At 45.8% G+C, this 123,296-nt stretch overlaps 2 protein-coding genes and 2 pseudogenes across 7 annotated transcripts, besides 9 other annotated features; all 4 read right to left on the bottom strand.

Annotated features, from left to right (window-relative positions):
• Nucleotides 16,614-17,113: an enhancer, noted in NCBI's record as "H3K27ac hESC enhancer chr6:31051567-31052066 (GRCh37/hg19 assembly coordinates)". NCBI's record gives its function as "activates a minimal SCP1, AML or CMV promoter by ChIP-STARR-seq in primed H9 embryonic stem cells {active_cell/tissue: H9 hESC(primed)}" and the evidence as "EXISTENCE:reporter gene assay evidence [ECO:0000049][PMID:30033119]".
• RNU6-1133P (RNA, U6 small nuclear 1133, pseudogene) lies at nt 17,800-17,863 on the bottom strand (annotated as a pseudogene).
• Nucleotides 21,139-21,671: an enhancer, noted in NCBI's record as "H3K4me1 hESC enhancer chr6:31047009-31047541 (GRCh37/hg19 assembly coordinates)". NCBI's record gives its function as "activates a minimal SCP1, AML or CMV promoter by ChIP-STARR-seq in primed H9 embryonic stem cells {active_cell/tissue: H9 hESC(primed)}" and the evidence as "EXISTENCE:reporter gene assay evidence [ECO:0000049][PMID:30033119]".
• Nucleotides 28,893-29,856: an enhancer, noted in NCBI's record as "NANOG-H3K27ac-H3K4me1 hESC enhancer chr6:31038824-31039787 (GRCh37/hg19 assembly coordinates)". NCBI's record gives its function as "activates a minimal SCP1, AML or CMV promoter by ChIP-STARR-seq in primed H9 embryonic stem cells {active_cell/tissue: H9 hESC(primed)}" and the evidence as "EXISTENCE:reporter gene assay evidence [ECO:0000049][PMID:30033119]".
• Nucleotides 29,857-30,821: an enhancer, noted in NCBI's record as "NANOG-H3K27ac-H3K4me1 hESC enhancer chr6:31037859-31038823 (GRCh37/hg19 assembly coordinates)". NCBI's record gives its function as "activates a minimal SCP1, AML or CMV promoter by ChIP-STARR-seq in primed H9 embryonic stem cells {active_cell/tissue: H9 hESC(primed)}" and the evidence as "EXISTENCE:reporter gene assay evidence [ECO:0000049][PMID:30033119]".
• Nucleotides 41,054-47,454, bottom strand: HCG22 (HLA complex group 22; annotated as a pseudogene). 2 transcript variants are annotated; one of them, NR_003948.3, is made up of 4 exons: nt 47,372-47,454; nt 46,387-46,803; nt 43,993-45,193; nt 41,054-41,495 (listed from the first exon to the last, which is right to left on the bottom strand). The product of NR_003948.3 is annotated as an HLA complex group 22, transcript variant 1 (long non-coding RNA). The 2 variants fall into 2 exon arrangements; NR_145427.2 differs by having other exon boundaries at nt 43,993-44,685.
• Nucleotides 46,862-47,362: an enhancer, noted in NCBI's record as "H3K4me1 hESC enhancer chr6:31021318-31021818 (GRCh37/hg19 assembly coordinates)". NCBI's record gives its function as "activates a minimal SCP1, AML or CMV promoter by ChIP-STARR-seq in primed H9 embryonic stem cells {active_cell/tissue: H9 hESC(primed)}" and the evidence as "EXISTENCE:reporter gene assay evidence [ECO:0000049][PMID:30033119]".
• Nucleotides 62,837-63,131: a silencer, noted in NCBI's record as "tiled region #1306; K562 Repressive non-DNase unmatched - State 21:Repr". NCBI's record gives its function as "represses a minimal TATA promoter and a strong SV40 promoter by Sharpr-MPRA in K562 cells {active_cell/tissue: K562}" and the evidence as "EXISTENCE:reporter gene assay evidence [ECO:0000049][PMID:27701403]".
• MUC22 (mucin 22) lies at nt 65,501-94,951 on the bottom strand. 3 transcript variants are annotated; one of them, NM_001198815.1, is made up of 5 exons: nt 94,770-94,951; nt 90,127-90,233; nt 70,803-75,401; nt 68,322-68,707; nt 65,501-66,231 (listed from the first exon to the last, which is right to left on the bottom strand). In NM_001198815.1, exons 2-5 carry the CDS (start codon nt 90,194-90,196, stop codon nt 65,965-65,967), a joined length of 5,322 nt encoding a protein of 1,773 aa, NP_001185744.1. In that variant the 5' UTR covers nt 90,197-90,233; nt 94,770-94,951; the 3' UTR covers nt 65,501-65,964. The 3 variants fall into 3 exon arrangements, with proteins under 3 accessions (NP_001185744.1, NP_001305413.1, NP_001382343.1); NM_001318484.1 differs by having other exon boundaries at nt 90,127-90,198; NM_001395414.1 differs by lacking the exon at nt 94,770-94,951 and having other exon boundaries at nt 90,127-90,429.
• Nucleotides 70,969-71,469: an enhancer, noted in NCBI's record as "H3K27ac hESC enhancer chr6:30997211-30997711 (GRCh37/hg19 assembly coordinates)". NCBI's record gives its function as "activates a minimal SCP1, AML or CMV promoter by ChIP-STARR-seq in primed H9 embryonic stem cells {active_cell/tissue: H9 hESC(primed)}" and the evidence as "EXISTENCE:reporter gene assay evidence [ECO:0000049][PMID:30033119]".
• Nucleotides 107,614-108,377: an enhancer, noted in NCBI's record as "NANOG-H3K27ac hESC enhancer chr6:30960303-30961066 (GRCh37/hg19 assembly coordinates)". NCBI's record gives its function as "activates a minimal SCP1, AML or CMV promoter by ChIP-STARR-seq in primed H9 embryonic stem cells {active_cell/tissue: H9 hESC(primed)}" and the evidence as "EXISTENCE:reporter gene assay evidence [ECO:0000049][PMID:30033119]".
• Nucleotides 111,000-117,185, bottom strand: MUC21 (mucin 21, cell surface associated). 2 transcript variants are annotated; one of them, NR_130720.3, is made up of 3 exons: nt 116,742-117,185; nt 113,222-114,666; nt 111,000-112,903 (listed from the first exon to the last, which is right to left on the bottom strand). NR_130720.3 is itself a non-coding variant. In NM_001010909.5 (3 exons), exons 1-3 carry the CDS (start codon nt 116,942-116,944, stop codon nt 112,709-112,711), a joined length of 1,701 nt encoding a protein of 566 aa, NP_001010909.2. In that variant the 5' UTR covers nt 116,945-117,185; the 3' UTR covers nt 111,000-112,708. The 2 variants fall into 2 exon arrangements, 1 of the variants encoding a protein (NP_001010909.2); NM_001010909.5 differs by having other exon boundaries at nt 116,884-117,185.
• Nucleotides 112,869-114,068: an enhancer, noted in NCBI's record as "CDK7 strongly-dependent group 2 enhancer chr6:30954612-30955811 (GRCh37/hg19 assembly coordinates)". NCBI's record gives its function as "activates an origin of replication core promoter dependent on BRD2, BRD4, P300/CBP, MED14 and CDK7 cofactors, with strong dependence on CDK7, by STARR-seq in HCT116 cells {active_cell/tissue: HCT116}" and the evidence as "EXISTENCE:reporter gene assay evidence [ECO:0000049][PMID:35650434]".

The following is a 123,296-nucleotide window of genomic DNA, read 5'->3' as shown; positions in this document are numbered from 1 at the left end:
ATTTCAAGTGCTGAAGGAAAAAAACTTTTACCCTACAATAGTATATCCAGTGAAAATATCCTTCAAGCATAAAGGAGAAATAAAGACTTTTCCAGACAAACAAAAGCTGAGGGATTTCATCAACACCAGACCTGTCTGACAAGAAATGCTAAAGTGAGCTCTTTAATCTGAAAGAAAAGGATGTTAATGAATGAGAATAAATCTCATTACAAAACTCACTGGTAATAGCAAGTATACAGAAAAACACAGAATAGTATAATAATTTAATGGTGGTAGGTAAACTACTCCTGTCTTAAAGTAGAAAGACTAAATGATGAACCAATAGAAAATAATAACTATAGTTTACTGCAGCACTGTTCATAATAGCCAAGATTTGGAAGCAACTAAAGTGTCCATCAACAGATGAATGGATAAAGAAAATGTACATATACATAATGGAGTACTATTCAGCCATAAAAAGAATGGTATCTTGTCATTTGCAACAATATGGATGGAATTGGAGGTCATTATGTTAGATGAAATAAGCCAGGCATAGAAAGACAAACATCACATGTTCTCACTTATTTGTGGGATCTAAAATCAAAACAATTGAACTCATGGACAGAGACAGTAGAAGGATGGTTACCAAAGGCTGGGAAGAGTAGAGCTATGGGGGACACGTGGGGATGGTTAATGGGACAAAAAAAATAGTTAGAAAGCATGAATAAGACCTGGTATTTGATAGCACAACAGGAGGACTACAGTCAATAATAACTTTTTTTTTCTTTTTTTTCGGATGGAATCTCCCTCTGTTGCCCAGGCTGGAGTATAGTGGCACCTTCTCAGCTTACTGCAGCCTCCACCTCCTGGGCTCCAGTGATTCTCCTGCCTCAGCCTCCCGGGTAGCTGGGATTACAGGCATGCACCAACACCCCTGGCTAATTTTTGTATTTTTTGGAATGATGGGGTTTCACCATGTTGGCCAGGCTAGTCTCAAACTCCGGACCTCAGGTGATCCGCCCGCCTCGGCCTCTCAAAGTGTTAGGAGTATAGGCATGAGCCACTGCGCCCAGCTGATAATAACTTAATTGTACATTTAAAAATAACTACAAGAGTATAATTGCATTGTTTGTAACACAAAGGATAAATACTTGAAAGGATGGATACCCAATTTTCCATGATGTGATTATGACACACTGCATGCCTGCACCAAAATATCTCATGTACCCCATAAACATATATACCTACAACGTACACACAAAATTAAAAAATCATTAATAAAATAATAAAATGAGGCCGGGCGTGGTGGCTCACTCCTGTAATCCCAGCACTTTGGGAGGCTGAGGCAGGCGGATCACCTGAGGTTGGGAGTTCAAGACCAGTCTGACCAACATGCAGAAACCCCATCTCTACTAAAAATACAAAATTAGCCGGGCGTGGTGGTGCATGCCTATAGTCCCAGCTACTTGGGAGGCTGAGGCAGGAGAATTGCTTGAAGCCAGGAGGCGGAAGGTTGCGGTGAGCCAAGATTGTGCCATTGCACTCCAGCCTGGGCGACAAGAGAGAAACTCTGTCTCAAAATAAATAAATAAATAAATAAATAAATAATAATAAAATGAAATAAAAATAAATAAATGTACAAAACCAGGGAGTAGTTTTTAGTATACTCATGGAGTTACAAAACCAACACCATAATCAATTTCAGAACATTTTCATCAACCCCAAAAGAAAGCCCAAACCCATGAGCAGTCACTCCCAATCTCCTAACCCTCCCCTACTCCACCCCAGCCCTAAGCAGCCACTCATCTACTTTTTGTCTCTAAGGACTTACCTATTCTGTACATTTCATATAAATGGAATAATACAACATGGTGTCGTTTTGACTGGCTTCTTTCATTTAGCACAATGTGTTCAAGGTTCATCCATGTTGTAGCACATATCAGTACTTTATTTCTTTTTATTTTCAAATTCATTTTTATTCTAGCGTATGGCTGTATATATCACATTTTATTTTCCATTCATCCGTTGAGGGACATTTAGGCCATTTCCATTTTTTATTGTTGTTGTTGTTGTCGTTGTTGTTTGGCTATTATGAATAATGCTGCTATGAACATTTGTGAACAAGTTCTTGTGTAGACATAGATTTTCATTTTTCTGGGCTATAAACCTAGAAGTAGGATTGCTGAGTCATACAGTAACTCCATGTTCAACCTTTGGAGGAATGGTCAGACTATTTTCCAAAGTGCTGTACCATTTCACTGTCCAACAGCTGTGCATGAGAGTGCCAATTTTTCCACACCCTTGCCAACACTTATTATCTCTCTTTTTACTATAGCCAGCCTAGTGGGTGTGAAATTATATCTCACTGAGGAATATAACTGCTTTTAGTTAGGTACACATCTTTTACATAAATTTTAGAATTTTGCGGGCCAAGCACGGTGGCTCACACCTGTAATCCCAGCACTTTGGTAGGCTGAGGAGAATGGATCACCTGAGGTCAGGAGTTCAAGACCAGTCCGGCCAACATGGCAAAACCCTGTCTCTACTGAAAAAACAAAAATTAGCCGGGCGTGGTGGCACATGCCTGTAATCCCAGCTAGTCGGAAGGTTGAGGCATGAGAATCGCTTGAACCCAGGAGGCGGAGGTTGCAGTGAGCCGAGATCACTCCATTGCACTCCAACCTGGGTGACAGAGCGAGACTTCGTATCAAAAAACAAAAACAAAAAAACAAACAAGAATCTCACAACATATTTTCTCCCCCTAATATAACACACTTCAATAATCTCTTGACCATTATTACATAATGAATTTTTCTCTCATTATGATATACTGACTTGATCTGTTAGCAGTATTAAATCTTATGCATATCTTATTTGTATTTTATTATAACTAGTAGGGCAATTTAAATATTCAATATTCTAGAAGATGAAGAATTGGGTTGACTTGGTTAGCTCTTCTTTTTAGTGATATTTTTGGTTAATTTATTGTCTTGGTACCTACTATTGAAACTCCCTTCTCTTTCATTATTGCCTCTGACATCATCTCATGTCAGACGTTCTTATTTCTGCTAACATTCATATTTACAGCAGGGCTGTTACTGGCGGTGAATCCGTAGGTGTCTGCAGCAACCTCAATTCTTACCTCCTCAGAAGAAAGAATTTGACTGAGGGGCATAAGGCAGGAGACAACGAGGCAAGTTTTAGAGCAGGAGTGAAAGTTTATTAAAAGGCTTTAGAGCAGGAAGGAAAGTACATTTGGAAGAGGGCCAAGTGGACGACTTTAGAGATCAAGTATGTGGTTTGATCTTTTGACTTGGGTCTTTTTTTGTTTGTTTTTTGTTTTTTTTTTTTTTGAGATGGAGTCTCTCCCTGTCACCCAGGCTGGAGTACAGTGGTGCAATCTTGGCTCACTGCAACCTCCGCCTCCCGGGTTCAAGCGATTCTCCTGCCTCAGCCTCCCAAGTAGCTGGGATTACAGGTGTGCACCACCAAGCCTGGCTAATTTTTGTATTTTTAGTAGAGACGGGGTTTCACCATGTTGGCCAGGCTGATCTCAAACTCCTAATCTCAGGTGATCTGCCCACCTTGGCCTCCCAAAGTGCTGGGATTACAGGTGTGCCACTGCACCCGGCCTGACTTGAGGTTTTATACATTGCATGCTTCGGGGGTCTTGGTGTTCCTTCTCCCTTGATTCTTCCCTTGGGCTGGGCTGTCCATATGTGCAGTGGTCTGCTAGCCCTTGGAAAGGGCGGCATGCACAGTGTGTTTACTGGAGTTGTACGCATGCTCACTTGAGGCGTTCTTCCCTTGCCAGTCTAAAATTCGTAGAGGAAGGACATACACCAGTTAAACTCCACAGTTTTGCCTCTTAGTGAGCATGCTTGAGTCCACTCGCCCAACTCCTGAGATCTTATCAGGAAGCTGCTGATCACCAGTTTCAGGTTTTTTCTATCTATTGGGATCTGCCTGTCCCTGGCGCCAGCTGCTACCAGTTATTATTTTAGAGAAACAGTTAATAACCGCCTGGCCATCACCTGATGCTCGCCTGGCATTCCTGGTGGGTGTGTGTGGTAGGAAGCCCTCTCCTGCTCTGCTCGTGCCTGACTAGCTGCCTACTATAACAGGGCTACTTGGCTTTCTCAGCATTCTCTGTGGGTTTTCTGCTTACACAGACAAAAGCAAGCACCTATCTTTGCTTTATAAACAGACACATAATTAATAGAAGAGACAAAATGAATAGTTCCCTTTTTATTAAAATAAAATTTTAAAACTCAATTCTTCTCTATTACAGTCATCTTTTGTGCCCTTTATGTGAATTTTTATCTGTTATTATCGTGATTTCATGGCCTGCCACAGATTCAATTTACTTCAATTAACCATAATTATCATTCCTCCTCCCATCTTCTTTCTTTCATGCCCGACTGTCAACTTGAACAATGGGAGCTCTTTGAAATTGGCTCCTTTGTCTTTTTAAGCACTGTCCTTGACTTACTTTCCTTCCTTCCTTCCCTCCTTCCTTCCTTCTTTCCTTCCTTCCTTCTCTCTCTCTCTCTTTCTTTCTTTTCTTTCTTTTTTGCGACAGGGTCTCACTGTTGCCCAGATTGGAGTGGCACAGTCACAGCTCACTGCAGTCTTGACCTTCCCAGCATCAGATGATCCTCCCATTTCAGCCTCCCACATAGCTGGGACTACAGGCATGCATCACCATGCCCAGCTACTTTTTGTATTTTTTGTAGAGATGGGGTTTCGCCACGTTGCCCAGGCTGGTCTTGAACCCCTCTGCTCAAGTGATCTGTCCGTCTTGGCCTCCCAAAGTGCTGGGATTACAGGCATGAGCCACGTGCCCAGCCTGTCCTTCACATTCTTGAAGTCATCCTTGCTCTATGGCAACAACAGAACATTCAAGTCCTGTCCTGATTCTTTCCTTCTCTGAGACATGGAATCAGTTGTCACCTAAGCCTTGCATTCTAAGGGGTCCTAGTTTCTATAAATGAAAAACAGTATTTGAAACCAAAGGCTAGGTCCTGGGGTTCCACATGACAGCTAGTGACAAAACTACTACCTCCTCTGTTGGCCACTTTTTTGTTTGTTTGTTTGTTAGTTTGAGACAGAGTCTTGCTGTGTTGCCAGGCTGGAGTGCAGTGGTGCCATCTTGGCTTAGTGCAACCTCAACCTCCCAGGCTCAAGCAATCCTCCCACCTCAGCCTCCCAAGTAGCTAGGACTACAAGTGCACCACCATGCCTGGCTAATTTTTTTTTTTTTTTTTTTAAATAGAGACAGGGTTTCACCATGTTGCCCAGGCTGGTCTCAAACTCCTGGGCTGAAGCCATCTGCCCATCTCAGCCTCCCAAAATGCTGGGATTACAAGTGTGATCCACTGTGCCTGGCCCATAGTTGGCCACTTTTTAAGATAGACGTTAATGTCAAATTTGCTAACTTAACATGCTGTTTGTTGTATCCTACTTGCATTAGAGAGAGCAGGGTAGACTCATCATGAAAACTTTCCACATCACTGAGAGACAATGAAGGGACCATACCCAGGTTTATGCAGGAATGAAGTGAAGGAATATGTGGAAGTTAAAGTCAGTGTGGGGAAGGCTGGAGAGTGTGAATTGGGCAACACTCCACGTAAGGTGAGGTCAGCTGGGAAACCAGTCCACTGTAGAGATTTTGAAGTCATAAGTTTGAGATAAGGTGAAGTGCTCAGTGATTTTTCCACCTGTTATTTTCACCTAACAAAGACCTGTTTGAGCTATAGTCATTCAGGATGTGACCATGTGTCCCCCACCCCCAAAAGATACGCTGAAATCTTAATCCCTGGTACCTCAGAATGTGATCTGATTAGGAAATAGGGTCTTTATAGAGGTCATCAAGTTAAAATGAGGTCATTAGGGTGAGCCTTAATCCAATAGAATTTGAGTGGAGCCTGGAGCATCTGCAGGACCCAAGAAAGTGACCACAGAGAGGGGCCAAGGGGTGGGGGTGCTGGTGCTGACACTGCAGAGCCTTCTAGGCCTTCTTAGGGATTTGGCATTTTACCTGTATCTGAAGAACAAGGGTTGCACTGATGGCAAGCCAAGATGCATTGTGTTTGCTAGGGGCTGCCAAGTTGCCAAGAGAGGAAATGACTCTGCAGATGGTTCTGCAGGGCCTGGCACAGGGCGAGTTTCCTGCATGAGGGAGGTGCTTTTATTTAATTGTTAAATTTGTTTCCTGTTTATGCCCTTCTTTCTCATATGGGGATGTTCATGGCCTCCTGCCTGGGTGGTGACAGCACTCTCCTAACTGGCCTCATACCCACAGGCTCTGCGTCCTCCAGCCCATCCTATAAGTCAGTTCATCAGACCTCTACCCTGCTCAGGTACTGGCTGGGTGCAGAGCCTGCAGCTTGCACAGAAGGTCGTTCCTGTGCAGCTGACTGCCCCTCCAGGCTCTGTCTGTCTCTTGTCCTCACCCTCACCCCTGCTCCTGCTCTCTGCTGGGCAGACACCACTGGTGGAACTCATGAACATTTGCAGAACTAATGACTGAAGGCACCAGGGCCCTGGCAGCCACCCCACCCTGCATGCAACTGGAGCTCTTCACCACTCTGCACTTTGGTTCTGTGATTTGCCCACCTCCTCTTTCTCTGCCTGTTAAATGGAACATTCATTTGCTACATTCCAGTTCCAGAAGCTTTTAACAAAACCCAGGGAATCCTAGAAGGGTACAGTAAGAGGAATGGAAAGAGGAAAGAAGTTAAAATGTATTTGGTGGCCAGACGCAGTGGCTCATGGCTGTAATCCCAGCACTTTGGGAGGCCGAGGCGGGCGGATCACTTGAGATCAGGAATTCAAGACCAGCCTGGTCAATATGGCAAAACCCCATCTCTACTAAAAATATAAAAATTAGCTGGGCGTAGTGGCGGGCAACTGTAATCCTAGCTACTCGGAAAGCTGAGGCACGAGAATCACTTGAACCCCAGAGGCAGAGGTTGCAGTGAGCTGAGATCGCACTACTGCACTCCAGCCTGGGTGACAGAGTGAGACTCCAATTCCAAAAATAAATAAATAAATAAATAAATAAATAAATGTGTTTGGTTCAGGGGAAAGACTAAAGCTACTGAATAACCTTTGATGTTAAATAAAATTATAACTTTAAATAGATGTAAGGGAAATCATGAATTAGACTAGAACTAAAGATGCATGTTTTAAACTACTGGAAGGGCTGAAACAACAACATAGAGAGCAACCCTTTCGGTGAAAATCAGGGGAAAAAATAGTACTCAGAAAAAATAAAGTAATATAGACATAAAAGCTTATCTCTTTTTTAAACAGAGTATTCGTGTTCCATGAAACTGCTGGTGATAATTTTTAAAAAGTGTATTCATGGAGAAAGTTCTGATGAGATATTATTTCGGCGGTTATTCCTTGGTGGTAGAAGCTTTTCAGGACTTTTCAACTTTGTACTTTGTACTTTTACAAAGACCTGTATAGTACTGGGTTTATAATAAAAACAAAACAAACACAAAAGCCCATTCATCTGCAAACAACTCATTGTTCAAGTCTTTCCTGACCCTCCCACTGAACTCCCAGGCTGATGGTGACTTTCTCATGACATTGAAGGACATTGAATAATTATAACTACTGTAACTAATGGGCCCAGCACTAAGCTCTCTAAGCCTCATCTTCCTTATCTGTAAAGTGGGGATAGTCAGAGTTCCCATGTGATAGGCTTGTTGAGATGACTCAACCAAATATTTGTATACGAAATTCTTAGCATCGTGTCTGGCACGATAAGAACTCAATAACAATTTGCTGTTGTTACCATTATTATTATAATTTATTTTATGTTATTTTTTGAGTGACAGAGTGTCACTCTGTCCCCCAGGCTGGAGTGCAGTGGCACGATCTTGGCTGACTGCAACCTCCACCTGCTGGCTTCAAAGGATTCTCCTGCCTTAGCCTCCTGAGTAGCTGGGAATACGCCCCCGGCTAATTTTTTTTTTTTTTTTTTTTTTGAGACTCGCTCTGTCACCTAGTCTAGAGTGCAGTGGTGCGATCTCGGCTCACTGCAACATACGCCTCCCAAGTTCAAGCGATTCTCCTGCCTCAGACTCCTGCATAGCTGGGATTACAGGCACCCGCCATCATGCCCAACTAATTTTTGTATTTTTGGTAGAGATGGGGTTTCACCATGCTGGCCAGGCTGGTCTTGAACTCCTGACTTCAGGTGATCAGCCCACCTCAGCCTCCCAAAATGTTGGGATTACAGGTGTAAGCCACCGTGCCCAGCCTAATTTTTGTATTTTTAGAAGAGACGGGGGTCTCACCATGTTGACCAGGCTGGTCTAGAACTCCTGATCTCAGGTGATCTGACCACCTTGGCCTCCAAAAGTGCTAGGATTACAGGTGTGAGCCACTGCACCCAGCCTCTAACTTACTTTAATTCCAAACATCCTTCCAAGGTAGGCATTATGAGCTTTATAAATGATGAAAATATGGCTCAGAGAGGTTAAGTAATTTGCCTAAAGTCACACAGCTAGTAAAGGGTTTCCTAGGACATTACATGAAAGTTAATCACCTACGAATGAAAGTTGTGGGGAGTCTGTGCACAGTGAATGAGAGGCACTAACTGGAAAAGACACTGTAGATGGTGCTAAGGAAATTGGGGAGTAAATAAATCCAATCAAAGGGAGCCAAGGGGAAGTATGCATGGATAAAGACTAGACCTAAGGAAGCAAAAATCAAATCCATGGTACTAGGCGCCAACTGAAGAAAGAATGTGGATGCAGAAGAGGGTGGCCTTTATGGAATCTAGAAAAGCGGGGCTCAAGGGACAAGAATCATGAGCTGTTTAGTCATTGTTCCCTGCAGGGGAACATGAAGACAGGTATGTTCTGGCCATGAGTATTCTGTTGTAACCTATTTTAATTTTATTTTCTTAATTTTCTTTAATAGAGACAGGGTCTGGTATGTTACCCAGGCTGATCTCCTGGGCTCAAGTGATTCTCCCACCTCAGCCTCCCTAAGAGATTGCAGGCATGAGCCACCACGCCCAGCCATAACCTACTTTTAATCAGCAGCTTCAAAATGGCTGTGACATCAAGTGTATAATAACACTGAACTCACAGTCATGCTCTACATATCAAAAGATGGGTGGAGAGAGACTTCTTCTGTCAGTTTGATGGAAGAATATGTGTGCCGTCTGTTTCATGTACACTAGAATTCATCCCTGAATTAAGCCAGACCAGTGGCACGGACACACAGCATGGGACTGCACTGATCTGACTGATTCTGCCGGAACATGGTGCCACCAGCTGTAACAGGAACACCGAAGAAATGAATAAATCCTATGAAAACTTGTATTTATGGTAGTGGTGTGGTTGAGACGTTGTTCACTTTATCACACCCCTTCTGGTCAAGGGAGACCAGAAGAAAACTGCTTCCTGGTCTCAGGGAAAGGATTAGTTGTGTTACTATTGCGGGACTTTTCCTTAGTTCAGCTAAAGACGGGTTCTTTGTCCCACAGCCACGAAAATTCAGGCTCGCAGACAATCTGAATGGTGAATGAGATGGGTTTTATTGGATGAAAAGGAAGAAAACGGAGAAACAGGGACTGTCGCTAGGCCAGAGTCCCTACTAGAGCGCTTCCCACCCGCCATTCAAATCCCAGGATCCACACACTAAGAAGAGGGGCCAGGCTGCTCCCCGCTGCAAAGGGCACAAACTTCCTGAGGCTCCACCTCAGTGGGCAGGCTGGTTGGCATTTCTCCAGGGAACCCCTCCCACCTGGCTGTCTCACTACTTCTGAGACTTTGGACACTGGAAGCCATGTGATGATTGTGTTTCCCTCTTTGAATTGGCTTCTAGAGAGCTCAGTTCCAAACCTGCGACCCCCACCCCCAGCACAGCATGATGTTTATACTAATCTTACTGGTTTTATCTGATTTTTCTAACTCTTTACTTGCCTTCGTATTTTTCTTTCTTTTTCTTAGAGATTTTGGGGTCTCACTCATAGCTCACTGCAGCTTCAAACTCCTGGGCTCAAGTGATCCTCCAGCCTCAGCCTTCTGAGGAAGTAGCTAGGACTATAGGCATGTGCCCCAACAGCCTGGCTAATTCATTTTATTGCTTTTTTAGAGATGAGATCTGGCTATGTTGTCCAGGCTGGGCAGTCTCAAACTCCTGGCCTCAAGCAATCCTCCTGCCTCAGCCTCCAGAGTAGGTGGGGTTACAGGCAGGCACCACCAGGCTCAGCCTTAGTTGTAATTTTTAATTCTGTTGTATTGTGTTTAAGCTATTTTAGATTTTGTTTAAAACAAGGCTGGTATAGATACATACAATGTTTTATTCCTGGACTGGGTTTTACTATGACCTGGATGAAATACTCCTAAAATATCTACCTCTCTTAACTTTGATTTCTTGGTCACCCAGCAACGTATTTTGATTGGCAGTCAACTTTTCCTTTCAGGTATCTTGCTACTAGTTTATTTAGTTATTTTGTCATTTCACTGTTTCCATTCACTAGTTTCCATATTTCATTGCGTCCTTTTTTGCTCTTGTGTGTTTTTTTTTATGTCATTCTTTTAAGTTTATATCATATTTGTGTAATGTGGTTTTTTTCTTAACTTTTAAATTATTTTGAAGTCAATTTCATTACAAATTTCTTTTTTTAGCCAGGTGCAGTGGCTCACACCTGTAATCCCAGCACTTTGGGAGGCCGAGGTGGGCAGATCACCAGAGGTCAGGAGTTCGAGACCAGCCTGACCAACCTGGAGAAACCCTGTCTCTACTAAAAATACAAAAATTAGCCGGGTGTGGTGACACATGCCTGTAATACCAGCTACTAGGGAGGCTGAGGCAGGACAACCACTTGAACCTGGGAGGCGGAGGTTGTGGTGAGCCGAGATCATGCCATTGTACTCCAGCCTGGGCAACAAGACTGAAACTGCGCCTCAAAAAATAAAAAATTTAAAAAAATAATTAATTAAATTAATTAATCATTATTATTATTATTATGAGACAAGGTCTGGCTCTATCACCCAGGCTGGAGTGCAGTGGCACAATCACAGCTCACTGCAGCCTGGACTTCGCTGGCTCAAACTATCCTCCCACCTCAGCCTCCCAAGTAGCTGAAATGGATACGTGCACCAACACGCCCGGCTAATTTTTGTATTTTTAGTACAGACAGGGTTTCGCCATGTTGCCCAGGTTGGTCTCAAACTCCTGAGCTCAAGTGATCCACCTGCCTTGGCCTCCCAAAGTGCTGGGATTATAGGCATGAGCCACCATGCCTGGCCTAAAATTTCTTTTACTGTGGTAAAAATAAACATATATATAATTCAGCTATAAACGAGGAATTACATTCTGATACATGCTACAACATGGATGAATATTGAAAAAAAATTATGCAAAATGAAATGAGCCAGAAACAAAAGGACAAATATTGCATGATTTCACTTACATCAGATATTTAAAATGGGGAAATCTGGTTTGTCAGCACAGCAGGGAAAAAAATAAATAAAAATAAAATAGGAAAATCATAGAGGTGAAAAGTCAATTTAGCCAGGTGTGGTGGCTCATACTTGTATGTGTGTGTGGTGTGTGTGTATATATATGTGTGTGTGTGTGTGTGTGTGTGTATGTTATATATATGAAAATGTATATAAGGTAAGATTTCCCATTTAACCATTTTATTTTATTTTATTTTATTTTATTTTCTCAAGACGGAGTCTCGTTCTGTTGCCCACGCTTGAGTACAGTGGCACGATCTCGGCTCACTGCAACCTCCACCTCCTAGGTTCAAGCAATTCTCCTGCCTCAGACTCCTGAGTAGCTGGGATTACAGGTGCCTGCCACTATGCCTGGCTAATTTTTGTATTTTTAGTACAGATGGGGTTTCACCATGTTGGCCAGGCTGGTCTTGAACTCCTGACCTCAGGTGATCCTCCCACCTCGGCCTCCCAAAGTGCTGGGATTACAGGCCTGAGCCACTGCACCCAGCCTAACCATTTTAAATGTATAATTCATTGGCATTAATTACATTTGACGTTGTTGTGCAGCTGTCAACCACTATCTGTTTCCAAATTTTTTTCATTACTCCAAACAGAAACTCATTACCCATTAAGCAATAACTCCCCATTCTCCTTTCCGCCCAGCCCCTGGTAACCTCTAATCGACTTATTTTCTTTTCTTTTTTTTTTTTTAGAGGTGGTGGGGGTGGGTGTCTCACCATGTTGCCCAGGTTGGTCTCGAACTCTTGGCCTCAAACAGTTCTCCTGCCTCAGCCTCTCAGAGTGCTGGGATTACAGGCATGAGCCACGGCACCTGGCCAAATTGACTTTTCACCTCTATGATTTTTGTATTTTACTTTTATTTATTTTTTTTCCTGCTGTGCTGGCAAACCAGATTTCCCCATTTTAAATATCTAACGTAAGTGAAATCATACAATATTTGTCCTTTTGTGTCTGGCTTATTTCATTTTACATAATTTTTTCAATGTTCATCCATGTTGTAGCATGTATCAGAATGTAATTTCTGCTGGGCGCGGTGGCTCATGCCTGTAATCCCAGCACTTTGGGAGGCCGAGGCTGGCAGATCACCTGAGGTCAGGAGTTGGAGACCCGCCTGGCCAGCATGGTGAAACCCCGTCTCTACTAAAAAAAATACAAAAATTAGCTGGGCGTGATGGCGCGTGCCTGTAATCCCAGCTACTCAGGAGGCTGAGACAGGAGAAACCCTTGAACCGGGGAGGCGGACGTTGCAGTGAGCCAAGATTGCGCCACTGCGCTCCAGCCTGGGTGACAGAGCAAGACTCTGTCTGCAAAATAAAATAAAATAAAATAAATAAATAGAATGTAATTTCTTTTTTATGGCTGAATAATAGTACTTTGTAATATTTTCATTATTGTGTATCTTTAAATTAATTTTAACGCCTTTCTTTTTTTTTTCTCTTTTTTTTTTTTTTTTTTTGGTAGCGATTTGGACCTCACTATGTTGCCCAGGCTGGTCTCAAACTCCTGGGCTCAAGCGATCCTCCCCTCTCGGCCTCCCAAAATGCTGGGATTACAGGCGTGAGCCACCTCGTCCTGCCACCATTTTATTTTTTGAATGATTTCTTATTGTCTTAACTTCTTAGGTGACTAACAATGAGGCTTGCTACTATCACCCTAGCATAATGATATCATCCTTAGCAAGGGAGTTGGGCGCTCTTACCGGTAGATGGCGCTGTCGATCTTTTAAAAAGCGAGCTCTCCTGCCCTCCCACTTTGAGCTCGCTGAGTCAAAACACAGCCCGAATAGTTTAGGAGCTCCAAAGCCCCGCTTATCTCCACTTTCCAAATTCTCTCTCATTAAGACCAACAAAAATTTTACCTTTATTATTAGTTATGTGACCTGCTAAGACAATTTATAACACTTTTTATTATGGAAATTTTCAAACTTACACAAAAATAAAGAAAATACCTCTATTTACCTACCATGGGACTTCAACAATTATTAGCATTTACAAATCTTGGAACAATGTTATTTTCTCACATTATGTTCTATCTCATCCCTCTTAAAGAGTTATCAGATGGGAAATCCATGGTCTAGGCTCAATAAAATCACTCTACATTAGGAAAGTCTTGGAAACAGATTGCGTTTTAGCAGGAAAAGGAGGGGGGTTGATGATTTCATTCAATAAAACAGCCTTAACTCACCGCCGTGACCAATAACCGGGTAATGTGGAAGCTCCCCGTAAGATTCCTCGTGGAAGGCAAAAATAGAGCACAACTGGGCTTTTGAATACCTCTTACATCTGCCTGCCTTTGTCTTGTCTATTTTCCAACCTGATTTCACCTGCTCCCTATCAGGATCTTAGCCTCTCAGGGTGCAGCTGATCTCAGTTCCTTTCCTTATAGTGAGACCAAGATAAGTTGACTGGGCCTGGAAATATTCTCAAGAGAGGTTTTAGAATGGAGTCAACTGCATTTCCACTGAGTCATGTCTGAAGATAAATCACAGGGCATCTATTCAGCAGTCCAGGCTGATATCTATCTTACTTCCTGAATGTGGGTCTCGGGTATCCCTCAGAGCAGCTGTCTGATATCAGGAAGGGAAATGTGTGTTAGAGATGGTTTATTGTTATAAGTCAAACAAATAAATTATTGAATAAAACATGTTCCAGCTTTTGTCTTGATAAATATACCTTCATACTGATCTTGAAGGCTAGTGTAGCAGATACTGTTGTGTGCCACCCAAATCCTACCTTCAACATTGTCACTTATTCCCCAGCTGCCAGGGGTGTTGGTTGTGACAGCTCTGTCTCTGGGAATTGCCCTTAGCTGAAAAGAGCTGTCTTGCCCAAGGTTACACCTCCCCTCCCTGGGGGCAGCCACATCCAATGACTGATAGATAAGATAAGAACATACAAAGTCCTGGTTACCTTGCTTCAAGTTTGGCCACCTTTTTGTTTGTTTGTTTGTTTGTTTGTTTGAGATGGACTTTCGCTCTTGTTGCCCGAGCTGGAGTGCAATGGCACAATCTCTGCTCACTGCAACCTCCGCCTCCTGGGTTCAAGTGATTCTCCAGCCTCAGCCTCCTGAGTAGCTGGGATTACAGGCGCATGCCACCATGCCCGGCTAATTTTTTGTATTTTTAGTAGAAACGGGGTTTCACCATGTTAACTAGGCTGGTCTTGAACTGCTGACCTCAGATAATCCTCCCCCACTCGGCCTCCCAAAGTGCTGGGATTACAGGCGTGAGTCACCGCGCCCGGCCGAGTTTGGCCAAATTTAAAGGACTTTTCCAGTGCCAGAGGCCTCCACAACCCATGAGATCAGCTCAGTACTCTTTACGGCTTCATTACAGTTCAACTGCTCCCTTTCCCTGTCCCGTTTCTCTCAGCTTTTAAAGGTGTTTGTCCCAAGATTGTTCCCCAATAAAACTTCTGCAGATAAATCTATCTGAGAATCTGTTTTCTGGGGAATCCAGGCTAGGACAGCCAGGCTGGAATTTAGAATTCTGAGACTCCCCTAGGTTCCATGGCAGAATATGGCTGAGTGAGGAAAACTAGCTCTGGGTCCTCTACCTGCATCTGCCCTACTTTCTTTTCCTGAAAATTCAAGTCCCTAAAATCTCCAGACCCATATCCTTCTCTGAAAACAGCCACATTTTGGGGTCTCAGAGCATGCACGACAGCAGCGAGGCATAACCCCTGGGACGATGGCCCCAGGAGGAGGCCCATGCAAACTTGGAAGCAGGCTTGGGGGCCATTAGTGCCAGGAATTCAGGGGTTCCAAGTACCTAGACTGTAGTACTTGTAGAAGAGATGCAACCTCCATGGGTAGGTCTATCCCTTTGGCTTCTCGGACTTTTTGTCCTATAAGTTGGGGGAATGATAGAGCAGGTCCCTCTAGATCATGGAGCCCGGGCAGGGTCCTCATGTGCTTGGATCCAAGGGTGGGAAAACATTTTCTACCTAATTTAAACCAGTGGCATTTGTGTCTCTGTTACAAGCAGCCAAAAATTTATATTTTAACACGTCTAGTTGACTTCCTGCACTTCTATGCCCATCTTCCTAAAAGAGAACAGTGTATCTCTCTAAAAGGGACTTCATCCTTTACTCTCAGGTCCTAGAATATACTGATGTTTCCTACATGTTAATTATGCTTTCCACAATCAAAATTTGATTTCATTAGGAAATCCATTCATGCAAGAGATGTCTCTAATTAAAAACTATCCAAATAACTTCTCCAATAACCAACCACACTGGCCTTTTTGCTCTCCTCCCTGCTGAGGGCTTATATCCCTGGATATCCTTTGACATCCATCAGCCCTGCTCTCTATAGTGACAATCTACAGGAACATTTCCATTTATTGCCTCTCCAGTGATTCTCAGCTCTTTGCAAACAAAATTCCATCCAGTTCCTTCAAAGGGCAGTCCTTTAAAAACCATGAGCCTATACTGTTAGTCATGATATGCGGAAAGAGATTGTTGAGGGTCTCAAGTACCAAATCCACCTACTGCAATGCATTGAGAAAATATGCATCAATTGCTTGTTCTGATAATGTACTGTAGTATGTAAGAGCTTACCACTGGGGAAGCTGCGTGAAGAGTGCACAGGACATCTCGGTACTAATTTTGCAACTTTCTGTGCATCTTTAGTTATTTGAAAACAAAAAGAGAAGAAAAAAAAAGAGGAGGAGGCAGGACATTAAAAAATATAACCTTATGGATGGGCTTGGTGGCTCACGTCTGTAATCCCAGCATTTTGGGAGGCCGAGGCCGGCGGATCACGTGAGGGCAGGAGTTCGAGACCAGCCTAGCCATCATGGCGAAACCCCATCTCTACTAAAAGTACAAAAATTAGCCAGGCGTGGTGGCAGGCGCCTGTAATCCCAGCTACTCAGGAGGCTGAGGCAGGAGAATTGCTTGAACCCGGGAGGCGGAGGCTGCAGTGAGCAGAGATCTTGCCACTTCACTCCGGCCTGGGCAAAAGAGTGAAACTCTGTCTCAAAAACAAAACAAAACAAAACAAAACAACAACAAAAAACTCCTTATTCAAAAATCGAGGCCATTCCAGATAAAGGAACTCTCTTTATATCTACAGTTTTGGCTCCAAACTTTATTGTGGCTTCGTACCTTAGTGAACTGGATTAGTGAGCATGTGTGATTGCAGTGACTGCCTAAAAAAGAGACAGGGCAGCCTGCCCTGTCCCATGAGTCCTTCCCGTTGGGCTTCCATAAAAGGGGTGAAGTGTCCTTCCCCAGCAGGAGGCGGCATTGAGTAATTCTCATGACACCAGCCTTAAAGAAGGACTTACTTGGCCTGCAGTCTGCCACACACATCTCCCTCAGGGCCCCAGCAGGGCCTCTGCAGCTGGTAGGTGCTTAATGGAGGATTTTAGGATTTTGCATCTTGGTTATCTCATCTTTGAGGACTCGACCTACATCTGGCAAGTCTAGGAGATGGAATTGAGGAGGGCATATGCACAGAGTACTGGGAATTAGAGAGCTGAGTCACTGGAGAGTCTCGAACCTCAGAGCAGCTGCCTTTCTCTTGGACTCAGGCCAAGATTGAGGGAGACTGACGACATATTGCATCTCACAGGTTCCCAGGGGCACAAGGCTATTTGCGACCACAGCAGCTCCGTTTGGCTAAGGAGGCCTTGGGTTTCTGAGGGATAGGAAGAATCAGAGCAGAGAAGAGCAGATGGAATGGTGACCGACGTAGGGCCCTGAAGTTTACTTAGGGTTGTCTTCTAGAAATGTGAGGTGCTGTGTTTACAAAAAAAGCATAGCTTGCACTGCTCTCAGTCTCAGGTTCCCAGGGGAAAGGGCTAAATAAGGACAATCTGCAATGCATTGGAAGGAAAAACTGAGAGGCTTATACATTTATGAGAGGTATCCCCACTATGTATTTGTAAATCTTCCAGAATGTAGGAATGTCCAGATGCCATTAAAAAAAAAAAGACTAACTGTATTTATTCATTTATCTATTTTTATTGACATTGTAATTGTATATATTCAGATGCCCTTTTTTTTTTTTTGAGATGGAATTTTGCTCTTCTTGCCCAGGCTGGAGTGCAATGGCATGATCTCAGCTCACTGCAACCTCCGCCTCCTGAGTTCAAGCAATTCTGCTGCCTCAGCCTCCGGAGTAGCTGGGGCTGGGACTACAGGCATGCACCACCATGCCCAGCTAATTTTTCTGTACTTTAGTACAGACGGAGTTTCGCCATGTTGGCCAGGCTGGACTTGAACCCCTGACCTCAAGTGATCCTCCCGCCTTGGCCTCCCGAAGTGCTGGGATTACAGGACTGAGCCACCTCGCTCAGACTTTTTTTTTTTTTTAAATGGAACCCTTCACAAATTTGTGTGTCATCCTTGAGCAGGGGCCATGCTAATCTTCTCTGTATCAGATGCCACTTTCATTTTTAGACGGAGTCTCACTCTGTTACCCAGGCACCTGCCACCATCCCCAGCTGATTTTTTTGTATTTTTAGTAGAGACAGGGTTTCACCATGTTGGTCAGGCTGGTCTCAAACTCCTGACCTCAGGTGATCCACCCACCTTGGCCTCCCAAAATGCTGGGATTACAGGTGTGAGCCACCGCTCCTGGCCTTTTTGTTTTTTAAACTCAGCACTCATCTTAGTATTCTAATATATTATCTCCTAAATAAGTTTTTATTTAACTATTTAAAATTTTTATCAGATTTATACAGATATGTAATTTTAAAAGCCAAATATATATGTGTGTGTATATAAATTACAGATATGTAATTTAAAAAGCCAAAGACAGAACAAAAGCTATAGTCCGGTACCAACCCCTAATTCTCTCTTCCTAGAAGTAAAAGCACTTCGATGCTCAATTAGTTTTTATCTTCCTGTTTCTTAATAACAAGTTATATCAGTCAGGGTTCAGTGCAGCAACTAGAGATTACGCTAGGTAAATTAACAGGAAGACATTTTACAAAGGGTATTAAGAGCTTTTGAAATCTTTATAAGGGCTGAGGGCACAGGTTCTAAGCTGGGCTTTATGGAATGATATCCAGAATTATACAGATCTACTAGGTTTTCTTTTGATCATTTGTCTATGAATTTATCACAAATTTGTCAGCAGATTCTATAGAAGTCTATTTTTTCTCTGCAGTCTAATGTATTACAATTAATCAATTCCCTCTTTTTCTTGGTAATATCTTTCTGTAACCAGGTAAAGGAATTTTCTTAATCCCTGAGGTTTTGGCCCCAAGCCTTTTTTTTTTTTCTTTTTTCTTTTTGAGATCCACTCTGTCACCCAGGCAGAAGTGCAGTGGTGAAATCTTGGCTCACTGCAACTTCTGCCTTCTGGGTTCAAGAAATTCTCTGCCTCCGCCTCTTGAGTAGTTGGAATTACAGGCATGTGCCACCATGCCCAGCTAATTCTTTTGTGTGTTTTTGGTAGAGACGGGGTTTCACTATGTTGGCCGGGCTGGTCTCAAACTCCTAGCCTCAGGTGATCCACCCGCCTTGGCTTCACAAAGTGCTGGGATTACAAGCAGGAGCCACCATGCCCGGCCTCCAAACCATTTTAATCTGGACCTGCGGATCCCTAGTTCTCCTACACAGCAACCTCCTGGGATTTTCATTCTCCTCACTCTTTGGAGGATCCCACATCTTTATCTCTCCTGATCTAATCCCTTACTTTGATGGAACTTCCTAAGGAAAGGGGCAAGGGAGGGCAATTTTTGAAATTTTGTCTGAAAATGTCTTTTATATTATGATTACATCTGATTAATAGTTTTACTGAAAATAAAATTCCAAGTTGTAAAATTTACACCTAAATTAGGAAAGCACTGCTCCACTATCTTCCAGCTTCCAGTGCTACTGTTGAAAAGTCCTCAGCTAGGTGTTATGGTGCGCACCTGTAATACCAGCACTTTGGGAAGCCAAAGTGGGAGGATTGCTTGAGCCCAGGAGTTCAAGACCAGCCTGGGCAACGTAGTAAGATTTCGTCTCTACAAAAAATAAAATTAAATTTAAAAATTAGCTGGGCATGGTGGTACGTGTCTGTAGTTTTCAGAAGGCTGAGAGGGGACGATCCCTTGAGCCCAGGAGTTCAAGGCTGCAGTGATCCATGATTGTATCACTACGCTCCAGCCTGGGTGACAGAGTGAGATCCTGTCTCAAAAAAAAAAAAAAAAAAAAAGGAAAAGAGAAAGAAAAAAAGAGAAAACCCTATACCATTTGAGTTTTGATCTTTTTCATGTGACCTGTTTTTTTCTTTTTGTCCAATTTTGGGATTTTTCTTTTTGTCCTCAGTATTTTTAAAATTATGGTAGTATGCCTTGGATTTCATTCCTTTTGTTAGACACTTCTGTTAGACACTTGAGGTCTATCTCACTTTGGAACCATATCTCTCAGTTCTGAGAAAAGTTCTTGAATTATTTCTTTGATAATTTCATCCCTTCTGTTCCCTCTGTCTATTCTTTCTAGAAATCCTCCTATTCATCCAGATGATCTAATTTTCATATATTTTCTATACCATCTACATTTCTTTTCCTTTTTTTTTTTCTTTTGAGATGGAGTCACCCAGGTTGGAGTGTAGTGGCACTATCTCGGCTCACTCCAATCTCCACCTCTCTCGGGTTCAAGCGATTCTCCTGCCTTAGCCTCCCAAGTAGCTGGGATTACAGGCGTATGCCACCACGCCTGGCTAATTTTTGTATTTTTAGTAGAGACGGGGTTTCACTATGTTGGTAAGGCTGGTCTCGAACTCCTAATCTCAAGTGATCCACCCACTTCCGCAACTCAAAGTGCTGGGATTACAGGCCTGAGCTACTGTGCCCGGTCCCATCTACATTTCTTTACCCTTTGCTTCTTTTTAGAAGATTTCTTCAACTTTAAATTTTTTATTTAATAATGTGTTCTTTTACCATGGAGAAAATATCGTCTCTTATGTTTATGAAAATATTAATTGCAGTGGATTTTATTATTTGGCTCTTTGCATTCTCTAAATTTCCTCTTCTTCTTCTTCTTCTTTTTTTTTTTTTTTTTTTTTTGACAGGGTCTCTCTGTTGTGGTCCAGGGCAATGGCTTAATCACAGCTCAATGAAGCCTCGACCTCCCGGACTCAAGTGATCCTCCCATCTCAGCCTCCTGAGCAGCTGAGACTACAGGTGCACGCCACCGCGCCCGGCTAATTTTTGTACTTTTTGTAGACACAGAATCTCGCCATTTTGCTCAGGCTGTTCTTGAACTCTTGGGCTCAAGCGATCCGCCCAGCTTGGCTTGCGAAGGCACTGAGATTACAGGCGTGAGCCACCGCGCCTGGCTTTATATTCCTTAATTCTTGTGTTTTCAATACCTGTCTTTCATGTCAGTGGTTTTCATCCCATAATGACTAGTTTCTTATCAATGTATTGCCTCTCAACCGTAAATCCATCCTCTTAACTGATCTGTATTGAATTAAGCGGTTCTCCTTCGCAGCCAGCACAATATTAAGCTTTCTCAGTAGAGGGCGCCGGAGGGACACTGCCAGAGGAAAGAATTTCTTTTATCTCTGGTTCCGGGAGCTATGGTTTGTGATTCTTGTTGCTCCTGCGGCAGGGCCCATCAGTGGCCAGGTGGGAACATCCGGTGGTCTCTGTCCTAGCTGCGTGCTGACAGCATGCGTTCCCCCAGCGAGCTGGCCCTGACGTGGACCCTGCATGCCCCAGGCCTTGCATGCAGTGAGTGGGCTCCCGATGCCGCGACCCCCCCAGTTTCCTGCTTGCTCATGACTGTTCACAGGCTTTGGCCTGGGCATCCCAGGGAAATAATCTGGTACCTGGTGGGCACATGCACACTTTCTGCCTTGAGTTCTGAATCCAGCTTTGGGGTGGGGATGCTTCCACGTGTGTCCTTCTTTGGGTACTCTCCCGCGGCCCTACAGCATTCTTTGGAGTTCTCTGCACGTCTTTTTAGCCTGTTACAGCCAATAATTCTTTCTAATAATAAACTTTCTCTGCTCAAATTGGGGCTTGGGCTTTGTGAATGATACAGTAATCCTTGGCTTAGTTAGATCTTAAGCTGTTTGGAAACTCCAGGTGTGTGTGTTGGGGATGGGGGGAGGTTTCAGTGGGCTTCACCATAGTGCAAATGGGCTGAACTGTTTCTCCAGAAGACCCTTGTATTAGGGTCTAGTCAGGTGAAAGAAAAAAATCCAAATATTTAAACAGAGGTAATTTTGTTTTATTTTATTCTATTTGAAAAGGAATTTCACTCTGTTGCCCAGGCTGGAGTGCAGTGGCACAATCTCGGCTCACTGCAACCTCGGTCTCCCGGGTTCAAATGATTCTCCTGCCTCAGCCTCCCAAGTAGTGGGATTACAGGCACCTGCCACCACACCCAGCTAAGTTTTGTATTTTTAGTAGAGACAGGGTTTCACCATATTGGCCAGGCTGGTCTCAAACTCCTGACCTCAGGTGATCCACCTGCCTCGGCCTCCCAAAGTGCTGGGATTGCAAGCGTGAGCCTCCGCGCCCAGACAGAGGTAATTTTATATAAAGGATTGTTAACCACATATTGAGATCTAAAAAGACAAAAAGAGCACTGAGATACCGCAGAGGTAGAACGCGTGGGAATCAGGAATGGGGCAACTGCCTCTCCCTCAGTCTTGGGGAACTGAGGGAAGAGGTCAGTATTATTCAATGGGAGAATCTGGGAGGATGGCCCCACGGAGCTAGAATTCAGTTTCCTAAGGAGGAGCCTGGCCAGTGAGCCGGTATCACTGAGGCCACGGGAAGAGGCCTTTGCCGGGAGTGAGGAAGAACCACAGTTTGGGACTTGCTACTGCTGCTGGACCAGCTGTTGCTACAGGGCTGAAGATCCTCGGCTGTGGTGATGCCGGCAGGATTGGGAGGCCAACAAGGGAAGGGATCCCTTCTTCCTCCAGTGCTGACACCTCCCTCTACACCTAAGAGGGAGCCAGCTGGGAAGGAGAGAGTGGAAGAGGGTTTTGAAGTCAAGTGACAGTAGCTTAATATCCGTCAGAACCCCCTTACTCCTGTGTTCCTAGGTGTTTTTCCTTGTCTGGTCAGTTTCTCCAGAGAAGGTTTCTCTATTAATCGGCCTGGGGCAAGTCTGGCTGCTGGAGTTCTCAGAACCAACTTCATGGAGGGGACCAGGAAGCCTTACTGTTCGATAGGCAGGCTTTTACATAATCCTAAATGACTTTTTCTTTTCTTTTATTGCTTCTCTTATTTTATTTCTTTTATTATTACTTATTTTCTATTTTTTAAATTATTTTATTTTGTTTTCTTCTGGCCACATAAAGCCAGAAGGCCATAGGCTATATATATATATATGTAATTTTTTTTTTTTTGGTAGAGCTGGGGATCTTGCTCTGTTGCCTAGGCTGGTCTTGAATTCCTGGACTCAAGTGATCCTCCTGCCTTGGCCTCCCAAAGTGCTAGGATTATAAGCATGAGCTATCACGCCCAGCCTTAAATGATTTTCATTGTGGTTCCCAGGATGTGGCATGGTTCAACGCCTCCAGCGAGCAAACCACTCATTAGGGTGGAATATAGGGGGTCACTCTGCCATGTGCGTTGAGTTAGGAGATCTAGGGTTCTAGTGGCTTCTTACATAGACCATCAGCCTCTGGTTCCAGGCCTCTTGCACACTCACGTTTGGGATACTTGGTTTCTCCATTCCTTACTGGGGTTCTGCTATGTGAAATCAGCCTGCTTCTGGGATTCTCCCACTGACATTTTACCTTTAAATTTCTCTTATCTGCTAAGACCTTTGTCTATTTGTTATCCAGATCATTATTCTCTATTTATTTAGATTGTGTAGTCAGTTTCTCTCTCTCTCTCTCTCTCTCTCCTCTCCCCCCGCCTTTTGTTCTTGTCAGTCCTTGCCTTTTAAAACCCCTTTATCACATTTTGGTGGGATTTCTGCTGGGAGCAGAGATGGTTGTGTTCAATCAGCTACATAAAGCCTGAAGGCCCGGCCAGGCACAGTGGCTCAGGCCTGTAATCCCAGCACTTTGGGAGGCCAAGGTGGGCGGATCATCTGAGGTTAGGAGTTCAAGACCAGCCTAACCAACATGGAGAAACCCCGTCTATACTAAAAAAAAAAAAACAAAAAACTTAGCCAGCCGTAGTGGTGCATGCCTGTAATCCCAGCTACTCAGGAAGGCTGAGGCAGGAGAATCACTTGAACCCAGGAGGCGGAGGTTGTGGTGAGCCAAGATCCTGCCACTGTACTCCAGCCTGGGAACCAAGAGCGAAACTCAGACTCAAAAAAAAAAAAAAAAAGCCCGAAGTCCCAGTTGAATTTGTGGTGTAGATGTGGTGGGTGGGCTCTGGGTACCCAGCGCAGCTTAGCTGGCAGTATGTAGAAGTGAATACCAGGAAGTCTTTCTTTTCATTTCCCTCTGTTTTCTCTGGCTTGCCTCTGCCCAGGTGGCACTGGGGCCTCTGCTTCAGTGTATGCCTCAATGTATTTCCAACAAGATCCTTTCTTACGGAGACGGAGATGAGACAGCCCAGAAATCTGACTGATATGCCATGCTGTGGAGAGATCTTCCGGGAACAAGAGGGAGTTTGCAGTTCTCATTCTATTTTTGCTGGCCTCTAATGATCAGAAGCAAAGCAGAGCCAAAACAAATAGGCTAATTTACATTCCCTGCTATTAATGCTCATAAAATGCTGCATTTTTATATTGCTGCTCAAAGCACAGACTGCAGAAAGAGTATTGAGGTGGTTCTGACAGCAATCTTAAGAACTGCAGAGAGACTCTCTTGCTCAATAATTTTCTCCTTCTTTTAAAAATAAGGCTGGACATGGTGGCTCACATCTGTAATACCAGCACTTTGGGACACCGAGGTGGGAGGATAACTTGAGTCCAGGAGTTCAAGACCAGCCTGAGCAACATAGTAAGACCCCCATCTCTACAAAAAATACAAAAATTAGCCAGGTGTGGTGGCTCACACCTGTAGTCCCAGCTGCTTGGGAGGCTAAGGTAGGAGGATCACCTCAGCCCAGGGAAGTTGAGGTTGCGATAAGCCATGATTGCACCACTGCACTCTAGTCTGGACAACAGAATGAGACCCTGTCTCAAAAAAATAAATAAATAAAAATAAATAAATTAAATAACATTGGCTGGACATGGTGGCTCACGCCTGTAATCCCAGCACTTTGGGAGGCCGAGGCAGGAGGGCTTGAGTCCAGGAGTTTGCAACCAGCCTGGACAACGTAGTGAGATCTCCATCTCTACAAAAAGCGAACAAAATTAGCCAGGCATGGTGGCGTGTTCTTGTAGCCCCAGCTACTCAGGGAGCTGAGGTGGGAGGATTGCCTGAGCCTGGGAGGCTGAGGCTGCAATGAGCCGAGATCGCACCACTGCCCTCCACCCTGGGCAACAGAGCGAGATCCTGTCTCAAAAAGGAAAAAAAAATTATCAGGTTTGAAATAAAATATACATAATATAAGAAAACAAAAGTAATTTCTAACCCCAATAAATAAAGATAGAAGACATTGTTAACATTTTGGTATATTTTCTTCTTCTGTTTTTTTTTTGTTGTTGTTTTTGTCTTATTTTATTTAGAGATGGTCTCCCTCTGTTGCCCAGGCTGGGGTGCAGTGGTACAATCAGCTGACTGTGACCTTGAACTCCTGGGCTCAACTGATCCTCTGACTCAGCCCCCCAAGTAGCCAGGACTACAGGCATGTGCCATCACATCTAGCTTTTTTTCTTTTTCTGAAATAAGAATGGGTTATATTTTGCTGTAACAACATGGGGTTAGGGACCAGGCCTGCGTAGTTGTAGTCATGCTTTATGATATGGCTGGTGACTCAGTTAACTGCTGGTTCATGAGCTGGAGCAATCCCAAAATGGTTTTCTAAAGGATGCCTGGCCCTGGTGTTTCCACACTGGCTCCTGTGGAGCATCTCTAAGCAGAGGCTGCATGGTGTTCTGTCCAGGTGGGAGCACAGGCTGAGTGACTCAGTTTTCATGAGGCGATGTATACCTGTTGCCCGCCCAAATGAGTTCTTAACAAATGGTAATGAGACTGGCCACCGTGGCTCACGACTGTAATCCCAGCACTTTGGGAGGCTGAGGCTGGCGGATCACTTGAGGTCAGGAGTTGGAGATCAACCTGGCCGACATGGTGAATCCCCGTCTCTACTAAAAATACAAAAAATTAGCTGGGCGTGGCGGGTGACTGGAGTCCCAGATGCTTGAGAGTCTGAGGCAGGAGAATCACTTGAACCCGGGAGCCGGAGGTTGCAGTGAGCCGAGATGGCGCCACTGCACTCCAGCCTGGACAACAGAGTGAGACTCCACCTCAAAAAAAAAAAAAAGAAATAAACAAAGCAGATATACAGTAGTCCCTTGGTATATGAGGGGGATTGGTTCCAAGACTCCTGTGTATACCAAAACCTACACATATTCAAGTCCCACAGTCAGCCCTTTGGGTCCCAAATATATGTAAAGTTGGGCCTTTGTATACATGGGTTTCACATGTCACCATTACTGTGTTTGTGATCTGCATTTGATTGAAAATAACCCATGCATAAGTGGACCTAAGTGGACCTATGCAGTTCAAATCCATGTTGCTCAAGGGTCAACTATATGGACATTAAATTAAGCAAGACATAAACTGGGATGTTAAAGCATGAGCAATAAATTAAAACTCAAAGAAATGACAGAAACCATTAGAGAAAATCAAATGAAGTATTGCTAAAAAATTTTAGGCAATTTTAACAAAACAGGAAAAACTTTATCAAGTTGATTTTTGCAAAGAAACTGGAACATGAGCTCCCTCCACTCACGTGTCTGTGCCCCTCAGAAGGGCGGTCCTGAGGAGCCAGCACATAGCCCAGGACTGACGTTAATGCCCTCAGGCAGGCTCCCACTGCCTCCTCTGCGCCTGCCTTCTCTCACTTTCTAGAATCCCAGTCCTAAAACTCTGTTTGATGTTTAGCAAAGGAAGACATATTCAGACATGCATAATAATGGTAGAAGACAGAGGTGAGGAATGCTGTGAAAGGTGTCCAAGGGGCCATGGAGAGCCCTGGGACTCTGGGGCTACCCCAAGGAGGCTGTGTTTTAAAATGTGTTTACACAGGCCTTTTCCATCATAAGTACATCTTTATTATTTTATGTATTTTGGAAAACACAGAAAAGTATTTCAAAAGCAAATCCTAAAGTAGTAAGCCTTAGATCATTGTGAAAGTTAATTTTTAAAAATATTTATTAAATTTAATGAATTAATTAATTTTTTGAGGCATGGTCTTACTCTGTCACTCGGGCTGGAGTGCAGTGGCACAATCACGGCTCACTGCAGCCTCAACTTCTCAGGCTCAAGAGATCCTCCCACCTCAGCCTCCCGAGCAGCTGGGACCACAGGCACTCGCCACCATGCCTAGCTAATTTTTTCTCGTTGTTTTTTGTAGGGACAGAGTCTCACTATATTCCCCAGGCTGGTCTTGAACTCCTGGGCTCAAGCAATCCACCCATCTAAACCTCCCAAAGTGCTGAGATTACAGGGATGAGCTGCTGTGCCCAGCCAAAGGTTAATTTCATGTGTCAGTATGCTTAAGCCATGGTACCCAAATATTTGGTCAAACATTATTCTAGATGTTTCTACTAAGGTATTTTGTAGATGAAATCAACATTTAAATGGATGGACTTTGAATAAAGCAAATTACCCTCCCGTATGTGAGTGGGTCTGACATCCCCCAAGGAAGAGGGAATTCTGCCTCCAGGTTGCCCTTAGGCCTGAACTGTGACATTAACTTTTGTCTCCAAGCCTGCCAGTTTTCCCTGCAAATTTTGGACTTGCCAATCTCCACAATCGTGTGAGCCAATTCCTTAAAATCTCTCTCTCACCTATATGAGCTCCTTTGAGTGTGTCTTCTCATCTATATGAGAGAGAGAGAGAGACAGAGAGAGAGAGGTTTTAGTTCTGTTTCTCTGGAGAACCCTAATACAGTTATGGTTTCATTTTAAAACATTTTTTTCTAGTCTTTTCTTTATACCTAGGTGGTTGTTGTTGTTTAGGTTTTTGTTTTTGTTCTTTTTGAGGGGTTGTATTTTATTGTCACCAATTGCATATATAATTGTGTGTTCCTTAATTCCTTATATTTATTTATTTATTTATTTTTGAGACAGTCTAGTTCTGTCACCCAGGATGGAGTAAAGTGGCGTGATCTCTGTTCACTGCAACCTCTGCCTGCCGGGTTCAAGAGATTCTCGTGCCTCAGCCTCCCAAGTAGCTGGAATTACAGGCACCCACCAACCACGCCTGGCTAATTTTTGTATTTTTAGTAGAGATGGGGTTTTGCCATGACCTCAAGTGATCCGCCAGCCTCGGCCTCCCAAAGTGCTGGGATTACAGCATGAGCCACTGTGCCTGGCCTTTAATTCTTTTTAAATAAATTATTATGACACTATTGTCTTCTTTGTTAATATAAGTTTTAATAAAAGTCACTTAAGTGGCTTCCCAATGATGCACAAAGTACATAGTCTATAATTTATAGTTTTTACTGCTAAATGTTTCTGCTGCTTCCAATATTTTGTTAAGATAGTAAACTGTAATGCACTTTTTTTGTTTATAAAGCTTTTTACACAATTGAGAATTGGATAGATTCCCAGAAATGAGATGACTGCATTGAAGTCACAGGCTAAGAGACACAAAGAGAACAGCAGCGACCCGCAGCAAGCTGGGCCAGAGGCTCCAGAGACTGCTGTCGAGGCCTGCTGGGGAGGAAGCCATGGCCAGTGGGGGGGCCACGAGTGGGCACAGAATCCACCCTCAGCTCCCACAGCTGCCCTCAGCCTCATGTTTAATCAGGCTCCACTAAAGACCTAGGGATAACAGAAGAGAATTCCAGGTACACTTAAAACTGGAAATGAGACATGGTGCTTTCAGATTTCAGAGGCCCACGCCCCTCCCTGTATGCACTTGCTACAGGAGGCTTCTCTGCCTCACCTTTAGCACGCTCTGAGTTTTGGGGGCCAGCATAACTCCCCAAGATAGGTGGCTCCCTTGAGTGTGCCTTCACTATGCAAAATACAGGCTCCCAACTCTGTTCTTGTTCTGGTTCAAAGACAGCAGGAAGTTTCCCCACTCAATCCAGCTTGCGGCCCACCTACCTACCAGTACCTGTGTTCTTTAGGATGATTTAAAGTGAGAATGAGCTACTCTCTGGAGGAGAAACATCCCAACCTATGGCCTGTGACCTCAGTGCCTTATGACCTGTGAGAGAGACTACATGTCCAGCAGAAATATACATGTATTTCTCTGTGAGAGAGACTACATGTCCACAGAAAGCGAGCTCCGTGTAATTTACAAAGTTCTAGTAGTCACATCAAAAAGGTAAAAAACAACAGGTGAAATTAATTCTAATAGTAAATTTTATTTAACACAGCATATCCAAAATATTGTGATTTTGACAAGTAATAAACATAAAAATTATTAGTGAGATATTTTACTGTTTTTGTACTAAGTCTTTGAAATCTCATGTGTGTCTTGCACTTAAGAGCACATTTGTATTTGGACTAGCCACACTTCATGTGCTCAGTTGCTACATGTGGCTAATGGCTACCATGTAGGACAGCACAGACTTACTGCACAGCTTACCTGAGGAGATCCTAGCAATAAATACTTGTCTTGCATCGCATGTGTCTCAAGAATAAGTTATTATTATTAATTAGTTTTTTTTCCTTGAGATGGAGTCTTGCTCTTGTAGCCCAGGCTGGAGTGCAGTGGCATGATCTTGGCTCACTGTAACCTCTGTCTCGTGGGTTCAAGTGATTCTCCTGCCTCAGCCTCCCGAGTGGCTGAGATTACAGGTGCACACCACCACGCCTGGCTAATTTTTGTATTTTTAATAGAGATGGGGTTTCACCACTTTGGCCAGGCTGATCTCAAACTCCTGCCCTCGGGTGATCTGCCCTCCGCCCGCCTCCTCGGCCTCCCAAAGTGCTGGGATTACAGGCGTGAGCCACTGTGCCCAGCCAAGAATACGTTATTTAGTCTTGAATTACAGATTTCATTGAACATCTACAGATCAGTCTATGACGTCCTTAACTTGCTCAGTGGAGCCAGTTTTCCCCATTCCAAGATGAAAATATGGACAGTACTAAGACTGTTCTGATCTCTCTTAGGTCCTGTAGTTATTTTATATTACCAAACACAATGCCAATTCAGAAACTCAACGTTTAGTTCCAAAGGTAAGTCTCCTTTCCTCCAGCAAGGGCTTTGCAAGGATGGGAAGATGAGAAATGGGGAAACAGGTCCTCAACATTATGCATCTATCCTTCTTCTCCTGTCTTGCTAATGGTGGTTTCTAACCCTCCAAGGTTGAGTAGAATGGGGAAGGGTTGGGGGAAGGAGTGGTCTGGGGCGTGGAGCAGGCACGGTTTGCAAGAGGGCTTTGCATTCTCTGGGACTGGTAGGGGCTTACAGGGGATTCCTCCTCCTTGGGTGCTTCTTCCGAGACCCCTCACCCCTAATGCCATACAGTTGCAAATGAGGATTTCTTTCCACGATTTATTCCTCCCACAGCTCATAGGAATGCAGTAATCACTTCAGCTTCTCTCTGCTGAGGCCTGTTGATGCCTGTAGGTGGCCACATCAGACAGGATTAGCTCGGCTCCACATCAGCTCGCTTCCTAGCATGCCTCACACTAGTCTGCTGGAAATACTTACACAGCCTTGCCCTGAAAACCTGGGATACAGGTCCCCAGTGCCTCCTCCTTTCCTACACTCCCACTCCCAGGGCAGAAAACCAGCCTGTCTCCTACCATGAGGTCTGCAGACAAATGTCAGATGCCAGCCCATTGCAGTCTGTCCACTGGGGAGGGGGAAGCTTTATGCAGGACAATAGGAAAAAAGAGTGAAACTATTCTGAATTAGATGTTTATATACATAAAATGATATTGCTTGACACCTGAAGGGAACAAGAAAAACTCTGGAGCTTTCTTGATCTAGTGACATGAAAGAAAGATGAGGTCCATGTGCTGTGGCTCATGCCTATAATCCCAGCACTTTGGGAGGCTGAGGCTGGAAGATACCTTGAGTCCAGGAGTTCAAGGCCAGCCTGGGCAACATGGTGAGACCTAATCTTTATTGAAAAAATAAAAATAAAACGTAGCAGGGCATGGTGGTGCATGCCTATGATCCCAGCTATTTGGGAAGCTGAGGTGAGAAGATTACTTGAGCCAGTGAGATTAAGGCTTCTATGAGCCATGATCATGCCACTGCATTCCAGCAAATTAAAAAAACTTAAAATTTTTTTTAGGCTTGACTTGAAACTCAGAGACCTTGAAAAAGAAAGAAAAAGAAGAAGAAAGAAAGAAAGAAAGAAAGAAAAAAAGAAAGAAAGAAAAGATGGGACCATTGGTCGCCATGGACACTGTTTCCACAGCTACTTTGCTATTTTGATTGTCATTGCGTATTGTTTGAAAGACTCTGCTATGAGAAAAATATAACTATTTCTCAATTTAACCGTGATAGACTATAAGTAGATAAAATAAGGTTGAGACAGATTAAATAAACTATTAAGGGGAAGAACTAGACTAGAACCCAGGTTTTCTGGCTTCTTATCTGGTGTCTGTTTTCACTCTGAAACTCACTTAGGGTCACGGACTCACTGACTCACAGATTCAGTGTGACAAAGATAATCAGAAACCAAGTCACTGTAACAAAAGCCCCCTAAAGACAGGACACCAGCTCACTGCTGTATCCTCAGTGTTGACGTCAGTGTGCTTGTCCAATAATCCACACTTAATAAATGTGAGTAGAATGAGTGAATTAATTAATTAATGGTTTAGTTGTTTAGTTTGTGAGGGAACAAGTATCTGAAAATGTTAAATGAATCACTGAAAGTCATTTATATATATGTGTGTGTGTATATATATACATATATATATATATATTTTTTAAATACAGAGTCTTGCTATGTTATCCGAGCTGGTCTCCAACTCCTGAGCTCAAGCAAACCACTCGCCTCGGCCTCCCAAAGTGCTGGGATTACAGGTGTGAGCCACCTCACCCTGTAATATAATATAAATGCCGAAAGTCATTTATATTTTATAGGTTGTAAGACATATATTTATTTTCCCATTTATCATCTCTTGAATAGGGATGCGTCTTACAATCAATGGCGTGTCATAGTTTAACCCGCTGTGTTTTCCTCTTAGTGCTGCATGAAATAATGGTATGTTTTCCGGCAACGGAGCTTTAGATGCAATGAGGAGCAGCAGTTGTTTGTGGACATACGTTGTGTCTCATGTCAGTGAGTGCAAGGAAAGGGGGAGGTGGGGGTGACCCCGTGGGATGCAAAACAAGTCAACTTCTCCAGGCCCTCAGAAGTGGCGCTCAATCTCCAGAGAGGCGCCCATCTCGCAGAGGGCCACTACCCGGTCATTGCCACTAGGGGGCTACCAGACATTTCATCAGGAAGACACAGGCAGTCTTTGGGCCTCTCTTCCGACCAGGCCATTTGTTGCCATGGATATTGTTTCCATAGTTGCTTTGACTGTCACTGCATTTCCCCTGATTATCTGTTTTTGCATGCTGAATATATACTATAATCCAATCTTCATCCTCATCAATTTAACAATTTTATCATATCTAGATTTTTCAAATGGCCAGTTTTCATCAATTGTGACGTTCATGGCATTTGACTTTGTTAGTGAGTTCTGCTTTTGCAGCCCCTGTGTTCCAGTATACAATACTGCATTATACCTCAGCTCACTTCACAAATTGGGTATCCACTGCAAGCAACTAAGCACAAGTAGTGAATACTAATCCAAATGAAAGAATGGGTCTGTTGTGGTGTTAGCGCAAGAGAAAATTCCTCTGCTCCATGGTGCATTAGTAGTAGCTCATTTTGCTTGCTGCCCCATTTGATTACATTGTTGGTGGTAAATATCACTGCTGAAAGTTCCATGAATTTCTTAAAGGTCTCCAAAGAAGATGTGGAACATTGAAGCATTTCACAACGTTTGCATGTACATGACAGCAATATTCATTCGCTTCTGCCAGGCACCTTGAAGGCAAAAGCTATTTACATGGCTCTCCACTGTGTTCTCATAGCCATGCACAGGCTTATATGTCCTCTGCAAAGATGTGATAGATGATCAAAGGAAACATCCAGTCTCCTCCCTCTCCCTCTCCCTCCCCCTCCCCCTCCCTCTCCTCCCCCTCCCCCTCTCCCTCTCCTCCCTCTCCCTCTCCTCCCTCTCCCTCTCCTCCCTCTCCTCCCTCTCCCTCCCCTCCCTCTCCCTCTCCTCCCTCTCCCTCTCCCTCTCCCCACGGTCTCCCTCTCCCCCTCCCTCTCCCTCTCCCCACGGTCTCCCTCTCCCCCTCCCTCTCCCTCTCCCTCTCCCCGCGGTCTCCCTCTCCCCCTCCCTCTCCCCACGGTCTCCCTCTCCCTTTCCCCACTGTCTCCCTCTCCCTCTCCCTCTCCCTCTCTCTCCACGGTCTCCCTCTGATGCCGAGCCGAAGCTGGACTGTACTGCCACCATCTCAGCTCACTGCAACCTCCCTGCCTGATTCTCCTGTCTCAGCCTGCCCAGTGCCTAGGATTGCAGGCGCGCGCCGCCACGCCTGATTGGTTTTCCTATTTTTTTGGTGGAGACGGGGTTTCGCTGTGTTGGCCGGGCTGGTCTCCAGCTCCTAACCGCGAGTGATCTGCCAGCCTCGGCCTCCCGAGGTGCTGGGATTGCAGACGGAGTCTCAATCACTCAGTGCTCAATGTTGCCCAGGCTGGAGTGCAGTGGCGTGATCTCGGCTGGCTACAACCTCCACCTTCCAGCTGCCTGCCTTGGCCTCCCAAAGTGCCGAGATTGCAGCCTCTGCCCGGCTGCCACCCCGTCTGGGAAGTGAGGAGCGTCTCTGCCTGGCCGCCCATTGTCTGGGATGTGAGGAGCCCCTCTGCCTGGCCGCCCAGTCTGGGAAGTGAGGAGCGCCTCTTCCCGGCCGCCATCCCATCTAGGAAGTGAGGAGCATCTCTGCCGGGCCGCCCATCGTCTGAGATGTGGGGAGCGCCTCTGCCCCGCCGCCACGTCTGGGATGTGAGGAGCGCCTCTGCCCAGCCGCGACCCCGTCTGGGAGGTGAGGAGCGTCTCTGCCCGGCCGCCCCGTCTGAGAAGTGAAGAGCCCCTCCGCCCGGCAGCCGCCCCGTCTGGGAAGTGAGGAGCATCTCCGCCCGGCAGCCGCCCCGTCAGGGAGGGAGGTGGGGGGGCAGCCCCCGCCCGGCCAGCCGCCCTGTCCGGGAGGTGAGGGGCACCTCCGCCCGGCAGCCCCGACTGGGAAGTGAGGAGCCCCTCTGCCCGGCAGCCACCCCGTCTGGGAGGTGAACCCAACAGCTCATTGAGAACCGGCCATGATGACGATGGCGGTTTTGTCGAATAGAAAGGGGGAAATGTGGGGAAAAGATAGAGAAATCAGATTGTTGCTGTGTCTGTGTAGAGGGAAGTAGACAGGGGAGACTCCATTTTGTTCTGTACTAAGAAAAATTCTTCTGCCTTGGGATGCTGTTAATCTATAACCTTACCCCCAACCCCGTGCTCTCTGAAACATGTGCTGTGTCCACTCAGGGTTAAATGGATTAAGGGCGGTGCACCATGTGCTTTGTTAAACAGATGCTTGAAGGCAGCATGCTCGTTAAGAGTCATCACCACTCCCTAATCTCAAGTACCCAGGGACACAAACACTGCGGAAGGCCGCGGGGTCCTCTGCCTAGGAAAACCAGAGACCCTTGTTCACTTGTTTATCTGCTGACCTTCCCTCCACTATTGTCCTATGACCCTGCCAAATCCCCCTCTCCGAGAAACACCCAAGAATGATCAATAAATACTAAAAAAAAAAAAAAAGAAAAAGAAAAAGGAAACATCCATGCCACCTCCTTTCATGGGTAGAAGGTAGAAGCTGAAAAAGTCTTCTGGGTATGGAAACTCACGAATACCTCGAGGCCAACTTGGTTCAGGGTTGCTGCCTAAAAAACTCTGGGTGAGGTCCTGAGTTGAAAACAAAACATCTCTGCTTGTGTTCAATTTTCAAATTCTTTTGAGGGTGAGGCCTGAGAAGTCGCAAACATCTTAAAAAGCAGAACTCACTAGTAAAGGCAAATAAATGCCATAAATGTCACAATTGATGACACGTTCCCTACCATCCATCACACACACAAGAATGTTTTTTCTGTGTATCCACGACTTGTTTTCAGACTGGGGGCTCCTCAAGAATAGGGACTGTGTCTGGTTTTTCTTGCTTGGCTCAAAACCCAATACAGATTGGAGGAAAGATCCGAGAGCCTGCCATTGCAAGCCTAAAGAAGAGAAGACTGAAGGATAAAAGTGTTCATACCTGTGAGTGATTTTTGTAGAGACAGTGCAGAACAGTTCATCACTTGAGATTCAGTCCAAATGAGATAAAAAGTGAGTAATCCTGGAGCCAGGAAACCTGAGTTTAACTCCCTCACCCCCCACCCCTCCCTGCCACTTACCGTTAAGGAGGTTTGGGGACAATTTATTTAACTTCTCTGAACTTCAGTCTTTGCATTTCTAAGACAGGATGGTTCTCCTACCTCACAGAGGTGATGTGAAGATCAAAAGAATCCACATATGTGACAGCAGCTCAAAGTGCCCCACAAATATGTCACAAGTCTCCGGTCAGTTACCCTATCCCTTGGGAAGCTTTCCAGGATCTGCACAGGCTGAATGAGATCCCTTCTCTGGACTCTGCCCGAAAGCATTCCTTTATTGTAGCACTTAGCATGTTGCACTGTAATTGCTGGTTTTCTTGTCCTTGAGGGTAAGAACTATGTCATTCACTTCTGTTGGTTGGCTGCCTCTGTTCCCAAAAGAATTCCCAGCACCATACTAGACAGTTACTAAAGGAATCCTAGGCCAGGTGCAGTGGCTCATACCTGTAATCCCAGCACTCTGGGAGGCCAAGGTGGGTGGATCACAAGGTCAGGAGTTCGAGATCAGCCTGGCCATCATAGTGAAACCCTGTCTCTACTAAAAATACAAAAATTAGCCGGGTGTGGTGGCACGCGCCTATAGTCCCAGCTACTCAGGAGGCTGAGGCAGGAGAATTGCTTGAGCCTGGGAGGCGGAGGTTGCAGTGAGCTGAGACCACACCATTGCAATCCAGCCTGGGTGACAGAGTGAGACTCTGTCTCAAAAAAAAAAAAAAAGGAATCCTAATTTCCTTGTGTTTACAAATAAGACCAAAACAGAAGAAATAGCACCAAAAGAAAGCATACATTTATTCGTTTATTCCAAAATGTGTATTTCATCCCATCTAAGATGACGTTGAATGCAAGATGCAGCATTACTTATGCCCCACTAAGGAAGAAAGAGTGCTACTGACTGGTTCATGATGTGCTATCAAGTGTAAGACACTTTTCCATTTTTAAACGTTTCTTGGTTTTTTTTTTTAGGCAGTGTCTTGCGATGTTGCCCAGGCAGGTCTCTAACTCCTAGCTCTGGGCAATCCTCCCACCTTGTCCTCCAAAAGTCCTGGGATTACAGGCCTGAACCACTGCAGCCAGTGGACATCTCCATTTTATTTTTATTATTATTTTTTTAAGACAGCATCTCACTCTGTCACCCAGGCTGGAGTGCAGTGGTGCAATCTCGGCTCACTGCAACCTCCACCTCCCAGGTTCAAGTGATTCTCTTGCCTCAGCCTCCTGAGTAGCTGGGACTACAGGTGTGTGCCACCAGCGCCCAGCTAATTTTTGTATTTTTAGTAGAGACGGGGTTTCACTATGTTGGCCAGGCTGGTCTCCAACTCCTGACGTCAAGTGATCCACCTGCCTCAGCCTCCCAAAGTGCTGGGTTTACAGGTGTGAGCCACTACGCCCATCCGACATCTCAATTTTAGATTACGATCCAATGGGGAAGATGTGCATCAGAGGCTCAATGAAGCATATGATTATTAAATATCTAATCTATCTCATATATTGTCCTCAAAACCCCTATTCTCAAGGAACTGACATTCTAGTGGAAGGAGACAGACATAAAACAAATAAGTTAACACGTAAATAAGCATAAGTTCAGATTGTCGTCAGCTCCATAAAGAAAATAAATATGGTAATCTGTAGAGACTGAAGAGAGGGGTTTGTTTTAGATGAATCACAAGAAAGGTCCTGAATAGATCTGAAAAATAACTACGTGTTTTCTAAGGTGTCAAACAATACCTCGCTAAGGGAGAGTGTTGAATCACTGTTGCTTCACCAAACATTCTTGTTTAGAAAGACAGGGGACTGGACCAGAGTGTGCATTCGCAGACGTTTTAATGAGAGGTGACACTCCCCAAAAGGCATAAATCCTGTTCAGGCACAATCTAGAGGGGTGTGCTTACTTGCCTGGTGTCCTCAATCTGGACTTGTGCAAGTTGGGTTCAGCTGGACCTGGTATGACTCCTTGATGACACCTGAAGAGGTCCTTTAAACACTGGACTTCATAAAGAGAAAAGGAGGATTAGCTGTATGATTAACTGTATGCATTTACCAAAGGCATGGAATGCACAGATATGTGCGACAACTTATAAGTGTCATCTGAGTATGAGTATATTATGGTTTGAGAGTCAACTACCAAATCTTGTAGTTCAGGTCCCAGGAGTGGTTAGAAAGGTATTTCCCTTATTCATTGAGGCTTCATTTTTTTTTTCTTCCCTTATGGGTGTTCTGCAGCATCTTCTCCTTGTCTTTTCTACCTTCAATACTCTCCAGAGACCAGATCTTCATGTATATCTCTCTGGGCTCTCAAATGCCAAAACCATACTCTCCTTCACGGTAGCACCCTGAGGGGGTGGACTTATTCTGGAGAAAGCTACGTGGCAAGTTGAAGGAGACTGACTGGGTAAAGCCCCTGTGCCTCTGGCAGAACTGCTGCCACAAAGGGATATGCGTATCCTGGGAATAATTAGTACAGGCCAGTTGCTACTGACTTTAAGGATGTTCCTTATGCTTCAATCCTATGTACAACTCTGGGATCTTTGGAGAGCAGCAAAAAGACTGAGATTGAATTTCCCTCTAATCTGACAGGAGCAGAAATTAACATTTTCTTTCTTTTATTTTTCTCTTCGAGACAAGGTCTCTCTCTGTTGCCCAAGATGGAGGGCAGTGACATGATCACAGCTCACTGCTGCCTCGACCTCCTGGGCTCAAGCAATCCTCTCACCTCAGCCTCCCAAGTAGCTGGGACTACAGGCATACACTACCATACCCAGCTAATTTTTAATTTTTTTGTAGAGACGAGGTCTCACTATGTTGCCCAGGCTGGTCTTGAACTCCAGGCCTCAAGCAATCCTCCTGCCTCAGCCTCCCAAAGTGTTGGGATTACAAGCGTGAGCCACTGTGCCCAGCCTTTTTCTTTCTTTCTTTCTTTTTTTCTTTTTTTTTTGAGACAGGATCTTGCTCTGTCGCCCGGGCTGGAGTACAGTGGCACAGTCATGGCTCACTGCAGCCTCCACCTCCTGGGCTCAAGCGAGCCTCTTGCCTTAGCCTCCCAAGTATCTGAGCCTACAGGCATGTGCCACCACACTCGGCTAATTTTTTTTTTATTTTTAGTAGAGACAAGGTCTCACCATGTTGCCCAGGCTGGTGTAGATCTTCTGAGCTCAAGTGATCTTCCTACCTCGGTCTGCCAAAGTGCTGCGATTACAGGTGTGTCATCCTGCCTGGCCAGAAATTAACTTGATTGAAAGAAAAGAAAAGCTTTTGATATGCTAGCGTTTTTGCATGCATGCTTTTGCATGCTAAAGTTTCTATGCCATTTACAGAGATTTCATGGTCTCTTCAATTGCTCTAAGTTGTCCTTGAGGTGCAGAAACTCAAGCACACAGACTTCTCAGCTAGAATTTGTAGCTCTAGCAATTCCTTTGTTTATTGCACAAACCTAGCTTGTACCGAGACCAAAAGTTCTGCCCCCTTGAAGACCAAGGCAGATTCTGGAATTCCTTGTGCTTGCCAATACCCTTTGACAAATGCCCAGCCCCAAACCCCAGCCTGAACTTCAGGAGGAAGATTTTATAGAAACACATTGGACTTTTCCTGCCTGTATATTAACCAAGAGACTCTTCTGTCACTCTTTTTTCCTGCAATAAACTGATATTCATGCAAGTATCTCTAATCACAAAATTCTCCCTTGGCCACTTGCTGCCTCCATGGGGGCAGAAGAGGGAGATCATTTTATTATTCTCCCATTCCCCACTATGTGTAGCTCCCACATTCTTAAAATCCTGAGCACTGTGTCTTCCCAAATGTGTCATGGAGATATTCGCAGAAGTCTGCATGTTCTAGATGATGTTTATGTGTCATATCATTTAGGATCCCATTTAGCTGGAATCACAAGAAGCTCACCTCACTGAGCTCCGGCACACTGCTCATCTCATATACGAAATGTCCGAGAGGAGCAGCCCAGGGCTCAGTATTGCCATCGGGCACCCAAGTGATTTCTTCCCTCTGCTCCACTCTCAGCTTGAAGCCTTCACCCTGCTGTGGGTCTCCCCCTGACCTCAGCATTGCTGAGCCCCAGGTCTCATATCTGCATTCCAGGTAGGAAGAGGAACGAAGGGGAAGGGGCAAAGGGCTTTCTCCTCATGAGCTTTGGCCTTTTCATCTGGAAGGGACACCATCCCCAGGAACTTATGCCTTTATCACATTGGCCAGAGCTGTATCTCCTCACTGCACTGGCTGCAAGGGGGACCGGGAAATTGGGGATTTGGGAAATGGTTTTCTTCAGCTGGGCACATTACCATCACCCCCAAAACTCAGGTTCTCCAAGTGTAAGGGAAGGGGAGACTAGAGCTGTTTCTGTCACGTTTTCCTTCAGGTAATAATCTTGAAAATCCCCATAATATAAGCATTTCCTGGATTCTATTGATGACCAATATAAAACCAACATAAAGCTAATAGAAATGATTAGTCTTTACAATTGCACAGCCTAACAAGAGTAGAACGAGAACTGTCTTAAAATTTAAACGGTGCATTTGCATTAAGGGCCCAATAATCCCGCAGCTGACTGAGAGACTGAAGGTCTTGAGAGAGCTTGTACAGAGACGATCCATGAAAGAAGGAAAACATCAAGTGGCAAATGAGATTTGAGAAACTAGGCTGTAGCAATCACTACAATATTAATGTTGGAGCGAAGAATTCTTCAGTAAAGAAATATCATGCATTACATTAAACTACTGCTGTTACTTCTAACGTTATTGGAACAGTAGAGCTATAAGCATAAGGAGTTTATACTTCATTTTCTGTTTCATATATATTTACGTTTAAGCCAACATGGCGAGTTCTCAAAAAATCTCTTTTCCAGCCAGGCACGGTGGCCCACACTGTAATCCCAGCACTTTGGGAGGCCAAGGCGGGTGGATCACCTGAGGTCAGGAGTTCAAGACCAGCCTGGGCAACATGGTGAAACTCCATCTCTACTAAAAATACAAAAATTAGCCAGGCATGGTGGTGCACGCCTGTAATCCCAGCTACTCGGAGGCTGAGGAAGGAGAATCGCTTGAACCCAGGAAGTGGAGGTTGCAGTGAGCCAAGATCGCACCACTGGACTCCAACCTGGGCAACAGAATGAGACTCTGTCTCAAAAATATATATGTATCTTTTCCTTTAAAGGTGTTTATCACATAAGTCTGAGAAATATTGGTTTAATATTTATTTAATCAATCCAATTTTTTCACTTTAGTATTTTAATTTATTATTCCGTGTTTCCGACTCTGTATCATAATACTACAATTCCATTATTTAACACTGGTGGTGATGCTGCTCATAGTGGCATCAGTAGTGAGCAAACAATAATCAACTGTCTTCACATATCTTTGATTCTTTGGTTTTTGTCCTGAGCTCCTCACAGAGCTGTTATATCCAATGCCCCGGCCTTGTCTGTGGTCTTAGCCATCATTCATAGGTGCATGAATATGGTGCATTTGCATTAAGTAAGGACAAATCTCTTCTTCTATCAGGCAGGGCTTTTCTCTTAGAGGTTAGGTCTGGACTTCGTGTCCTCATTTCACACCGCGATTGACTAAGATGAGACTCATTTATTTGCTACGGTGGCCAGTCCCACACAGGTGCTCATACATACTTGCTGAATGACCAGTTGACTACATCCTGTAAATGTGACCCTTTGGCCTGGGTGGTAGGAGAACGCGGGCATAGTCCTCTTAAGAGATAAGTTGTATCCTTCAGCTTACAGGTAGACTGAGATAGACAGACTGGGAGACGTAGAGTGTTGAGCTCATGCTAGGCACTGAATAAATATTTTGTTAAGGCCAGGTGCGGTGGCTCATGCCTGTAATCCTAGCACTTTGGGAGGCCAAGGCGGGTGGATCACCTGAGGTCAAGAGTTCGGGACCAGCCTGGCCAACATGGTGAAACCCTTGTCTCTACTATAAATACAAAAATTAGCCAGGCGTGGTGGCATGCGCCTGTAATCCCAGCTACTAGGGAGGCTGAGGCAGGAGAATCACTTGAACCTGGGGGGCAGAGGTTGCAGTGAGCTGAGATCGCGCCACTTCACTCCAGCCGGGGCAAAAGAGCAAAACTTCGTCTCAAAAAAAACATTTTTTTTTTTTTTGGTTAAATGAATGAATGTAGAGATATGTCCCAGACAAAAACAGATAAAATTTGCTTTATTGATTTGATCAGACTTACCGAATATCTCTTATACCTGAGCTGTGTGTAATTCCTCAAAACCTGGTAGATAGGTAAAGGCGATTGTCCAGAGGAAGTAACCAAGGTCAGGCAGAATTAGGAGACACTCAGAGCAGATGGGCATCCTTCTGAGTGTCCTCCACATGCTTATTCCAGGGGCCAGCTGCCTTCCTCATGTGGTGGTCCCAGGGCTCCAGACTAGGGCGGAGGAGTGGAGGCCTGAGGATACACATCATGCTGTATAGTCTTGCAGAGGCGGATGAGGGGTCTCCTTTTTCTAGAACCAACTGTAGTCACTGCTGGGGTCCTCTTTATGGTGTACTGTAGTCCATGACATGGGGATGATAAATAACCCTGGTGGATGGATTTAATGGAGGCAGGAAACACTCTTTCTAGGGAGGAAGAAAATGGTTTGGTTTTAACACTCTGTTCTTCTCTTAACCCTGGTGGTTTGTAATTTATCACTTCTGCCCAGCCTGTTTCCCTGGCTCTGGGAGTCTGCTAGATGTCACTGTTTTCTTCAGATCCTGACACTGACTACTAGAGATCAATACTTGCCAAAAATGTGGACGACATTTAGGGGGAAAAAAAAGCCTTTTGTTTTTTTTTTTTTTTAGATGGAGTCTCGCTCTGTTGCCCACGCTGGAGTGCAATGGCACGATCTCAGCTCACTGCAACCTCTGCCTCCCGGGTTCAAGCAATTCTCTGCCTCAGTCTCTCAAGTAGCTGGGATTACAGGTGCCCACCACTATGGCTGGCTAACTTTTTTGTAGTTTTAGTAGAGATGGGGTTTCACCATATTGGCCAGGCTGGCCTTAAAGTCCTGACCTCGTGATCCACCCACCTCGGCCTCCCAAAGTGCTGGGATTACAGGCGTGAGCCACCGCACCCTGCCAAAAAAAACTTAAACCTTTTTTGTTTTTTTTAAAACAACTTAAAAAAAACTTAAACCATTAAAGTTTAAAGAAAAAAGCATTTTGACAAATGAAACTTGGGAGGAATGGTAATATAGTTCTTATTTTTAAAACTTTTCGAGTTAAAGGTTTAAAAGTCAAAAATTTAGCAAGTTTGGGAGCATAGACTTTCCTCTTACTTCCCACACCCTGAGCCTTTTGAGCCATCTCTTGTTTTTAGTCTCTACATGAAATTAAGAAGGTGCTAATGCTAGTGACCTCTCTGGGCCAATGCCTGGTTTGGAGGAAGGAAAGCATCTTTTGTTCTAGAGCAAGAGTGTCCAACTTTTCATGGTGATCCACATGATCAGAAATCCAATTGTTTATGGTAACAGCGAAGTCCAGAAGGTCCTCCCTCTACTGGTGAATACTGAACATGACTCATGCATGAGTCAGGTACATATGGACGCTTTCATTCCATTTTCCTCTTGTCAGCATCCTTCAGAATGCTCTAGTTTCATGGTGTCATTTTAGCAGAATTAAATGTGAACACCTCATCTGTATCATGCATTACTTTCGGCTTTACTCACACTTACAAACTGATCCAAAGCTGTGGATTTGCATCTTGGAGCAGGGGTCAGTGCACAATGGCATCAATGACCGCAAGAATTAACGAGGCTTTAATGACCTGCCCGAGTTGGCTAATCCTGCAAGCCGCCACTTGTTAAAATTTCGACATGCACTTAATCCGTAGGTCAGGATGGCCAAAAAGGACCAGCCCTTCCCCCTCAAGCAGCAGGCCAGAAGCAGGAGGCTTGGGTTTTAGATCAAATGTTAGCGAGAGGAAGCCACAATGTGGGGTCCCCCAGATCACCTCCTTTTCTTTCTGATCAGACTGACCAAAAATCACAGATTGCCTTGACCGTTCTGTGACCCAGCCAGCTGCAGGTTTTCCCCAGCAGGCTTGAACGCAAACCAGGGCCTTGAACACTCCCAGGCACTAATAAAGGTATCTAGGTTGTTGCCCAAAACGTTGAAAGAAACTGGCTCCAGCCCTGAGTCAAATTCCCTAAACCCTCATATAAACTCCATACCCTGACCCCCTTGCTACAGACATGCTTAGGCAGAACATCCCTTTTCCCTCCCTGTCGGCAGGGAGGATTGCTGCAGTCCTCTGTAAGTTCCCCTAATAAATGCTTTGAATTGATCACCCTGACATCTGGGCTTCTTTCTTTGGAATCCCAATTGGCCCCATCTCTGGAGGGTTTGGGCCACTCCCTGTGGGAATTTCCCTGCTGCTGCTTTTGGGATGATTCCAGCTGGGAGTTTGGTGAGATGAAACATGCAGGGCTGGCATGGAATTCTTTTGTCTCCTCTTGTAGAAACAACAGGGACCCTCAGAGACAGAAAAATACCCAGAGCTCCTCTTTGAGAGCTGGTACAAACTGTCTCTTTGGTGCAGGGTAGTGGTGGCTCATAAAAACCCACTCAATTTTGGTTTTAAAAAAATCTTCTTCAGAACTTCAGAGTAGGTAGTAATTAACACAAGAATATGTAATTTCTGATATGAGTGGACCACCCAGAATGTTTCTAATTCATCCACTCCTCTGGTCCCCAGTTCCTTGTCTTCTTAGGAAAATTTCCTCTTTTACATCCATCTGTACCTAACGGTTCATGCTTTGCCCTGACTCCCGCTGTGTCTTACCATGTTTGTGTTCTTATGTTTCTCACTCTCAGCCTCTCTTCCCTTTCTCTCCTTCCTGTCTCTCACAGCTTCCTCTGTCCCCAATGCTTTCTGCATCTTTTGTGCCAGGTGCTCTTTTCCTTTCTCTCCACCTCTGTCTTTCCAGGAGTCTTTGCAGAGCTCTCTCTATGTAGGCTTCCTCACGCCTGACGATTTCTTGGGCCTCTGTACCTCAGCTCTCCATGCCCACCGCTTATCCTCAGTTGGCCTCGTTCCCCTGATGCCCTGAATATTCCCAGACCAAATACTCACCACAATGAAGCCCAATCCAACAAAGAGCACAACAGTGACTGTGGTTGCAGCCAGGGATATGAGGATAATTCCCATGGGTGTCAGGAGCCTGGTGGGTTTCACTGCTGTGACTGAAGTAGTTCACAGAAGGTGAGTGTCACCATGTTTAGTGGTTTCATCTTCTGTGGTCCCTGGGTCTGCAGTGACGGAGTCCTCGGTGGTCCCTGGGTCTGCAGTGATGGAGTGTTTGGTGGTCCCTGGGTCTGCAGTGACAGAGTCCTCAGTGGTCCCTGGGTCTACAGTGATGGAGTGTTTGGTGGTCCCTGGGTCTGCAGTGACGGAGTCCTCTGTGGTCCTTGGGTCTGCAGTGATGGAGTCCTTGGTGGTCCCTGGGTCTGCAGTGACAAAGTTCTCAGTGAGTGGTCCCTGGGTCTGCAGTGACAGAATCCTTGGTGGTCCCTGGGTCTGCAGACACATAGTCCTTGGTGGTCGCTGGGTCTGCAGTGACAGAGCCCTCGGTGGTCCCTGGGTCCACAGTCACATTGTCCTCAGTGGTCCCTGGGTCTGCAGTGACAGAGTCCTCGGTGGTCCCTGGGTCTGCAGTGATGTGGTCCTCAGTGGTCCTTCCATCTGCAGTTACATCATTTTCTCTTATTCTTGAGTCTTTAGGGCTGGTCTCTGGGTGCTTAGTGGAAATGCTTTGGCTTAGTCCTACTAAAAAGTAATCTCATTTAATGTGAATTGTTGATGGCCTATCCTCATCTGCTCTGCTCAGTATTTTCATAACTATCCTCACATCCAAATGACACCTCTCCCCAGGTAATGTGGTGAGATTTATTCCAGTTAGGGATCATTTGGCATTTTTGGTTTAATTCTGGTAAAACATATTCCACAAGAATCCTCTTGCACTACAATATGGATTATCTTTGCTGAGCCACGCCCTTCGAAGGCCTGCTCACCCAGCTTTGACTCTGTCTTTTCCAGGTCTGGTCTCTTTCCGTGGGACACTAAACCTGACTCTTTCTCAAGCTCACTCCTCTCTGAACTGGTGTTTCAGCAATTGGGGTATTCTGGCTCCATGTTCATAGGTGTCTCCTCTCATCCATTTGTGCCTGCGGTTCTGGCAAACCAATGAGGCAGAAGCTGTGATTCATGTTAGAGATTACACTCAGGTCATGCTTGGTATATGATTTAAAATGAGACAGCTGGCCAGGTGCTCCATCTCAAAAAAGGAAAAAAAAAGCATGAGACAGCTTCTGGGTCAGATCTGGGGCTAACGTGGTAGGCTTGGAGGCAGGGAAGATTCAAGGTGGTATGGGGGCAGGCTTAGGGGAGGAGTCATGAGGGGTGTGGGTGTGATCTAGTTGGACTGAGGGCAACACTGAGTCAGGTATAAGTACAAAGAAGAGATGAGTCCTCTTCGTCTCCAGCCCTCACTGCCCCAGGCAGCCGTCAGGACTTGGGAGTATTCTTATTCTTAGGAATACATGTAGCTTACATGGCATAAATTTTGAACTTTTGGTACTCTGCCCAAATCTAGTCATCCCTCCCTACTGCTGACGCTCCACATTTTTCTAATAGGGTTCAAGTCTTCCTTCCTTCCTTCCTTCCTTCCTTTCCCTCTCTCTCTCTCTTTTTTTTTTTTTTCTTTGAGACGGAGTCTCCCTCTGTCATCCAGGCTGGAATGCAATAGCGCGATCTCCACTCACTGCAACCTCCACCTCCCAGGTTCAAGCGATTCTCCTGCCTCAGCTTCTCAAGTATTTGGGATTACAGGCGTGCGCCACCAGACCCAGCTAATTTTTGTATTTTTACTAGAGACTGGGTTTCACCATGCTGGCCAGGCTGGTCTCAAACACCTGACCTCAGATGACCCACCCGCCTCAGCCTCCCAAAGTGCTAAGATTACAGGCATGAGCCACTGCACCTGACCGTTTCTTTCTTTTCTTTCTCTTTTTCTTTCTCTCTTTTGACACAGGGTCTTGTTCTGTGATTCAGGCTAGAGTTCAGTAGCACAATCATGGCTCAATGCAGCCTTGGCCTCCTGGCCTCAAGTGATCCTCCCACCTCAGCCTCCCGAGTAGATTAGACTACAGGCATGGGCTACCACGCCTGGCTGATTTTTTTGGTTTTTGTAGAGATGGTGTCTCACTATGTCGCCCAGGCTTGTCTCAAACTCCTGGGCTCAAGGGATCCCACTCCTTCTCATCCTCCCAAAGCGCTGGGATTAGAGGAGTGCCAAATTTTTCATTTCTCCAGGAAAGTTGAAACAAAGAAACTTAAATAAAATGCACAAAATCAAAAGCAGAGCATTTCCTTAAAAGGGGATATGAGAAAGACGCTGGGGTCCCTGCTTCCCTGTGGCAGGTGATTGAGGGTAGATAACAGGGTCCGGAGTTCCCAAGGTTCACTCACCTATTCCGTACCTTCGCTCGGGACTGGCCCTGTCTGAGTCCCAAGAGGCTCCTTCTCCAGGGACCCTGACTCCATCTCTCCAGGTCCCGGGGACTTTTGCATCCTTCTCACCAAAATTAACTCCTCCACCCCGTTCTGAACACCTCAGGAGAAGCAGGAGCAGCAGAAGGGGGACGTAGCGGGGCATTTTCTTCTCATCTCAAGAGAATCCACATGGTGCTAGCCAGGACACCTTTTCCTCCCTCCTTCTCTCAAACTTTTTCCACCCTGCCCTTCTCCTTCCACCCGCAGTGGCTGTGGGTTTATATGTGCTTTGCCGAGGGAAGCCAGAGCTCCGGGTCTTCCTTCCTGGAGGGAGGAGCAGCTTCTCAATTACCCCCTGTCACTCAAAGGAGTGGCCGGGCAGGGCAGAAGAGGCTGTCATGAGGGGAAGGGGGGCTCTCAGCTTTGGACCAGAGCCCAGAGTCGAGCAGCCACAGGGGATCAAGCCTGTCAGCGTGAGTGCACTGCTTTCTGATGTGGAGCCTAGTTGAAAACCATCCTCCACCCGGTGTTTCAGTGCTCAGGGAGGGCCTCGGCCTTCCTTCCCACAGGTGGCCACAGTAAAGTCAGGATGACCAAGGAGGGCATAGGCCAGGCCTGCCTGGGGGATGATGCTTGGCAGGAGGAGAGCTGGGTGTCAGAGGGTAGAGGACATTTGGTAAGGACCAAGAGAAGGTCCTCCAACAGAAGGAGAGGAACACTCATGAGGGGGCTAAAACACCCAATCTCTCTGTCTCTTAAAACCTCACTCTTTGCTCAATCATCCACCCAAATCCTCTTCCTTGGCTTCTCTCCAGCCCACGGATCTCTCTCCTTGCTCCCCCTGCTCGAGTGCCCTCACCCCAGTGAGCTTTCTCAATTACTGCATGTATTAGTCTGTTTTCACGCTGCTGATAAAGACATACCCAAGACTGGGAAGAAAAAGAAGTTTAATTGGACTTACAGTTCCACATGGCTGGGGAGGCCTCAGAATCACGGAGGGAGACAAAAGGCACTTCTTACACAGTGGCGGCAAGAGAAAATGAGAAAGAAGCAAAAGCGGAAACCCCTGATAAACCCATCAAATCTCATGAGACTTATTCACAGTCATGAGAATAGCAAGAGAAAGATGATTGGCGAAAAGAGAAAAACTCCCCACAGCATGAGGGGAATTGTGGGAGCTACAATTCAAGTTGAGATTTCTGTGGGGACAGAGCCAAGCCATATCACTGCACAAAATTAGTCCACTTGTGGTGAGGTCAGGCCTGAATGAGAATACCCACATCTTTTCCTCCTTCTCTGACCCTTATCCCTGCCTTGCCCACTCTTTAGAAGATCATTGTTGGTTCCCATCTTCATTCAGAGATGTCTCTCACCATTTGTGGGGCCTCTCTCTTTCCCAGTGTCCTTCTAACTAAAAGAGGAGTGTGAAATTGCAGGTGGGCCGGGAATTGTTCCTCTCTTAGAAGGCAGCTGATTTCCTGAAAATCAATTTAATGAATGGCTAGTTTACCACATGTAACTGACTATGTTAACTACTAGTATTATTTGAATGTATTAAATATTTTCTCTTTTCCTTCCTTCCTTCCTTCCTTTCTTTCTTTCTTTCTTTCTTTCTTTCTTTCTTTCTTTCTTTCTTTCCTTCTTTCTCTTTCTCTTTCTCTCTCTTTCTTTCTTTTTGACAGGGTCTTGCTGTATTGCCCAGGTTGGAGTGCAGTGGTGCTATCACGGCTCACTGCAGCCTCGATCTCCCAGGCTCAAGTGATCCTTCCACCTCAGCCTCCGGAGTAGCTGGGACTATATGCATGCACCACCATGCCCAGCTGATTGTTTTTTTATTTTTAGTAGAGACAAGGTCTCACTATGTTGCCCAGGCTGGTCTCGAACTCCTGAGCTCAAGAGATCCTCCCTCATCAGCCTCCCAAAGTGCTGGGATTACAGGTGTGAGCCACATCACCCAGCAACATTTTCAAACATAGTATTTAAACACACTCAAAAGAATTTGTATGTATTTAGTATAACTAATGAATAGATTTCAAAAGAGTATAGTAAGGAAAATATCTGATTTTCTAAGTCAAGAGGTATAATTTGCATATGATAAAATTCACCCTTTTTCATGTACAGGTCAATAGAATTTTTTTGGTTTGGCTTTGTTTTAGAATTTTTAAAACTTCATTTTGAGATAATTTTAGACTTACAGAGAATTACAAAAATAATTAACAGAGTTCCCGTATATTTTTCCCCTAGCTTTTCCTCATGTCAATATCTTACATAGTACAATTATAGAAACTGAGAGATTATATATACAATTATAGAAGCTAAGAAGTTATTGTTGGTACAATACTATATATATTTTTTTGAGACAGAGTTTCACTCTTGCTGCCCAGGCTGGAGTGCAATGGCACGATCTCAGCCCACAGCAACCTTCCCCTCCCAGGTTCAAGTAATTCTCCTGCCTCAGCCTCCCGAGCACCCGGGATTACAGGTGTGTAATCCTAATGGTGATAGATTAGATTCCTTCTACATTTATTAATTGAAATTCTTCTGTAAGAAAAAGTCGTGCCCTCTCCCCATTTTATTTATTCAACTATTTGTTTATATCAGAATGGACTCATAAATGTTTATTTTGTTCTGTGAGTTATGATCCAATACTATCACTATTTATTTTGTTGCTCAAACTTTGGCCACTGGGAGCTCTTTCAGATGGGCTCCAGTGCCGTTTTAATGTCCTCCATCCTTTTTTTGTTTTGTTTTATTTATGAGACAAGACTTCACTGCGTTTCCTAGGCTGAATTGCAGTGGCATCATCATACAGCCTCAAACTCCTGGGCTCAAGGGATCCTCCTGCCTCAGCCTCCTACAAGTAGCTAGGACTACAGGCATGCACCAGCACACCCAGCTGATATCTCCATTGCTATTTTGTTTTGTTTTTTGAGACAGGGTCTCACTTTGTTGCCCATGCTAGAGTGCAGTGGTGCAATATTGGCTCACTGTAATCTCCGTATCCTGAGCTCAACTAATCCTCCCACCACAGCCTTCCAAGTAGCTGGGACAACAGGTGTGCGCCACCACACCCAGCTAACTTTTTTTTTTTTTGTAGAGACAAAGTTTTGTCATATTGCTCAGGCTGGTCTTAAACTCCTGGGCTCAAGCAATCCACTTGTCTTGGCCTCCCAAAGTGCTGGGATTACAGGCTCAAGCCACTGTGCCCAGCCTCTCCATCCGTGGTATTTTGTTTTTTTGTTTTTTTTGTGTGAGATGGAATTTCGTTCTCGTTGCCTAGACTGGAGCGCAATGGTGCAATCTCGGCTCACTGCAACCTCTGCTTCCTGGGTTCAAGTGATTCTCCTGCCTCAGCCTCCCAAGTAGCTGGGATTACAGGCATGCACCACCATGCCCAACTAATTCTGTATTATTTTAGTAGGGAGAGTTTTCTCCAAGTTGGTCAGGCTGGTCTCCAACTCACGAACCTCAGGTGATCCCCAGGCCTGGGCCTCCCAAAGTGCTGGGATTACAGGCATGAGACACTGTGCATGGCCCTCTCCATCCCTTTTTAAAACACTTTCTTGCATTCTGGTATTACAAGATGCTTCATGCTCATTTTTTATTTTGTCCATCCAGGCCCTGGAATCAACTATTTCTCCACAGAGCTCTGGCTCCTCTTTGTATTAGAGAATAATATTTAGAAACCAAGATTTGGGTACTAGGTGTGCTCATTCATAGTGGGTGTCACTGCTTCTTGCCCCCACGGAAGTTAGAGCTAGGAAACGTATGTATGTAAACTAACTCATGCATAAACACAGGTCTGTATTTATTTCTGCAATTACCTGTCTGCATATACAGATTGAATCCCTTATCTGAAATGTTTGAGACCGTAAGTGTTTTGGATTTTCAATTTCTTGGATTTCGAAATATTTGTATATACACAATGAGATATCTTGTGGATGAGACCCAAGTCTAAACATGAAATTTGTTTATGTTTTATATATATCTTATACATGTAGCCTGAAGGTAACTTTACGTGATATTTTAAATAATTTTGTGCATGAAACAAAGTTTGTGTATGTTGACTTGTGGTGTCATGTTGGTGCTCAGCAAGTTTTGGATTTTGGAGCATTTTGGATTTTCAGATGAGGGTTGCTCAACCTGTGTTTTAAACACAAGCATGGGTGCATTTTGACACCTCCAGCTTTAATCCAGCAACATGGGGTTCATTCTAGTCTCTCCCTTTTCTTTATTTGTAACTCCTTTCTCTGACATGGCTACGAATGTCTATAAACATATTTTTTTACTTATTTTTTCAACCCTAATAAACAAATAGTGGTTTCAGAACTGCTAATTCATACCCTTGCCAGAAACACATTTACCAACTACAGTACAGTGTTTCTGTATTTTTTTTTTTTTTTGTCTTTAGCTTTATGGTCAAAACACAGTTTTTCTTTTCTTTTTCTTTTTTAAATTTGAGACAGGGTCTTGCTCTGTCACCCAGTCTGGGGTGCAGTAGCACTGCAGCCTTGATCTCCTGGACTCAAGCGATCCCTCCATCCTAGCCTCCTGAGCAGCTAGGACTACAGGCACACCATCATGCCCAGCTAATTTTTTTAACTTTTTGTAGAGGCGGGGTTCTCGCTGTGTTGCTGAGGCTGATCTCAAGCTCCTGGACTCAAACAAGCCTCCTGCCTTGGCCTCCCAAAGTGGTAGGATTACAGGCATGAGCCACCATGCCTGACTCAAAACAGTTTTTCAAAGTTACTTAGGCCAGCTCCTTCTTCTCCATCCGTTTCACTGTGCTTACATGAGTCATTTGTCAGAGTCTGCTTTCCATCTTTCCCTCCACATCCTGGTTGATTTGCTGAATTTCCATACCCTAAAAATCACTTTTTGTAGTGTACAGTTCTATGGATTTTGATAAATGGTAGAGTCACATATTCGGCGCACTGAATCCCTTCATCCTCCTCAATCTCCCCCCATGCCGTTCCTTTAGAGCCAACCCTTCTCCCACTTCCCAAACCCTGGCAACATGGATCTTGTTTCTTTCCCTATAATTTTGCCATTTTCAGAATGTCATATGAAGGGAATCGTATAGTCTGTAGCCTTATAGTTTTAGATATAATTTATATACTATTCATAGGAATCATATTTGCAATTATTCATCAGAGTCAAGAATAAATAATTTTTTCTTGCACATATTTTTGAATAAAGTCTTTCATGTGAAAATTGTTATAAATAAATATATTTATCTTGAGTATTTTCTTAACTAGAAAACATGCTATAAATCAAGAAGACATTCCCCAGTCTCCCTCTGTCTCCCAGCCTCCAGCCTGCAGCAGGAGGGAATCACACTGAATAGGATTTAAACAAAATTTAAAAATTCAAAGAATTAGTCATTTGATGAATTAGTTTTAAGAAAATTGCCTAGAGCTCGTTAGATGAAGACCTCCCTAAAACAGGACTTTTAACAAAAGTCACCATAAATTCTGGAGTTGGGGATTTTTAAAAAAGTGCTAGGCAGAAATCTCTTGAAATTCACATTTCTTCTCGTTTTCGTTTTTTTTTTTTTTTTTTTTTTTGAGACAGGGTCTCACTCTGTTACCCAGGCTGGAGTGAGTGGCGCAATCACAGCTCAGTGAAGGCTTGACCCCCTGGGCTCAAGTTATCCTCCCACCTCAGCTGGGACTACAGGTGTGCACCACCACACCTGGCTAATCTTTTTAACTTTTTGTAGAGACAGGACCTCACTCTGTTGCCCAGGCTGGTCTCAAACTCCTGGGCTCAAACAGTTTTCCCACTTTGGCCTCCCAAAGTGTTAGGATTACAGGCATGAGCTACTGTGCCCAGCCTCCACTTCTTTTCTTCTTTCCCATTTCCATGTTTTGTGGTCTTAGATTTGTCTATTTGCTTCTTTCTTTGCAGGGGCATTACAACACCATTTTTGCTGGTTTCCAGCCTCTATTTTCTACTCACTCAGCTGATTGAAGTGTTCTTATTGGGGAAAAAATTGTGTCCCACTACACCTTAAAGTGATCTGTGGGCTTTGTGCTGTTAAAGGATGAAATCTGGCCTCCTTGGAGTGGTGTTCAAAGCCACGCATTAGCCCCCAGCCCCAGCTCCCTCTGCTGTGCTCTCCAGCCCCACAGGTCTTCTGACCTTCACTGGCCGTGCCATGCCCAGTCTTGCACAAGCTGCTTGCTTGCCTGGCATTTCCTCTTCTGCTCCTCGTAAATGCCTGCTAACTCCTCAAAATCCAAATGTCACCTTCTATGTGAGTCAGCCTCTCCTCCCCTCATCAAGTTAGATGTTTCCTCCTGTGGTGCTTCCATTCATACTACTTGATGCGTTGGCCTGTAACTTATGTACCTCCCTCACCCAACTGTGACCTACAGGGTCATCCTAGCTGCCCCAGCTCCTTGAGACCTCATGCCAAGCAGGTGTCCAGTAAATATGGTGAATGAATGAATGAAAAAATGAGTGCAAAAGATGATAATTATTTTACGAAAAGGTCTGGGGGCTCTTAAAACTGAAGAGGAGATAATGGATACACTGATAAATATCTTCAAGGTATTATTTTAAAACCCTAATATAAAAATAAAAATTAAAAAATCCCAAAATAAAAAACCCGAATATACATTTTTTCTTCCTATTGAGGTAAAATTTACAAAAAGTGAAATGCACAGATCTTAAGAATTCAGTTAGTGGAGGTTTCTTGTTTTGTTTTGTTTTTTTGAGACAGGGTCTCACTCTGTTGCCCGGGTTGGAGTGCAGTGGCACCATCACGGCTCACTGCAGCCTTGACCTCCTGGGCTCAAGCAATCATCCCACCTCAGCCTCCCAAGTAGCTAGAACTACAGGTGTGCATTACTATACCCGACTAATATTTGTATGTTTTGTAGAGATGAGGTCTTGCCATGTTGCCCAGGCTGGTCTCAAACTCTTGGGCTGAAGCAATCCTTTCACCTCAGCCTCCCAAAGTGCTGGAATTACAAGCGTCAGCCACCACACCCAGCTGTTAGCTGAGTTTTGACAAGTGTATTTACCTGTGTAACCAACAGACCAGTTGATATAGAAAACATTCCTATCACCCAGAAAGTGCCCCCTTCCTAAAAACCCTCACCCTCATAGGAGATCTGATCTCTGCCACCATAGATTAGTTTTGCCTATTGTTGAATTTCATGCAAATAAATTGTACAGTAGATACTCTCTTGCATCTGTTAAAAATAGATTTTGTTGTTGTTGTTATGTTTTTTGTTTGTTTTGTTTTGGAGACAGAGTCTTTCTCTGTTGCCCACAGTGGAGTGCAGTAGCGCAATCTCTGCTCACTGCAACCTCCGCCTCCCAGGTTCAAGCAATCCTCCCACCTCAGCTTCCCGAGTAGCTGAAACTACAGGCATGTGCCACCACACCCGGCTAATTTTTGTATTTTTAGTAGAGACGGGGTTTTGCCATGTTGGCAGGGCTGGTTTTGAACTCCTGACCTCAGGCGATCCGCCCGCCTCAGCCTCCCAAAATGCTAAGATTACAGGCATCATGAGCCACCGCACCCAGCCTAAAAACAGTTTTGTTCATCATATTGTAAAATGTTCTTAGAGAAACAGCTTGGTCCTGTTAAGGCTCTCCCAAAGACCCAGGAGAATCCCAGAAGCTGAAGAGACTTAGCAGAGGGTGAAACTGATAAAGCAGAGGCGAGTGATTCACAGGGAGGAAGAATCAGTGGGGTGCGTGTGCGAGTGCGAGAGCAAGTTGCACCAGAAGCCTGGGTGGGACCAGGCCTGAGCATGGTGCTGACACTGGCATGTGTGCCCTCTGAGGCCTGGTTTTGGGGGAGCTGCTGAGGATCTAGACCGTAGCAGGGCAAGCCAGTCCTGCCCTTGCAAAAACTGGGAGCACATTCTCCCTGCCCAGGACAGTTGCTGGGCTGGGAGCCCACAGGAGAGAAAGGTGGCAACTCACACCTGCAGCCCAGAGCAGACGTGAGTGGCCAGGAAAAGTGGCCATGTCTAAGGGTGGCCCCAGTAGCAAGCTCTTTCCTACCTCACAACATGAAAACAGGATCACTTTCCTCCAGTTCATGTTCTAGGCTCACGCAGAGGCTGTTTTCCTGCCATGCAACACACGTCTGTAAAGACCAGCACCTGCCTTCCCCCATCTCTCCTGACTCCGTTCTTCCATCGACCCAGAGGCCTCGGGGAGCAGGGAAGGAGTGGGGAAGAAAATGGGACAGATGTGAGGTCTCTGGATTTCATGCTAGGATTTGAGAACTGGGAGGTCACAGCGAAAGAGTGTCCTCATGATATAGGAAACCTCTCTTCACAGCAATATACAAGCACACACCCACAGTCTGGCTGTCACATAGAGCAGATGCACTTATTTAATCATTCAGCACTAGCGATAGCCTCCTGTTTCAGGTCTGGGAGAACTAAACAGAAGGTAGGAGTGTCAGGGGCTGGAGCAGAGCTGGGAGGAGCAGCCCTGGGGGCAAGTGAGGAAAACCGAGACCGCTGGTCCTCCCCACCCTGAGGACAGTGAAGTGCCTGCCTTTAGGGACACTGTGTCTCCTCATCAGCTCCATGCCTGTGGGAGAACACTGGTCTCTAAAATCCGTTTCAGTCTCACTTGACCCATCTTGGACTCCATGATATCCTTGAGGACATGGACCAAGGTTTGGGATGTGAAGATCTTTGGTGAAGAGGTTTCTTAGGCACAGAGAGTTTCTCTAGAAAACAAAAGGATGGATGGTTCAGAGTTATGCCCCTCTTCCAGTGCTCTCCCATCCCACGTGTCCCCACTCCCCATTCGGCCTCCCCAGCCTCAGTACTCCTTTGGCCCCTTCTCTCCTCATCAATTTCCTCTGAACATGTACCAGCTTTTCTAGCCCTCTCTCTTGCTGGTTCTCACCTGCTGTCTCTGTCTTGCTTTGTCCCTCTCCTGATTTCTCATTCCCTATTAGCCACACAATGACCCTACTCTCTCTACCCTGCTTCCCTCCTCAGTTCCCTGCACTCCCTCCCTCAGAAAAAGGATTTCCCACACATCAGGCACTCATGAAATAAAAGAGCCCTGTGAAGAGAATCACAGCCATTGCAACCAAGGCCAGAGTGACTAGGATGACTTCCCACAGCCTCAGGCATCCATTAGACCTTCCCTCATTCCCTGGAGGGGCTGCACTTGTGCTGGTGACACTGGAGGTTGCGGTTGTTGTGTTAGTTCCACTGGAAGATATAGTGGACCCAGGGCAGGGGGGTTGTAGTGATTCCACTGGGAGGTGTGGTTGGTCCAGGGAGCGTGGTCACGGTGATTCTGCTGGATAATGTGGTTGATCCTGGAGGGGTGGTCATGGTGATTCCACTGGAAGGTGTGGTTGGTCCAGGGCAGTGTTCACAGTAATTTCGCTGGATGGTGTGGTTGATCCTGGAGGGGTGGTCACAGTGATTCCACTGGAAGGTGGGGTTAATCTGGGGGGATGATCGTGGTGATTTCACTGGAAGTTACAGCTGGTTAAGAAAGGGTGGCTGGTTGGCTCCACTGGAAATTTGGTTTTGTTCACCACTACCGCTACTATGAGTAATACTAGTGATAATAATAGTGGCTGTCATTTAAGAATGCTCACTATATTCCAGGCACTGTGCTAAGTGCCACATATAAATTAGTACTAAAATCCTTACAATACCTCCTTGAGATAGAAACTAATATTACCCCCATTTTATAGATAGGTAAATTGAGGTTTAGAGAAGTTAAGCAGCTAGTTCCAGGTCAGACAGTTAGTAGGTAGTGGAACAACGATTTAAATCAAGGCAGTCTGACCCCAGAGCCAGCCCCTAAAGCCCTTAACCCATGCATTATTCCATATCCCAGGTATGGGGGAGTTACAAGACCAGGGTTTACAGGGGATGGTGTTATTCTTTTAACTATTCATGATACTCTCCGACTAAAGAACGTAAGAGAAAAGTTGAAGGCCCATCAAGCTCCTCTCCAAACAGTATTGTGCCCTTCCTCTAGGGGGCAGATAATCAAGCGGAATCGGTTTGGGAGGGGACCATGATGTGCATTTTTACTACATCGGGTAATTCTTCTGAACACAAAAGTTTGGGGCTGGGCGCAGTGGCTCACACCTGTAATCCCAGCACTTTGGGAGGCCAAGACAGGAGGATCACTTGAGGCCAGGAGTCTCGACCAGCCTGGACAACATGGAGAAACCCTGTCTCTACTACACATACAAAAAAATTAGACAAGCATGGTGGTGCACACCTGTAATCCCAGCTACTCGGGAGGTTGAGGCACGAGAATCGCTTGAGCCTGGAAGGTGGAGGTTGCAATGAGCTGAGAGCACGCCACTGCACTCCAGCCTGGGCGACGGAGCAAGACTCTGTCTCAAAAAAAAAAAATAGTTTGGGAGCCACTGGTTTAAGGGACCCCAGATGGTCTTGACACATGGACTAGTAAAGAATCAGTCATGTCAGCTTGAAGAAATAAGATCTTCTGGGATTCAGGAAAGTGGCTCAGCTTTCTTGTTGGATCAGTTAGAGTTAAGGTGAGACTGAGCTTCTTTCCCTGTCATGCCTATTTTCTACCCTGTTCTGATTTTCCATCCCATTAACAACCAAGCCCTTGACCTCCCAGATCCCTATAGACCCTCTCCTCATCGATGGCCCTGTTCTCTCCCTGGATGTAGGTGCTGCCCTTCACCCTCCACATATGTTCTTGCCTTGGTGTTGTCTGGACTAACATAAGGATTGCCAATTTAGATTTGAGGGAAGAATCCCAAAACTGTGTGTCGATGCCTTAGGTTAGGGTCAGAGCCAAGAGAGAAACTAAGTGAGAAGTTGAGATGAAAAGCTGGCCTGTGGAGAGGGAATAGACTGGTTTTGTGTTGGTCAGGGGCATAAAACACAAGAGTCAAAGCCATGCTGGGGCAGATTCTAGAGAGAATTAAATCTGCGTGAGTGTGGAACAGCAATGTCTCATGAAGTGTTTAATTAGAGGCTAGATGACTGCTGTCAGAGACGCTGGAAATAGATCCCTGCCTATTACGGGTGGTCAGACACTAATTCAAGTTCTCTTCCAACTCTAATGCGCCTATATCTGGGAATGATGTATTATAGAGTAAATAGGTCCATCTTCTGGGCAGAAGAGTTGCCACTGAGAACAGAACGGAGGACAGATGCTGGGTTGCATTGGAGAGAAAGAAGCAAAATAATCATCCCTCCTGCCTTGAAGAGAATGGGGGCAACAAGGACAGAGTGTGTGTCCCAGAAGTTGTCAACACTTTCCCCAAACTCTACTCAAACTCCAAGATTATTCTCTTTTAAACAAAATCACTCACCATTTCCTAAAAGTAGAAGGAAGTGAAACAGCCAGCATGCAAGGGAAAATTGCTTTCTCTTTCTTTTGAGATAGTCTGCCTGTGTGAGGCTGGAAGGGAAGGCTCCTCCCTTAGTCCCGATGGGATTAAGCCTTAGAAGGGAAAGGCAGAAAATGAGAATCTTGAGGGTGGAGTCTCAAGGTGGAGATCTGAGGGCTGGACTACTAGGAATTCGGAACTCCAAAGAATAGGTCCTCAATCTGAAGAGAAGCACCGCTAGGGGGACCTGGGCTGCAGGGGAAGCTGGATGTCTGGTCCTTGATGTTCCTTCACAGAATGCCACCTCTTCTTTTTCTCTTTCAAAGAAGGCCTTTAGGGCGGGTACAGTGGCTCATGCCTGTAATCCCAGAACTTTGGGAGGCCAAGATAGGCAGATTACGAGGTCAGTAGTTCGAGACCAGCCTGGCCAACATAGTGAAACGCCATCACTACTAAAAATACAAAAATTAGCTTGGTGTGGTGGCACATGCCTGTAGTCCCAGTTGCTTGGGAGGCTGAGGCGGGAGAATCGCTTGAGCCCAGGAGGCAGAGGTTGCAGTGAGCTGAGACCACGCCATTGCACTCCAGCCTGGGCAACAGAGTGAGACTCCATCTCAAAAAAAAAAAAAAAAAAAAAGGAAGAAGAAGAAGGCCTTTAAAGCATCATCTGGACTGGGCAAGGCCTGGACATGTAGGCTGTTGTTCTTCCAGCTGTGAGCAGTGGCAGAATCCCCAAGCTTAGAGAGGAGGGTACAGCAGCCAGAAGGTAGGTGAGGGTGGAGGATGACTTAGTCCCATTAGGAAGGGCCTGGGGAGGAGTGGGAAGTGGAATAGTTCAAGGGCCTGGGCAACAGAGCAAGACCCTGTCTCAAAAAAACAGAAAACAGGCCGGGCACGGTGGCTCGCGCCTGTAATCCCAGCACTTTGGGAGGCTGAGGCGGGTGGATCACAAGGTCAGGAGATCGAGACCATCCTGGCTAACACAGTGAAACCCTGTCTCTACGAAAAATACAAAACAATTAGCAGGGCGTGGTGGCGGGCGCCTGTAGTCCCAGCTACTCGGGAGGCTGAGGCAGGAGAATGGCGTGAACCTGGGAAGCGGAGCTTGTAGTGAGCCGAGATCGCGCCACTGCACTCCAGCCTGGGTGACAGAGCGAGACTCAGTCTCAAACAAACAAACAGACAAACAAACAAAACAGAAAACAAAAAAACTCTCATGGAGTCTAGCCCCAGGTTTTTTTCATGACCTGCGAATGAAGGAACTGGAAGCCAATTACCCCGTTCCCATATTTGTTTTCTGCCGCTCCTTCAGTTGTCTTTGGGCTCTCTCTGTTGGCCTCAGCCAGAGTTGAAGCAAGCTTGGACTGTAAGCTCTCAGTCCCCAGGCAAACTGACAGTGTCCAAAGTGTAGGTACTTCCTTGATCATCTGGCTTGTCTGGCACACAGCACTGATGAGAAGACCTAGCTGAAGCTCCCCGGTGGAAAAGCTTCTATAAATTCTTCAAAAACAAAAGGGGAGCGCCTCTATCAAGGAGGATTAGAAGCAGGAGCATTCCTCTTTCCAGTGCCATCACTCTCCTTAGGTCCCCTGCAGCGTGTGTGCTGGTAAATGTTTAACAACTCACTTCTCGTGGTGCAAATGCACCCGCCAGAGCTGACTGCGTGTGACCAGCGTGAATCACTGTGTATAGAATGGGAAGCAATGGGCGGCACACCACCTTTTCGAGTGGTTTTATAAACATCTACTTCTTGTACTAAATCCTTTTATGCTTGAAATATCCAAAGTGGTTTCTGTTTTCATAAGTGAACTCTGACTGTTACAGTATTTGGTATAACAAGAGGTTTCAGAAAATTGACGTTCAAAGGTGGCAATCTGGGATTGGTTCCCTGACCCATTAGGCTTGAGGGCAGGGGCGACCTCATGCTAGTATAAAATGAAGTCTTTGTATTACACAGCAAAAGATAGAAAAAGTGACTTAAGTTATCACCTGTGGTGGTGCCTGGAATAAAGCAATTGTTGAAGGGAAGGGCCGGGAGCCCAGGTGGTCGCTGTGACAGATCGTGAAGCTGGGAGTGTTGACTGCCGGGACTGTGGGTGGCTGCACTGGGAGATTACAGGAAAAAAATGACCCCTCTGCTGCATCCTCAGTCAAGGCATTGCCAGCGAACACAGAGCTTTCTCTGAATATTCTAAAAGACATGCTTATCTCTCAAAGCCACAGGGACTATGTATGAAAAAACCAGACCCACAGTTTGATTCTGCAGATTGGAGAATTATATTCAACTTGCATTTATATCTTTGCCAGTCTCGTGTGTGACATTTGGAATATTTGTTAACGGAAGCCCAGAATTGGAGTGGAGACACCTGGGTAGATTTTGATGAGTCTGAAAAACTTTGAACCTCCAAATCCCGCAGAGCTTTCCTTGCCAGCAGAAGTAGCCCCTCCTCCCCTCTGTGAGGAAGTCACTTTCTCTTGCCTGAAGACCCTATAGTGACGCCCTCACAGCACTCCCTTGGCAAGGGGACACAGATTTTCCTCAGGCCCTGTATTAGTTTCTTATTGCTGCGTGACAAATTACCACAAATTCAGGCTGAAGATAGCACAAATATATTATCTTGCAGTTCTGGAGATCGGAAGTTTAAAATAGGTTTTACTGGGCTAAAGTCAAGGTGTCAGCTGGTCTGTGGTCCTTCTGGAGGCTCTAGAGAAGAATCTGTTTACTCACCTTTTCCACCGCTAGAGGCTTCCAGCACTCCTTGGTTTGTGGCCCCTTCTTCCATCTTCAAAGCTTGCATCGCAGCATCTTCAAATCTCTCTGACTCTGACTCCTGTCTCCCTCTTTTTTTTTTTTTTTTTGAGATTGAGTCTTGCCCTGTTGCCCAGGCTAGAGTGCAGTGGTGCAATCTTGGCTCACTGCAACCTCCACCTCCTGGGTTCAAGCCATTCTCCTGCCTCAGCCCCCTGAGAGGCTGGGATTACAGGCACCCACCACTACACCCGGCTACATTTTGTATTTTTAGTAGAGACAGGGTTTCATCATCTTGACCAGGCTGGTCTCGAACTCCTGACCTCGTGATCTACCCTCCTCAGCCTCCCTAAGTGCTGAGATTACAGGTGTGAGTCACTGCGCCCGGCCTCTCATCTCCCTCTTATAAGGACCTTTGTGATCACATTGGGCCCATACAGATAATCCAGGATAATCTCCCCATTACAAGATCCTTAATGCGATCATGCATGCAGAGTCCCTTTTGCCATATAAAGTAACATATTTCCAGGTTCTGGGAATTGAAACGTGGATGTTTTTGAGGGGCTGTTATTCTGCCTACCACAGGCCCTATTACAATGCCCCTCGTGGCCTCCAGCTCCATGCGTTGAGTCAGATCTAGGGGCTGAAAACAACCATAGATGACAGTGAGCAAGGAAACAGGGGCCTCAACTCTAAACACAAGGAACTGGACTCTGCCACAACCACGTGAGCTTGAAAGAGATGCCAGCCTCCAGATGAGGATGCAGCTCAACTAACACCTTCATTTTAACCTGTGAGACTGAGCAAAGGAGTCAGTCATGCTGGCCCCAGACCCGCCTCATAGAACTGTGGTCTGATAAATGGGTGTTGGTTTAAGCTGCTGCATTTGTAGTAAGTTATCACTGATAGAAAACAAATACATGGGTGAACTTATCACATGTTCTAGATTCAAAACATTAGCTCAAGTAGGTGTGAGTTGCACTAATAGTTCTCTCGGTTGCTTGAAATGTGGACTTAGTGGTGGCCTACACTAAATAAAGTTGAGATCCCAGTATTTCATTAGTATAAGCGGAAGAAAAAAATCAAAAGACTTAGGAAGAGAGTTATGTTGGAATGGATTTAATATGTGCAACTTGCTCACTCACTCTTTCATTACGTCCTCCCAGAAGGTTCCATTGAAACTGTCTTCATCAAGGCATTAGAAGGGAGAGGACCAGCATCGTTGAAAAGCTCTGTAGCAGCTCTTTGCTAAATGCAATGGTGGATGATCTGACCATTGAAATGAGCTTCCTGATTTCAGTGGGCATGGTGGAATCTTCAGGAAACAGTAGGTAGGTGGTAGGGCTTTCCCTCCAGAGACAAGACAGGCATGATTATCGATGTGGGCATCACGACCAGAGCTGTAATCAGGGCTCTTTGGCTATGGCTAATTAATCATTAATCAATTAACCACTAAAATCTTACTTGATCTATATAAGTGAAAATATCCAGGTGGTTGAACAGAGAGCTGACTTGAGTTGCCACAGACTCTCACCTAATTCCCAGGCCCGAACCTGTTCACAGACCTAGAAATGAAGGGAAGGCAGCAAGATCCACCACCACCACCAGGATGTGCCGCGAATCTTCCTCCTAGCTTTCAAAAGGAATCTCAGCCATTTATCATCGTGACAGTGCAATGGGGAAATGAAAACACCCAAACCTTTAGGGTAACATACAAGACATCATTGCGATCTACAAGTCAGGGTGGAGCTTATGGGGCTTAGAACATAAATGACGTGGCCGGGCACAGTGGTTCATGCCGGCAATCCTAGCACTTTGTGGGGCCAAGGCAGGTGGATTACTTGAGGTCAGAAGTTTGAGACCAGCCTGACCAACAAGGTAAAAACCTGGCTCTACTAAAGATACGAAAATTAGCCAGGCATGGTGGCAGGCGCCTGTAGTTCCACCTACTCGAGAGGTTGAGACAGGAGAATCGCTTGAACCCGGGAGGCGGGAGGCGGAGGTTGCAGTGAGCCAAGATCGTGCCACTATTCCAGCCTGGGCGACAGAGCAAGACTCCATCTCAAAAAAAAAAGAACATAAATAACATCTTACTCAAAGTTCATCTCTAGGCTCCGTCTGCGCATATTTCCCCACTTTCAAGTGGGAACCAAAGCAAGGCCATAAGGCTGCTTGAGACATTGCTGACTAGATCCAATGTTGCCTAAAATGTCTGTGGTACATCAGAAAGCTGTGTGGAGACACTGGGTAGCTAGTAGAAGAGCCACGGCACAGGTCCCCAGAGTTTTGGAGCAAAAGCAAGCCCTCTTCCACATCCTAGCATCTGACTTAATCTTGGGTCCTCAGCATGCGAGGGTTCATGAAACATGAGCTGCCCTTTATGAACTGGGTGTTGTCTGCACCACCACACTAGACTGGGCATACTTAGCAGTGCTCACCTCCTTGAATGGAAGTGGTGCCTGCGAATTTGGCTGAGTTAGTTCCTCAAGGCACAAGTAAGAGGCATGAGTAGGCAGCTGTAACTCCAGTGGCATCTCCAGCTACATTCCTAACCTCTCTCTCCATAATCACAGTCACATGAAGGGTTTCCTATGTCTAGTTGACTGAGAAAGGAAAGATTTGGTTTCCTCTGGTGTGTGGGTGGTTCTGCATGCTATTCTAACACCACAGAGAGCAGGCTGCTGCAGCATTACCACCCCACTCACGGCAGCCCTGCAGGACAGTGGGGAAGGAAAATTCTCCCAGTGATCCGAATTGTAAAGAATGCATCTGCTTTGTTTACTTTGCCTGGGCAAAGAGATGACCAGTTACAGTTAACCCTGATCAATAGGCAGTGGCTAACAGTTTGGCTAGATAACTCAGGGTGAGGAAAGACATGGTGAATTGATGACAAGGAAGTCTGGGAAAGAGGAAGGTGGACGAGTCTCTTGGGAAGGGCACAGATGGTGAGAGTATGTGCATCCCATGTGACTGTTCACCAATGGGCGTTCACTACAGAGGAAATCTTCCATGATGAGGTTGACCAAGCGATCCATTCTGCAGACGTCAGCCAATCTCTTTTTCCAGCTGCTCTAGTGCTCGCTCAGCAGGGACATGGACAAAGCAGACAGGCTGGCAGGGATGAAGCGTATGCAAGGCTCAGTGAGCTGGCCTTCCCCTCACCAAGGCCAAGCTGGACAGATAATCCATGGCTGAGTGCCTCAACTGCTAACAGCAGAGATCAGTGTTGGCCCCGTTATGTGGCACCATTCTCCAGAGAGAATGGCAGATTAATTATATCAGACCTATTTCAACCTAAAGAGAGAGGTGATTTGTCCTCATTGAAAATAGCTGCTTGCCTCCCTTGCACACAATGCTTCCTGCAGCACCACTGTCTTTGGGCTTACCAAATGCCTCATTTATCGTCATGTGTCTCCAACCACATTCTCTGACCAAGGAAATCATAATATGCTGAGAAAATAGCCTCAGAATATCTTTTTCATTTTTCAAATTGAGACATAACTTACATACCATAAAGTGCACAGATCTCATGTGCACATTTTAATGAAGTTTTACATATCTATACACCCTTGTAATCACCACCCAGATCATACACAGAACATTCTCAGCTTCCCCTGTCTGCCCCTGCAAGAAGGCTTTCTCATGCCTTCTCCCGGTCAGCCTTTTCCCCCAAGGCATCCTCAACTCTGACCTTTATTACAACAGGTTAATGTCACATGGCCTTGAACTGCATGTGAATGGAATTATACAGTAGGTACACTTTTGTTTTGACTTCTTTTACTCAACACTGACTATGAGATTCATTAATGTTATTGTGTGATTTCATAGGTTTTTTTTTTCACTACTGGGTAGCATTCCACTGCATGAATATGTCACAATTTACTTACCTGTTCTAATGTTAGTGGACTTTGGGGTTAAATTTCCACCCTGCAGTGGTATGAATGAAGCTGGCATGGTACATGTCTTTTGGTGGACACAGGTATTCATTTCTGCTGGATATTTACTCTCAGGAGTGGAAGTACCGAGTCATAGGGTATGTGTTTAATTTTAGCATTGCCAAACATTTTCCCAAGATAATTGTATCAATTTACACTCCCACTAACAATGTGTGAGAGTTCCAGTTGTTCAATGTCCTTTCCAATACTTGGTACTGGCAGTCTTTCAAATGCTAGTCATTACAGTGTGTGTATGTAGTGGTATCTCATTGCGGTTTTACATTCCACTTCTGATAAGCAGTGATATTGGGTACCTTTTCAAATGTTCACCGGCTGTTTTGATATCCTCTTTTGCTAACTATTTATCAAATATTTTGCCCAATTTAAAATTGCATCATCTTTTTCTTATTGTAGCTCTTTCTGCATTCTGGATATGAGTCGTTTGTTAGCTATATGTGTTGCAATATCTTCTCCCATCTTTGACTTTCCTTTTATAGTTAAGAATATACCTCTTAAAGGTATATGCTGATACTAGGCTTTAATGAAGTCCAAATCATCACACTTTCTTTTAATAGCTAGTGCTTTTTGTGTCTTGCTTAAGTATCTAAGTATCTTTGCCTACCTCAAGGTCACCAAGATATTTTCTGAGGATTAAATGATGACCTTTTTTTTTTTTTTGAGACAGAGTCTTCCTCTGTCGCCCAGGCTGGAGTGCAGTGGCACAATCTCGCCTCACTGCAACCTCCACCTCCCAGATTCAACCGATTCTCCTGCCTCAGCATCCCGAGTAGCTGGGATTATAGGCACTCGCCACCACGCCTGGCTGATTTTTGTATTTATTTAGTAGAGACGGGGTTTCACCATGTTGGCCAGGCTGGTCTCGAACTCCTGACCTCAAGTGATCCACCCGCATTGGCCTCCCAAAGTGCTGGGATTACAGGCGTGAGCCACCACACCCAGCCAAATGATGACGTATTTAAAGGCTCCTGGGATAGTGATTGGTACATAATAAGCACTCAAAAAAAAAAAAAAAAAACAAAACCTGAAAGAACAAACAGGAAAACGAATACGTGTGTGGCCCTGATAATACATTCATTATGTGCTTTTGTTTCTTAGACATGTCTTGGTAATATTTATAGCACCATGAGGAAACACAGGGATGAGAAACGTTGACCCTGATGTGGCGGGAAATGGGAGAGAAGATGTCCTGAGGGTGGTTGTCGTGACTCCCCACAACAGAGGCTGAGACTCAGGAAAAACTCACAGAAGCTTTGACTTGAAGTCCCCTCCAAGCCAGTCAAAGTCTCTGAGGTCCTTTTGCTGGTTCTTTTCTTGACCTAGTCCATGTCCATCTCCATGGATCACATCCTGGGAAGCTTCCTATGCTCCATTTTAATTATTTCATGATCATTATTTTTTTCTCCTCCATGACCCCCTCCCACCCATAATATGTTTTGATACCCAATCTATGGCCACAGCCATCTTGTCCTGCCGTGGCCTCCTTGGTGGCTCCCTCTGTGATCCACTCCATGGTGTCCTCAGTGGCCTCCTCCATGTCCATAATGCCCGCCATGATTCACTCCGTAGCCATCTCCATGGATGTGGCTCAGTCCATGGCCCACTCCATATCCAAAGCCGTGTGTTCCTCCATGTCCCATTTCAAGTTCTCCTCCATGAACCAGTGCATTTCCCAGGCTGTGGAATGTCCCAGAGCCCAGGCCCAAGTTCAGGTCCAGACCAAGGCTGTGGCTGTGGCCATGGGGGTAATAAATACCACAATATCTCAGGGGGAAGAAAAGGTTTCTCTAAAAGAAAAAAATAAATACATTGATAAATGAAAATTAAGTCTCCTCTCCCTAATCACCATACATGCCTGTTTCACCAATGTCAGATTTTCACTTTTCCAAACTGCCCATGTTCTCTTCTCTTTACCACCATCCTTACTATGATCTCTGTCTCTGTCTCTCTTTTTCCTTGTTCTTTTACTCTTTCTCCGTCTGACAAAATAAGCTTCCTTGTTACCTTATTAACATATCATCTTTATGTGCGTACTCAGGCCCTAGCTCTGCAGATCATAAGGTTATGTGTTTTTGGACTTCCAAGACAAAGGTAAATCCATACCCCTATGTGAAAGGCACAGAGACTCACTTTACAGACAGTCTTTCTCTTTGTTAGTCAGCTAAGAAAGCTCAGAACAGGTACGTGGAATTGAGAGCTCTAGAAAGCTGTCTACACAGAGCCTTGAGATTATAGGCATGAACTCCAGAATCCAACTAACCTGAGTTAGAGTCTTATATCTGCCACTCACTACATGTGCTGGGGCAAATAGCTAAGATCATGAAGCTCCAGATCCCTTACTTGTAAGATGAATATAATATGGCCACGGGATTGTAGGCCAGATTAAATAACATTATGCATTTTAAACATTCAGCCTTGAGCCTAGCAGGCAGTAAAAACTCAATGTTCACTTTCGTTATTCTCTCTTGATCTTGCAAATGAAATAATAAAGTAATTTAGGGAGTAATTCTTAGATGCTGGTATTTATTATGTAGTCCACATACGGAGAGAGGCTGAGAATTCTAAAACAAAGAACCTCAGCAAATTGACTATATTATCCAAATCTTTTGTGACTTCCGTATTTTTCATTTTGTCCATTTTTACCAGTGGTATGCTGTCCAACACTTAATAACAGGCTCTCCGAGGGAAAAGTGCTGATTTGTAGTGTTTGACAATTGCTGTGGTGTAAGTATTTCCAACCCAGCATATTTTAAGCTACCAGTGTCACATCACTCAGCTCAGAATTGGGAAGAACTGCACAATCTCTTGTGGGCCAGGATGAGCCAGCTCCAGCACACCACTGATTTATACTCTGCTTCACTCCTCAAATGGTAACTTACCCGCAGGATCACAAGAAAACAGGAAGAACATCAATAAATGTGAAATCGATGTAAGAAAAATATGTATTCAAAGAACAATCAAGACCAGAGAGCAGAGATGGAGTGGGAGGTCAGAGAGTAACAGTCACAGGCCACACAAGGAATTGCTGTGAGGACCAGAAATTTGTCATACATGAGACAATCGGAAGCCCGCATTTTGGATGGCTGAACATTTTTATGCTTCTTTCTTTTCTCTATTTCTCTCTCTCTTTCTTTCCTTCTTTCTTTTTTCTTTCTCTTTCTCTCTCAGTTTCTTTCTTTCTTTCTTCCTTTCTTTCTCTTTCTTGCTTTCTTCCTTTCTTCCTCATTCTTTCTCTTTTTCTCTCTCTCTCTCCTTCCTTCCTTCCTACCTTTCTTTTCTTTCTTCCTTCCTTTCGAGACAGGATCTTGCTCTGTCACTCAGGCTGGAGTGCAGTGGCACGATCTCTGCTCACTGCAACCTCCATCTCCCAGGTTCAAGCAATTCTCGTGCCTCAGCCTCCAAAGTAGCTGGGACTACAGGTCCATGCTACCACTCTCGACTAATTTTTGTATTTTTAGTAAAGACAAGTTTCACCATGTTGGCCAGGCTGGTCTCAAATGCCTGGACTCAAGTGATCCGCCCTCCTTGGCCTTCCAAAGTGCTGGAATTACAGGGGTGAGCCACTGCGCCCAGCTGCTTCTTGCTTTCTTTATGTTTATGTCCTCCTTGTTCTCTCTCAGTATTTCCCTTGTTCTGTCAGTATTTCCCTTCACTTTGGCCCCAACTCCATCTTTTCCCTCCTCTTTTTCTACTTTGCTTCTCACTTTCTCTGACTTAAGCATTCTCTCTGGTCCTTATATCAGGCTAGGTGATTCTTTCCTTCTGAGCGCACCAACTTACTCCCCTTTCTCATTCTGGATTTTTCCAAAGCACTGCTGACATGATTCCCCCCTGCCTTCTTGCCAGGCTCCCCTATGAACCCACCCTGGGTACTCACCAGACAAAAACTCAGTCCTACTGACAATCCAACAGCAGCCACAACTGCAGCCAGGGAAATGAGGATGATAGCCCAGGGCTGTAAATATCCACTTGGTTTGATCACGTTTGTGGGTGTGTGGCTCATGCTAACTGTGTTTGTGCCCATGGACACCGGGCCTGTTTCCTGGAAGGTGCTGCTGGTTGGCTCACGGGTGGATCCTGTGGTGGTCCTGACGCCGTGGGCTGAGGTGGTAGATGATGCTCCCATAGTGGATGTACCCAGGCCAGAGGTGTTTAAGACTATTCCTGGCACAGTATGGCTGGCAGCAGAGGCCGTGAAGTCCATTCCAGGGGCCATGGTGACAGAGCTGGAGGCAGTGAGTCTGGTTCCAGTGGTTCTGGTGCCTATGAAACAGGTCACACAAGATGATGCATTTGTAGCAGAGATGATTAAAGGGGAATGGGGGTGCTTAGACCAGAGGAGGGTGAATCTAACAAACCTATGGTGGAGGTGGCTCAGGAGAGGTGTGGTGGGGGAGGAGAGATGGTAGAAAGCGATTCTGCTGTGGCCATGTCCCCAGAATGCAGGTGGGTGTCATACAGAGAAGGAGGTAGAATGTGTCACCTGGTGGAGTTGGTGATGGAGGAGGCAGAAGTTTGAGGAAACGTTATCGCGATGGGTTCAGAAGTGGAAGATCTATTTGACTTCAGAAGTGGCCACCCAAATAGAAGAGGGTGGGCTGATAAAAATGAATGAATTAACAGCATTTGCAGTGACCTGGATGAGATTTTAGACTATTCTTCTAAGTGAAGTAACTCAGGAATGGAAAACCGAACATCGTATGTTCTCACTGATATGTGGGAGCTAAGCTATGGAAATACGAAGACATAAGAATGATGCAATGGACTTTGGGGACTTTGGGGGAAGAGTGGGAGGGGGCGAGGGATAAAAGACTTCAAATATGGTGCAGTGTATACTACTAGGGTGATGGGTGCACCAAAATCTCACAAATCACCACTAAAGAACTTATTCATATAACCAAATACCACCTGCATCCCAATAACTTATGGAAAAAATTGAAAATAAATAAATCAAAGCAGATCAAATAAGTGGGTGGGCTGGTATACAAAGCGGCAGGCCCTGCTTCTTTTGTGACTGTGATCACTGGGTGTAAGGAGGGAGCTGGAGGAGGAGATGGTAGAATTGGATTCACTCATGGGCATGCCAGTGGCCGTGGCTGGGACAGAGGTGACATCATCTACCACACTGTGGTGATCAGCAAAGGTGAGGTGAGTGTGCTTGGGCAGATGTAGGAGGACCTGACCCAAGTGGAGAAGGCTGCTCACAGGGATAGGAGAGGGTGGGCTCAGACAGGTGTGAGCACGAATCAACACAGCAGAGGCGGTGGTGGCGGCTTAGGTAGCGATGGGTGTGCCTAGGTCAGAAGTGGTTAAAATGGGATCACAAACAGCACCAGTCATGAGAATAGAAGTGAGTATGCTTAGAACCAAGAGGATAGAATCAGATGTAACCGGCTTGCTGATGGCAAGTGCCAGAGAATGAACAAAATTGTTTGGTCTCAGACTGGAGCAAAGGTTGCCAAATTTTTTCTGTAAAGGTCCAAACAGCAAATAATTTAGGCTTTTGGGCCAGGCTGTCTCTGTTGCAAATACACGGAAAAGCAGAAAAGCAGCTGGAGACAAACCATAAATGAATGGGCATGACTATGTTCCAGTAAAACTTTACAAAACCAGGTAACAGGTGAGACTTGACCCATGAAATGTGGTCTGCCAGCCTCTGGTCTAGAGTCAATACATTGATAGGAGGTGGCAGTGTCACAGATGGTTGGTTGAATAGAGATAATCTACTTGGCACCGAAGTGGGAGCATTTCACAAAACTGTGATGGGCCAGTAGAGTTGAGGCGGGCTTGCTGGAGGAAGATGTGACAGATATGATGCACTTGTGGTTTACTATATTGTGGTTCTGATTGCAATGGAAGTGGTGGGCACTTAAAAAAAAAGAGGTGAGACCAGAGTAGAGGCAATTAGGATTCCAGAAGAGGACATTTTTTTTTTTTTTTTTGAGACGGAGTCTCGCTCTGTCGCCCAGGCTGGAATGCAATGGCGCGATCTCTGCTCACTGCAAGCTCCACCTCCCGGATTCACATCATTCTCCTGCCTCAGCCTTCCGAGTAGCTGGGACTACAGGTGCCCGCCACCACGCCCAGCTAATTTTTTGTATTTTTAGTAGAGACTGGATTTCACCGTGTTAGCCAGGATGGTCTCAATCTCCTGATCTCGTGATTCGCTCGCCTCAGCCTTCCAATGTGCTGGGATTACAGGCATGAGCCACCGCGCCCAGCCTAGAAGAGGAAATTATATCTAACTGTGTGCTGGCTTGACTTGAACCAGGGCAGAGATGATAGAAACAGGTGAACAGCTGGTGGTTGCCACTGGAGTTAAAATGTGTGGGCTCAAAGAAGACATGGGGGTTAGTACCTGACATAGGTGTGTTGGTGATGGGCTGGATAGAAACGTCAGTGGCCTTGGTGAGTACAAACGTGGTGGAAGAGACAGTGGTGGAGGCTGCAGTGGCCCCAGAAGCTGTGATAGAGACTGTGGTGGTCTCAGAGCCTGTGAGGGAAGTTGCAGTGGGCTCCAAGCTTGCAGTGGAAGCTATGGTGCTCTCAGAGCCTATGATGAAGGCAGTGTTGGTCTCAGAGCCTGCACTGGAGGGTGTGGAGGTCTCAGAACCTGTGGTACAGGCTGTGTTGGTCTCAGAGCCTGAAGTGGAGGCTGTGGTGGTCTCAGAGCCTGCAGTGGAGGCTGTGGTGGTCTCAGAGCCTGCAGTGGAGGCTGTGGTGGTCTCAGAGCCTTCAGTAGAGGTGGTGGTGGCCTCAGAGCCTGCAGCAGAGGATGTGGTGGCCTCAGAGCCTATGGTAGAGACTGTGGTGGTCTCAGAGACTGTGGTAAAGACTGTAGTCATCTCAGAGCCTGTGGTAGAGGCTGTGGTGGTCTCAGAGCTAGTGGTAGAAACTGTAGTGGCCTCAGAGCCTTCAGTAGAGGCGGTGGTAGTCTTAGAGCCTGTGATATAGACTGTTGTGGTCTCAGAGCCTGCGGTAGAGGCTGTGGTGGTCCCAGAGCCTGAGGTGGAGACTGTGGTGGTCTCCAAATCTGCGGTAGAGGCTGTGGTGGTCTCAGAGCCCGTGGTAGAGACTGTGGTTGTCTCAGAGCCTTCAGTAGAGGTGGTGGTAGTCTCAGAGCCTGTGGTATAGACTGCTGTGGTCTCAGAACCTGCAGTAGTGACTGTAGTGGTCTCTGAACCTTCAGTAGAGGTGATGGTAGTCTCAGTGCCTGTGGTAGAGACTGTGGTGGTCTCAGAGCCTGTGGAGGAGACTGTAGTGGTCTCAGAGCCTTCAATAGAGGCTGTGGTGGTCTCAGAGCCTGCAGTAGAGACTGTGGTGGTCTCTGAGCCTGCAGTAGAGGCCGTGGTGGTCTCAGAGCCCATAGTAGTGACTGTAGTGGTCTCAGAGCCTTCAGCAGAGACTGTGATGGTCTCAGAGCCTGTGGTAGAAACTGTAGTGAGCTCAGAGCCTTCAGTAGAGGCTGTGGTGGTCTCAGAGCCTTCAGTAGAGGCTGTGGTGGTCTCAGAGCCTGTGGTAGAAACTGTAGTGATCTCAGAGCCTTCAGTAGAGGCTGTGGTGGTCTCAGAGCCTTCAGTAGAGGTGGTGGTAGTCTCAGAGCCTTCAGTAGAGGCTGTGGTGGTCTCAGAGCCTATGGTAGTGGCTGTAGTGGTCTCAGAGCTTTCAGTAGAGGCTGTGGTGGTCTCAGAGCCTTCAGTAGAGGCTGTAGTGGTCTCAGAGCCTTCAGTAGAGGTGGTGGTGGTGGTCTCAGAGCCTGCTGTAGAGGCTGGGATGGTCTCAGAGCCTGCAGTGGAGACTGTGGTGGTCTCAGAGGCTGTGGTAGAGGCTATGGTGGTCTCAGAGTTTTCAGTGAAGACTGTGGTCATTTTAGAGCTTGCAGTGGAGACCTTGGTGGTCTCAGAGCCTATGGTAGAGGCCATAGTGGTCTCAGAGCCCATGATGGATGCCATGGTGGTCTCAGAGCTTGTAGTAGAGGCTGTGGTGGTCTCAGAGCCTGTAGTAGAGGCTGAGGTGGTCTCGGAGCCTTCAGTAGAGGCTGTGGTGGTCTCGGAGCCTTCAGTAGAGGCTGTGGTGGTCTCAGAGCCTGTGATGGAGGCTGTAGTAATCTCAGAGCCTTCAGTAGAAGTGGTGGTGGTCTCTGAACCTGTGGTAGAAACTTTAGTGGTCTCAGAGCCTGTGATGGAGACTGTAGTGGTCCCAGAGCCTTCAGTAGAGACTGTGGTCTCAGAGCCTGTGGCAGATACTGTAGTGGTCTCAGAGCCTTCAGTAGAGGTGATGGTCCTCTCAGAGCCTGTGGTAGAGACCATGGTGGTCTCAGAGTCTGTGGTGGAGACTGTAGTGGTCTCAGAGCCTTCAGTAGAGGCTGTGGTGGTCTCAGAGCTTGTAGTAGAGGCTGTGGTGGTCTCAGAGCCTGTAGTAGAGGCTGAGGTGGTCTCAGAATCTGCAGTAGATGCTGTGGTGTTCTCAGAATCTGCAGTAGAGACTGTGGTGGTCTCAGAGCCTGCAGTGGAGGCTGCAGTGGTCCCAGAGCCTTCAGTAGAGTCTGTGGTGGTCTCAGCACCTGTGGTGGAGACTGTAGTCATCTCAGAGCCTTCAGTGGAAGTGGTGGTGGTCTCCAAGCCTGTGGTGGAAACTGTAGTGGTCTCAGAGCCTGTGGTGGAGACTGTAGTGTTCTCAGAGCCTTCAGTAGAGACTGTGGTCATCTCAGAGCCTGTGGCAGAGACTGCAGTGGTCTCAGAGCCTTCAGTAGAGGCTGTGGTGGTGTCAGAGCCTATGGTAAAGACTGTGGTGGTCTCCAAGCCTGTATTAGAGGCTGTGGTGGTCTCAGAGCCTGTAGTATAGGCTGTTTTGGTCTCAGAGCCTGCGGTAGTGACTGTAGTGGTCTCAGAACCTTCAGTAGAAGCTGTGGTGGTCTCAGAGTCTGAAGTAGAGGCTATTGTGATCTCAGAGCCTTCAGTAGAGGCTGTAGTGGTCTCAAAGACTGTGGTGGAGACTGCAGTCATCTCAGAGCCTTCAGTACAGGTGGTGGTGGTCTCTGAGTCTGTGATAGAAACTGTAGTGGTCTCAGAGCCTGTGGTGGAGACTGTAGTGGCCTCAGAGCCTTCAGTGGAAGCTGTGGTGGTCTCAGAGCCTTCAGTAGAGGCTGTGGTGGTCTCAGAGCCTGTGGTAGAATCTGTGCTGGTCTCAGAGCCCATGATGGAGGCTGTGGTGGTCTCAGAGCCTGTGGTAGAGACTGTGGTGGTCTCAGAGCCTACGGTAGAGGCTCTGATTGTCTCAGAGCCTGCAGCAAAGACTGTGGTCACCTCAGAGCTTGCAGTGGAGACCTTGGTGGTCTCAGGGCCTATGGTAGAGGCCATAGTGGTCTCAGAGCCCATGGTGGATGCCATGGTAGGCTCAGAGCCTGTAGTAGAGGCTGCGGTTGTCTCAAACCCTGTAGTAGAGGCTGTGGTAGTCTTAGAATCTTCAGTAAATGCTGTGTTGGTTTCAGAATCTTCAGTAGAGGCTGCAGTGGTCTCAGAGCCTGCAGTGGAGACTGTGGTCTCAGAGCCTGCAGTTGAGACTTTGGTGGTCTCAGAGCCCATGGTGGAGGCTGCAGTCGTCTCAGAATGTGCAGTAGAGGCTGTTGTGGTCTCAGAGCCTGTGGTGGAGACTGTAGTGGTCTCAGAGCCTGCAGTAGAGACTGTGGTGGTCTCTGAGCCTGCAGTAGAGGGTGTGATGGTTTCCGAGCCTGCAGTGAAGACTGTGGTCATCTCAGAGCCTGTGGTAGAGGCTGCAGTGGTCTCAGAATCTGCAGTATAGGCTGTGGTGGTCTCAGAGCCCACGGTGGAGACTGTGGTGGTCTCAGAGCCTGCAGTAGAGGTGACGGTGGTCTCAGAGCTTGTAGTAGAGTTTGTGGTGGTCTCTGAGCCCATGGCAGAGACCATGGTGGTCTCAGTGCCTGTGATAGAGACTGTAGTGGTCTCAGAGCCTGCAGTGGAGACGGTGGTCTCAGAGCCTGCCATAGAAGCTGTGGTGGTCCCAGAGCCTGCACTAGAGACTGTGGTGTTCTCGGATCCTGCCGTAGAGGTGGTGGTGATCTCAGAACCTGAAATAGAGACTATGGTGGTCTGAGAGCCTGTGGGGGAGGGGGTGGTGGTCTCAGAACCTGCTGTAGAGGCTGTGGTGGTCTCAGAGGCTTTAATCAGGATTGTAGTGGTCTCAGAGCCTGTGGTAGAGGCTGTGGTGGTGTTAGAGCCTGCAGCGGGGGCCACAGTGGTCTCAGAGCTCATGCTGGATGCCGTGATCACCTTGGAGTCTGCAGTTGAGGTTGTGGTGGCCTCAGAGCCTGCCATGGAGGTGGAGGTAGTGGTGGTCTCAGAACCTGCAGTAGATGCTGTGGTGGTTTCAGAGCCTGTGGTAGAGACTTTAGTGGCCTCAGAGCTTGCAGTGGAGGTGGTGGTGGTCTCAGAGCCTGTGGTAGAGACTGTGGCAGTCTCAGAGCCTGTGGTGGAGGCCATGGTGGTCTCAGAAATTATGGAGGAGGCCATCGTTTTCTCAGAGCCTGCAGTGGAGGTTGTGCTGGAGGCCATGGTAGTCTCAGGGACTGTAGTGGAGGCTATAGTAAAGGTTGTTGTGGTCCCAGAGACTGTGGTGGAGGCCACGATAGTTTCAGAGCCTGCAGTGGAGCCTGTGGTTGTGTCAGAGCCTGTGGTGAAGGTCCTAGTGGAGGCTATAGTAGTCCCTGAGTCTGTGGTGGAGGCCGTGTTGGTCTCAGAGCCTGTGGTGAAGGCTGCAGTAGAAGCCATGGTGGAGGCTGAGGTTGTCTCAGAGCCTGTGGTAGAGTCTGTGGTGATCTTAGAGCCTGTAGTTAAGGCCGAAGTAGAGGCCATGGTGGAGGCCATGGTGGTCTCAGAGCCTGTGATGGAGGCTGTGGTGGTGTCGGAGCCTTTTGTGAAGGCTGTGGTATTCTCAGAGCCTGAGGTGGAGAACAAATAAGGTGGTGGGAATGGGTTAAAGATGAATTTGCAGGTTTAGTATAGTGTTACTTTCACATATACTCAGTACTTCTTATTCATTTATTTATTCAGTTATTGAGGGCTTAACATGTACCTGGTATTTTACTAAACTCTGGGCATACTCCTGTCAGCAAAAGGGATATGGGCTTATAATTTAGTAAAGAAGAGAGCTACAACATAAAATATAAATACACATTGGCTTAAGTGCTGTTAAAGAAAGCAGTGGTGCTGCTTTAGATACTGGAGTCAGAAAAGGTCTCTCTGAGGAACTGACATATGAACTGAGATCTGAAGGATAAGAAGGCAGCCATTTGGGCTGGGCGCAGTGGCTCAAGCCTGTAATCCCAGGCGGATCACCTGAGGCCGGGAGTTCAAGACCAGCCTGACCAATATGGAGAAACCCCATCTCTACTAAAAATACAAAATTAGCCAGGCATGGTGGCGCATGCCTATAATCCCAGCTATTCAGGAGGCTGAGGCAGGAGAATCACTTGAACCGGAAGGCGGAGGTTGCAGTGAGCCAAGATTGCACCACTGCACTCCAGCCTGGCCAACAAGGGCAAAACTCCATCTTAAAAAAAAAAAAAAAAAAGAAGGCAGCAATTTGAAAGGCCAGGAGAAGGACATCACAGATTGATAGCATAAGTACAAATACCCTGAGTTGTTAATGAGCTCGATGTGATTCATGAATAAATAGGAGACCAGGGTGGCTGGAATGTAGTTACTGAAGGAGAAAACGAGGCGGTAGAGAGACCTTTTCTAACCATAATCTCTGAAGCAGGACCCCTGCCTTTTTAACAACACATAACCCAAAGGTGTATTTACATTCTTTATATTCTAAACTCTTCTTTACAAGAACATAAGCCCACATTTCTTTTGCTGACAGGGGTATACTCAGAGTTTAGCAAAATACCATGGTAGAAAGGTTAAATTTCATCTCAAATACAATGAAGACCCACTGGAATAACATACTCTGGTTAATTTCTCTTTGTTTTTATTTTGAAAAAAAAAATCACAAATTCTTTTGTAACAAGTATAACACAAAGAACCCTTTTCCCTGAATCTGTCTCATTATCCTTCAATACTTTATATATTCTCATACGCAACCATAATACAGCCATCAAGATCAAGAAATTCACATGAATATATTGCTGCCACCTGATCCTTAGATCCCTTTCAAGTTTTGTTAGTTGTTCTAATAATGTCTTTAATAGTAAACCAGTTCAATTCAGAATCGTGTGTTGTTTTTCGTTGTTCTGTCTCTTTAGTCTTCTTCAGTCTGGTGCAGTTCTTCAGTCTTCCTTTGATCTTCATAACTTTTAACCTTTGAAGATTACAGGTCAATTATTTTATAGAATTTTCCTTAAACTGAGTTTTTGTAATGTTTCATCATGATTAGGCTCATGTTATTAATCTTTGCCAGGAAAACCACTGAAGTGATGCTGTATTCTTCTCTTTGCATACTATCAGGTGACAGATAATATCAATGTGTCCCATCATTGATGATGTTCTCTTGGATTACTTGATTAAGAAGGTGTATCCAGGCTGGTTTTTCTCCCTTTGTAGTTAGTAAATATTGTGTTGTGATTATAATTATGAAATGTCTCTCTTTATCCCTAATAATATACCTCTTCTTAAGCCTATTTTGTCTGATTTTGAAATAGTCACTCAATTTTTTTCTAAATTGATGTTAGCATGGCTAACATACAGTATGGCCGTATCTTTCTTCCTCTTATTTTTATCCTATTGTTTACCCTATTTGTAGTTATAGTTAGTTAAAATGTATTTCTTGGTTGAATATTATTTATTTGGGGCTTTCTTTTTTAACCAATGTGTCAATCTCTGCCTTTTAATTGTGGTGTCTGGACCATATACATTTAATGTAATTATAAATACGTTGGGTCTGATTCTTTTTTAGAGACAGAGTCTTGCTCTGTCACTCAGGCTATAATGCAGTGGCACAATCACGGCTGACTGCAGCCTTGACTTTCTAAGCTCAAGAAATCCTCCTGCCTCAGCCTCCGAACTATCTAGGATCACAGGCACGAGTCATGATGCCTGGCTAATTACTTTTTAATTTTTATTTCTTGTAAAGATGGGGTCTCCCTATGTTGCCTGGGCTTGTCTCGAACTCCTGGGCTCAAGTAATCTTCCTGCCTCAGCCCCAAAAAGTGCTGGAATTACAAGTGTGAACCACTGTAGCTGGCCCTGAATTTAATAGTCTTCATATTTGTTTTCTATTTTTCTCGTCTGATCTTCTTACCTTTTCCTCCATTTTTCGCCTTTTTTTTTTTTAATTAACCCAGTATTTTGTTTTTTGTTTTGTTTTGTTTTTTGAGCGTCTTGATCTGTCACTCAGGCTGGAGTGCAGTGATGGGATCTCAGCTCACTGCCAATTCCACTTCCCAGGTTCAAGTGATTCTCCTGCCTCGGCCTCCTGAGTAGCTGGAACCACAGGCATGCGCCACCACGCCCAGCTAATTTTTGTATTTTTAGTAGAGACAGGGTTTCACCACGTTGCCCAGGCTGGTCTCTAACTCCTGGCCTCAAGTGATCCACCTGCCTCAGCCTCCCAAAGGGCTAGGATTACAGGCATAAACCGCTGCACCATGACCTGAGTCATTTTTGACCCCATTTTATTTCCACCATTAGCTTATTAAATATCATTCTTATTTGTGTGCCTTTGCTCTAGGATTTACGATATACACCTTTATCACTGTCTACCTCCCAGTGAGCTCATTCCTCTTCCTGTAAAGGCATGAGAGTCTCAACACAGTACACTTCCATTTCCTTTTTCTATCCCTTGTACCACTGTTGTCATACATTTTATGTCTACATATAAGCCTCATAATTCATTATTACTCAAGTATATTATCTTTTAAAATTTAAATGAAAAAAATTTTATTTTTACCCATATATTTATCATTTCCAGCACACTTCATTCTTTTTTGCATAGATCTAAATTTTTTCTTCCTGAAGAACTTTTACATTTAAAAAAAAATGTCAGTCTTGCCTGTCGATTCACGCCTGTAATCCCAGCATTTTGGGAAGCAGAGGCAGGCAGATCACCAGGAGTTCGATACCAGCCTAACCAAAATTGAGAACCCCCATCTGTACTAAAAATACAAAATTAGCCAGGCATGGTGTGGCTAATTACATGCCTGTAATCCCAGCTACTCGAGAAGCTGAGGCAGGAAAATCGCTTGAACCCAGTGTGTCTGGAATTGGTGGGTTCTTGGTCTCACTGACTTCAAGAATGAAGCCACAGACCCTCACAGTGAGTGTTACAGCTCTTAAGGTGGCATGTCTGGAGTTTGCTCCTTCTGATGTTCAGATGTGTTCGGAGTTTCTTCCTTCTGGTGGGTTTGTGCTCTCGCTGGCTCATGAGTGAAGCTGCAAACCTTCACAGTGAGTGTTAGCAACTCTTAAGCCCATGCGTGTGGAATTGTTCCTTCCTCTCAGTGGGCTCGTGGGCTCGCTGGCTTCAGGAGTGAAGCTGCAGACCTTTACGGTGAGTGTTACAGATCATAAAAACAGTGTAGACCCAAAAAGTGAGCAGTAGCAAAATCTATTGCAAAGAGCAAAAGAACAAAGTTTCCACAGTGTGGAAAACGACCCAAGCAGGTTGCCACTGCTGGCTCGGGCAGCCTGCTTTTATTCTCTTATCTGGCCCCACCCACATCCTGCTGATTGGTAGAGCCGAGTGGTCTGTTTTGACAGGGTGCTGATTGGTGCGTTTACAATCCCTGAGCTACATACAAAGGTTCTCCACGTCCCCATCAGATTAGTTAGATACAGAATATGGACACAGAGGTCCTCCAAGGCCCCTCCAGAGCAGCTAGATACAGAGTGTCGATTGGTGCACTCACAAACTTTGAGCTAAACACAGGGTGCTGATTGGTGTGTTTACAAACCTTGAGCTAGATACAGAGTGCCGATTGGTGTATTTACAATCCCTGAGCTAGACATAAAGGTTCTCCAAGGCCCCACGAGAGCAGCTAGATACAGAGTGTTGATTGGTGCACTCACAAACCCTGAGCTAGACACAGGGTGCTGATTGGTGTGTTTACAAACCTTGAGCTAGATACAGAGTGCCGATTGGTGTATTTACAATCCCTGAGCTAGACATAAAGGTTCTCCAAGGCCCTACCAGAGCAGCTAGATACAGAGTGTCCATTGGTGTACTCACAAATCCTGAGCTACACACAGGGTGCTGATTGGTGTATTTACAATCCCTAAGCTAGACATAAAGACTCTCCACGTCCTCACCAGACTCAGGAGCCCAGCTGGCTTCACCCAGTGGATCCCGCCCCGGGGCCGCAGGTGGAGCTGCCTGCCAGTCCTACGCCATGCGCTCACAGTCCTCAGCCCGTGGGCGGTCGGTGGGACTGGGCGCCCTGGAGCAGGGGGCGGCGCTCATCGGGGAGGCTCCGGCCGCACAGAAGCCCATGGAGGGGGTGGGAGGCTCAGGCATGGCGGGCTGCAGGTCCCCAGCCCTGCCCCATGGGAAGACAGCTAAGGCCCAGTGAGAAATCCAGTGCAGCGCCAGTGGGCCGGCACTGCTGGGGGACCTAGTACACCCTCCGCAGCCACTGGCCCGGGTGCTAAGCCCCTCACTGCCCGGGGCCTGCAGGGCCCGCTGGCTGCTTCGAGTGCGGGGCCGCCAAGCCCACGCCTACCTGGAACTGCAGCTGGCCCGCAAGCGCCGCGCACAGTCCCGGTTCCCGCTCGCACCTCTCCCTCCACACCTCCCTGCAAGCTGAGGGAGCCGGCTCTGGCCTCGGCCAGCCCAGAAAGGGACTCCCACAGTGCAGCGGTGGGCTGAAGGGCTCCTCAAGTGCCGCCAAAGTGGGAGCCCAGGCAGAGGAGGTGCTGAGAGCAAGCGAGGGCTCTGAGGACTGCCAGCACGCTGTCACCTCTCACCGGGAGGCAGAGGTTGCAGTGAGCCAAGATCGTGCCATTACGCTCCAGCCTGGGGCAACAAGAGCGAAACTCCGTATCAAAAAAAAAAAAAAAAAAAGTCAATTTCCAGGAGGCAAGGTCTTCCAGTTTTTGCTTGTCTAGAAAAGCCTTCATTTCATCTTCATATTGAAAATATTCTTACTCCGTGTAATTCTAGGTTGATAAAGTATTTTTTTCTTTCAGTATTTTAATGATGTTGCTTCTTTATCTTCTGGTTGTCATGGTTTTTCACAGGAAGTCTGTTATGCTTGTCTTTGCTCCTCTCTATACAATGTGTCTTTTCTAGCTCATTCTAGGATTTCCCTTTTATCACTGATTTTTAGTTATTTGATTACGTTGTACTTTGGTATGATTTTTTAAAGTTTATTTTGCTTGATATTTGTTGAGTTCTTGGGATCTGTGAGTTTATAGTTTTCATCAAATTTAATTTTTTCAGCTACTATTTCTTTAAACATGTTTTCGGTTCCCTTTTTTTCTGGAACTTCAATAATACATATTGCAGACAAAACATTGTCTCACAAAATCACTGGTATTCTATTCATTCATTTTCAGCCCATACTCCCTCCACCCCATACTCCCTCTCACCCTCACAAGATTCTGACAAAACATGCCAGGCTGCCACTCTGTGGAGAAGTCCACTTCATCCAATTTAGTTTCTTGCTCTGTCACCCAGGCTGGAGTGCAGTGGTGCTATCTCGGCTCATTGCAACTTCCACCTCCCGGGTTCAAGGGATTCTCCTGCCTCAGCCTCCTGAGTAGCTGGAAATACAGACATGCGCTACCACACCCAGCTAATTTTTGTATTTCTAGTAGAAACAGAGTTTTGCCATGTTGGCCAGGCTGCCCTCGAACTCCTGACCTCAGGTGATCTGCCCACCTCAGCCTCCCAAAGTGCTAGGATTACAGGCGTGAGCCACCGCACCCGGCCCAGTTCAGTTTCTTATATCCTTCTCTGGGCCACTGCTGTCTCCCCTCCTGTCCAACCCTGATATCTGCTTTGCTCTGCCTCACCTAATGATCTGGGGCTTAATCATTCAGGAAGGGAAGAGAAAGTAGAAAACAAAATTGATTTATGTTTTTAAAAGATGCTGTGTGAAAACGGGCATGTAGGAGGGCAAGAGTGAAAAAATTAAGAGCAGTAATTATTGCTTGAACTAGGATGGTAGCAGGGGAGATACCTTTCAGTGGATGAATACAAGCTATGTTTTGAAATTAGAAAAGTAGAACCAATAGGAAGTGTTGAAAGGCTGCATGTGGTGGATGACACGAAAAGAAGTCAAGAACAACTTCTAGCTTTGGGGCTTACGCAGAGTTGGAAATTAGTTCTATTTATCTGAATGAATAGGGATGAAGTGGAAGTTGGAAATATTAGACTTTGAACTTTTTGTGCCCATTAGATATCCAGGAGACTGTTGGCAGTTGGAAACCTGCACTTAGTTCTTAGAGGAGAAATCAGATCAAAAGACGTGAAACTGGAAGTCATTTAAATATACATTGTATTTAAAGCCATGAAGCTGACTGAGATCGCTTGTCTGGGAGAGTATGTTGGAGAATAGGGCGCTGGACCAAGCTCTGGCCACTGCATCACTCAGATAGAGGAGGAGACGCAAATGAATGAGACTGAGAAGGAGCATCCACTAAGGCAGAAAGAAAACTCTAAAAAGTGAATCAAGGAAGTCAAGAGAATAGAGAGGCTCTAGAAAAATATGGCAGTTAACTGAATTGATTTTTGCAGAGAGATCAAGTAAGATATGGCCTGGGCCATGTCCATTGGATTCAGAGACAATATGGAAGTGAGTTTAGTTTATTGAAAACAGATTTGCATGATGGGGTAGACCCCAATTGGAATGAATAAAAGAATAAGTATATATGGAGGCTTACGGATTTCATAGAAGAATAAAAAGTAGAGAAATAACAAAACACATACCTCCACAAGGACAAACGATGGAGAGATAACAGCAGAGGAGATATTTTTGTTTTTTTGAAGGTAATAGGCAGATGAGTGGTAACTCTCCAACACAACAGAGAAAGCTTCAACATACAGGCCTCCATTGGGGGTGAGAGTAAGTCAACTACTGGTAGATTATTAATTCTGTGGAATCCTGGAAAGATTCGGGAATTGCAACTGGGTTCCTCTAAAGATTTGGGTGTGGCATGTGACTAAATACAGGAAGGATAGTTGAAATACAATGTAGCTAGGAACTGTCTCTCAGCTCCAGATCACTCCTTCCACTCAAGCACTTGGATGAATACACCTCTCTTCCTTTTAACAGCTTAGGGTTTTATCTCTGGAGATACTGAAACCAAAGAAACTCTAGATCAGTAATCCCAGGCACTGCTGAAGGCAGGAGTGAAAGTGTATCCAGAATTGGTGGGTTCTTGGTCTGACTTCAACAATGAAGCCGTGGACTCTCGCCGTGAGTGTCACAGTTCTTACAAGTGGTGTGTCCTGAGTTTGTTCCTTCTGATGTTCAGATGTGTTCGGCGTTTCTTCTGGTGGGTTCGTGATCTCACTGGCCTCAGGAGTGAAACTGCAGATTTTCGCAGTGAGTGTTACAACTCATAAACGCAGTGTGGACTCAAAGAGTGAGCAGCAGCAATATTTATCACAAAGAGTGAAAGAACAAAGTTTCCACACTATAGAAGAGTACCCAAGCGGATTGCCACTGCTGGCTCAGGGCAGCCTGCTTTTATTCCCTTATCTGGTGGCACCCACATCCTACTGATTGGTCCATTTTACAGAGCGCCGATTGGTTTTACAGAGAGCTGATTGGTCTGTTTTGACAAGGTGCTGATTGGTGTGTTTACAATCCCTGAGCTAGACACAAAAGTTCTCCAAGTCCCCACAGAGCACTGATTGGTGCATTTACAAACCTTGAGCTATACACAGGGTGCTGATTGGTATGTTTACAAACCTTGAGCGAGACACAGGGTGCTGATTGGTGTATTTACAATCCCTTAGCTAGACATAAAGATTCTCCAAGTCCCCACCAGATTAGCTAGACACAGGGTGCTTACTGGTGTGTTTACAAACCTTGAGCTAGACACAGAGTGCTGATTGGTGTATTTACAATCCCTTAGCTAGACATAAAGATTCTCCGAGTCCCCACCAGATTAGCTAGACACAGGGTGCTGATTGGTGCATTTGCAAACCTTGAGCTAGACACAGAGTGCTGATTGGTGTATTTACAATCCCTTAGCTAGACATAAAGGTTCTCCAAGTCCCCACTACACTCAGGAGCCCAGCTGGCCTCACCTAGTGGATCCCGCACCTGGGCCGCAGATGGAGCTGCCCGTCAGTCCCACGCCGTGCGCCAGTACTCCTCAGCCCTTGGGCAGTCTATGGGACCGGGTGCCGCAAAGCAAGGGGCAGCGCTCGTCTGGGAGGTTCTGGCTGCACAGGAGCCCATGGCGGCGTGGGGGAGGCTCAGGCATGGCGGGCTGCAGGTCCCAAGCCGTGCCCCTCAGGGAGGCAGCTGAGGTCCGGCGAGAATTGGAGCGCAGCACCCGCTGGCACTGCTGGGGAACCTGGCGCACCCTCCGCAGCTGCTGGCCCGGGTGCTAAGTTCCTCACTGCCTGGGGCCAGCTGTGCTGGCCACGCCAGCCCGAGGCTCAGAGTGTGGGGCCCCCCGAGGCCACGCCCACCTGGAACTAGTGCTGGCCCGCAAGTGCCGCAGGCAGCCCGGGTTCCCGCCCGTGCCTCTCCCTCCACACCTCCCTGAAAGCTGAGGGAGCTGGCTCCGGCCTCGGCCAGCCCAGAGAGGGTCTCCCACAGTGCAGCGGGGGGCTGAAGGGCCCCTCAAGCGCAGCCAGAATGGGTGGCGAGGCCGAGGAGGCTCCGAGACTGAGCGAGGGCTGCCAGCACCCTGTCACCTCTCAAAAGGTTTTACTGAAACTATGCAATTAAGGAAATGCTTACACCCTGAAATGTAAAACCCACATTACCTATTCCCTTGCTCAGCTTCCAGCACTTCAGCAGCTATGCTAGTATGCTCTAGACAGGATCTGGAGAATTCTTCTTGTGGAAAGAAATTAGCCAACACTAGATACTGACATTTTGAGGATCTTCCCAATCTAAACTGCCACGTCTCTGCTAAATTACCCTAAAGCTAAGTCCACCAGTTGACAGGCCCTACCCCTGCTCACAGAGCTTCCAGGCATCATATTAGTGCCTCACTCAAATGCAAAGGACATTCTGGGATTACCAGATATTTGAGAAAAATCTCTAGCTTGAAATATAGAGACCAAAACAAATATCCCTATGAAGCAAAGCCAGAGAGAACTGAGACAATGCAAACAGCAAAACCAACTTCAAATGTCCTCAGCAATATAAGAGAAAGTATAGCACCCACAAAAAAAAAAAAAAGTAAGAGATGCCATCTTAAAAATGGTTGTAGAGAAAAAAAAGATCTCTTTGAAAAAAAAAAACCTCAAAATTCACTAGAAGGATTTGAAGACTTTAGAAGCTGAGGAAATCTCCCCAGAAGAAAAATAAAACGACAGAGTTGGAAGACAGAAGAAGAAATATAAGAAAATTAGAGTGTCAGCCCAGGAGGTCAAACATCCAAATTATAAGATTTTTTCAGAAAGACAGAACAGAGAAAATGGACGAGAGGCAATTATCAAAGAAAAAAATGCAATAAAATTTCCCAGAACTGACTGATACAACTTTCTACTGTGCAAATTCCTAACACAATGAAAGAATCCATACTATGACACCATATCATGAGATTTTAGAACAGTAGTTTTAAAAATCTGAAATCCTCCAGAATAAAAAGAATGGGTCTTTTACAAGAGGTCAGTAATCTAAATATCAGACTTCACAATCTAGAATCTAGGAATAGTGGATCAACGCCTTTAAAATCCTGAGAAAAATCATATCCATCCTAGAATTCTATAACCAGCTAAACTATGAGTCAAATGTGAGGGTGGAATAAGACATTTTCAGATGTATAAGGTCTATGGACAGCTGGGCCCATTTTTCTCTTCTTCCTGGGCACATGGCTAAGTTACATTTGTCAACCTCTCTTGTAGCTAGGTAGGGCTACATGTCTAAGCCCTAGTCAGAGGCCCCTGAAGGGAAGGAATACATATTAATTTCCACTTCATTTCTTTAAGAGTAAATACCTATTCCTTGATTTCTGCTTGTATATATATTTTTAATTTCTGTATATTATCATGTTTTGACATCTTAACAAACTTTTCTAGCTAGGGAGAGACAGGACCTTCCAGGGCTAGCCAATTCTTAAAAGTAGCAAAGGGTCCAGCCAGGAGCATGAGCTGATATGCAGACTAACCATTCCAGAGCCATAGCTCCTCTATCTGGCCCATATACTCCAGGAAACAATATTTATCTGCCTTAGTCATTCCAAAGTCAAGTACTAGGCAACTAGGTGGTAATCAGCCATATAGCTCAAAGAACACAGGAATTATTCAAACCAGCCAATCCTAAACTGTTCACCCTGCCTTTCCTTGCCTTTCCCACAGAAACCCAATAAAAGGAAAGACATAAATCTTTCCTTCACTCCTGTCTTCTGCCTCCTGACTACCTTGATGTCTTTCTCAGGTGGTCCCGCATGGCAGTGCCATGCCTCCTGTCTCTAGGGCCTGTAAGCCTCTCCTCTTGTGGCTGCACTTTGACTGACTGTATCATAAAATAATACAAAATACTGTTTTTCTTCCCTCTCCTTGGGCTGAAATGATGATGACACTGGAAACCATATGTTGAAGACGGAAGAACCATATTCACCCAGGATCCCTGAATGACTGCATGGAGCAGAGCTCCCACCATCCTATAATACTTACCTTAGGACTGGTACAAGGGAGAAAAATAAACTTGTTTTTCAAAGCCACTTTCGGGATCTCCTTGTTACAGCAGCTTAGCATTACCCTAACAGTGCATAAGGTTTTAAAATAATTTCCCACCATAAACTCTCTCTCTCAGGAAGCTTCTAGAGAAAGTGATGCTCCAAGATGGAAAAATAAAGCCAGAAAAAAGATAAGAATTTACAAGGGAAAAAAGGGAATTTCCAGAATGTTGCTGAATACAGATTGCAGGACAAGAGATCTAGCAAGCAACCAGTACTGGTTGGACAGAGGCTTCTAAATGGGATTGCTCTGGTTGGACAGAGGCTTCCAAATGGGATTGCTCAAGGGAAAAAAGTGAAACTGATAGATTGCCTCATGTGTTTGGAAAAGACAGGGATACTTCTGGTGGAGGTTTTGGGATGAATTAATTACATATATGAAGAAAACTATGGACATTTTAAAAATGAGGCTATTATTAATATCTAGAAAAACAAAAATTACAAGAACGGATGGTCATCACAATGCAATTATATGACCCAGTTATAAATGTTACTAGAGGTCATTTATACTTATTATAATGTCATCACAATGCAATTATATGACCCAGTTATAAATGTTACTAGAGGTAAAATTTATAGTTATCATAATGTAAACACTAAATGCTAGTTTAACACCAAAAATTTGATACAGTCATTTGGGGAGAATTGTGAGCGGGAATGTGAGACAGTAAGTGTGTAGGGGGAGTGGTCTAACCTAAATCTTTCTTTTCATTAGAAGGAAGACAATAAATCATGCCCAAAGCAGGAAAAAAAACCCAAAAAACCTCAACCAACAAAGAAGTAATGGTAGTAAGAGAATTTATGGCCGGGTGCAATGGCTCACGCCTGTAATCCCAGTGCTTTGGAAAGCTGAGGTGAGAGGATCCCTTGAGCCCGGGAGTACCAGGCTGCAGTGAGCTATGATGGTGTCTCTGCATTCCCGCCTGGGTGACAGAGTGAGATCTTGTCTCTAAATAAATAGATAAATGCAGTATGAACGTAAATGCCAACAGGAACCCTGGGAAGCAGGACTCAGAATAAGAAGCAATTGGGGCAAGGGAATCAGGGGCTGAAGTTTTATGAGAAGCCTTGTAGGACTACAAGTATTTCTTTTTCAGAACTGCTTACATCCATTACCTAATACAATAAAATAAAATAAACAAGTGAGTGGGAGGTGAGAAGTGACATAGCAAGTGTGGGGAAGTCCTTCAAGAATGGGGGTGAGGGGCCAGGCCCGGTAGCTCACACCCGTAATCCCAGCACTTTGGGAGGCCAAGGTGGGTAGATTGTCTGAGCTCAGGAGTTCGAGTCCAGCCTGGGCAACACAATGAAACCCCGTCTCTACTAAAATACAAAAAATTAGCTGGGCGTGGCGGTGTGCGCCTGTAGTCCCAGCTACTCAGGAGGCTGAGGCAGGAGAATCGCTTGAACCTGGGAGGCAGAGGTTGCAGTGAGCCGAGATTGCAGCACTGCACTCTAGCCTGGGCGACAGAGCCACACTCCATCTCCAAAAAAAAAAAAAAGAATGGGGGTGAGGAGGAGAGTGGAGGGAGAGGTGGTGGCTGAGGAGTGATGCGGGGACGTTAGGATGGACATCATTCAGTGTTTGGTCCAGGGACCTCTGGGATCACACTGTCTGAAGAACCCACGCCATCCCACCAAGCTTACTGAATCAAGATCTTGCTTGGTGGGGTGTCAGGGCCTGGAAACCCAAGTTTTTAATCGTCTCCTTGGATGATACTTGTGCATACAGAACTGAGCTTGTTTGGATGCTGATGGAAAGGACCCAAGAAAGGTAAAGTGAGATGGGAGGGGAAGGAGAAATGCACTGAGCAAAGCCCCTGAGACGGCAGGAGGGTGAGACGGCGCCCAGCATTCAGATGGAGGAGTTGGTCCTTGCTAATCCACTGTAATGGGGCTACAGGAGACACTGTTGGTTACTTTATAGATCTAGTGGTAGGAAAAGAGGAGGGGCCTTTCAGCCCTTGCACACTTGCTCCCTTTTGTTAGGAAATATTATTTAAGTCTATGTTTTACAGTAGACCAAGTGTTCCATGGGGGTCAAGACCATGGCATTTCCCACTCCATTCCTCACCATGGCCTAGCACGCAGCAGTGCCTGGCCCAGAGGAGGAGCTCTATAAATGTTTGTTGAATGACTACATGAATGACAGTTTCTTCTGAGGTAAGGGGACTCTTGTTTAAAATCAGACAGATAGGACTGGAGTTCAGGATTAGGACAGGCGACGGGCAGATCTGGAAGGCATGGGTAGGTAGAGAACAGTTGAAGCATTCAGGGTGAAGGCAAGGGGAAAGAGAAGAAAAAGAACGCCGAGGGAAGTGCTGAAGCGGGCGAGGGAGCGAATCCAGAGTGGGGTGCAGGAAACAGATGCATACTGAGGAAGAAGGGGGAAGCACTCCAAATCCTCCACATCATCCAACCTATACCTTCTCTTTCAACCGCACCTCCCACTTCTTGACGAGCCATCCTACAGTAAAGGCAATGGAATGGATGAGCCAATTAACCTGGTGTCTCATAATTAGGGAAGATATGTTGATGTAAGAAATCAAAGACTGGAGTGAACAGTACTATCTCAGACAGCCCATTGGAGTCACACGGAGCCCAATTCACTTCTCCCCTGGGCTGTTTCCTTTCACAGCCATTGCTGATCCAATGTCAGAGCCAACCCCTCAGTGGCCGAACTCCGGTTTGTTTCTACCAGGGAAGTTCTCAGGGGATTATACATGGATTTGGAATCAGGCAGCATCCGAAGAAGGGTTGAAGCAAAAAATCAAAAAACAGTAGATGTTGGCGTAGATGCAGTGATCAGGGAACACTTCTACACTGCTAGTGGGAATGTAAACTAGTACAATCACTATGGAAAACAGTGTGGAGATTTCTTAAAGAACTAAAAGTAGATCTACCATTTGATCCAGTAATCCCACTACTGGGTATCTACCCAGAGGAAAAGAAGTCATTATACAAAAAAGACACTTGCACACACATGTTTATAGCAGCACAATTCACAATTGCAAAGTCATGGAACCCAAATGCCCATCAATCAACGGTGGATAAAGAAACTGGCATATATATACGATGGAATACTACTCAGCCATAAAAAGGAATGAATTAATGGCATTTGCAGTGACCTGGATGAGACTGTAGACTATTATTCTAAGTGAAGTTACTCAGGAATGGAAAACCAAACATCGTATGTTCTCACTGATAGGTGGGAGCTAAGCTGTGAGGACTCAAACGCATGAGAATGATACAGTGGACTTTGGGCACTAGGGAGGAAGGACGGGGGAGGCACGAGAGATAAAAGACTACAGATAGGGTGGGTGCGGTGTACACTGCTTGGTGACGGGTGCACCAAAGTCTCACAATTCACCAATAAAGCACTTACATAACCAAATATCACCTGTACCCAAATAACCTATGGAAAAAAAACAAAGAAGGATTGAAGGATTTTTACTTGACTTTAGACTGAGATCCTGGTTTTAATTTGGAATTAAGAATGCTATTGGAACTAGAGTTTTCCGGTTAAAAAAAAAAACTTTTATCCAAGATACAAAGGAAAGTAAAATCTCACCCCCCTCCATTTCCCCAGCACCGCCCCACCGCCCCACCACATGTGCTCACAACCACAGCTGGGGGAGACTAATACAGATTTGCTTCTAAGACAGCATCAGAATCATGGTCAGTGGAATTGGGATCAGTACTGGCTTTTGCAGAAATGGGCAAAAAAAAAAAAAAAAAAATGAATCATCATTGTTTCTGGAAGAAGAGTCATGCCTGGGCAGGGGATTCCCCATCTCCTTCAGGGCTTATGTGGCCTCCATGCCCCTCTCCCTCCTTAACTGCTAAGTCACTTACTGGGTCCCAGAAGTCCAAAGAGAAGCAGCCACAGGAACCAGAAAGCAGGAGAGATATTTCCTCTTCTCATCTCTAAATGATGCACATAGAAGTTGTCATTTAGATGCCTGGGTTCCAAAGGAAGGATAGGTCAAAGAGGCAGAGAGACAAGGGGCAAACCCCCTGGGCCTTGATAGAAAATAAAGTTGCACAAAAAGACCCAAAGGCCAGCCAGTGCCAGGGTAAGCCTTGTAGGCAGATGGCATGGTTGGGGGGAGCCCCCAAATTGCTCCACAGTTTGGCTTCTTATTTTTCTTCTTTTTTCCTCGCAAACGTGTCTGTGGCATTTATAGCTGATACTGAGTAGGGGAGGCCAGAACTTTGGGTCCTCCCTCCCCAGGGAGGGGCATTTCTGCGCTGTGCTTTCTGCAGGGCCGTTTGGAGAGATGTACCCTACAGGAATCAAGGCGGAGGAGAGAGCAGAGTCGGCAAGACCAGAGGGCGCACACATGAGGAGGGGCAGGGAGGGAGGCAGAATGAGGGGATCAAACTTGTCGGAGTGGAAGGGACCCACCCTTTGAACCAGAGCTGACCTGAAACCTGTTTTCCCTGGGTATGCCTCATTTTCAAAGCAGGAGGCCTTTGTAGAAGAAAGAAGGAAGAAGAGAAGAAAAGGAAACAAATGGATGGTAAAGGTCAATAGCAGTCTATCTAGGGGAAGCTGGGGATTTGGAGGGTGATAAGAGCATCAGGACACACGCCCGGCTTTCTCCAGAGTGCTCCTTCCCAGCTGCAGAGCAGCACATGGCTACGTGAGTGATACACTCCACTCCCTGTGAGCTCTCCAAGGGTGGGGAAAGTGGACACTGAGTGAGTCTCACTTCTAGTATCAAGCGGAAGTGAGTAGGGAAGAGGATGGGGCACGGAACTACCCATTTCCCTGAGTCAATCTTTGGCAATGGCTCTTAAGCATAGGTCAGGGACCCTGACTCACCTGCGTCCCTATTTCTAGGCTCACAACTAGCAGTTGATTGAAATTTACCCCGTGTAATTCAGATATGCAAGGAAAAATGTAGTTTGGCTTGCTATAACTCACCCAACTCAGTTTCCAGACTCTCTTTCCCACCAATGGCAGGGAAGCCTGGGGTTGGAAATGAGGATACGGGTATAAGCTTGCCAAATATTGGTGATGAAATTTCATTTTCTTTTAAAAGTGTCTCTTTTGGAAGGCATACTGTATGGTTCTAATTATATGAAAGTCAAGTACATGGAAAAATCAACTGATGATGATTAAAGTCAAAATACTGGCTACCTCTAGGGTGGCACTGATGGGGAGGAGGCAGGGGAGGCTTCTGGGGTGATAAGAATGTGGCACATCTTGATCTGGAAAGCGGGTAGGTGAGTGTATGCATGTGTTAAGATTCAACAATTGGCCGGGTGCGGTGGCTCATGCCTGTAATCCCAACACCTTGAGAGGCTGAGGTGGGAGGATTGTGTGAGCCCAGGAGTTCAAGAGCAGTCTAGGCAACATAGCAAGACCCTGTCTCTATTTCTTTAAAATAAATACATTAAAGAATTAAATAAAATTCAACGACTTGAGCACTTATGTGTCCACTCTGCACATTTTACTGCATATATTTTAAGCCTCAATTTAAAGATTAAAAACAACAGTCAAGGGTACAAACTTTCAGTTATAAGAAGAATGAGTTCTGGAACTTTAATCACATGGAGACTATAATTAACAATATTGTATTGTCTATCTGAAATTTGCTAACACACACAGAAAAGAAATGGTAAATATGTGTTGGTGATGTGTTCATTAGTTTGATAGTGGTAATTATTTCACAATGTATACTCATCAAATCAACACATTGTACACGCTGAAAACATATAATTTTTGTCTATTTTACCTCAGTAAGCTTGGGGGGAGAATTAAAAACAATAAGAAAGAAAAAAATTTTGGTGGCTCACGCCTGTAATCCCAACACTTTGGGAAGCCAAGGTGGGCGGGTTAGGAGTTTGAGACCAGCCTGATCAACATGGTGAAACCCCATCTCTAATAAAAATAAAAATAAAAATAAATTAGCTGGGCGTAGTGGCGGGTGCCTGTAATCCCAGCTACTTGGGAGGCTGAGGCAGGAGAATTGCTTGAACCCGGGAGGCAGAGGTTGTAGTGAGCCAAGATCGCACCACTGCACTCCAGCCCGGGTGACAGAGTGAGACTCCGTCTCAAAAAAAAAAAAAAGAAAGAAAAAGAAAACAATGTTTCAGGTCTCTTTTGGGTAAATACTTGGCCATATGAAATTTAATGCCCCTCTCAGGACTGTTTTCCCCCCATTTCAAGGGCTCTCCCCTCCACTTCTTTCCTGCACGTCCTCTGAGGGGGAATTTATGCCTCCTACTGGCAATGTGGGAACAAGACTTCGGCCCTTCAAGCTGGTCTCTCCTGAGCTCCCTCTCGTTCCATCTGGTCACTGGGATCCTGCATTGGCATCCAACGACTCTGAGACACAGTACTACCATTGTCTTCATTTTACAAATAAGGAAACTAAACCATGGAGAAGTCAAGTAATTTGGCCAAACTCACAAAGTTAGTAAGTGATGGAGTCAGGAATTAAACTATCAGTCCAGCTGCAGAGCCTGTGCTCTTCGCCATTATAAAAGGAGGTTGTCATGTCCAAACAGGACTTTGAGTCTGGCCCCTGAATATCTTCCTCCAACCAGACTGCCTGTTCCCAACTTCATCTGACATAGAAATTCTGGAGCTGTCACTGTTAGAAAGTATGCGGAATATAAAACCACAAAGCTACAGAGGCCCAGCTATGTGGAATTTGAAAAACAGATGGACGAGTCATCATAAGGGACATGTCGGGAAAATTAATGAGTTAAGAGCAGGTTGCTCGAGTGGAGCTGACTGGTCCGAGAACATTTTTTTAAATGCCTCCTTGGAGAGTCTGAGTCATGAGGGTTCTGATGACTAGGAAGGAAAGAGCAAACAGGGGTTGTGGGCTTAGGACTTGGGTTTGTTTTAGAGAGTAAGAGATTAGTTTCGCACAGAGTAGGGAATTCCAGGGACCCGGCAATTACGTAGAGTACACAATTTATAAACATAGCATAGATTTGAAATTCGCCCTTGAATGACCTGTGCTGAAAGTTTGATTTAGGAAAGGCCTGTGTTCCAGATTCTCGCTGCCATCTCTCTCAACCTCACCCTGTACCGGCTTAGATTTTCTTCAACCTGGCTGGACAAGGGGTCTGCTTTCCCTTCTAATTTTAGTTTACCCCCAATTCAAGTAGAGTTATTTTCATCACAAGGAGTCTCAATGGTACCTTCCATATAGCATATAGTTCATCAGAAAGTAACAAAAAGAAGAAGATTTTCTGTGAAATATAGCCTGATATGGTCTATGTCTGTGACCCATTTTCCCACAAACGGACCACTCTGATGGCAGCCACTGTCCCTGGATTTGGAGATCTCTCCTACAGCTGCTTAAGCTTCTTCAGCTATCTGGAGCCACCATTTGTGTAGAAATGTCCTATGTGCTTGAGTGCCCATCTTCAAATTTTCTGTTGTGTATACGTTCAAAAACAATTTTGAAAAGCTGTTTTCCCTCCTCTGTCTATGTTTAATCTAAATTTTTTATCATACATTTAATTATTGCAAAGAATGTAATTTCTACCATATTGTAAATGTAGACATTGAAATAATAAAAGTTTTTACTACTCTTTAAAATGTTTCCAGTAGACTCTAAACACTAGCAGCATCTCAATACTCATCATTATCCTTTTTTTAAATTTTATTTTACTTTAAGAGATGTGGGGGGTCTCACTATATTGCTCAGGCTGGTGTTGAACTCTTGGGCTCAAGCAATCCTCCCGCCTCAGCCTCCCCAAGTGCTGGGATTACAGACGTGAGCCACTGCACCTAGCTTCCATTATCCTTTTGAATAACATATAAGCAAGCTCTTCCTCAATAGTCTAGGTTTTTAAATGGTTCCTCCTGCTCTACGAACTTATAGTTCCATTTTACTTTCCCCATATTATTCTACTGGTCTCTCTCCATATATCATATTAAATACCAGTAACATAAATATTCTACTGCTATACATATATCACAGTATGTCTAATTAATAAACCTTATCTCTTAGAGCAGTTTTGGGTTCACAGCAAAATTAAGTGGTAAGTACAGAGGTCCCATAGACTCCCTGCCCCTACGCAAGCACAACCTCCCCACCTCGTTGACGTCAGGGTTTACTCTTGTATATTCTATGGGTTTTGACAAATGTACAATGACAGGCATCCACCATTGTAGTATCATATACAGTAGTTTCACGCCCTAAGAATCCTCTGTGCTCCACCTATTCATCACCCCACCCTCGTAACCCCTGGCAACCATTGACTCTTGACTGCCTTTATAGTTTTGTCTTTTCTGGGATGTCATATGGTCTGTAATAATTTTTTGCTTGAAAAGCTTTTATTGATCACCCTGTCATACTCCTCTGCATCAAAAGATATGTTTATAAACGTCTAAAAAATTTCCTGTGCCTTGTAAGACTCTGTGTTCAATTTATAGCCCCCAGTAACTTTTTGGTGAATTAAGCAAAAATGCTTCTCTTATGATACGTCTTTCCATATTTTCAAGAAAATATGAATCATTAACTTACCTAACATTTTTTATTTTTCATTTTTTTGAGACGGAGTCTCGCTCTGTCGACCAGGCTGGAGTGCAGTGGTGCAATCTCGGCTCACTGCAACCTCCACTTCCCAGGTTCAAGCTATTCTCTTGCCTCAGCTTCCCACGTAGCTGGGACTACAGGTGCCTGCCACCACGCCAGCTAGTTTTTGTATTTTTAGTAGAGATGGGGTTTCACCATGTTGGTCAGGCTAGTCTCAAAAGCCTGACCTCAGGTGATCCACCCGCCTCCGCCTCCCAAAGTGCTGAAATTACAGGCATGAGCCACCTCGCTTGGCCCACTTACCTAACATTTTAAAAATAACACAACTTACAGAGCGCTTACGAAATGCAGGACTATTCTAAGCCTTCACAATAACCCCATGAAGTGGGTACTATTTTCACTCTCATGTTTACAAATATGGAAACTGAGACCCAGAAGAATTAAGGAATTTGTGGAAAGTCACAATGAAATTGGATTTGAAACCAGAAATTCGAGCTCCACAATCTGTGCTCTTAGCTGACATGCCGTATGGCCTCTCTAAGTGTCTTTTATCTTAAGGTGTAACATTAATCAGTTGGAGCTTACAACATCTTTCTCCTTGAAATCATGCCAAATACACAATTGTTACCTAAACCAAGAAACTAGTGAACAGGAAGCTCTTTCCCCTTACAGAAAATGGTGTACAATTCAGGGAAGTGTGCTTCATAGCACATTGCTTTGTCCCAGCAAGTTGTTGACAAATCTTGAATATTCTAAAATAGGCAGACAGACAGATAAGGTGGGTTGGCTGCCATGGGATTTTTCTCCTTGGTTAAATAAGCCACTGCCTCCTCTATTCTTTCTGCTGATTCTGCTCTTGCTCCAATCTCATGAGATACTCCCTCAAGAGGGATGCATTTTTAAAGAGTGGATGGAAGAGAAGAGATTGTTAAAAAAAAAAGAAAGGAAAAAAAGAAGTTTTTATTACTCCTGTTACTTCATTCTACAGTGTATCTGCGTAAATAACACCTTAACACATGCCAAAATTACCAGTTCCTTACACTCCACGTAGCCCTTCACAGGAATTTATATGAGGCAGGAGAAAACAGGAAGTCCTACTCTGGGTATATGATCCCTAAATTAGAGGTGGTTTTTGAGGTATCCCTTCACTAAAAGGCTTTATTTGACACCCTGAAATGTTCTACACCCTGCGGAAATGTGGTAATAATAATATGGGAGCTACAGAGGAAATGTTGGATGTTCATCAAAGAAGAGTCAGAAAAGTGTAGCCCTGACCACAGAGGTGCCCTCAGACAGATCAGTTCTAGGCCACAAGCACATACGGAAGTTGAAGATCTGGAAAATGGTTCCCATCAAACAACCCACGCCTGCATAATACTCTTCAGGAAGTCTTTATGTACGCCCAAGATGTGGGGGCACAGATGCCACGTGAAGATCATTGTGCTAAATCCACAGTGCAAAGGCACAGGTCTAGATGGGCAGCCCTTTAACCCTGTCCACTTCCTGGACTTTTGCTTGGGTCACGCATGCTTGGTGGGCTGGGGCTTTGTCACATTACAGGAGTAGGTGTATTCCATGACGAAAGCTGGGTAATGATGCTTCCAAACTCTACCTGCACACCCCAGTTGCTGGGAGTAATGAGATACTCACAGCACAACTATGTGAATCAATCACAAGGTAAATTGCTCACCAGGGACTCCCCCCTTTTCTCCTTCCTCTAGCTCAAAATGCCCATTCATTTGAGTCATTTGTTGTTTATTTTTGGAAATAATTTTTTAAAATTTGAGACAGAGTCTCACTCTGTCACCCAGGCTAGAGTGCAGTGACATGATCTCAGCTCACTGCAACGTCCACCTCCCAGGTTCAAGTGATTCTCCTGCCTCAGCCTTCCAAGTAGCTGGGACTACAGGCGCGCACCACCGCGCATGGCTAATTTTTGTATTTTTAGTAGAGACAGGGTTTTGCCATGTTGGCCAGGCTGGTCTCAAACTCCTGGCCTCAAGTGATCTGCCTGCCTCAGCCTCCCAGAATGCTGGGATCACAGGTGTGAGCCACCATGTCCGGCCAGGAAATAAAAATTTTTATTTACATAATGTGCCTGGTAAAAATTTAAGAGCTGTATTGAGCTATAATTTACATACCATATAGTTCACCTGTTTAAAGTATATAAACCTGGCTGGGCAAGGTGGGTCATGCCTCTAATCCCAGCACTTTGGGAGGCTGAGATGGGTGGATCACCTGAGGTTAGGAGTTCAAGACTAGCCTGGTCAACAGTGGTGAAACCCCATCTCTACTAAAAATACAAAAATTAGCCAGGCATGGTGGCACTCGCCTATAATCCCAGCTACTTGGGAGGCTGAGGGAGGAGAATCTCTTAAACCTAGGAAGCAGAGGTTGCAGTGAGCCGAGATTGCGCCACTGCACTCCAGCCTCGGTGACAGAGTGAGATTCCATCTCAAATTTAAAAAAATAATAAGAATAAAATAAAGTATATAAACCAGTGGTTTTAGGCCGGGTGCAGTGGCTCATGCCTGTAATCCCAGCACTTTGGGAGTCCAAGGTGGGTGGATCACCTGAGGTCAGGAGTTCGAGACCAGCCTGGCCAACATTGTGAAACCCCATCTCTACTAAAAATACACACACACACACAAATTAGCTGGGTGTGGTGGCACGCACCTGTAATCCCAGCTACTCGGGAGGCTGAAGCAGGAGAATCACTTGAACCTGGAAGGTGGAGGTTGCAGTGAGCTGAGATCACGCCACTGCACTCCAGCCTGGGCGACAGAGCAAGACTCCGTCTAAAATAAATAAATAAATAAACCAGTGTTTTTTAGTATATTTACAGAGTTGTACTTGGTGAAGCTTTTCATAGACAGACTCAAATCTTTTTTCTCTATTCCAGCTCTTCTTTTTTCCCTTCTAATTCTTCTCTTCCATTTCGTCTCTTTTTCTCTGTTTTGAGCCTTATTACTTGCACGTTAGTCTTCCTGGATCTATCCTCCAAATGTATTATATTTGCCGGGTGATTTTTATTCCTGTATAATTGTGTCTGTTTGAGTTATTTTTCGCGCTTGCTCTTCCGGATTACTAGCATAATTCTCTATAATGGCCAGCCTCTTTCAATTTGTCTATTAAAATTTGAAAATACATGTTTTACTATTTTTTTAAAAAATGATCTAGCTGGACACCCTTGCCTGATCTTATTTCTTTTCATGCTTTTCCACATAAGGGTTTCCACAGTTCCTATCAGTGGGAGGCACCTTTTCAGGGTGTTCAACTTGTCTTTCCCTTCTGGTTTCTGGATCCCTTTAAGTGAGCAGATGATGATGATTGCCTGCATATGGCTCAGCGTGGCCTCTCTGTTCCTCAGTGAGCAGGGGCATGCAAACCTTCCCCCAAAGACTGAGGGAGCTGAGAGGCTGTGGAGACAAAGTGACTCCATCTTGGATGCTAATCTGCCATGTTGACTTCTGATTAACCCAGGTCCCATGAGTCACATGGGCCTCATTCCTACTTTATTTACTGTTCTTGGTAAGGACATGTACTTACTGTAAATCCTGTCTTCGTTTTTTGTTTGTTGTTTTGTTTTTAGAGACAGGGTCTTGCTCTGTCACCTAGGCTGGAGTTCAGTGGTGCAATCTCAGCCCACTGCAGCCTCTAACTCCTGGGCTGTAGTGATCCTCCTGCCTCAGCCTCCCAAGTAGCTGGGACCACAGGCACATGCTACCACTCCCAACTAATTTTGGTTTTCTTTTTTGTAGAGATGAGGTGTTGTTTTGTTTCCCAGACTGGTCTCAAACTCCTGCCCCCAAGCAATCCTCCCTCCTCTCCCTCCCAAAGCTCTGGGATTACAGGCATTAGCCACCACATCCAGCCCCTGCCTTTAGATCAAAGCAACCTTGATATTATGGCATAAATTACAGGCTACGACGCACATAGCATTCCTGCCTGTTCTGAAAGGTTGCTTTTAATTGTCTCTACAGGAAGTATACACCCTTTCCGGGGTAAGCCCTGGGTCTGGGGGTAACAGGTGTGGAGATCTACCTGACTTGCTGCCACCCAAGACTACACTTCTGTCTGTAAATTCCCCAGCAAATCACCATTTACTGACAAACTGGATCTATCTGCCTTGTTTTTGGTTTCTCGGCTCCTTCAGCGTTTGGGAGCCACTTTACATGTATGACCCTTTTATGGAACAAAGGCTGAATGAAATAAGTGGCTAACAAATCCAGTTTCTCCAAAAGAAATTTTGAACAAGGACTAAGCAACAGAAGCCACGTCTGGGAGAGCTGCAAGACGATGGACACTCCAGAAAACATCCTTTCTATAGCAAGGTCTTAGGGTAAAATATATGCAGCTGGTCACATCTCAGACTTTCTTGCCAAAACCCATAACCACTCCGGAGGTTAAAGAAGCATGTTTGTGAAGGGTTATTTATGCAGCAGGCATTGTTTGAAGACTGTGCTGCAGTGCACTTTGCTATGCAAAAGTGGACCACTGGTCATCATGATGTGTCCAGAATTGGTGGCTTCTTGGTCTCACTGACTTCAAGAATGAAGCCGCAGACCCTCGCGGTTACTGTTACAGCACTTAAGGTGGCGCGTCTGGAGCTTGTTCTTTCCGATGTTCGCATGTGTTCACAGTTTCTTCCTTCTGGTGGGTTTGTGGTCTCGCTGGCTCAGGAATGAAGCTGCAGATCTTCACGATGAGTGTTACAGCTCACAAAAGCAGCATGGACCCAAAGAGTGAGCAGTAGCAAGATTTATTGCAAAGAGCAAAAGAACAAAGCTTCCACAGTCAGGAAAAGGACCAGAACGGGTTACCACTGCTGGCTGGGGCAGCCTGCTTTTATTCTCTTATCTGGCCCCACCCACATCCTGCTGATTGGTAGAGCCGAGTGGTCTGTTTTGACAGGGTGCTGATTGGTGCGTTTACAATCCCTGAGCTAGACACAAAGGTTCTCCACGTCCCCACCAGATTAGCTAGATACAGAGTGTGGACACGAAGGTTCTTCAAGGCCCCACCAGAGCAGCTAGATACAGAGTGTCGATTGGTGAACTCACGAACCCTGAGCTAGACTCAGGGTGCTGATTGGTGTGTTTACAAACCTTGAGCTAGATACAGAGTGCGGATTGGTGTATTTACAATCCCTGAGCTAGACATAAAGGTTCTCCACATCCCCACCAGACTCAGGAGCCCAGCTGGCTTCACCCAGTGGATCCCGCACCGGGGCTGCAGGTGGAGCTGCCTGCCAGTCCTGCGCCGTGCGCTTGCACTCCTCAGCCCTTGGGTGGTCGATGGGACTGGGCGCCCTGGAGCAGGGGGTGGCACTCGTCGGGGAGGCTCGGGCCGCATAGGAGCCCATGGAGGGGGTGGGAGGCTCAGGCATGGCGGGCTGCAGGTCCCAAGCCCTGCCCCGCGGGAAGGCAGCTAAGGCCTGGTGAGAAATCGAGTGCAGCGCCGGCGGGCTGGCACTGCTGGGGGACCCAGTACACCGTCCGCAGCTGCTGGCCCGGGTGCTAAGCCCTTCATTGCCCAGGACCGGCAGGGCCAGCCAAGCCCACGCCCACCCGGAACTCCAGCTGGCCCGCAAGCGCCGCGTGCAGCCCCGGTTCCCGCTCGCACCTCTCCCTCCGCACCTCTCCCTCCACACCTCCCTGCAAGCTGAGGGAGTGGGCTCCGGCCTTGGCCAGCCCAGAAAGGGGCTTCCACAGTGCAGCGGTGGGCTGAAGGGCTCCTCAAGTGCCGCCAAAGTGGGAGCCCAGGCAGAGGAGGCGCTGAGAGCGAGCAAGGGCTGTGCGGACTTCCAGCACCCTGTCACCTCTCAATGGCAGCTTTGCTTCAAAATGGCGTCCCTGTTGCCGTGCAACAGGCTGTATTCCTACACTCCACCTCTCAAAACTGGCCCTGACAATTTCACGTGCTCATCTCTTCCATGATAGTCCCTGGGCCTAAAGGGAGGACCCTTGATAGTGCATAGCTTTAGCAGCAGTGCGTTGGCTCCACTGGAGGCAGATAACACAGCAGCAGTAAAGGCTCAAACAAGACAGTAAGGAACGTACGAGTACAGCACCTAAACCAAGAAGCAGCTTATGCCACCAGGTGCCCCAGGACCCAAACCAGCTGTGAAGCCAATTATTCAAAGTAGGGGTCTGAGAGCTTGGTTATGTGGGCTTTTATATCAGTCATTAATTTAGCGATATTAACTGATTCATCAGGAATATAAACACAGCAGTTTTTCCAATTGCACAAGTGCCCCGTTGTGCAGCGTGAGTATATGTAAAGCCTGGTAATTTGGGAGGACAGACTTTCTCATGACAGTGACTTCCATGTTTAAAAGAGAGATTCCCATGCAGCTATCATTTAAAGTTTTCTTTTTTTTTATTTTTTGTAGAGTTTGTTTTTTTAATTTTTTGAGTCAGAGTCTCGCTCTATCACCTGGGCAGGAGTGCAGTAGCACGGTCTTGGCTCACTGTAACCTCCACCTCCCAGGTTCAAGCAATTTTCCTGCCTCAGCCTCCCAAGTAACTGGGATTACAGGCATGCGCCACCACGCCCAGCTAATTTTGTTATTTTTTGTGGAGATGGGGTTACACCGTGTTGGCCAGGCTGATCTCGAACTCCCGACCTCAACTGATCCACCTGCCTTGGCCTCCCAAAGTGCAGGGATTACAGGCTTTATAGAGTTTCTATATGCCAGATAATATCTTCAATAACCGGATGAGGAAGACAAATGGAGGCCAAACAATCATACCAATAAAAAACAGATCAGAACCAGTGGGATTTCAAATGAGGGAGATTGATAGGCTTTGTAGTGTGTGAACTATTCAGTCTGTGCCCGTGTATAATCCAAAGAACATCTTCCTAAACATGCAGGGGGTAACCAAGGCCATAAATTGGTACCACATATCCAGGAAGTTCCATTTGGGGCCAACCAAAAGATTCCTGCACACAGTGTCCGTTCTGTAACATGCCCAATGAGTATTTTATTATATTATAGCATAGTATATAAAAATCAGTCTCTTGCTATCCATCACATATCCCTTGTGCAATTTGGCCAAGTATCTTTAGAATGATTCATTTGTTCCCAAGACTGAGGAGCAAGTTGACTAACATGGCCAAAAGACGGAATTAACCAAATAAACCCAGCCTGTTTTTGGGTATCAGGTTGTTTTGTTCTTTATTTAGGGTGTTGTCACTCTCTAGCAGGAAATAGCCTATCCAGCCTGGGGCTATTTGTCGTTCCAAGCTCGGTGTGTTTCCTCCTCGGTAGTATATCTGCTGGCATCTTCATGTGCAAAAGACACTGGTTGTCAATGAGGTCTGGGAGCAAGCAAAGCAGTCGTCTCAATTACCCCTATGGGAACAGTGGTAGGCTTGGGGGACCGTTGTCCTAGACGGTCACATGGGGCAGGCGTCCCTGCTTTGGCTGAATTTAAAGAAATAAAGGTTGGAGATAACACATTCATCTGCCTATGCAAGGTAGGTTTCCCAAATTAGAGTTTGAATTTGTGCTTTCAACAGACTGGTATTTCTTTCAATTAACCCTGCTGCTTGGAGGTTCTATGGGAGATAAAAGTGCCATAGTGTATCATGTTTCCTGGCCCAGTCCTGCATGTCATATCCAGCGAAATGGGTCCCTCGGTCACTGTCAATGTGCCAGATATATCCATACATAGTACTGAGAGCCTCTAAGCCTTTAATAGTACTGGCTTGATTAGCTTGCTTATAGGGAGAATCTTGCAGCAGTCCAGTAGCGGTGTCCATGCAGGTTAACATGTATTTATTTCCTTGGCTTACAGGGACAGTATCTAAATAATCCACTTGCCAATCTGTTACATGGTGGACAGCCTTCTGAATATCTGAATGTGTCCTGCTCAATATGATCTACAATAGAGAACATGGTAAACAATTTGTAAGAGCTGTTGGGAAGGCACTATATATTTTTTGTTGTTGTTGTGGAGATGGGATCTCGATATGTTGCCCAGGCTGGACTCAAACTCCTGGCCCCAAGCAATCGTCCCACCATGGCCTCCCCATGTGTGAGCCACTGTACCAGGACTAGGTCACTATATATATATATATTTTTTTTTTTTTTTTTTTTTTTTTTTGAGACGGAGTTTTGCTCTTATTGCCCTGGCTGGAGTGCAATGGCGTGATCTCGGCTCACTACAACCTCCACCTCCCGGGTTCAAGCAGTTCTCCTGCCTCAGCCTCCTGAGTAGCTGGGATTACAGGTGCATGCCACCACGCCCAGCTAATTTTGTATTTTTAGTAGAGACAGGTTTCTCCATGTTGGTCAAGCTGGTCTCGAACTCCCAACCTCAGGTGATTTGCCCGCCTCGGCCTCCCAAAGTGCTGGGATTACAGGCATGAGCCACCGTGCCCAGCCTGGTCACTACATTTTAAGAGTAATCCTGCTTCCTTGACTGTCTCCCAGCCTACTCTTGCACTTCTGTGACCACTTTTGTTATGTACCCAGGTCAATAGTTCAGAGGCCTGAGCTGGCATGATGCTTCTAATTTTTTTTAGGGTTTTAGCTTCCATGTTTTGTGGAACTGAGTGGTTTTTATGTGCAGTCACCTGAAATACAGTTAAATCAGCCACAAGGCTTTGCGGCTTTTTCCGTATGTCTTGCCACATGTTCATGCCCCATATAGGTTTGTGCATAATCATCCACTTTTCTAGTTCCTGTTGAGCCAGCCACATAATTAGGCCTTTGAATACAGCTCAGCTATCAGTGCAAAGAACCAGGGGCCAGGCTCATATGTGACTATTAACCAGGCTGCTTGCAACTCATCCCAGTGGCTCCTCTGATGCCCACCTGTATCAAACCAGATTGTATCAGTTTGTGGCTGTGTAGCAACAGCGGTCCAAGAACAGCGGTTTCCCCTGCTGGAGTCCTCTGTACACCAAGCATCATCTGGATGCTTACCATGTCAGGTGCTGGAGTTGGAGAGGGTCAGGTGGTATCCTTTGTTTGTTCACGTCATAACAGAGCCTAATGCAGTATGTAATTCTGGGCTTAAGGGACTCATTGCTAGCATTCTTCCTTGTTGCAAATAATCATGCCATTTATTCAAGGTAGGTGTTGGGGCTACAGCGGAGGTGGGTTGTTTAAAAATCCTTCTAACCATCCCTTGATTGGTAGACCTATTCTCACAGTCATGGGAAGGGTCTTTGTTAGCAATTCCACCTGCTGTAAAGCATTCTCTACTACTAGCACTTCTTGTTCAACAGGAGAGTATCTGGTTTTGGCTCCTTTCTTAAAAGGACTGATTCCCTAGACTGCGGTTGCCATAAGGCCCCACTCATATCCTCAGGAGCAGCAGTAACATCCAAAGTCCTAGCTGTACCCTCCAAAGGGGTGCCTAAGGCCTGTGCCTGCTGTACCAACACTTCAGCCTGTTCAAAGCTTCCTGCTGTGGTGTGTCCCAGGCCCAATGTGCCCTTTCTCTGATAAGTCTGTATAGGGATCTCAAAAACTGTGCTAAGTATGGGATGCATACTCTCCAATAACCCAAAAGACCCACAAATGTTTGGATTTCTTTGACTGTTTCTGGAGTTGACATTGTTGGGCTTTGTCAATTATTGCACCCAGTATCAAAGGAGTGTTACCCAACCATGTAACCCCTAAAAACTTCACTGTGGGCCGGGTGCAATGGCTCACACCTGTAATCCTAACACTTTGGGAGGCCAAGGTGGGCGGATCACAAGGTCAGGAGTTCGAGACCAGCCTGGCCAATATGGTGAAACCCCATCTCTACTAAAAATACAAAAGTTAGCTGGGCATGGTGGCAGGTGCCTGTAGTCCCAGTTACTCGGGAGGCTGAGGCAGGAGAATCGCTTGAACCCAGGAGGCGGAGGTGGCAGTGAGACAAGGTCGCACCATTGCAATCCAGCCTGGGTGACAGAGCGAGACTCCGTCTCAAAACAAAACAAAACAAAACAAAACAAACAAACAAAAAATCTTCACTGTGGGCTCTGGGCCTTGCATCTTCTGAGGATTGATGGCCCATCTCCATTCCATAGATGAGCACCCAATACCATAAGACATTACTGCAAACCAAAACAACATGGTACTGGTACAAGAACAGACACATACACCAGTGGAACAGAATAGAAAACACAGAAATAAGACCACGCACCCACGACTATCTGATCTTCAACAAACCTGACGAAAGCAAACAATGGGGAAAGAATTCCCTGTTCAATAAACGGTGCTGGGATAACAGGCTAGCCATATGCAAACAATTCAAACTGGACCCCTTCTTTACACCTTACACAAAAATTAACTCACGATGGATTAAAGACTTAAATGTAAAACCCAAAACTATAAAACCCTGGAAGACAACCTAGGTAATACCATTCAGGACATAGGCATGGGCAAAAATTTCATGACGAAGATTCTGAAAGCAATTGCAACAAAAGGAAAAATTGAAAATGGGATTTAACTAAACGAAAGAGCTTCTGCACAGCAAAAGAAACTATCAACAGAGTAAACAGACAACCTACAGAATGGGAGAAAATTTTTGCAAACTATGCATCTGACAAAGGGCTCATATTCAGCATCTATAAGGAACTTAAACAAATTTATTTTAAAAAAGCAAACAATTCCATCAAAAAGTGGACAAAGGACATGAACAGACACTTCCCAAAAGAAGACATACATGTGGCCAACAAACATATTTTAAAAAGCTAAACATCATTGATTATTAGAGAAACGCATATCAAAACCACAATGATATTGTGCCATTGCACTCCAGCCTGGGCAATAAGAGCGAAACTCCATCTCAAAACAAACAAACAAAAACCCACAATAAGATATCATCTCACGCCAGTCAGAACAGCTATTATTAAAAAGTCAAAAAATAAAAGATGCTGGCGAGGTTGTGGAGAAAAAAGAATGCTTATACACTGTTGGTGGGAGTATAAATTAGTTCAGTCATTGTGGAAGACACTGTGGTGATTCTTCAAAGACTTAAAGACAGATACCATCTGATCCAGCAATCCCATTACTGGGTATATACCCAAAGGAATATAAATCATTCTGTTATAAAAGCACATGGACGTGGCCAGGCACGGTGGCTCATGCCTGTAATCCCATCACTTTGGGAGGCTGAGGCAGGTGGATCACCTGAGGTCAGGAGTTCGAGACCAGGCTGACCAATATGGAGAAACCCCTGTCTCTACTAAAAATACAAGATTATATGGGCGTGGCGCCACATGCCTGTAATCCCAGCTACTGGGGTGGCTGAGGCAGGAGAATCGCTTGATCCCGGGAGGCAGAGGTTGCAGTGAGCTGAGATCGCACCATTGCACTCTAGCCTCGGCAACAAGAGCAAAACTCCATCTCAAAAAAAAAAAAAAATGCATGCATGTGTTCATTGCAGTGGTATTCACAATAGCAAAGACATGGAATCAACCTAAATGCCCATCAGCGATAGACTGGATAAAGAAAATGTGGTATATATACATCATGGACTACTATGCAGTCATACAAAAAGAACAACATCATGTCCTTTGCAGGGACATGGATGGAGCTGGAGGCCATTATTCTTAGCAAACTAATGCAGGAACAGAAAACCAAATACCGCATGTTCTCGCTTATAAGTAGAAGCTAAATGATGAGAACACAGGGACACATAGAGGGGAACAACACCCACTGGGGCCTATCAGAGGGTGGAGGGTGGGAGGAGGGAGAGGATCAGGAAAAATAACTAATGGGTACTAGGCTTAATAGCTGGGTGACGAAATAACCTGTACAAAAAAACCCCCATGACACACATTTACTTATGTAACAAACCTGCATATGAACCCCCGAACTTAAAATAAAAGTTAAAAAAAGAAAAGCCATGGCTGCAGCACAGTAAAAGCTTCAGCGGCTGACATAATGCCAACAAGATAACAAAACTAGAAGAAAAGACGGGAATGCGAAAAAAGACAAGACTCTTTCATGGGCTTTGTGCTGGGTGGATAATAGTTGCACTTATTGGGAGGATAATAATTGCACTTATTTCAGCATACCCCCTGGACAATATGAATCATTTAATGTTGACAACGCCATGTAGGGGCAGGAAGTTGTAGGGGCTCCCATTTTCTTCCTCTCTCAAGAACAGTCTTCACGGAGTGCCTGCGATTGCAGGCACGCGCCGCCACGCCTGACTGGTTTTCGTATTTTTTTTGGTGGAGATGGGGTTTCGCTGTGTTGGCGGGGCCGGTCTCCAGCTCCTAACCGCGAGTGATCCGCCAGCCTCGGCCTCCCGAGGTGCCGGGATTGCAGACGGGAGTCTCGTTCACTCAGTGCTCAATGGTGCCCAGGCTGGAGTGCAGTGGCGTGATCTCGGCTCGCTACAACCTCCACCTCCCAGCCGCCTGCCTTGGCCTCCCAAAATGCCGAGATTGCAGCCTCTGCCCGGCCGCCACCCCGTCTGGGAAGTGAGGAGCGTCTCCGCCTGGCCGCCCATCGTCTGGGATGTGAGGAGCCCCTCTGCCTGGCTGCCCAGTCTGGAAAGTGAGGAGCGTCTCAGCCCGGCCGCCATCCCATCTAGGAAGTGAGGAACACCTCTTCCTGGCCGCCATCACATCTAGGAAGTGAAGAGCGTCTCTGCCCGGCCACCCATCGTCTGAGATGTGGGGACCGCCTCTGCCCCGCCGCCCCGTCTGGGATGTGAGGAGCGCCTCTGCCCAGCCGCGACCCCGTCTGGGAGGTGAGGAGCGTCTCTGCCCGGCCGCCCCGTCTGAGAAGTGAGGAGACCCTCTGCCTGGCAACCGCCCCGTCTGAGAAGTGAGGAGCCCCTCCGCCCGGCAGCCGCCCCGTCTGAGAAGTGAGGAGCCCCTCCGCCCGGCAGCCACCCCGTTTGGGAAGTGAGGAGCCTCTCCGCCCGGCAGCCAACCCGTCCGGGAGGGAGGTGGGGGGGTCAGCCCCCCGCCCGGCCAGCTGCCCCGTCCGGGAGGTGAGGGGCGCCTCTGACTGGCCGCCACTACTGGGAAGTGAGGAGCCCCTCTGCCAGGCCACCACCCCGTCTGGGAGGTGTACCCAACAGCTCATTGAGAATGGGCCATGATGACGATGGCGGTTTTGTGGAATAGAAAGGGGGGAAAGGTGGGGAAAAGATTGAGAAATCGGATGGTTGCTGTGTCTGTGTAGAAAGAAGTATACATGGGAGACTTTTCATTTTGTTCTGTACTAAGAAAAATTCTTCTGCCTTGGGATCCTGTTGATCTGTGACCTTACCCCCAACCCTGTGCTCTCTGAAACGAGTGCTGTGTCCACTCAGGGTTAAATGGATTAAGGGCGGTGCAAGATGTGCTTTGTTAAACAGATGCTTGAAGGCAGCATGCTCGTTAAGAGTCATCACCACTCCCTAATCTCAAGTACCCAGGGACACAAACACTGCGGAAGGCCTCAGGGTCCTCTGCCTAGGAAAACCAGAGACCTTTGTTCACTTGTTTATCTGCTGACCTTCCCTCCATTATTGTCCTATGACCCTGCCAAATCTCCCTCTGCGAGAAACACCCAAGAATGATCAATAAAAAATAAATAAATAAATAAATAAAAAGAAAGAAGAAAAAGAAAAAAAAAAAAAAAAACAGTCTTCACTACATGCACCTTCGATCTGAATTTTTCCACTGAAGTTTGCTAAGTCTTTCCTAACAGAATACCTGTGCCTAAAATGTTTTCTGGAATAAGAAAAATAAACACCACATATGGGGCAGGGGAGCTTCCCCAATACCTAGATGTATTAAAGTCCTTCTCATCCAGATCGTTTGTCCCCATAACCAGTGATGGCAGACCATTGACCAGGGTGTATTTATGGATTTCCATGAATTAAAGTATATTCTGCCCTAGTATCTACTAAGGAAATAGTCTTCTCCTTATTTTTTTGAGAGGAACAGTAAATGGTGAGCTCAATATGGGGCCTCTGGTCACCTGCAACGTGGGGTTGACCTTGGTCCCACTGCTAATCTTGGGCCCAGCATGGAATCCCCCTCTGATAGGCTGGAGTATTAGAATGAGGGGTTGAGTCATCTTCCTCTTCTGCTAGAGGGGCAGAAATGAAGGGACAAAACAGCCCTTCAGTCTGTACTTCCCTCCATAAGGCTACTAACACAGCATTTTTCATATTTTCCATATTTTAACATTTTTTACATATTTTTTTCTCAGAATTTTTCTGCTCCCAATAAGTCATGCCACATTTGCCTGTTCTTGACTCTAGTTGGTCGCTTTCCCTTATTTTCCCCCTTCTTCCTGTGGAGCATTATCTTTCCCCTTTGTCAGCCCTTGCCGGGTTACAAAGCACACCCCGTCCCTAGCTTTCTCAGTAGCTCCCAAATCTGTGATGGCTTCTCCTACGTCATATACATCTTTTTTTTTTTTTTTTTAAGACGAAGTTTCGCTGTTGTTGCTCAGGCTGGAGTGCAATGGCACGATCTCGGCTCACTGCAACCTCCGCCTCCCACGTTCAAGCTATTCTCCTGCCTCAGCCTCCCAAGTAGCTGGGATTACAGGCGCCTGTCACCATGCCCGGCTAATTTTGTATTTTTAGTAGAGAAGGAATTTCACCATGTTGACCAGGCTGGTCTTGAACTCCTGACCTCAGGTGATCCATCCACTTCGGCCTCCCAAAGTGCTGGGATTACAGGCATGAGCCACCGTGCCCAGCCCTTTTTTTTTTTTTTTTTTTTTTTTTTTGAGACGGGGTCTCACTCTGTTGCCCAGGCTGGAGTGCAGTGCCCCAATCTCAGCTGACTGCAACTTCTGCCTCCTGAGTTCAAGCAATTCTCCTACCTCAGCCTCCCAAGTAGCTGGGGTTACAGGCACACCACCTAGCTAATTTTTGTATTTTTAGTAGAGATGGGGTTTCACCATATTGTCCAGGCTGGTCTCGAACTCCCGATCTCAAGTAATCCGCCTGCCTCGGCCTCTCAAATTGCTGGAATTACAGGTGTGAGCCCCTGTGCCTGGCCTTCCCACATCATATACTTCTTGTCCCATTTATAGGACTCAATAACATGAGCCAAGGGTTGTGCCATTCTCCTGGTGCACCCTTCAGCAATTTATTTTTCATCCCTGCAGGAAAAAACTGTTTTAAGTCCTGTGAGAACCCAAACATAGATGACTTGACTCATTCCTAATTCTTGGAGAAGCCCTTGGGCCTTTTCTGTTGACTGCCAGGAGGTCATCCTTCCCGGTAAATTTCCCTCATTAGGTCAAGCCTCCCTCATAGCTAGAATGAGCCAGTCCATAAGCTATGACTCCCTTGCGTCTGCCTTGCCTTAGCAAAGATGCTTCTGCAGGGCTGCATGGGTGGTGATGTTACTCATTTTTTCTGCTTCTCCTGTTAAGGAAATATCATCAGCCCCTGTGTCCCACAATCAGACCATCCAAGCAGCCAGGGATTTCCTCGGTAGTTGTTTAAAGGCCTTTGCAATCTCTAAGAGTTCTGCAGCGGTAGGTTCCCTGACAGTGAGAGTCTCCTGTATCAGCTGACCCCCGTTTTGCTGCCAATGTTAGGTTTCACTTTCCTTTGCATGAGACAGCGAGCTTGCCAATGATCCCCATCCCCCTCCACACCTGTGACTTCTATGTCATCAGTCTTCCTCTTCATAACAATCCCAGGGATTCCAAGTTTTCACATCCCGGTTGGGCTTTCTCATGAGAGCTCTGATTTTTGGTCATTTCCATATCTTTCGCCCTAGGTGGACAAATCTACATGCTAACATTTCAATTTTTGTCTCTTGGTCTTCAATTTTGTTTGCTAAGTTGGATGTGAGGAGAGACATGGAGAGGTACACGTCTTTTTCTAGTTGCAATTCCTTCTCTAGACATTTAATTTTGGCTTCTGCTGCTAGCCGGATCTTCATTGCCAAAAGAAGCACCCAACCCTCTGCAGTGGCTATTGGCCGACCTTCCGTACCCCAGTGCACTATGCGGCTTTCAGTTAATAACTGCTCTAGGCCACCTGGCATTTTCAAGGCATCCCTGCACTCACACAGAGGTACACAGGTATCGAACAGTTGTGCCATCCAACCCTACACAGACGTGGCTGCCGCCCTGGGGTTTCCTTACAGATGCTTCATTCTCCTTACCCATTCCTTGTTCTCCCAGCTACTGGCTGGGGGATCACCAAATGTTCTACCATGAACAGGTCTACACAAACCTACCCCTAAATTTTGAGGGGAAAAGAGATCAAAGAAAGAGACTGACAAATCCAGTTTCTCACAGAGAAATATTTAATGGAGTCTTCCAAAGAGAAGTGATGTCTGAGGTGGCCACAAGATGGTGGATTCCCACACTCCCTCTCCAAAAAATATCCTTTCTAGAGTAAGCTTTTAGGGGAAAACATGTGCAACTGGTCACATCACAGACTTTCTTGCTGAAACCCATGACTGCTGGGGAGGTTAGATAAGCATCTTTGTGAGAGGTTAATTACGCTACAGGCATTGTTTTAAAGCCCTTGATACAGAACACCTTGGTATGCAGGAGTCAGACATTGGACATCTGGCGAGGTGCAGTGGCTCACACCTGTAATCTCAGCATTTTGGGAGGCCAAGGCAGGAGGAGTTCAAGGAGGCCAGGAGTTCAAGACCAGCTTGTGCAACAGAGTGAGGCCCTGTCCCTACAAAAAATTCTAAAAATTAGCCAGGCATGGTGGCACACGAAACTGTAGTCCCAGCTACTCAGGAGGCTGAGGCAGGAGGATTGCCTGAGCCCAGGAATTGAAGGCTGCAATGAGCTATGATTGCACCACTGCAAAACTCCATCTAAAAAAAAAATGGCCATTGTGGTGGTTTCACTTCAAGATGGTATCACTCTTACCATGCAACAGGCTGTTTTCCTATAGCCGCATTGGTAAGATCCAATTCTTTGGTTTGCTGACACTGGAGAAACCCAATAAGTGGTGGAAGATGGAGCAGTTTCTACTGCTGTGAGTTGGGGTGAACCCACCAACAGACTGCTAATTCTCTGCTGAGGGCTCTGTCCCAAGTAGGAGCCCTCCATTACCTTGTGGGCTCAAAGCAACTTAGCCTCTAAAGCAGCTCCCCTCTGTCTTCCAAGACCTGGAGGACCCTCTTCCCTGGACTCATGAAAGGGATACGTGCAGCTCTTCTGGGCGGGGATTTATGAGAATCTCGGGTCTTTGCAAGAGCCTCTTGGAAGATTCGACCTCAGCAGGCCAGAAAGTCTTTCCCTTGGGAAACCAGGGAGCACTCAGGGAGATGAGTGTCACCAGCTCCTCCACCCTGATGGGTAGTCAGGCCTGGAGCACATGGAAATGCCCTGGGAACCTCGACTTCAAGTGAATATGCGTACCCCCCTCCCCCCTCCCCCCCCACACACAGAGCAGGTAGTTGTAACGCCTCCACCTCATCCTGCTCTTGGCTCTTCATGTATCACAACCTAATCTCTGTGTACCACAGGCCTCACGCAGGAGCCCATAGCATGCTGGCACCCGCCCTCCCTCCTTATCTCTCCCAAGTCAATTCTCCAGCCAATCGGGGTGTCTCAGAGATACAGGGACCTTGCCTGGGGCAAAAAGGATTAGAAAATGCAGACACACAGATAAGAATGAGGTCTTTGGATTTTACTGTGGAGATTTTGAATGCCAGATGGAGTCCAGCATGGAGGTTTTCTCCTATAACTGAGTTCATCTCAGAGCTAGATACCCACCCCGGGGCACGCACAGCTTCTCTTTGTCGTGTGTGTTAGATGAGATGTATTTATTTCTTAGCTAAATGAGCAATATAGTATTCTCTTTCCAGTGTCTGGTAAAGGCAAGAAAGGTGAGGAATACCTTCTTCAAGATTTTCAGGATCTCAAACAAAGCTGGGAGGGGTCTCCTGGGATGAATGAAAGGAAACCAGGTCTTGGGTGCCCAGGTCTCTTCCTTCCTGAAGAATGCGGCACTTGCTTCCGGGGCTGCTCAGGGCCCGCTGTTCCTCCCGCTCATCTCCATGGCTATCGAGGATACTGGTCTCCTCCAGAACCAGTTAGGACTCCACCTGGGCCTGTGGGGGGCTCCATGATTCCCTCCAGGGCCTGGACCAAGGCCATGGTTGAGGCCATGAGGGTGGTAGACAGCTGTGTTAAAGGTGTTTCTCAGGGACAGGCTGTTTCTCTAAAAAAAGAAGAGTCAATAGTTTCAGAATTGCATCCCTGTCTCCCACGCCTTTACCACGTACGCCTTCTGGAATCTTCTCCCACTTCCAACCACACTCTTTACCTAGTTCTCCTTTCTCCAGTCCTTTCTGTGGCCCCCTTTTCCCGCAGGTCAGCAGCTTCCTCTGCATTGACCTACCATGTCTCTGTGTTACTCTTTCCTGATCTCCCTTCCTCCCTACCCACCCCTGACTTGAGACCCCTTCTATTCACACCCATTTCCTTGTGTTTCTGCTGCTCCTTCCCCCAGGCATTTTCTTACATATTAGGCACTCACCACACAGAAGAAGAGCCCAGCAAAGAGCCCCACGGCCGCCACAACCGAGACCAGGGTGATGAGGAAGATTTCCCACGGCACCAGGGACCCACCAGGCTTCGCCTCACTCACTGCAGTAGATGCACTATGGGAAGTTGTGTGCATTCCAGTCAGAGCTGCTGTTCCAGAGCCTGCAGAGGTCACACTGGACCCAGAGTTGGTGGCTGTGTTGGCCCCACTGGAGGTTGTGCTGGACTCAGAATTGGTGGCAGTGCTGGCCCCACTGGACACTGTGCTGGACTCAGAGTTGGTGGCTGTGCTGGCCCCACTGGAGGTCGTGCTGGACTCAGAGGTGGTGGCTGTGCTGGCCCCACTGGACACTGTGCTGGACTCAGAGTTGGTGGCTGTGCTGGTCCCACTGGAGGTCGTGCTGGACCCAGAGTTGGTGGCTGTGCTGGCCCCACTGGAGGTTGTGCTGGACTCAGAGTTGGTGGCTGTGCTGGCCCCACTGGAGGTCGTGCTGGACTCAGAGTTGGTGGCTGTGCTGGCCCCACTGGAGGTTGTGCTGGAGTCAGAGTTGGTGGCTGTGTTGGCCCCACTGGAGGTCGTACTGGACTCAGAGTTGGTGGCTGTGTTGGCCCCACTGGAGGGTGTGCTGGACTCAGAATTGGTGACTGTGCTGATCCCACTGGACACTGTGCTGGACTCAGAGTTGGTGGCTGTGCCGGCCCCACTGGAGGTCGTGCTGGACTCAGAGTTGGTGGCTGTGCCGGCCCCACTGGAGGGTGTGCTGGACTCAGAGTTGGTGGCTGTGCTGGCCCCACTGGAGGTCGTGCTGGACTCAGAGTTGGTGGCTGTGCCAGCCCCATTGGAGGTCGTTCTGGACTCAGAGTTGGTGGCTGTGCTGGCCCCACTGGAGGTTGTGCTGGACTCAGAGTTGGTGGCAGTGCTGGCCCTACTGGACACTGTGCTGGACTCAGAGTTGGTGGCTGTGCTGGCCCCACTGGAGGTTGTGCTGGACTCAGAGTTGGTGGCTGTGCTGGCCTCACTGGAGGTTGTGCTGGAGTCAGAGTTGGTGGCTGTGCTAGCCCCACTGGAGGTTGTGCTGGAGTCAGAGTTGGTGGCTGTGCTGGCCCCACTGGAGGGTGTGCTGGACTCAGAGTTGGTGGCTGTGCTGGCCCCACTGGAGGTTGTGCTGGACTCAGAGTTGGTGGCTATGCTGATCCCACTGGACACTGTGCTGAACTCAGAGTTGGTGGCTGTGCTGATCCCACTGGAGGTTGTATGGAACTCAGAGTTGGTGACTATGCTGACCCCATTGGAGGTCACGCTGGACCCTGAGATGGTGGCTGTGCTGACCCCACTGGAGGTCACACTGGACCCAGAGTTGGTGGCTGTGCTGGCTCCACTGGAGATCACACTGGATCCAGTGTTGGCAGAGGTGCTAGTCTCATTGGAATTTGTTGCTGAAGAAATCATATAATGACAAATATATATTGTGTGTATATACTTTCTGCTTATTGCTTGGCTAAATTCATTACATAATTTTATTTAATGCTCACTATGGTGCTATAACATAGATGCTATTATTATCACCAGCTGAGATGAAGAAATTGAGGCTTCAAAATGTTGATACTGGGCTGGGCACGGTGGCTCACGCCTGTAATCCCAGCACTTTGGGAGGCCAAGGTGGGCGGATCACCTGAGGTTGGGAGTTCGAGACCAGCCTGACCAACATGGAGAAACCCCATCTCTACTAAAAATACAAAATTAGCCGGGCATTAATTCCAGCTACTCGGGAGGCTGAGGCAGGAGAATCACTTGAACCCGGGAGGCAGAGGTTGCGGTGAGTCGAGATCGAGCCATTGCACTCCAGCCTGGGTGCCAAGAGCAAAACTCCGTCTCAAAAATAAAAAATAAAAAAAAGTTGACACTGGCCCAAGTTTACACAGCTAGTGAGTGGTGGAACAGGAAACTGAACCCAGGCTACTAAATCTGCACTTGTGGAGACTAAGCTAAGTCAACCACCCACCCACAATGCCAGAGTTACATCATCTAGTTTCACTGGTAGCTAACCTTTTTCCACATTCTGCTATGCAAGATACAATACAGATATAAAGTATTATAAAAGAATTATAGGACTAGGTGAAACTAGTATATACTGATCAATTTTTTTCTTAAGTAGTATTGCTTCCTTCTTGGAAAATATTTCTCAGAATAATATTCAGAACACACTTATTTCAGAATTACTTAAGGGAGCATGTTGAAAATATTCTTAAGCAAATCATTCCAGACTAAATGAATTAGAATTTGAGATGGGGCCCAGGAGTCTGCATGTACAACAAGAAGCCAGGTGACTATATGCATTCAAGTTCCAGGGGCCCTTGATCACTATGGCCAAGGCTAGAGAAGAACGAGTTATATGTAGCTCAAATACATAAGAGCTCCCAGGAATAAGGGCTGTAAACCAACGTCTAAAGGTAGAGGGAAGGCTTTTAACTTCTTGGAGGCTTGGCTGGAGTTAAGGTTATGTCAAATTTTTGCCCTTGATTTCCCAGAAGGATGAAGACATTCAACCTCCCCAGCCTGTACGTGGGAAGCTGACGAGGAATTAGGTGTAGGGGTAGGAGAGAAATTGAGTTTGTAGAATATAGAAGAGTGGTATTTTATTTTATTTTATTTTATTTTATTTTATTTTATTTTATTGCTTATTTATTTATTTGTTTTTGAGACGGAGTCTTGCTCTGCCGCCCAGGCTGGAGTATAGTGGAGCAATCTCAGCTCACTGCAACATCCGCCTCCCACGTTCAAGCGATTCTCCTGCCTCAGCCTCCTGAGTAGCTAGGATTACAGGCATAAGCCACCCCGCCAGGCTAATTTTTGTACTTTTAGTAGAGATGGAGTTTCACCATGTTGGCCAGGCTGGTCTGAAACTCCTGGCCTCAAGACATCCACCCGCCTTGGCCTCCCAAAGTGCTGAGATTACAGGCGTGAGCCACTGAGCCTGGCCTTATTTTATTATTTTATTTTTTTGAGACAGAGTCTCACTCCGTCACCCAGGCTGGAGTGCAGTGGCACCATCTTGGCTCACTGCAACCTCCGCCTCCCGGGTTCAAGCGATTTTCCTGCCTCAGCCTCCTGAGTAGCTGGGAGTACAGGGACAAGCCAACACACTCAGCTAATTTTTGTATTTTTAGTAGAGACAGGGTTTTGCCACGTTAGCTAGGCTGGTCTTGAACTTCTGACCTCAATGACCTGCCTGCCTCACCCTCCCAAAGTGCTGGGATTAAAGGCATGAGCCACCGCACCCCGCCAGAAGAGTGACATTTTAAAAGCAGCCGACTCTTCTTGTTCTTAATATTTAAAACCCCAACCATATTACACAGGTTGTTACCATTTTACAGATGCAGAAATCGAGGCGCAGAGAAGCAACTGACCTAAAGTACACAGTTAATAGATGGAGCCATAATTCAAATGTAGGCAATGTGAGACCAGAGCCCAATTTTAACCACTGTGTCTGACTGCTTCCTGCATGACATACCTTGTTAGGCTGAAGTGATTCGAGTAAAATGATGATCCTCACTCTATGGAAGAGAAGCAGAGCTGGCCCCAGTAGTGGTCACATTTCTCTCCCAACTCCTCAAAGGTTCTCAGACCACCCGATTTTAAATAAAATCACTCACCAGCTTCTAAATGCAATAGTAGACCAAACATAAGGAGAACATTTCCTTTCTGCATCTTCATCTGTCTCTTTGTGGCTGGAAAGCAAGATGCCTGGGTCCTAGATGTACCAAGACTTTAGAGGGCAAAGAACAGAGGATTCTTGAGAAAGGGGACTTGAAGGTGAAGAGATAAAGGCTGGTGCTTCCAGGAGCGTGGGTCTCCTACGTTTGTGTTCCTGGGAAGAATCTTGGACTCAGGCGTGGGCAGCTGGATGCCTGGGTTCCTTAGGCTTCCTCCAGGCAATGTAGTTGCCTCTTTCTCTGTTGTGAAAGAGCTGCAGGGGCCTTTATAGCTTCATATGGTCTGAGGAGGGGTGGGGCAGTTGACCTGACAGTCTGCCAACTACAGGCAGGTGAGAGAACGATACCAAGCCTGGGACGGAATAGAGCAGGGGTCAAGAGGAAGGTGAGAAAGGAGAATGACATGACCACACTAGGCAGGGTGCTTGGCTGGGTTGCAGCAGGAAGTAGAATGGGATGAGGAGATCATGGTTGTCAGAGTGGAAGGGACCCACCCTTTGAAGCAGGGATCGGGTTAGAAACCTGTTGCAGCTCAAGAATTTGTTTTCTGGTCAGGAAGTCCTGTGGGCCTGCTTTAGCATGAAAGAAGCCCTAATGAACTGAGCCAAGAGAGTAGGACCTCACATCTCTACAGCAAACAGTAATAGGTGACGCAAAAGAGACCAGTAACTAGGACTCTGGGCTCCTGGGTTATGGGCAGAAGACAAATGGAGTATTACTGAGTATGCAGTAAGCACTCAACAATGCACATTGAAGGAACAGGGGAAGAGAGATCCAGAAGACATAATGAAGAGAGATAATGAAAACATGTTTGGGGTCTCTGGGGCATGAGAACTGAGGGTGTGGGAGAGTATTGAATACGCCCCCTGTCAGACTCATAGCAGGAGAAGGAAGGTAGGGTCTCCTTCTGACCCTCAACCATAGGAGCTCCCCTCTGTTTTGTTTTTGTTTTCAGACGGCTGTATAGGAGCCTTTCCACCCTGAGATCCTTCTGATGTGCCTTAGCATCAGTTCCAAGGAAGCGTCTCTCAGGAGAGTACACACCTTAGGGAGAGACACAGTGCCATATCGGGACACAGTCTGATGGGAGGAGGGAGATCAACAGTCCAAGTCCTGGAGGAGGCTTGAATTTGGTCTGGACACTTGGGTATGGCCAGCAGAGGGGAAACAGTCAGCTAAAAGAGCGTGACTGAAGAGACCCAAATGAGCAGAGGGTTTGGGGAGGTCTGAGATGGCATCTGTGACCAGGCTGATGGGGTTCCAATATACAGTCTGTATTTTCTGTCATAGTCCATTGGTGTTGCTATAAAGGAATCCCTGACTGTGGGTGACATAGAGAAAAGAGGCTTATTTGCCTCACGGTTCTGCAGGCTGTATGAGAAGCATGGCACCAACGTCTGCACTGGTGAGGGCTTCAAAAAGCTTCCACTCGTGGCCGAAGGAGAAGGGGAGCCGGTTTGCACAGATCATATAGCGAGAGAGAGGAAGCTGGAAAGAAGGAATGGAGGAGGTGACAGGATCTTTTCAACAACCAGTTCTTGTGGGAACTAAGAGTGAGAACTCACTGGTTGAGAATGGCACCGAGCTGTTCATGAGGGATCTGTTTCAACCACCCAAACTCCTCCCACCAGGCTCCACCTCCAACATTGGGAATCAAATTTCAACATGAGACTTGGCAGGGTTTAACAACCACATCCAAACCATTGCAATGACCAAAGTGAGTTGTCTGCATTTCCCCCAACAATGACGAGAAGCTTCCTGGAAGACACAGTCTCTCAGATAGTTTATTTGTAGGCGAACGAGCTTTCCTGACATGCAAGTTCTGTTAGAAGGAAGCTGGCAAGCAGGAGGTGGCTGAAGACATGAAGGAGCTCTGAATGAGTGAGCTGGAGAAACAGAAAGGGTCAGCGGTGTGCTGGGAAAGGCTCAGAAGTGAGTCTGCCTAGTGGCTGTGATGGGAAGTTCCAGAGGGTCAGGTATGCGGGAACGCTCAGTGACAGGTTGGGTCCTGGACTCCCAGCAATTCTTCTGATGTGCCAGTATTCTGCAGCTGAAAAGCCAATAGCACTCTAAGAATTTTCTTCTTCCAGAATTATTTAGAAACTGAGATCCTGGATTCAAGTCCAAATTTCACCTTTTAGAGGGTACTCTGAAAATTGTAGCGCGCATACTTATCAGAGCCTAATGTAATTAATATCTTTACTCGCTATCAAAATAACACAAAGACCTCAGAACATTTTAATTCGTATTACCCATCTCCCAAATCATACCCTAATATCATCAAGTATTTTAATTCCTTCTTGTTTGTTAACTTCATGAAAGATTATTGTAAAAAAAAAATTATTGTTGTCTGCTTACACACCCTCAGCCTGAACGCAGTCACACAGCCATGTTAAGCTGCAAGAGAAACTGAGAAAGACTGTCTCTAGCTGGGTAGACGTGTGCTCAGCTGACACTTGAGAGATCTGTTGCTAAAGGTGGAGAATGGGTGTTAGCAGACAACCATAAAGCCGTGACATGATCCAGCAACCCCACTGCTGAGGAGGTAGCCAAAAGAAAAGAAATCAGTGTATCAAAGAAATATCCGCACTCCAACGTTTGTTGCAGCACTGTTTGCAATAGCTAAGATTTGGAAGTGTCTATTAATGGATGAATGAATAAAGAAAGTGTGGTACAGGCCGGGCGCAGTGGCTCACACCTATAATCCCAGCACTTTGGGAGGCCGAAGTGGGTGGATCATAAGGTCAGGAATTCAAGACCAGCCTGGCCAACATGGCAAAATCCCATCTCCACTAAAAATACAAAAATTAGCCCAGTGTGGTGACGGGCGCCTGTAATCCCAGCTACTCGAGAAGCTGAGGTAGGAGAATTGCTTGAACCTGGGAGACGGAGGTTGCAGTGAGCCAAGATTGTGCCATTGCACTCCAGCCTGGGCGACAGAGTGAGACTCCATCTCAAAAAAAAAAAAAAAAAAAGAGCCAGGCACGGTCATGCCTGTAATCCCAGCACTTTGGGAAGCACAGGTGGGCAGATCATGATGTCAGGAGTTCGAGACCAGCCTGGCCAGCATGGTGAAACCCCATCTCCACTAAAAATACAAAAATTAGCCGGGCGTGGTGGCAGGCATCTGTAATCCCAGCTACTCGGGAGGCTGAGGCAGAAGAATTGCTTGAACCTGGGAGGCAGCGGTTGCAGTGAACCCAGATCGAGCCACTGCCCGCACTCCAGCCTGGATGACAGAGCAAGTCTCCATCTCGGAAAAAAAAAAAAAAAAAAGAAAAGAAAAGAAAAGAAAACGTGGTACATATACATAGTAGAGCATCATTCAGCCATAAAGAAAGAATGAGATCCAGTCATTTGCAACAACATCGCTGGACATGGAGATCATTATGTTAAGTGAAAAACCCGGCACAGAAAGACAAACATTGCATGTTCTCATTTATTTGTGGGATCTAAAAATCAAAAACAACTGAACTCATGGACATAGAGTCTAGAAGAATGGTTACCAGAGGCTGGGAAAGGTAGTGGGGAGGACTGGGGGAGGTAGAGATGGTTAATGAATGAATTAATTAAATGAATTAAATTAATTTAAAAAAACAAATGAATTAAAAAGAATGAATAAGACCTACTCTTTGATAGCACAACAGGGTAACTATAGTGAATAATAACTTAATTGTATATATTAAAATAACATAAAGAGTGTAATTGGATTTTTTGTAACTCAAAGGATAAATGCTTGAGGGGATAGATACCCCATTCTCCACGATGTGCTGATTTCACATTGCATACCTGTATCAAAACATCTCATGTACCCCATAAATATATACACCTACTATGTACCACAAAAAGTAAAAATAAAAAAAATTAAAAATAAAGCCAGGACGTACATTTAAACCTACTTACCTTATATTCTGTATTTAATAATTTCAATACCTAAAGTCTTTGAGGATCTGATACTGCTGTCTAGCTTTTTGGTTTTGTTTTCTTCCTTGCTGGTTTTCACTCAGGGTGTCTGTTTTCACTTATGATTTGAGAATCATGACTATAAATTTATTTTTCTTGGAATGTTATCTGTCGAGATCAAGGCTGCAGTGGCACTAGCATAACTCACTGCAGCCTTGACCTTCTGGGCTCAGGCAATCCTACTGCCTCGGCCTCCCAAATTTCTGGAATTACAGATTAAGCTACGATCTTTCACAGAGAATTTGCATGTTTTTTCCAAGCATATGGAGACATTACCATTTGAGGATTATTTTATTATTATATTTTTAATTAAAATATTTTATTAACATTGTTACTGTATATACTTATGGGGTACAATTTAATGTTTTAATACATATATATGCTGTATAATTTGATGATTATTTTAAGCTAAACTATAGGATTGCGGTCTTTTGAATTACCTAGACTGCATGATTTGTGGCTACAAACCATGTAAGTAAGGTATTGTTGGTTGTTGTGGTTACAATTTATTTCTCAAGGGATACTCCCTCTACCCTCCTCTGCACCAAATTTAGAGACAGGCAATTTTGCTTACATTTCCTTAGAGGAGGGGCAGGTTTATTTTTAGTTTACATTCTCACTGAAAGTTACAGATTTATGTGATTCCTCCCCACCCATGACCTTGGGCTGATCCAGCTGAAGCTGTAATACCCGAAGCTTAAGTTCTTTGGGTTTTGCAAAAGTTGGCTTCAGTACTTCCCTTACCTCCTGGGTCCTATTTAGTCTTTAATTTTAGCATTCCATACTTTCATGCCAATTCACTGACTCTTTTAAGAAGATTTTGAAGTCCATAACTTAGCTTTACAGTGTATTTTCAGTCAGGGCACGTAGTCCATTATATAGCAAGAAGTTTAAGTTGTCATTGGATTGTTTTGAGAAATAAATGGTGATGTATTTACAGGCACTAGCATAGTGTTTGGCACTTAATAAGCATGCAATAATAAAGGACAAAGGGAAAATAAAAAAGACAAACATAAATACATAAATACATAGATGCCAGGTGTATTTTGAGATTTTAATTTGTAGCACTGTCCCAGTAAATTTCTTCTAACTTATCACATAGCATTTGAAAGAGGCAAAGAAGTAGGGAGGGAGACTCTTCCCAAAGATGAAGAACTGGAGGGCACTGAGTGAGTCTAACAGGATTTTCTGATCTACTCAGTTTGTAGAGTTTGAAGTTACAAATCCAAATAAAGAAAGTTGTGTAATTACAAATTCTCAGGGGAAATTTTTTACCCACTCCATTATTATAAACTGTGATAATCTTATTCTTCCTCCTACTGGTCAGGTTCCATCCTGAGGAAACGATAGAAAGCCAAAGCCTAAAGAGTTCTGACTTGTGTGTTGAGAGATCAAAGAGAAATTGTTCTGAGCTTGATCATCGTGACCCCTCCTCCCCACAAGAGTTGGAACCATGGTTATGCTCAGGGGATATTTTCACTTGAGCTCACACCCAAAGCTGGTGAGGCTGCAGGTCTCCTCCAGAACCACTCCCTATTTTTCTGACTGTCCCGTTGGCCAAACCCTCTGTGCTCTTTTCTCTGGTTCTTTTCTTGATTTTGATCATGACCATCTCTATGGCCAATCCCTTGGAGACCTCAGAGAAGCCCATCCTGACCCATTTTATGGTCACTACCTTCTCCTCCATGATCCCCCTTCTTCCCCAAGATTTTCTTTTCCATAGCACCTTCCATTATCCAGTCTATGTCTATACTCTCCTTTGCCTTGGCGACCTTCTCTGTGATGCATTTCATGATTATTGCTGTAGCCTCCTCCAAGTCCATAACGCCCACCATGATTCACTCCACAGCCATCTCCATGGCTGTGGCTCAGCTCATGGCCCACTCCATGTCCAAAGCCATGTGTTCCTGTGTGTCCCATCTCAAGTCCCCCTCCATGAATGAGTGCATTTCCCAGGCTGTGGAATGTCCCAGAGCCCAGGACTGAGTCCAGGTATAAACCAAGGTCAAGGCTGTTGTCATGGAGGTTATAAATGCCTCTATTTGTCAGGGTAAAGAAAGATCCTTCTAAAAGAGAAAAATATATATATTAGTAGTTAACTCCTTTTCTTTCTTATCATTAAACCTTGGATTATCAAAATTCATAAATTTTCACTTTTCAATATTGTCTATTTTCTCATCAAGTCTTCCTGTGTGTGTGTGTGTGTGGATGATATTTAGGACTCTCTTCCTCTTATTTATTTATTTATTGGAGAAAACAGTCTTCCTAATTAGTATACTTGTACCTTGGTAGGGATCTATGCTGCTCAACTTTCAAGACAAGATAAGTCTGGGCATGGTGGCTCGTGCCTGTAATCCCAAAACTTTTGGAGGCTGAGGTAGGTGGATTGC

The sequence above is a fragment of the Homo sapiens genome, chromosome 6 (genome assembly GCF_000001405.40).
Source record: "Homo sapiens chromosome 6, GRCh38.p14 Primary Assembly".
In the NCBI taxonomy this organism is placed as follows: Eukaryota; Metazoa; Chordata; class Mammalia; order Primates; family Hominidae; genus Homo; species Homo sapiens.
Note: the sequence above shows the minus strand (reverse complement) of the source record. Positions and strands in the feature narration are given on the sequence as shown.

What these genes read in the sequence shown, in the direction of transcription:
- MUC22 (NM_001318484.1), bottom strand. An exon ending in CACCAACACACCTATGTCAG is followed by an intron (nt 68,708 to 70,802) that starts GTACTAACCCCC and finishes CCTGTTTCATAG; the next exon opens with GCACCAGAACCACTGGAACC. An exon ending in TAGGACTGAGTTTTTGTCTG is followed by an intron (nt 66,232 to 68,321) that starts GTGAGTACCCAG and finishes TTTTTCTTTTAG; the next exon opens with AGAAACCTTTTCTTCCCCCT.
- MUC21 (NM_001010909.5), bottom strand. Translation starts at nt 116,944, where the DNA reads ATGAAGATGCAGAAAGGAAATGTTCTCCTTATGTTTGGTCTACTATTG. An exon ending in ACTATTGCATTTAGAAGCTG is followed by an intron (nt 114,667 to 116,883) that starts GTGAGTGATTTT and finishes TGATTTCTTCAG; the next exon opens with CAACAAATTCCAATGAGACT. An exon ending in CTGGGCTCTTCTTCTGTGTG is followed by an intron (nt 112,904 to 113,221) that starts GTGAGTGCCTAA and finishes TTCTTTTTTTAG; the next exon opens with AGAAACAGCCTGTCCCTGAG.